This window comes from Aptenodytes patagonicus, chromosome Z (assembly GCF_965638725.1).
Source record: "Aptenodytes patagonicus chromosome Z, bAptPat1.pri.cur, whole genome shotgun sequence".
In the NCBI taxonomy this organism is placed as follows: domain Eukaryota; kingdom Metazoa; phylum Chordata; class Aves; order Sphenisciformes; family Spheniscidae; genus Aptenodytes; species Aptenodytes patagonicus.
The window spans coordinates 51,627,271-51,761,229 of record NC_134982.1 but is presented as its reverse complement, the minus strand read 5'-3'; the positions used below and the strand labels follow the sequence as shown (position 1 = coordinate 51,761,229).

At 40.2% G+C, this 133,959-nt stretch overlaps 1 protein-coding gene across 4 annotated transcripts; it reads left to right on the top strand.

Annotated features, from left to right (window-relative positions):
• The first annotated feature begins 27,911 nt into the window (after positions 1-27,911).
• CDC42SE2 (CDC42 small effector 2) lies at positions 27,912-115,019 on the top strand. 4 transcript variants are annotated; one of them, XM_076362222.1, is made up of 7 exons: positions 27,912-28,274; positions 29,165-29,222; positions 43,407-43,479; positions 80,553-80,874; positions 107,986-108,087; positions 112,507-112,624; positions 113,069-115,019. In XM_076362222.1, the coding sequence occupies exons 4-6, from the start codon at positions 80,821-80,823 to the stop codon at positions 112,603-112,605; spliced, it is 255 nt and encodes an 84-aa protein (XP_076218337.1). In that variant the 5' UTR covers positions 27,912-28,274; positions 29,165-29,222; positions 43,407-43,479; positions 80,553-80,820; the 3' UTR covers positions 112,606-112,624; positions 113,069-115,019. The 4 variants fall into 4 exon arrangements, with proteins under 4 accessions (XP_076218337.1, XP_076218338.1, XP_076218339.1 ...); XM_076362224.1 differs by lacking the exon at positions 27,912-28,274 and adding an exon at positions 28,637-28,706; XM_076362223.1 differs by lacking the exon at positions 43,407-43,479.
• The last annotated feature ends 18,940 nt before the right edge of the window (positions 115,020-133,959 follow it).

The window sequence follows — 133,959 nt, the reverse complement described above, 5'->3', positions numbered from 1 at the left end:
CAGCTTTCCATCTCATCTACCCAAAAGGCTATGGCTTGGGTCCAGGATTAGTCAGGATTAAATAAACAGCCAGTGAAACTATGGTCTGTAGAAGCTGGGAGGGAGGATGGCATTCTCTGCGTTAGGCCATAAAAACGGGAGCAGTTCTACTGTTTCACCTGCTGCTGTAGTAGTAGCAGCGCTGTTCTCTGAGGTCAGTGGCTATGTGCGAAGGTTGATTCAGCTGCCCCCTAACTGCCCTTTCCAGCTGAAAGACGTCTCCGTAGCTGAGCATGGGAATTTTGTCATTCCGCTCTCTGTGCAGTAGAACTGTGTTAGTGAAAACAAGCAGGCAGTGACCCATACAATACTCTGCACTTTTTCCAGTCGGTTTGTAAAGGAAAAAATGACAAGGTCATTGCAATGCTTCCTTCCCTTTCTAAGCGTGTATTTAAGATAAAAATCTTTGGTCCGTTGTCCACCTGCAGATGAGCCAGCACTGATGTTTCTGTGTAGAAAGTCCATTCATACATTTTCTGTTTGGGAGGGCTGCTATCCTCTGCTTCAGATTTCCTCCTGACACTTGCAGAGGTACAGCCTGAAGTCAGTTTCTTGAAGGATTTTTGGAGACAACACAAACTCTGCCCATGAAAAACAAGAGCTCTTAAGGAGAAGGAACAAACCTGCACTCTTCACAGTCAGCTGTGTCTAGCTATGTCACAACACAAAGAGAATGGCTTTCAGGCTGTAATTCCTTTGGATATGATTTCAAAGGCTACATATATAGTAAACTTTCTGTAGCAGTTTGGCCAACATGTTATACAGGATCAGTGGGGGAGAGATCTCCTATATAACAACATAGTACTGAGAAAGGGCAAAGAAGGAATTTTTACCTAGCTGGAAGTAGTCCCTGAAGAAATTTCCCTTTAATGTAAAGAATATGCCAGATTTTTTTGGTCACTAGTATTTAATTATGCATGTGGTTTCCTCAGTAAATTTCCTCTGAACATGCTTTGTGGAAATACAAGTAGACGAGTGGTCTCACTGGACCCTGCAGTGTTGTCCAATAGTAGCTGAGGTGAGGCTGGCTCCTGTCAAACCAATAAATGAAATGCGAAATGCATGAGCATATGAATGAGGATGAGAGCATTAAAATTCACAGAAGGAAGAACAAATGGAGTAAAGGAATATTAAGGACAACTTTTGTACTAGTGAAGCAAAAATGTCAATGTACTTAATGGTTCTTTAAACAATTTTCCACTATAAATAAATGTCAGATTTTCATTGTTTAATTATAGTCTGCAGTGCAGACTGGAGGTGAAAGGAAGACTGATTATATGTGGACTGAAGAGGAACAGAGGACTGAACAGAGAAATAATAAAGGCAAAGAATTTATTTAATTTGCACTTGATTATGTTTCATTGCAGTCATAATTAGGACTACAGCGTGTGCAGAAAGTAACTTATTTGAACAGAAAGATTTAGGGTCAATTATCTGTTTTGCAGCTATTTTTCTGTATAATTTTGCTTAAGTTTTTTCTTTATTTCAGTTGCATTCAGTGGGACTTAGATAAATAAATACTCAGCTGCAATGACTTGCAGAGTCTTCTGTCTGTATTTTTATTCCTTATGGAGAATGAAGGAAGAGAATTTCACCTATAAGGGAACTGTAAAACTCTTAAGTGTTATAATGAGGAGGATCATGTAAGAACTTCAAATGTACCCATACTACTTTCTGGTAACATTGTAGATATGCACGCATTAGGTAGTAAGCTCACAGCTTCTCACAATTTCATCAAAATATGGAATTAAATAGATTATAAGCATGTTAGGTATGAGAAAATGACACATGGCAACTTAATGTCAGACTAATAATAGAAATACTTTTTTTAAAAAGAAAAGAAAAAAGGACTCTAGCAATTACAAGGTTCATTTTGCAATGCCTCTCGTGTGTTTAGAAAAGAAGCCATGGAGAAAGGCCTCAGGCGGACAGAACTGTGGCAGGTATGCTCCTCAGTACTGCTTTGCTTTAGCTGCTGTGTGAAAGACAAAATTTATGGGATTTATGACTCCAAGGACAAAAGGCCTGGGACAGAGTTGTAAAGGGTGCGTTATCTGCCTTTATCAGATGGGAAACCGATGTTACGATGCACCAGTTACATCAAATGCTGAATCACACTTCACAGCATGCTGTTTGACGTAGTTCCCATTCCCCTACAACAGATCGTAGTTTGAAATTCTGCTTTAAGGTGCATGTTGGGATTTCTTTCACTATTTTTTTAACCACATTTCAATGAATGTTTGAAACTACAAACACTTAAAATGGAGAAAAAGCATGCAAATGCTGGCACATGCATTCCATTATCATTTCAGAGCAGAAGACCCCAAATATGCAAGAGAAAAGGAGTGCAAAAAAAAACCAAACCCCAAACCAGGGAACAAAGTACACAACATTGTTTCTGTGATCAAGACATACAGTAAAGCTTGCTGCAGATTTCATCACCTTGTTCTTGTACAGTTCCGTTTATTTAAAACTTAATTTTCTAGCCGATGAAGTAGTTACCTAAGTAATTTATTCAAATATACAGTAACTCAAACCACAGAAGTTAAGTCAGGTGATCTGTCAGGGATTTCTCCTAAGTTCCATTTGCTCTACTCCATGACAAAGAAAGAAAATAAATAGGGAAAGCTGAAATTGTAAAGAAGCAAAAAAGCACAAAAGCAGCTGAACTGCCTGTAACATCTGGCACGATTTTGAAACTAAAATCCCATTGAATTCTAGAAAAATGACCTCTGTGGAAGTAATGGGACTCTGTACATTTTAGCAAGACAAAAAGAAATATTAAGAATTCTGTTATTTTAGGAACTATTTAGAGGACTGTTTCATATTTGGCAATCACTAAGGGTTACTAAACAGAGGTGCAAAAAGCTACCATAATATTTATTAAAACAGATCAAGAAAGAATGTTTTATATCCATTCCAATGTGAAGTTAGGAATAAACTAAGATTAGCTAAACAGTAATCTCCAAGGAAGTATCCATATATATAAGGAAATGAAGAGGAATGAGCTGTAGTTCTGGCTGGTTCGCAGTGTGACTACCCTTCAGATGTACGCCCTCAGAAGGGAAGGTAAGGCTGGGATGGTTTGACAGCCTGTAACTGGGGCTAAGAGGAAGTGGGGAAAATACAGGCTGAATATCAAGAAAAGCATGAAGTGCAGCACTCACTGATGTCAATTGGACTCTGCTCAGTATCTTCTCTTAGCAAAGTATTGCCTCCAGGAAAGTGGACACCCTTTTTGTTAGGATGTTTGAAGTCTCACCTCCTACAATACTAAAGCATATGCTGTAGACACATTAGAATGAGGACTCAGCTGGGTGCTGGGAAAATAATGAGTTGTACCAGCTATATCATACGTATGTTAAAGTTATTTAGAAGCAACGTGCTCAGCCACACCAAAGGCAGCAGAAGCTGAAAGGGAAGGAGATTCTTGGGCCTCCACCATTGCTTGCCAGAAAATCAGGAGACAAAAAAAGACGTTGTGCTGCACTTGGTTTGGTGGGAGTACACCCCTCTGTAATACCCCTCTGTAGCTCATGGTCTGTACAGCAGGAGGTCTTCCTGCCAGGTGACTTAAGATGAAAATTGTGTGAGCTGCTCGTCTTCTTTTTTTGTCTTAATAGTTTATGTATGAACATTGAGCATTTGACTTCTCCTAGCGGTGCCCTTCAGGAACTCTATGCAGAGCCAATTTCACAGATGTTGCCAAGTCCTAACTGTTACGCTGTATTAGCATTTAATCCTTACCCAGCAGATGGATTCTGAATATTCTACCCCTGAAAAAAATCAGCTAGAAATCATTTGCAGGGACTCTGCTGATACTTCCACCAAGTTAAATGTGAGGAAACTCAATCCCGCTTGAATCAGTGGAAGCACTCCATACGTTTCGGGTTCATGTAACGGCTATTCCAGGGTTGTGAGAGGGTTTCTTCTAAGTCTGAAGTTCTGGTTCTGCTTGCCTATGTAGTGTTGGCCCATAGCAAACTCTGACTTGCGTACAATAATCACAGCAGTCTTAGCCTAGGTACAGAAAAATGTCTTTTTTCTCTATATTCTCTTTCTGTTGGCCACCGTCTGTCTTGGTCTTCTTCCCTCAAAACTTTTGTCACTCTCTTGCTGTCTGAGAACCAAAATGCTCCTTTTTTGTCAATATACAGGGACTGTTGCTAACCATGTGCCAAATATCTCAGATGATTCTTTTTGAGAGGTTGATGGTTTTTTCCTGCCCCTGCTGACCCGCGAGAAGAGTTAACAGCAGCCTGTTCTGTGCCAGATAGCTGTATATGCAACATGTAAATCATTGTGGATATCCTGAGTCCATTAAAACCGGAAAGGCCAGCGCTTCTTGTTGCCTTATCTTTAACCATCAATCTCACAACAAAGAAATAGAAAGGCACTGTATGGAAATACAGGTTTAAAACCCCTGGGTGTGTAGCCCTCACCCATACCATTACTGCCACAGCAATGGGAGAGGACTTTCAGTAAGGAGTGTCTTACCTCCTTAAAGCATGACTTTATATGAAAATTCCAGCTATGGCATAGAATTTGATCTGGTCAGCGTTTTGAGCAAATACGTGTTCCTGCTTATATAAACAGCCCAATTAAATGCAGTGCTTAAAATGCTTGCAGAACTGGCAGCATGTTTTACAACAACAGTTTGCCAAGGAAATAAGGAACTTGGGAGTAAATCTTTCCTGCCTTGTGCACAGAAGCAATCTCATTGAATTCACCTCTGTGTGTAAAGCAAGCAGGATGTGGCATAATCTTCAAAGTGTGCCAAGCTCTTGTTTGCACTGGGTGCCTTTGGGTAAGTAGTAGCCTAAAAGCAATACAGAAATCAATAGAAAGAATGTGTAACCACTCATTTAATTTCTGGAGCCATTTTAAATTTTTACCCTGGAGAATATCTGTATAGGTCTTCACCATGCTTTGTGGCTCATATCTTGTGTGTTCTATCTCTACTGACAATGTGGCTATTATCTAAGAAGTGTATCTAGTACAGTTAACTATATATATACGTGTATATATATAGGATGGTAACGGTCCAAATAGATACAGTCACAGAACAGCTGCAGAGAGCACCAGCAAAGCCTTCTTCAGACCTTCTAACATGCACTTGCACATGGCATTTTGGTATGGAGCAACAAAATTGTCAAAGAAACTCAACAAAGGTTCACACTACTGAATGCTTGCGGAGGTGCAGCTGTGAACGTCCTGCTTCAAAAAGCCAAGTTACACGCTGCGTCAAGTGTTTTAACTTCCTTGGTTTGTAATGCTCATCTTTATGCCTTTACATATGGTATATTAATGCTTTAACAGATATTACCTGACTTAAGGAATAATTTGAACAATGTGTTTGATTTTTTGAACTGTACATTTGACATAATAAAGTATTCCAGTTTTCCGTCCGTTTGTGTACCTGAACATCCTCAGATAACCTTAGATGAACACAAACACATCAAACACAAACACCAACACACAGCTGTTTTATCGCTTTCGTGTGTGCTCTAGGCTCATTTATTATATGTAATAATGTGTCCTTTCAGGAAAGACAGGAAAACTAGAGATGTGAATGGAGAATTGATCCTTGCCATTCTAATTAAAAACCTGATTCCATATTTTAGAATTGCTTTCTTGGAGCTCCAAATGGCAGACAGTATTCTGGCCAATTTCCTGCGGACCTTAAGAAGCCCGGTCTCCTGTCCCACGGATGAAACCGGCTGAGGATGGGTCCTGCGAGCAGGGCAGTCCCTGGGGCACTGCTCGGAGAAGTGCATGGCACGGGTGTGAGGAGGGCTAGTTGTGCCTGCGCTCTGCCCGCAGCTGCTATTACTGACATTTAGGAGTGTGTTGTGCAGCAATTGGCAGTGCTGCACTTTTCAGTGTCCTAACCTTGCACAGTCATCCTCAGCCCCCACACTAGTCACAGTTTCAATATCCCAAATATTGCTGCTGCCTTGATAGCCTCTCCCATAATCTAACAGGCAGGACTGGATCCTCCCAACATCATCTAGCACCTTGGTCATTAGGGCATGGTAGAGGCAAGGGGGCTGCAGGCTGGTCCCTAGCCCTGTTAAACAGGGGTGGTTAGCAATGACCAGCCCTCTGCATGGCAGTTCTCGGTGTCTGAGCATGAGCAGAGGGAGAGAGGTACTGGGGAAGGTGTGGGAGACGACAGGGGGTTTGTGGGAGGTAGGCATTGCCCCAAGATGAAGAGCTGGGTAAGGCAAAATTGCAGAGGATTTCTGAAAAGATCAAAATGCTTCTCAACGGCTCCCTCCAGACCCCTGGAAATCCACAGTGGTTTTGTCATTCCCTTAAGTGGCAGAAAAGTTTCTTGCTTGGATTTTCTTTGTCAGTTAAGCCAGGTGAGCGCAGCAACCTGAGGATCAGTTAGGAAAAGAGGATTATGTGATGATACTGACCACAGAAATTCTTCCTTGTTTCTTTTCTCCTTTAGCCAAGGAACTTGGCATGATCCAACAGCTTCTGGGCCCATGCAGCCCCCTCTCATTGCACAATCTATCAGCAGCTACTGCCCGTAGCTGGACTGTTTGCAAGCCACGTGCAATTCAGGAAGCCCAGATTTGTCCCTGCTATTGCATTAGGTGTTGGCAAGTATTGTTGTTAAGTTGCAAATGCTGTATAACTATGCAGATTAGTATGTTTGCATTTTGAAGCCAGCATACAGGCTAAGGATTAGGCGCAGTCATTTCCCTGAAGATTTCTTCATTATTCCTTCTTGATAGGAACAGTACTCCAGGCTAGAAACTATTTCAGGGAAGGCGACATGGCTTTCCCCCCCCCCCCCCCCCCCGGACTTTTGTGCCAGAGGCAAACTGCCAAAAGGGTTGACTGTCCTGTACTCTGAATGTTAATACCAATAAATTAAGCAAAAGAGTGTGTGTCTTAGTCTTTATGCATGTCACAGTTGCAAAAGTTAAATTGGGTACTTCAAAGGAGGATTTTTATCCTACTCTCAGTTTGGTAGGCCAGGTGTTGAGGGTAGAGCTATAGTTATTAAATGGACAAAGAATGTAACAAGAAACTGTGTGTAAGGTCTCAAAAATGGTAGTCTGTTGAATTTCATTAGTGATATTTGAATGCTTCTTCATAGTCTCCAAAAAGATTAATTTAGTGGTTCAGACCAAACTTTGCCAAGCCAAAAGCTGCTGTATAAATTAATAACAACTACAATTATTTATAATTTTTAACAGTAGTGAAAGCAAATGCCAGGGGGAGGAGGCCTTAAAACACAAAGAAGAGATTATAAATTAGTTTAAAACATAATGCAACAAAGGGAGAAATGGAGCTGGGTACAACAAAAACTTGACCTAGCTGCTCAGCCTATCACCAGAAAGTTTTATTTTAGGACATGTATGTATATTTTGTTAACAGAGACACATAAACTGAGACTGAGGTATGAAATAGAAATGGGAACTAAGGAGAGATTTTCATGAAGAAAAAACCCGGAGACGGTCAGAAAGAGACCAAGGGCAGCTGCAGGAAGAGAAAACCGTGACGCGAGGGTAGCAGCCCAGCGGTGTGGAAGGTGAGATGCAGCAGAGGCTGAATTCCTGGAGGGGAGCTGGCTCGCACTTGACTGGGAGGTCGGAACACCAGTCTTGAGCTAAATGTAATGAAGGGGGTCGACAAGGTCAGGTTTATAGCGAGAACAGTTTTAAGATCTGCTTTATAGATTAAATGGCAGCGGGGAGCCAAAGGAAAAGAAATTTCAGTAATCATGTAGTAGATTGTGGGAATTTATACTTGCAGTTCGGTTACCAGAACAGCAGAAAGAGAGCAGGTCTTAAAATCTTTTACAGAAAAAATATTTTGTGTGTTGTTACTTCTTCATATTCTGCTTATAGCAATGGGTAAGTGTTTAGGATAAAATCTCTGTGGCCATGCTAGGGTAGAAATACTGCACTGGTTGTGACATAGGACTGTTTTGAATAGAAAACAGGAAATTGATCTCTGATTGAGATCTGTTTCTTATCACTCTTGTCCTACTTTGAAGTTCTTATATCCAAAGTATTTTCCCTGCAAGCACAAAATTGTTTTCATAGTAATAACTCCCCTCCCTCCCTCCCTCCCTTCTTGAAATTAGCTGTTGATTCTTTTGCATATGCTGTCTGAAGAAAACGTCTGGAGCCAAGGTGGGGGCAAGGTATCTACGTCAGGGCCTGGAGGGTCCATCTGTGTGGCGGCATGGGAGCACCGGGGAGTGTAATGAAACCTGCCCATGCTGCCTGGTCCAGAATGAAGGAGAGGTCAGATGCCACTGAGCTGCCAGATGTCTGGCTAAGTGTGGGGGATGAATGTTGGCTGTGTATCCACAGCACATTAATGGCCCATGCGTTAATGGCAGCTGAGGGTAAAAAATAGGCTATCAGCAGAAAGGACTAGAACAGGTTATAGTTCCCAAAGGCAGAGGAAGCAGGATTGCTAGCCAGAGAGCCACAGTCAGGTTGTGCTGTCTGGGTGACACCATAGCTGCATGCATTTCAGAGTCACTACGTCTCTCTCCTCTTCTGCATTTAGCTGCAGGAACGGGGCCACTATAAAACTTAGCAGTGACGCAAGTGCATTTGCATCCACAGCACACAGGCAGCAGGGCGATGAGTGTGCACTTAATACAGTGGCTGTACAGAATAACAAGAGATATTCGCCAGAGTACCCTGCACAATGTCAGGGCAAAGGGGTGGGGTGGGAGTAGGTCCATGGAAGAAGTGAGTATGAGTGATCAGCAGCCACGCACGTAACCACAACACACAAGAGGACACTTCTTAAACTGAACAGAATATGCAACACGAGTAGCCAAAGAAGCAGAATAGCACCTGCTCACAGCTGTCTACAAGCAGACCTATGAAGGAGGACTAGGAGAAAGAAAATGGTTTTGGTGGCATTACAGAGTTTCCTTAGGAGGAAGTAGCTCCTCCTTATTAGAGGAATCAAGAGCTTGGCCCTCAGGGGGACAGGGGTAAGGCTGCTTGTTTAAAAACCCTGTTTTTTCAGTACACACTCCAGGACCGGCTCATGTATGTGGACGGCCTGCTCTGCACAGCTGATGTGGAGACGTATTGGCTGAGGCAGTTCTCATCTCTCATCTTTAAATGAATTTGCCCACAAAGAAAAGGCTGCATGAAGTGATGTGTTTTTTTCCACTAGTTTGGTGAGAAGAAAATGCCTGCCTTTGCCTCTCTACCTGGCCTTCCCCTGACACGTCAGCAGATCGGAGACCTGCATGAAAGGTCTGAAGGAAAGGCAAAGGTCTGGGACTTGGGGTAATGTTGTGGCGGTCAAGTCCTTTTTCACAGTGTGTATCTGAGATGGATGTAACAATACTGTTGGGGGAGAAATGTCCTGCTCATACTTCTCATTAGGCTTCAGTGCTTGAGGTCATGTCCCTGTTATCTTTGTCCATTTTTGTACAAAGAACTGTACTTTGTCTTTTTCCTCTTGAAATCCACAGTTTTAGTACCCTCCTCCCTTATATGAGGAGACTGACACCTATGTATGTGATTTGCATGTGTGTATATGCACTCACAAACGCATCTTACACATAAAAAGTCTTGATAAGAGCAGTATTGTCATCTTGTCATACATTAGGCTTGATAAAGTTACTTCAAAGGGTTTTTTACAGTGAAGCAGTAATATTTTTAGGGCTTTATATCTGGAATAGCAAATCTGGGAGCTGAAGAATACATCTGCAGGGACCCAATACTGTTCTAATTTTTCTGCTTCTCACAGCAGGAATTTTTTTAGAAATCACTCATTAAAGTTGATTCAGTGAGATATGGTGCAGTACTACAATTCTCTGGTGAATTACATACATCCTCACTGTGCTACAAAATAAATATTTCACATGGAAAATACTTTCTGAGCAGTAACTATTTGGCAGACGTGCACTATCCAGAATAAAGTTGCGGAGAATTTGCTGGTGGCCACAACAGGATAGCAATGATTATATGAAAAATTTCATGCTGGAAGTTTATAAATCACTTTAATAGTTGTCAGGTGTGCTGTTTAATGTTGTACACTTCTACAACATAGACATAAAGAAAAAACACAGCATGTTTGCATTTAGATTGTCCTAGAAGAAACTCTGAAAGTTATGGTTGTGTTGCTAATAAAATGCCTAGATTATGGTATGTGCTGCGTGTGTGCTTGCATATTCATATATAAGTAATTCTTGAATGTCTTGAGCCATCAGGTGAGACTTATGGGAGCTGATCACAAAATAATAAGCTCGTGAAGCTCTGACACTGTGTAGCTGCACTTGTGAGTGTGGAGCACAATTCAGGGTCTGAACTGTGTCTCCGTGGGCTTCTTGCTCCACAGCACAAGCTAGCCCTTACCTCAGCTGTGTAGGGCTAGGTCTCTCACTGGGGCGTAAGGACAGACCCAAAGGCTTCCTGCTGCTACATGCAGGTTTCTCATGTAAGTGTAATGGTTGTGTTTGAAGCTGGGTTAACCAGATGCTGATGCTATCAGCCTGTGTTTGACAAAAATATGTTTTGACAAACATAATGCTTATGGAAGTTACACAAGGGAACACTGAAGACATAAAAGCAGGTGGCTCTGGCAGAGCAAAGCACATGTTCAAGACAATTTTTCAGCATAATATCATTGTTGGGTTAATCAGCTCTTAGATGGAGTTGCCACTGAAAAGAGTGATTATGCCTTGCTCCCAGGTACGTGTTCTTGCTACCTCTTTCCTATCAAAACTAGGAATTGTTTGGCAAGTCAGATCAGCTTGTTGATCTGGTTGAAAACTCTGCCCTCAAGAAAAAAATACTGGCCTTCAGTAAGATCAGAGTGCTGACATGTCTCATGGCTGAGGGATCACTACAATCAGTGCAAATGCATGGCAAGCTTGAGCAGCTGGATGTCATGGGAGGAGCAGGACTGCTCCTTTTAACAGCAGCATGGCCTAAGATCGGCTCAGGGTGACACTGAAACCATACCCTCGCTTAGGACCCCCCCTTGGTTCAGCTCAGTGCTGCTCCTGTCTCTCCGGGGGATAATAGAGCTCCTGGCAAAAACAGCTCCTGACCTCTCTCAGGAGGAATCTCTCTTTTGGGATGTAAAAGTCTTAAGAAGCCACAGGTACAATTTATGCCTCTGCATTTCCTAAGTGAATTGGATGTGACTCCTATTAACTTAATCCTTTTTTTCTTTCAGCTACAGCTGGGGACATTTGCAGACTGACTTCAAGTCCTCTGAAGGTACTAGTAGTCTTTATGGACATTTTAGCTAGATTGGTACAGTTACAGACAGAGTTAAATCCTCATTATTGAGGGAAAATAAATAAGGGAAAATAAACGAACTTTAGATCTACCCCCTCCCAGCAGCCCTCACAGCCGACAACTCCATTTAAAATTATCTTAGCACCCATTTTTGTGTGGCTGGTGTCTTGCTCTGTGACCTCTGCCTGCCTGGTCCCAGAGAGTTATTATGGACATATATCACATAAAGATTTCTTTGCTTACCCTGTGGTGAAGTGAACATAATCGGACGAAAATAAATCTGGCTCTGCCTTGGTTACAGTATGAAGCAGTTTCTCTTTGTTCGCTATAGCCGAGCTTGTAGAAAACATTAAGTTTTATATTATTAGCTTTTCTTTGTGCATGAAACACCTTGGGAAAGAAGGGATTTCATGGCCTTCTAAAAGCTGTACTCTGAAGAGTTGTCAGAAGTAAATTGCTTCATAATCAATATTGCCAGGAAGGCGTGCTTGATGCAAAGGAAGTATGTGGGCAGAGGAGTGAAATAAGCCCATTAAAGGAACTAAGAGCAGCCTCCATATATAGAAGTTGGTGGTAATAAATACCAATAAAATAAAATTTAAATAGATGATAAAAATGAAATATATTATTCTGGTGACTGATATGTGATTCTTTTTATTTTCTTTACCTACCTCCCTTCCCTACCGTAAGGTACCTAAATAAGACCTAGATTGTATGATGGAAATGTTCCAGCTGTTGTCACTTGAGAAAAGACTAGAGGCATCTCCACAGAAGGACAAAGCCACTGCACTGCTGAATGTTGTATCCCCTATATTTTTGATGTCTAATTTAGTAGTAGAATGGAGTTTGTACCCTCGGCTTTCTCTTCAGCGCTTGAGATGAGCGATGTGCTAAGGAGTGGGGCTCATAAAGGCCATCATTAGTAAGGTCTCAGTACGGGACTACGTAAGTGAGACACGGGAAAAACCAAGTACCAAGGTCAGTCTGTTCCTTTCAGGTAGGTGGCTTTCTGTCTTTCAGAAACCTCTAAGGAACCTCTAAGGAACTACCTGCCTTTCCTGACCCCTTTTCATAAAACAGCCCTGATGTAAATCAACATTGGGTTTTTTATTTTAAAAAATTGGTGACATTAAAAGTATCCTTTATTCAACCAGCTGTGACCCCCTAGTGTTACCGCACAGTGGTATAATACAGCACATAAACAACTGAAACCCATTCCCTGCTAGCGTCAGGAAGGCTGGCAGTGCTTTAGCAGAAGTATGGGAACTGAAACATCAGTTGGATGGCTCTTGGGAAAGAGGTTGGGGACGGAAAAGGAAAGGAAAGAAAAGAGTGAGTCAAGGAAGCCAGCAGGACAGGGGAGATGAGCAGAGTGACAAGTACCTCTTCTCAGCATCAGTCTCCACTGTTAATCCTAAACTTTCCCCAAACCCTCCGTATGTTTCTCAACTGCAGAAAATCTTCAAATCAAGAGTCAAATAGTATATATCCTAAAAATGATGTTCATTTTCAAGATGCACCAAAAAATGAGCGTAAGACAATTTTAATGGATTAAATCCCTGGGGAGAAAAAAACTTGCTTATATTTTTCCTTTGGGGTTTTAAACTATTCTCTGCCAGGTTAGTATATGATATCTGCTAACAAAATTATCTTTTAAATAACCTCCGGATCTACAAACCTACGAAGCAAGTTCTGCCATAAAGTAAGTGTAGGCCTCCACTAGTATCAACATGCAAAGCAGTCGTGGCCAGCCAGCTGCATAATCCCCCAGGTCAGACCAGGGCTGTGTCCATCCCTGGTACTGTTCTGAGTTCATCAAGGCCTGGGCAGTAACACCTGGCCCTTGCGAGATGTTCTGTCCTCACGAGTTGCAAAGGTACTTTGTAAAATGTTAATCAGTGAGTCTGGAAAGTATTGCCGTTCTCATTTTACAGGTGGAGAAATGGATGCGGAGAGGTTAAGCGGTTTATTGAAGGTCGTACAGGAAGTAGATGGCAGAGCTGAGAGTGTAGTTCAAGAAGACTAAGCCTCATGACCGTGATCTAAGTGACGCTTTCTTTGGAAGGCATTTCATTATTCACATCTGCTTTTTTGTATAATAGAGAGACTTGATTCCAATTATAGGAAAGGACAACTATAAGAAATGGTCAGTTATGAGAATAATAACTAATAAAATAGGGGAGGATGTTTACTGCTGAGAGGAGTACAACGCTGAGTAAGTTGGGAGCATGAACACTATTAGTTCTGACTTCTGCAAACAGACTTTGTTAAATTGGCAATTGGCACAAGGGATCCTCTGTTGCATTTCCAGATATGGGCTTAGTTTCCCCAGGGCTGTCTTCCATGCATTCATGTTTTAAACCATATAAACTATGACTTCCTGAAAATAAAAATAGCTTTGTTAAACTTAGACTTTCAATAAACTACGTCAGATTACATGAGGCAGGAAAAGTATTTCTTTGCATAATAAAAGTTTCTGGCTGGTAACAAGACATTTTAAGACTTAAAACATATGCAACGTCTTGAGCCTCCTTTCATGTTCACCAGTTTAACTCTGAATGGAATGAATGCTACTTCTCTCCACACTTAACTTTCTTCTCACACTGAAGTTTTTAACAACAATAAAAACCTAAACCCTACATCTGAATTCTTCTATCAGACAGAGAAGTGAAACAGCTTAGAGCAGTATCAGCATTTTGTATTTTCTTCTCCGTGCACAGCAGGACTTCAATCTACATGCAACTTTGTGAACAGTCTCACTGAAGGCAGTTGAACTGTTCCCATACAAGGGGATAAAGAAGAAGAATCCGTCTTTTTTACTTGTGAGGCAGATTGCCATTCTAGAGATATCCACAGGTCACATGTTTGGTGAAATTGCAGCTCTGGAGGCTGACTGCCAAGTCATGTAGGAAGGGTTTAACTGCTGGGCGACCTGCACTCCCTTCAGAACAGGCAGTCGGTGAGGGAAAGCAGCACAAGGTAGAGCACTGTGACAGGCAGTGTCAGATATGAGTAGCTTTGCATTTTCGAACATGCTAAATGAATGAGACGACTTGTCTGTGTGAGGTTTGACATGGGTGTGTGAAGGACTAAGGCCTTAATAATGTATTAGAGTTATTGCAATGATATTTTCACAGAAAAAATAAAAAGGAAAGCTAAATCCTACAGCAGTCTCCTGAGATCTGAACATAAGCAAAGTGCTGTATCATCTTCCTGAGTTTATTTGCAGGCCTGAATGACAGGGGAATGCTTGGAGTGCATTTTGTCTGTCCACCACAACATGTGTTTCAAGCGAGTTAGGGAATGTGGTTTTTATTCCCTTTTTGTGGTTAAAAAGGGACCCTTTGCATCGTCCAATTCAGTCTAGCCCAGTCAAAAGCACAAGCCAAGGAGATTACTTCCAGCAAGGAAGAGGACACTGAAGAGGGTCGTCTTCTTCCATGGGTACTTTCACTCATCCCTGTCAGTAGCTCTCCTTTCACTTCTGCATTGCTGCAGGAGGTCTGTAAGTGTTCATGATTGCAAACCCACTTCACCGTTGACAGCAGAGCGAAGAGACAACTGGGAAAGATGTGTAGGAGAAGCAGCAGCTAAGAACACAGCTTTCTGCAGCACCTTGCTGCCAGCCTGAGGAGAAATTGTAGAGCTATGCACAACATTTTCTGCAATAGTTATTTTATCTGGAGTAACAGAAGCTGAGAAAATGAGAGAAAGTCAGCTGCAGAATTAGCAGCCTTGCGGTATTAGTATGTTGTGGCCATATAAAGACAGCATTCTCTAAAGTTGCTTCAGTTGTTTCTCTCCAGATAGCAACATTGGCAATGACTCAAGAATACAAAACGAATTACAGCAGAACCACTGATACAAAAAGGAATCAAGAAAAACAGTGGGGATGTTTTTAATGAACCACTTGCGCTGTTATAGACAGTTTTCAAAAGTTATTTTTATGATTAATTTAGACACTGTTATTTGCAAATCTGGTCTTGCTAGTACGCACCAGTGACTCAGTTTATAAAGCATTCTCCATTTTTTATGCCCTCACAGGAATTTACGGTTGTTGGAGCCTCATGGAACTGGTTCTCTCTCTGTCAACCATGCATGCATGCATGTGTATTTGATGTAAATATTTATCAATTCTCTGTAGAGAATACAACAATCAAACAGTCCTTGAATGACCAGAGTCCAACAGTCTCATTTCTGAACAATATGGAAGTGAAACGTTCTATGCCCAGCTGTTTAATTTACATCTTTTGTTGTACATCAGTGAATTCAGATGGCCTAAGTTAATTTTTAGGGCACTTCTACATTTTGAGGTCTCTGTGTCACAATAGGTTTATCTGACACTTAAACAAGTACATATGAATGCAGTTTTCTTTTCTGTATTGCCAAATGAGGATCCAGCAGTTATCTTTTTCAAACGAGTAAAATAGAAAGTAAATAAATATCCTATGTGCAGGGTGGGATTGTAAGATGTCCTGAGTATAGGTTGGGAAGCCAACGGTCCTGAGTTCTGAGCCAGATTAAAAGTCACTTTCAATGATGACAAAGTTACGTATGTAAATCCATACTTAGGCATTATAACAGTGTACACAGTATGTCAGGGCTGCTTAGAAGAGACAGAAAGCCTAACACACTCTGGCCAAGTTTTGTCCATGTGTTGCTACAGTCTGCTGCGTGATGTGCTTACTCTAAATCTGAAATAGTTCAGAAAGACAGTTTCTACATGAGCAAGTAGCATGGTGGTGCAGCAGCAGTGCAGTAGAGCAAAGCACTCAGTGCAGAGTACCCAATGTCTACACTACACACATTTTGGAGGTTTTGGAAAACAAATGCAGCAGTGAACTAACTGGGAATTCCTCAATCCTCAGTACTTTAGAGAGAAAATGATTATAAGTAAAAGAGGCAACTGGAAAAAAGAAACTGCTGCAAAATATGCCTGTGGCCAAGTTTTATTTCCTTTTTTTTCCTTTGGATTATAGTTCTGCATGAACTGAGCACCAGCAAAGGCATTTTTTTCAGTGTCAAATTGGGTTGAAACAGTCCATTTTGATAAAAACCTGGCGAGAAAGATTTGTCTTTCAGTGGGTAGCCTGGAATGGTCAGAGTGGTACCAAAGCCACCCAACTGGTCATTTAACCATCCTCACCTCCTCCTTCATGATTGTTTTAGTTGCTCCATCTTGTTCTTCATCTTGACTGTGAGCTCCTCAAGGCAGGATCTATTTCTACACATGTGAGAACTTTCTTGTTTTGGTTTTAAATGTGACACGGTGGGGCTCTTGGATGCTGGCCCAAGGCAAACAGTAAATGACAAAAAACCTAACAGTAATCATATTCAGTATTCTTAGCTGCCATTACATTTTCAGCCTGCTCCTGCTCCCTGTTTTCAAAGCAGTTGACCACTTTGGGAAATGAATGAATACATAGCCATTTCCTGCTTCTGATTCAGTTTGTCGTGCTTGTAAAAGTTGTATATGCAGCGGTCATATATGGGTGAATGCTAAATGGACAGAAAAGCCAGAGAAACTGGTATCTTATTTAGGCACATACATATCAGTAGTTATAAAATTTGAACTGAAATTTGATTTTCTAACATTAGAATTGGACAAATAGGCTGTGTCTTCACTGTGGGGTAAGTGTGCTTTGTGGCACGTCCCATGTTCTAGTCCACCAACATGACCAACATGCTGAACGCAGGACCTGCTGGAGCACAGTGCAAGTCCCCAACGGGCTGCTAATCCTGGTTAGCTCTGTGTAACAAGAAAGGTACAGCGGGAGCAAGAGGCAGGTACGGTGTGTTCCCATATCGCTGGCTGGATCCTAACTCTATCCTGGCATAAGTGTGCACGCCTAGATTGAGACACTGGAAAGACAATCACAACCCAATTAATAATATATGGTGAAATGCATGTAATTGATGGTGGCAGGTAAACATGAAATTCTCAGCAAATCTGAGGCACTTTCTGAAACAGAGTCTGGCCTGTTCCTGCGTTATAAATTTGTGTGTGTGGAAGAACTGTTTGATACAGAGGGAGTTTTGGGGAGGGAGGAAGGCATTTTATAGCTTCAAGAGGAGGGGTGGGGGGTGGGGGGATGGGGGGATGGGTGTGTGTGTGTTTTCTTTTTAAGTCTCCTTTGAGAGAAGTAGTAATAGGAAATTTGTGAAGGAAGACCAGAGCATATTTAATTGTTCTGTTCCCACACCAGATTGGGCATAATAAATGGAACATGAGCCCCATGTCTCTAATTTGATACTTTGAAAGTCCCTCATTCTCTTTTTGCCCAAGGCAGACATCTATTTTCCTATTAAAGTTAATCTAAAAACTAACTAAGCTTAATCCAGCTTCCACTGAAGTCAGTGAGAATTTTTAAATTGATTTCACTGGAAACAGAAATAGGCCTCTAGGATATATCCTTGCATTATTTTTTGGGTTTTTTTTGTCAGATTATGTCAACATAAGTATGCCTGCATTCTTGAGGAAGTGGCATGGAAGATAGGTAAAGAGTTTCACTTCCCAGGAAACATCTCATTTTTTTTCAAATCTAGACTGGGTTGGGGAAAAAACCTGGAAGACTGCTCCAAATCTGTCCTATTAACCACATGAGTTAGTCCATTTTTTTGTTTAAACCTTCATTGACATATGCCTACATATTAAACCCAGTTTGCCACTACAAATATAGATAAAGTATCTTACAATAGCAATGTGTAAACTTTTGCTAGAGGCTACCAAAAGCTTTTTGTCAAAAATTTCCAACAATTCCTGAGTGATGGGAATCTGCTGGTGCAACATTATGGGGAAAACTCTGACAGCTATGTGGAACAGGTTTGAGCAGCGCTGGTTGCCAGCAGCCTGTCTTTGCTGTTGTTCCCGCTTGTTCTCAACATTACTGAAGTTGCCCTAGTACTGGCAATGTGTACGTTAAAAAATACCTTTAAACAAAAGCTTAGTGCTTGAGTGGATTTAAATGGTTTTTAAATGTGATCCCACATTGTATGGGTAAATCATGCTAGCTGTTTTCCAGCAAGATTTTGATTTAAGCCCAGATCTGGCTATCAATGCTTGAAGTGCCTTAGGGACAGGGCCTCAAAATAGAAGTACTATCTATAACCAGATGGTGACAAAACTGTAAACATTTGGGGGAGTCGTGAAGCAGAATTTCATCCCCAGTCCTCCACACACGGAAGCAAGTCACTTACTTCTGGTGTCCTACAGACCCTCTTCTACCGAAATAAAGCCCGTAACAGTGGCCTGTATGATACACTGATGTTACTCCCTGCTTTGAATTCCTTGCCCCCTGGATAGGGCAATGCAGTCTGTTAAAAAGCAGGACGTCTCAGCTCGTTCTGGTTTTGTCACACAGGTAGGCTGCATAAGGTCTCAGTGAAACAACTGGTGATTAACCGGCTTCCAAATGTATATTTGGACCAACAGGGCTAAAAATACAGAAAATTAAAGGGAAGCAATCACGTGGTGGACACAAAGCATCAAAGTACATACTGACTTTTCAAAATTATACATCCTTATATCCTCCAGGGCACAGCCCTATTTAGGTATCGTTGCCATGTACAGCACAGCTGTGGGTTTTTTGAGGAAAAGACCCTTTACACTTTCAGTGAGGTATTCAGCATAGAAATCTTTGGAATGTTTTCCTAAATATATAAATGGGCGGGACATTTTATTTAGTTGTTCCCTACTGCTATCCTCCACGTTTTCACTATAACTTCTTTTTTTTTTAATTTATGCACACTGTAATCAGTCCTTTGTCAGGGATTTTCAAACTGGAAAACAATTCATCAACATTTTGCTTGGAGTATTTTTGTGATGTTAGAAAAGCAACAGTTATATTATTTAGCAAGGGGTAGCCTGTCAAACTCCTGAACCTGGTCTGGTAGCATACTTGCTTTGCTTATGAATAGTACCTACACTAGCGTGCTTTGTTTACAGAATGAACTGTTCTGGAATGAACAGCTGAAATCTACTCAGGTACAATACAAGTCCTATTGCTTTTTAATAAGAGATGTTGCTGAAGTTGCTGTAAATTTCAATGGGAGTTCAACATCTGGAGCACCTCCAAGATCTGGCTCCTAATTTGTAACCTGAATTACATTTAGTATCCATTTAAAGCCTAGATTGTTTTTAAGTTTGTCCACCCAGTTTTATCATCCAGTGCCTGCTTTTTCTTTGCAATTACTCAGAATCCACCAATCTCTACTAAATTGCAGGACATGGGTATGCCAATTAGCAGCAGCTGAATGCTTCTATTTACAGGGGAAAATCAGGTGTGCATTCCTGCAATTTTTCACAGAAACTTACTTGTATGAATTAGTGTGGTTGTTTTATTACTTTCAGCTCAAATATTTTCTTTAAACAGTTCCATAACATGATGGAGGTAAGACTTGGGTACAAGTGGTGAATTCTGAATGGCCCAAGATTTCTCTGAATGATTGCAAGGGAAGATGTTTCTCTGCACTACAGTCGCCTCCTGCTGTGCTACCATGGCTGTCCCACAACAAAGGAGGTTCCAGGAATACGTGAAATACAACAGAGCAATAAACCTTAGTTAAAACTACTTTCAGTCCATTCAAAGTGTTGGTTATCATAATAAAGACCATCTAAGGTCTTGTCTCACTGGACGGAGGCCTGACACAAATGCCACTGCAGTGGGAAGGAAGCTTTGGCCGTCTCACCCTCATTACACCAGTACCAACCTACTGCACTGCTCCTGCTGCTGGCTGCCAGGTGAAACCCTGAAGGCACAGCAGCAAGCTACTTCCTTCCACTGAGGGCTCATACTTCTGAAACCCACTTCTTCTGACACTTCTCAGAAAGCCATACTTGGTAACTTTTTAGTCTGCAACTTACCAATTAATTCATACAGGTGAACTTTTTTTTCCCCCCTGCAGCACGACTTCCAAGGCATTAAATCCCTTTATTGTAGAAATATATGTATATTTACTTTTGTCTTTGGATATAGCGGGATTGTATTTAATTCAGGTTAGATATCCCAATGCTCTGATATGTTACACAGCAATGTTTCTACAGAGAGCTCAACAGTTACATCTGAGGAAAGCTTCCCATGTTTTGCATGGTTTTGTGAAGAAAGGAAATAAATTAAGATTAAATATGGACTAGTAAAGGGAAAGAAAATGGTTGATTAAATGCTGCTTTCTCAATTTCGTGCCATAGGGGAGAAAAGGCAGTCACTCAAGACAGAGAGGAAATAGAGTTTCAGAGAATATTTGGATTTACAGTGTGATTAGCTGGCAGAACTTGCTGCCACCATGTATTGCTAAAGGCATAAAGCTGGAAAAAATGTATTCTGGCTGCCTATGGCAGCTATGATTTTCATCATGTCAATTGGGTAATTGGATAGTCCCGTTTTCAAGGCCAATTGTCCCAAATGCATAAATGTGAAAATCTGAGATTTCTCTAACGCTATTTTCCTGTTATTCTATTTGCTCTCTTTTTCAGTTTTGTGCTAGAGTTTCTCCTTTTTTGTGTCTGTGTAAGTAAGGTTTTTCTTACCTTAGTTCAAGTTGTGCATGCTGTGTATGTCTGTGTGTTTGTCATAAAAAGGTAAAGTCCCAGCTTTGTAAGTCCCTACCAGTTTCATTAAAAGAGGTAGCCCAAGAGATAAAAGAAACCCTGCCCAGGAGATGGAAAACTACAGAATGTTATTTCCCTTTATTAGTCCGTGGAGAAATCACACAGTAGAGACTTCGTGAATGTCTCCACTGCAAGAAAAACTTTGGGCATTTGACTTTTTATGAGACACCAGGAAATCAATCACAGGATAGAAACCCTAAGGAACTAGAATTTATGGGCTCCAGTGTTCATGGAACTTCATACTATTCTCTTAGTGCATCTTAGTCATATTTCAACCTATACACATACTTTTCTCCTTTTCTTTTGTAGTTTTGGCACAGATCGAGATTTCACTTCCCTTTGCAAATCTGAGACTAGCATTCAGAATGGATGTTATCATCCATTTACACTTCAGGAAAACATTCTCCTACTGAATACTATGGGCGACATCCACGTGACTTGTACCCCAATGCCATTATTTGCTACATCCTGCTTGTTCAAGTGGGCTTGTTCAATTCAGGAATAAAAAGGCAGGTGTTTGGGCCCAGCCCTGGGCAGACACCCATGCCCTGTTGTGGCAAACTCTCTCTGGCAGCGCAGCTGGACATGCAAAACTGCACCTTTCCCAAGAATGAATCAGTGAGGCTGATGGTGTGGTGATAAAAAAAACTGTGTAACCTCACACACGCATTTTCTGTGGCGTGAATAGCATTTGAATTTCATTTTTGAGGCAACTTCATATATATCCTGCCTGTGGCTTGACCTGAGAGCTTTCTGAAATTCTCCCAACTCTGCTAGCAGTTAGTGGGATTCCTCTTCTAGGAAAAGCTCAGCACGTTTTTCCGAGCACATCATCTAGTTCTGTTGTGAGCGCCACCTCTTTTGACTGGAACTATGGACACGAAATAAACACCAGTACTTAATATAATACTGTCTGAAATCCCAGTTGTAAGTTCAAAGAGCATATGCTTCAGGGCATACAGTCACTGTTCAGATGCTGAGGGTGGTTGGTTTTTTTCTCATGAACATGAATGTCCTGTTCAAAACAAATGTCGTCAATCTTTAGTGGCCTAGGACTGAAAGCAATTCCAAATTAATCTAGCAGGTTGGCAAGTGATCAAAAATACCAACAATATATGAGTTGATGCAACTTACTGCCAGTTACATAAACAAGGAAGGCACCATAATGGAGTGGTTGACGGCACAGCCAAATACTGCTGCAAGCAGGCTTTCAGTACTACCTATCCATCAGCTGAGTAAGATTCTGTTCACTTGCTTAAAATTAAATAATGAAATTAAACTAGCTACAATAAACACTGTACAGTGTAGGGTGGAAAAAAAAAAAGGCAATGGAAAAGAAACACTGAAATTTATAAGGTGGAACTGAATATGAAAGCTCCTGGTATAAAGAAAAAAGACCCAAACACACAAAGCACTGTGTTAGGAAGCTGAGCATACAAGGTAAAAAACTGGTCTCACTGAAGACAGTGGCATGTCTTCCACTAAGTCATTCAAGTTATAAGGTCAGCATCAGATTGGGGTACTTCCCTGTGTTTAGGAACCAAGAGAACATTTCAGGGAGAGGACAGAATTCACCCTTAGAAGCACAAAATACCCCTAATACTGGATACAGCATCCTATTGTATTTTTTTAAAGTCAGAAATAGAATTATTCTGAAAGTATTAGGAATGCTGGCTTCCTTTTCATGTTCTTTTTTTTGGGGGGGGGGAGGAGGGGGCGAAAGGGGTTTGAACAGCTTAAAGTAAGAAAAAGCAATGGGGATTTATATTGTTACCAGATGAAGAGTTGGCATCTTGTCACCATTCCTCAGTTAAATTGAGCTGCTTCTGCTGCAGGGACCGGCAGGTTAATAGCAGTGAGAATGTGAGTCCACCTGGTTTGCAGTTCAGAACAGGGCTGGTACGGTCGCATTCAAAAAACAGTGAGTATAAATCTTTAATGGAAGTGGCAATTAAAAAAATCAAAAAGAAAAATAAAAAGGAAGTTAACTTAAAGAACAAAAACAAGGGAGCAATTTCAGCTTTCAAAGTGCTGGCTGGATGCTAGGAAGGATGATCATAAACGGTTCAGAGACCTAGTAAGTCACTTACCCACAGCTCCTGTTGACTTCAGAGGACTTTCCCAGATGAATAGAAGCTTCCTAGGAAAATACTTGAACCTAGCCAGCAGCACTACTGAGATAAGTCTGTAAAACTCTCCGTGCCATTAGCAAGGCACCCAGGAAAATTAACAGCAATGGTGAGAAAAATTAGACATCACAGGGGATTCCAGGGGATTTCCTCCCATTCCCAGACTATTCTACCCAGTTTCACAGTAGCATGTTGCAAAGCCTGTAAAATGCAGTCTGCTTTTTACAGTGCCTAATGGAATGCCCCCGCTCTCTGGTAAAACCAATAAACCTATATTTTCATAAACAGGAAAACAAAGTTAATCCCCAGAGCTTCTGAAATAATAATAATGAATTTTAAAAGTGTGGAATTATTTATTATTTGTATCACAATAGCAAGTAGAGAAGCCAAACAAATTGGGAGTTGCTTAATACCGGGCAATGTGCAAACATAGCACAAACATAACAGAAATATGCAACCTAAACAGACCAGACAGCCAGAGGGTGAGAGAAGAAACAGAGATGCATGTTAATTATGAGTTTCCAAAGCCACGTGCATGCACAGAATGAAAACTAAGGGAAGTTACAGAAAATATATTAGAAAGCTAATTACCGGCCCTGGTTCTTGCAAGTGTAAAAAATGCTATTGTTTGTGGGGTTGCATTTCTGTCAGAAAAAAGGACAATGAATGAAGGTGTCATACAGAGATTTCATTGCAGGCTCACAATGAAACAACTATATCACTGCAGCTATTTAGCAAAGTTCCTTTCTGATAGAAACAGTACTATTATCCCTTTGGATTTTCACTTGGTGAGCTTCTTTTGTTCACGGATCTTCTTTTTATTACGCAGAAAAGCTCTGAACTACTTTGCCAAGTTCAGGTCTTTACATGTTGAGTGAGAAGTGACTGAGTCAAGAGGACACACACTCTTTTCCATTCTCCCCACACTTTCTTGGTGAGCAGTAAATCTGCCTCACGCTACTTGGTGAAAGAGCACCTCAGCTTTGTTTTAGGTCTCTGGATCTAATTCAGAAAAAGACATATGCTACCTATAAAGCTATAAGGGAGCAGGCATGGTGCATCAACTTCCACATGGACAGTTATCAGGCCATGTAGAGGGGCTTGTATCCAAAACGCATGGAGATTCAGAGTGTTTGATGGGACTTCCAGGTGAAACTTCTGCCTCTTCTGGAAAAAGCAAGTTTTTCCCTTACCTGGACTCGTTCACAGGGAAGAAACATTTAGAGAAAACACTGGAAGGTGAATATCCCCAGTAGCTTCCTCTTTCAGCAGAAGAGAAGACAAGAAGCTAACCTTCTCCATGCCTACCACCTCCACTCATTGAGCTCAGCTCCTCATAAAGCTGGTGGTTATGACTGGCCTCAGCGTTGGTCATGAACAGCCCCTTGCAACTGACTGAATGAGCAGAGCGTAACACGTTGCCTCTTGTTAGGTGAGCCACATTAACGGACCATACTCCTGGTTCCTTGCCTGTGGCAACTGCAAAACAAAGCACATTTGCCTAGGCTGCCGTCATGAAGGTACACAGTTGCCACAGGTAAGGAATGCAGGTATGGTCAGCTAACGCAGCTCAGTGAATAGCTACCTTAACCACTTGTAATTGCTGGTGCACACCTTCACTGACTTGTGTATGGCTGCACTAGAAGGAGAGGAATCGGGTGGTGTTTATGGGTGTTACACACTGCTATTTAGTCACAGCTAACATGTTCATTTTATTGCTCATTTAAAAAAGGGAACAACCCATTGTTAAACTTGGAATTAAAATTTTTCCCTTTTAAAAAGCAATCTTTTTTTTCACAGACACCATCAAAGCCAGCAATGATGGATTTCTATTTGTGGTGTTTGGTATGCTAACTAGCAAGCACTCTGGCCCACAGGGTGGGAAGAATGTCATTTATCATCAAAGGTTCATATAAATATTGAGTTCTTTCTGCCTGACCATTTTTTCATGCTTCGGCATGAGGCCCTAAGGACAGCAGGGGAGGAAAAAGTTTTTGAAAGATAAAGTTCCTGCTTAACTTTGGATATGGAAGAAGTAATTAGTAAAAGTCATTAGTAATATGGGCAAGACTGTCACTGGGAAAAGAAATCAGGAGAATGGTCAGTATTTAGTCAGATGGACACAAGAGAGATACTTGGAAAGTGGTAAAGACAGCGTTACTGTGCTTTTGAGGAACTAACCATAATAAAGCAGAGTACAAACTGTTGGTCAGAGCACATTTGTCCAACTCAGTTCAAGCTATTGAAGGCTTAATTGAGCTTATTTGCAAGCATGGCTGGCTCTATACAGAGTTTGTTCTCACACACAACATGATTCGTACTTTGTTAGTAACTATGGCAGCTGAATACGTACCATTGCTGCCAGAAGCTGCCTGGCACATGACTGTCTTCTGACAAGTACCTGGCACATGCTTTCACAATGTAGATGAATCTCCTGACGCTGCTGCTGGACCTGGTTTGGAGAGGTTGGCTTCTTACAGGTTTATGCTACTGGGCTACGCAATGTGCCTTTGGGCACTCTAGTATCTATTGAGACATGTGGCAGGGGAGATGCCTGAAACTCTGAAGATGTACCAGAACCATCTAACACAAATGACTGTGGATGCATGCACTTGACACAGCATTGTTCCTTGAGAGGAATTGCTGTGGGGAACAGTGCAAACTGTGTGTTACCACAGGGTCTGATGAAAATGCCGCAACTCTTTAGAATATGGTGGTACTCCTAATGTGGACAGTCCTTCATGGGAATCGTTAATGTGTTAGCAGCTTTGGCCCAAGATTCCTGTGATGTTCCTGTGATTCACCTGCTCCTGCATGAAATTTGGGCAATAAGAGCAGGAAGTTCTTACTTACATGACGTCTTAAATGCACAATATTGAAGCAACATGTGGCACGGTGTTCCCCTTCTTGGTTTGTACACTTACCAAGCCAGGATAGTGTTTCTGCAGAAGTTTTCTGTGTAAATATGCCTACTTGCAACATTTCCATTTAACTACATGGTTTTTTTGCGCGAGCTCAACAGAATTTCTGTTAGCGTGTCTTCTTCAATATTGTTTTGCTGCTTTGCTCCTTCTCCCAAGAATTTTTCAGGAGTGGGGTCCTGAGAAAGAGAGCTTGAGAAAGAAAATGAACTTGTGGTTAGACTGACTGGATCTGCACCCAAACTCTGGATTAAGTTTCTGGGTTTGCCACACACTATATGAATGACCTGAGGCAAGCTATACTGCCTCTTTATACTGCAATTTCTCATCTTGAAAGTGGGGATAATACTTTCTCTACATCACAGGATTCTTGCAAAGTAAAGTCCATTAACAGTCATGAGAAGCTTAAGCAGAATGGAAGCAACCATTGCAGCTGTTCTTTGCAGCCATCAGATAAGGGTGTTCATCGTCTAAACACGCACAGCTGAAACACCACCGGCAGGGCGCCGGGCTGGGACTGGTTTTCAGTGCCCCTGCCAGTGCGAGGGGAAATGGGTGTGCCTGATGCAGACACCCCTCACACGTGTCCTTCTGAAGGCAAATTAGACATAACCACATCTGGTACCTCAGTGGGCACAAATAGAGACCTCTGAGAAAAATGTCCAAAATCATAAAAAAAGAGTCTGGAAAAATAATAAAAACCAACAATGTTGTCAGTTGATGCAGGTCTTATTAACGACAAGAAATCTACATTATTAGTAAGCGTAAATGTCAGGGATTCATACAGACTGAAAACAGAGATCAAAAGGTTTTGAAAGATTTTTTTATATGCTTGATATCCTTTTCAGACTGTTTTATAACAGTTTGTGGATTTAGGTATAGACAGGGAAGTTTTCCACTCCACAGTTTGTCTCTCCAGTCTCTTTCCCTGTGATACTGTCCAAATTCAGCTTACTGGCAACTCGTTAGCACTGCCACATTTTCCATTTTAACCCATGCCGCTGAACCACGGATGACGTGCAAAACCAGGACAAGTAGTGCACAGGCAAGATGGAGGAGGATGGCAGCCTGTCTCTATGTGTAGCTCGACAGCACCATGGTGTCACTGGGTAGAGCTGCCAGCCGTACTTTGCCACCCAGCGAGGAACGCATGATCTTGCACGTTCGTCATGTTTTACATTTGTGTCATGCTTGCCACCTTTAGCTTTTTTCCCCCCCTTTTTTCATTTTAAAAGACAACATATGGTCCAGTGGAATGGCATGGAGAGTGATGCCATACCTATTTTGAATCAGTAAATCGGTTACAGGTGTGGAGCACCTGTGATGAGCCATCACCTCTCTGCAAGATCAGGTTCATATTGCTGTCACGGACTGCCAGGGGGAGACGTACGATGGGGAAGTTTACCAACGCACAGAGGGGGTTTGCTGCTGTCAACAGCCAGGGATCAGAAGCCAGAGCCCCTTCTCTTTTCCTGGAGGTCTGATCCCAACCACATCAGCTTTCGTGACCTGCTTTCACTACTTTTCCCCCTCCTTGGCCTCTGCGATGCCAGCACAAAATTTTGGACAGCCGGCTAACGAACGGTCAGCCATTTGCACTAACTGCCCCAGGGCATGCTATCTCCTCACAGAGCGAAGGCAGGGAAAGCATCTGAGGAGGTGAGATGACCCCGCCGGCTTCGGAGGACTCTGGAGCGCTGGCTTCGCCCGGCTCCGGACAGGCGCCGATGTCCCACTGGGGTGCGCAACAAGGCCCGCGGCGGCACCACGGCCCGCCCCGCTCCGACCGCCCGGGCGCGGCGGCTCCCTGCCGGGAGCCGCCGCGCCCGGGCGGTCGGAGCGGGGCGGGCAGGGGGCGCTGCGGCGCCGGCCCCTGACGGCGGTTTGAAAGCGCGGCGGCGGAGGAGGAGCGGGCGGTACATCGATAGGGCTGACGGGCAGCGGCAGCCGTCCTCGCCGCCGCCCGGCCTTCTTTGTCCCCTCCCCTCCCCGGCGCGCCCAGCCCAGCCGGCAGCGCGGAGCGGGCCGGCCTCGGGATTCCCTTCCCCGCGCCGCCGAGGTCGCCATCTTCACCCCCTACCTCGCCTCAGACCCTGCCGGCCGGGCTCCCGGGAGCCGGCCGGGAGCGTGGGAGGGGGCCTGCGCCGCGCCGCGCCCGCCCGCTGCATGTGACCGCCGGGCGGCAGCGGCCTCCTCCGCGGATCTCGTCTGCGTCCTCCTCCGTCCCCAGCGCGGCGGGGAGGGGGCGCGGGGCGCCCGGCAGCGGGGGACGGAGGTGCCGGGGCGCGGCGGGCAGACAAAGGAGCGGGCGCCGCCGTGGACAGCGGTGAGTGGCGGGGGCAGGAGTGCTGGGATCCCCGCTCTCGCCGCCCCTCTTCCCTGGCGCGCCCGCGGGGCAGGTACCTGCCGGCGGGCCGGGCTGCGCCGCGGCCGCTCCCTTCCCCGGGGGAGCGTTGGGGCTCGGGCTGCTGCCGGCGGAGGCGGCGGGGGGGGCTGCCCCTCCGCCTGGGACCGCCGGTGCTTCCCGCACCGCCAACCCCGCGGCCCGGCGGGCAGTGGCGAGCGAGGGCCGAGCGAGGTGCCCGGGGGCGGCGGGGGCTGGGGCTGGGCCGGGCGGGGCGCTGTGGGCTGAGCCTCCGGCCCCGCCGCCGCGGGAGCGGGCAGCAGGGCTGGCCAGTGCCGCGGGCGTGGCGAGTGATGCTCAGCGGTCATCCCGCCTGACACTCGGGCAAAAAGGAGCAAGCAACAGATTTTTCTGGTGGGCGATAAAAAAAGATGAAGAGGGTTTTTTTGCTGTTGTTTTGGGTTCCCCCCCCCGGCAAAGCGTGTGGCGGGAGGGCAGGTGCTGCTGTGAGCAGGTGGGTGGGCGGCGGGAGCGGCAGAGCAGCGGGGCCTGGGCTCGGCCTGTGCCGGGCACAGGGCGTGGTGGCGCGCCGGGGATGCCGCGGCGCCTCCCTCCCCGCGGGCCGCGGCCACCCGTGTTCCTGACCGCCGTGGGGAGCCCCGCACAGCGGCGTGAGGGGTAGAAGGCCTCTCCGGGGGGGGCGCTGGGGTGTAACAGCTATGACTTTGTTGTGCGTCCAGAGAGGTAAAGTATTTAACGCGGTTATTTGAAATGTGGCGCTCGTCTTCTGGGTTAAGCGTTTGGTTTTCAGGCCGTTATTCAGTGTGTGTAACCTTGTCCTCTTACCAAAATTATAAATCTTACTTTCACAGGCCAGGAGAACGTAAGATCCTGCGACTTTTAACTCTGAAGTTGGATGTGCATTAAACTGTAAGTCTTCTGATTTTGTTTTTGAACTTGGATGGATGAATGGAGTAATTATTTCACATTTGTGAGACAAAAACTTCAGAAGTAATTTAAATGAAACCCTAAGCAGACTTTTCCCGTGCCCATTGCAAATATATCCCTGCTGGACTGTGATAACTGGTTAAAAAAATAGAAAAGTAAAGAAAATCTGTAAAGCCTGGGGGGAGGGGTTGCCTTAAGCTCTTTTTTTAGGTGTTTTTTTGGTGATGGGTTTTATTTAATCCTCAAGGGCTGGCAGTCATCTTTTAAGCTTAAATCAATGTATAGGAAACACCTGTAAGTGTAATACTAGTATGTTTCCTTATATTTAACTGAAGTAATTAATATTAGATGGCGCTTTTTCCTCACTCATAAGGAATGTTTGATCAGATTACCTAAGCAAATTAATTGACTAATAATTAGCTCAGTGAAGGTACAGATACGTTTCTGAAAGTTGGGTTTTTTATGTTGTTGAAATATAGATGAAATTTTGAAAGGTGTAATAAAATACTAAATTTCTATTGTAATTTTTTTTTGAAGGGTGAAAAGGGACTATTGTAGATGAAATTGTAGAAAGTGATCAAGCAAATGACTACAACCACTAATTAACTAAGTAGCAGCTCAAATAAGGAATGAGATAATTCACTGTATAAATTTTAGTATGTATATACATTTAATTATGTGTCAGTAGCTGCATCATTGCTCTCTTAAATTTAATTTCTCCCATTAGCTTGGGTGAGAAGCTAGAATCTAGATATAGCTGTCTGGATAGCTAAAATTATTTTGCTAATGGGTAAAACTCTCTACACGCTTTCTGCTTTGAGGAAAGGCTGGTATCCTTTCCACAGCAGAGAATCAGTTAGTCTATGTTCAAGAAACTTCCTGGTGAAGTTTTTGTATACTTAGACCAAAGTTGTATAGATCAGAAATTACAGCGTACAGCGTGTATAAAACATTATAATGCATTTGTACACCAGAGGAATGAAGAACTCTGAAACTGTTGTTAGGTGCAGCTTGTCCAGAAATGTTACAGCTGTGTCATACATTATTTTTGATTTAAAGGCTGTTTTGCTGAAAAATAATTGACAATTTAATTACGCTGTCATATAACCAGACAAAATAAATTGTTCTGAAGCTTGCTAGTAATTCTGACCTTAAGAGGGTGTCAGAAGTTCTGTGGTGGCTTGCAGTGTGGTGGTCTGTGGGAAGTCTTGTGGACGTGGTGGCTTCTCATGATAGGGAAAAGGCAGTTAGAAATGTTTTGAACATCCCATCATACTTTCTGCTGTCCAAAAAATCAGTTGAGTTGATTTAGAAACAGGAAAGGGAGAAGAGAAATTGCGTGTGTGTTCCAAGTGACTTTTTAAATATTTTAGTGTGACTTTTTCTACCTAGATATCAGAGCTCTCATTGCAATGATAAAACATTAACCCTAGCATAGTGTCAAGAAGTCAGATCATGTCCTGTGGAGGTATTACAGTAAACAAGAAGTGTTAAGTGTCTCGTTTCATATTTTTCCCGAACAGGAAGTGTAATTGACACTCTTACATTTCTAGAAGGAGTAATGGTTTGTGGTGGTGAAATAACGTTAATCAGCAGTTGCTGCTATAATTCATTGTTCACTGAGGAGGAGTCCATGTAACACCTGGTAAATTGAGCAAGTCCTTTAGAGCAGACTTGCACAAACCCTTTGGATATTTGTGCCAGACCTTTTGACCCTCAAAGGTGGGGTGTGAAGGGGTTTCTTTTTTGGTCTCTTCAGTAGGGATTTCTTGCTCGAATTACAATACGCTATTAGAAAAATACTTTTTCTTTACACCATTGTCATATAAATTACAAGGAAAACTTATTTCATTCTGTGGTATATGACTGAGATAGTAGTTTCTTGGACTTCAAGAATTTTTTTCAAACTATTAAGAATAGTGTTGAGACATTCTCTTTGCTTAATGTGATTTATAGACGAACCTTTAGGCATAAAGCATAATGTGGAATTAAATTACTCAATGTAAAAAAAAAAAAAAGTTAAAGTACTTCTCTGAAGTACCTCTCTTGCAGGTCTTTTTATTTGTTTGTTTAATTTTTGGTGAACTTAGCTTGTTGTGGAGTGGCAAATTATATGTAAGCTTAGCATACCATATTGCTAAAGAAAATCTCTTGCCAGTCTGTTTTGCAAACTCTGTCATACTTCGTGTTAGCTCTACATGCAGAAACCCACTAGGTTCTGGTCAGTGTCACCGAGTGCTTGTCTAGAATTAAAATATGACTAACTTTCACTTAATTTTGAGTGATACTTTGATTATTCAAATTAGCTTTCAGCAACTTAGTTGCAACTCTTGATTACACATGACAATATGAGTCCAGGAACCGGATAGCAATTTATCATCAAATTCCTTACTGCAGCACATGTTTTTACTAGATACAGTTCTAGCTAATATTAAAGACTGTAGCCTTACATAAACATGCATCTGAATGACCCAGTTATCTTTGGTCACCACCTTACCTTTGGGTATCTCTTTCTTGCTGTATGCCTCTCTGTGTGCTCAGATAGAGAAAATGGGTGAAAACTAGTGTCGCCCTTCGTAGAGCCTTGTTATACCTTGCTGTGTTGTATTCATTAAAATGTATTTGCTAGTAACTACCATATCTGTTTATCTTGTGTCTCCTAATCTTAATATTGGCCTGTAAAGCAAATAACTGAGTCTTAAAAGAACTGAGGGTGTTGTGAAGGTTAGTCATTGTTTTGATACCTTAGAAGTCAGAGAAATGCTTTCTTATATATGCTGAAGGATTGTAGGGAATTGGCTGCTGTTTACTCCACAAATGTAGCCGGTACATGTATGTCTGTCTTCTAATGCAATTTTATCAGTCCTTAAAGTATACTTAGCAGGGTTAACAGGAAGGAGTTTTTTTTAATATTATAGCTGTCTTGCTGTATTACCGTTGCGTTAAAAGTACTGAAGCTAAGTGTGCATGATGATGTCTGCACAACTACATGATTATTTTTTTTCAAGAACAAATTTTTGAATAGATTAGATGGAGATGCATTAGAAAAGCAGGGATGTGGTGTTCCTTCCTGTAGCCAAGCCTGGGAGGAAAATAAAAGGGGGGGTGGGGGAGGAGGAATGCTTCGCTGAAGGATGCTGATGCAGAGATGGGTGGGTTGGATTACTTTTTGTTTAAAAAAAGTCAGTAAATCTGAAGAGAGGCTTTTGAGTATTCAGTCACTTAAAGGTTTCAGGATATTTTGATGAAGCAAGTCTGTCTTGCGTGATTAGTGTCTCTTGTTTTATTGCGTGACTAGTGATAATGTCAAGAAATAATGACAAATTCAAGGAACAAGCAACCTGAAACAAATGAAAGTGGGTAGGAGTGCAATCAAACAGCTGCACTGAACATGTTGAAGCGGGGGCTTCACATAGAGAGCCGTTTGAAGAGGAAGTTTAGCAGGGAGAAAGCTGGCTGTTGTTAACAAAGAGAATGTAGGAAAGTTAGGCTGGTGAGTGTCCTCCTACAAGAGGGTCTGTTCTCAGTGCCTGTTACATGGCTAGGTAGCTCTGCTTGAGGACCCCTTTGGTCTCTTTCTAGTTCAACATTTTGTGTGTGGTTAGAAGTGGATGTGTGAAATGAAACCACTAGTCCAAGGGTAATTATTGTCCTAAGAGGAGCAGAAGTTTCTCTTGATCGCTTCTCCTCAACTCCAAGAGGAAGAGGAGCTCTCCTGCCTGTAATGAAGGCACAGTTAAGGGAGTGCAGACCTACTTCAGAGCACTCTTCCATCTTTGTCAGTGTCACATTAACAGAAGGGTTTAGGAGGGAGGTGTAAGGATGAAGACATAAGGTGTCAATGCAATCAGCAGCAGGTTTTGCAGGCTTCTTCCTGGAAACATGACTATACTGTATTAACTTCCTCTGATTTGGTTAGCTTTCTGTCCAGTCAGATTGGTAATATTTGTCATGAGATGTCAGAGGGAGAACTGATACCTTCTCTCTGAATGTGCAGTAGCGTATTGGAGTGGTACATCGGAGAAAGCAAGCTGCTGACAATTGCACTGCCTGAAGAGCTAGGAACTGCTGTTCAGCTTGCTTCAAAGTTATGGTTAAGGTATATTCAACAAGCGACTGCAAAGCATCTCTGTGGGTTATGTTCAGTGGATGGCTTGCTTATTTGGCTGATGTTGAAAGTATGGATCACAGTCTAGGCCAACATCTAATAATGTCAAAGGTCTATTGGATTGCAGTTACCTAAGCACTTGATCTGATACTGTGGTTATTAGAAAACTGTAAGCTCAGTCCTTCACTGGACAGAGTTTGAATCCTCTCCCCACCATACATAAATTGTAGCAGAAGTGTCACGGCCCATGATGAGATTTGTTTGCACTGTATAAACCATTGCCTCTATGTTGGAGTAGAGGTGCTGGAGGAGAAATTGCAATTCATCTTTAGAACAGTAAAGGAGAAACTTTCATCTAAACCATAATGGGCTCCTAATGGTGGGAGAAGATTCACATGGTGAAGACCACTCCAATCCAATAATTTTTCACAGCAAAACAGTTACAGTACTTACAGTTGCACTTTAGGCAAGCAGGGGTAAAATATTGTAAGTATCTCTAACCATTTAGGCTAAAACACAGAGAGCTTTTTTTTTATCAGTACATAAATCACAGTACAAGGGCAAAACAATGCATGAACCAAATAGCTGATTACAGACTGCATCTTTCTTTGCTGGTTATTTTGGTGTCTTGTGCTTTTTTACAAATTACTGTACAACTCAACATGGTTTTTTACTGACAGTACATGCCTTGAACTTTATCAGTTATTACACAGAGTTCAGAAATGTTTTCTTAGGAGAACGAACTTTCCACAGAATAGGAAGTGTGTTGTCACCAAAGCCTTCCCAATCAAAATCCCAATTGTCCTCACAGAAAAAAATGAGTGTGTCTGTCTTTTGAATGAAGTTGATAATTTCTGTCTTAAACTTAGTGCCTTTTCTGTTATAAAGTACAGGCTTGTCTTTGTATGGGCTTGATATACTTTTCCATCACTTCCTTTTTGGAAGGGGATCTTTTGTCATCTTTCTTGTATTCACCCACTGAACTTGGAGATCGACTGTTTAAATCTTGTGCAAAAATAGGACCTTCATAAATTGCAGTTGGTTCCCTCGTCAAAAGTCATACTAGTAAGTAAGAACAATTTTTCATTTGAGCTCAACTACCTATTTCCCTTCTGAACCCTTCAAGTGAATGGTATCTTGCCCTGATTTTCCGTACTGAAGTCCTTTTCTAATAAGCTGAGTTTTATAAGGTTTGTTCTGCCTTGAGATAATAAAAAGAAATTAAAATTGGTGTAAGAAAGTAGTTTGAAATTGAGTAGTCCTGTTCACCTGAACTGTATAAACAGATTTTGAGGTATGATAGAAACTGTTTTCTTCAGCCAAAACTATGTGTAAGTATTTCAGAAGCAGAGGTTTACCTGTTTTATATTTGGTGGTGACATGTCCAAGAAGTCAATCTACAGTGCACTGAAAGAAAGGTTTAGAAATACCTGTTTTAAGTAACCTCTAATTTTTAAGGGGAGGGAGGAGGGAGCAGGGAGTGGTCTTCAAATAATTGCGTTAGTTTTGGTATTTCCTGCATTCCTTGCATCAAATAATCAGATTTTTTTTTTAATTGTCCTCAAGCATATGGGGGGAATAATTTGTGGAGGTCATGGAAGACTAAGTCAGTAGCTCTGGTGCATTCCTTTAGTTTCTTTCTCTTTTTTTTTTCTTTTTTTTTTTTTGGTTGTCCTATCAAAAATTCATCTTACACAAATGTTTAGGTGATCTGCTCACAGTGGGAGCATATCACTGATCATGTCACTGGTATAGCCAGGGTTTGCTGAGTAATCAAGTCTTTTTATTTCAGTGTTGAAATAGTGACTTGTTCTGAAAGATAAATCTAGGTGTGTCCAGCTCTGTTATTTGATGCAATTGTAACTTGTTTTCTGCTAAGCTGTCTTGTAATGGGTAAAACCTTGTGATGCTCTGGAAAAATGTTAGTTGTACTTAACACTGTATTGAGGTGAATTCAAAGGGGCAGTATGTCAGTACAGCCGCTCTATTGTGAAATGTGATGGACTGTAATGCAGTTTTTCCATGTGGACCATCCCCCAGGGTCCACCAGTGCCAAGCTTCCTGTGAGGGCTCTAAAGAAGAGCTTGTAAATCCCTGCACTGGCGCCTCTTCTTCACCCATGCATAACTGTTAAGTGATGCTTCCACTTACAGCAGGCCTTTCCCGGAAAGTCTGTAGGAGTCGTGAGGTATGCCTTTCAGTTTTAAGTGTTTCAAGTTAAACCCTGGCTATGATGAAGTCAGTGGTGAACCATTCGTTGAGATCCTGAATCCATTACAATTGTGTCTGTGAAGAAAGTCAGCTGCATCTCTGCAAGAATGCATTTGCAAGGCTAATATTTGTCATTACCTGCAGGTAGCAGTTATGTTGAAGTCTTGTCCCTTGTATTTCTTCATTAGAATCATAATTGTGTTAGTTGTATCCCAAGGTGCTTGCAAACTGGTATATGTATTGTCCTCATACTTTAGAGATTGTGATGGATTTGTTTATTTAACCTATTTGGTTGGGGCACAAAGAACCAAGAATTGTCACCTTTGCTCCCAGTTCTGTGCCCTCTATGTAGTCAGGATATGTATGTATTCACAGTAAGATGACCCTCATTTCATAAGATTTTTTTTTTTTAATTTCTATTGAAAATTATAATAAATAAAAGGAAACTGCATCAAGAGTGATCCCACTTGTGGGAAACTCACAACAGGTATAAACCTGTTATAGTCCAAACAAGTGTGCATTTTAGTGAAATAGCATATAAATTAATAATTCATTTAAAGAAAATGTTGTTCTGAAAGTGACAGTTCCACAGATAGCTACTCAAATGTTGACAGAGATAATGGGCAATTCTAGATTATGCTTTTTATACTGAATGTATGCTATTTCTTTTCTCATCCTTAAACTTAGTTCCCTTTCTTTCAGGGACAGAAAGCATAATGTGAAAGCTTTGCTGCTTTGTTTCTAGTGGTTGAGGTTATATTAAGATATTTTTGTCAGTGTTCTTCTGTAAAGACAGCTTTATCAAACTATTTGTGGCTTATTGTCCCTTTAAATGTAACTTAATTTGTGTTTGCATCTATTCAAAGATGCTGAGGGCATTTCAAATACTGTACTGTTCCAAAATCCCAGGCAGCAAATTTTGCACATCACCATGGTAATATGTGTGTGTGGGAGGAAGGCTAAAGTCAGAATCTGCATTAACAGAATCTGTTAATATTGCATATGCTCAGTGCCACTAGCACTGCTTGTTCTTTGATGTAGATATGTTCTTTGCTTAATTAAAAACAAAGTAATATGATGCAGCTAATACTGCTTATAGTCTGATTTTTAATCAGATTTTTTTTCTGATTCTGAAACTAATCCACTGAAATAATCAGATATGTGGGTAATCATTGAGTCTTCCTTCTGTTTAGGAAATGGCATATAAGAATCTTGTAATCTAGCAAAGAAACTTCAAAACTTATTTGTTGCCTCTCTAAGAACTTATCGATAGGCTTAAAAGTCAGCGTTTTACAATTGGAGCTACATATCAAGGACACTTACTACTGATAGCTCATGTCCTCGTGATTTCTGCCAAGTCATTGTGAATGTTTAAGGTTCTTGTTTTTGGGTAAGCCTGTCTGGATGCTTTTGTACATGCAGTTGTTGCCTTAGACACAGAATTAGTTCTGAAGTGTAGTCAATGGTAGTTTAAATTAAAAAAAAAATAATTAAGAGGAGCTGTGTTCTCTTTTAGAGTGCTCAAACTGGTTCTTAATAATTACCCTTATTCAGTCAGTGCTGATGACAGATAAAGTTACAAATTCCTGTGAATTTATAGGAAGACTGGCTATTGCTTTGTATGGGGTACAGGAAAAGTTAAACCTGACATTTCTTGGCTCTTTACTACTGTAGTCTGAATAAACTGAAAAAAAAAAATGGGAGACTTGAATGAAGGATTATTTATTTTCCCCATTACTATATTGATTGTCTCAAATTTTAATGAGTTGCAGTAACTTACTAGTTTAAAGAAACTGGTCCACTGCTATTGAGAATTACAGAGGCACTGTTACTGGTTCAAAATGCAGACCAAGTTATAATGACTTCTGTGTTAGGTGGCCTGAGAGAATGGGCTACTTCTCTCTTTCATCGCATAGATAAACCCTACAGCAAAACCACCAAGACAGATGTGGACTTGAAATGCTCTCTCTGCATCAGAGTTCAGAGGGGTCAGAGGAGGCTCATGAGAGCTGCCTGTGACACCAGCAGAGTGGAGTAATTAGCCTGGTGTGACATGAACACTCAGTGTCATGAACTTACACAGTCAGCTGTACGGCTGAGCCATCCGTCTGTGCATTCACATCACTTGGTGATGTTTTTGTTTTGTTTTTACAATGCTATTCACGTGTTATATGCAGCCTGTCATAGTAATAATGCTTATTACTGTGGTATTTTTTTCTTCAAAATGCCAGGCCTCCTTTCGAGAGGGTAGGTGTGGGAAGTGATGACTTTGAAAGTCTTTGCCTTAGGGAAACAAGTGTTTTTTCAAGGCTGTTTTTGCGAAGGCTGAACTCCGCTGTGTAGGCAGTGGAGCTGTTTGTATAACTAGTGACTTGCTAGGTTCTTTCTTTGCTTATTGAAGAAGGAGATGTTTTATGTCCACTAACAGGATCTCCCTCTTTCTAGTTCTTTAAAAGACATCACTTTAGGGTCGATAGGACTTCGATGATCTATTGTAGTTTTGGGTTGCTTTTTTTTGTTCTGTTGATTACCTCGACCTGTCTGCTTCTGTTAGTACAGGATTTGTAGTAGCACACAGGTTGATTGTCACCTGTGTGATTTAAAGCAGACAGCTAAGGGATTATTCATACTAGATTTTGAAGCAAAAATTTAAGTAAATTACATCCTTTATCTGATAAATCAGTTAAGTTATTCATATCAGGTTCTCAGAGTCTGTGTTGGCAGGTATGAAAACACAGTACCTGCTTCTGAAAAGCATACTATTAAATGCACCTTCCTCCCACCAAAACCCCTGTGGTATTAGCCTTTTTCAGCTGTTTCCTTATGAAAAAGGAAAGCCTTTACATACAGTAAAAGAGATCACTGTTAGATTTAGGTTGTACAGTAGTAAAATAATCTGAGAAAGAAGTATTAGCGCACAGATACTTTTTCCTTCTCTTTATGAAAGGCTTAGCCTCTCAAACATTGTAATACATACTGAGTTTGTCCATACTAAAAATCCAGTGTGTCTAATTGGAACGAAATAAAAGATTTCACGCCTTACATAGCTGAATTTCTGCACTCCCAGCCTCTGACCCAGGTATCTTTCAGTCTTCTCCTTAGTGTGTTCATACAGTGTTGTCCATTCATCATCCAAGTAGACACACCTGTGTCACTGATAAGCCGAAGAATTTCATTAGAACAGAGAAGAAATAGGAAGCTTGATGCCAGCACAGATAAACATGACCTGGAGGTCAGCCTTCTATGTGTCTGACTCCTAGCAGTTTCCAAGAGGATCATTTGCTTTTTTCTTGGGGACATTTCTGGAGGCCAAGGGAGGGGAATGTAAACGTTATAAAATATTGGAATGTCTTAATGTTGCTATCTTCTAAGGATCTCTTTAAAACAATGTTTGAGGTGGGGAAAACTTACTCAGAGGTAAGTTCAAGTAGGCTACTGTCCCAAGTCCTCTTCTAGGCTAAGTTGGTGAATAGAGATATCTTCCTCCTTCAGATGTATCTAAGTGTAAACTCCATCTCTACATTGTCCTCTAGAAGACTCTTATTTTGAGACTTATATCCCTCTGATAGGAATGGGAGAAATTAAAATGAGCTTTCATGATTTTTTGTGCCTCAACTTACATTTAATGTTACATACCTTATGGCTCTTCTGCTTCCAAATATGCACAGCTCTGAACTCATTGACATTTATTAACTCCATTCACATTAATTATGGCTCTATTAAATGATTTGGTGTACCAGTTATAAGTATCATAATGAAATGATAAAATATGCTCTACTGGCTATCTGTAATTTTCTGTATGCGTGTGACTTTGCCATTGACTGGAATGGAAGGATGATTGTAAATCTTTGTGTATGTACTATACATGACTATAGAGATATGAAAATTACTTAGCAGGTGCAAAACTAATACTTGGTGTTTTTTCCATTTCTGTTTTTAATAGCTTGCAAAAGGATGAAAAAGTCAGATGTTCTAATGAAGATAACGAAACCCAATATAATGTTTTAGATGATCATTTTCTTATGGATAAACTGGTGAAACAGCTGAAGTTCAATGTCTGGATTTTTTTTTTCAATGGAAAGGACTGAATGTTTGCAGGCTATTTAACTCTTCATCTATTGTAAACTCATGGCCTTTTTAGCTTAGAAAATACTTTTCCTTAAGACACAAATGCATTTTTAAAGCTTACACTTTAGATATATAGTGTCTTCAAGTTTTTATCAAATTTCAACCTGTTCTGTGTAATTAGAAAACAACTTAGAAAATGTTATGGGGCTGCACTAATGATTTTTATGTCTGAATTTGATACACTTAGTAATAACAGCATTAATTTTCTCAAGTCTGTTAATGCTTATGACACTTTTGTAGCTGCCCCATCAAAATAGACTCCTTTGGCATTTAGGTTCTCTAAAAGAATATGTATCTCTTCAGTAGAAGCACTGTAGTAATAGATATGTTTCACCTTTCTAGGGTAATCAGTATGTCATTTATCATATTGATTTATACTTTGTCATCTTTGTTTTCATGCACAGGTTTTATACTGAACTTCTCAAAAAGGCTAATATGACTTTAAGCTGTGATGGACTAAGTAAAATAAGAAATCATCTGAGCAGATAATGTCAGGATAATGATGAAATCGCCTGCTAATGTTGGAACGTTAGTGATTTCTTGTAACTGGTTAAATCAGTAATTCAATTATTATTTAGAAATACAGGAAGTATGCTGAATTGTTAGCTCTGAAAACAAGGCTTGACAAGCATAAAGCTTCAAATTCTCAGGCAATGCTAACACTTAGACAATTGCTATTTATAACTGACATTCTTAATGAATGAGTGATGTGGGCAAGTCTGCAATAAGCTGTCCAGACTTCATAGAAAGTGATTACAGCTTGATTAGTAGTGTGCCTTGGCAGTACCTGCAAACAACCGTTCTTTCCACTCTGCTGGCTGGTACTCTATGCCAGTTCATTTAATAGCCTTTCAAGCCCGAAGTCTACCACTTATAGAAGTGGTTTTGTGAATTAAATTGTCCATTAGGATGTGGGTTCAGTCTACAGGCTTCATTCATCTGGGACTCTAAATAGCTGTGACGCAATGGCGTACAACTACTGGTCCAGATCTCATTTGTGACTGACTTCTAAAAATGTTGCTGTACGAGGATGGCTTTCATTGTTCTGTCGTGCTGCTCTTACAGCATGGCCCTAGGTTTCTAATGCTACAGTTTAGGGAAGTGTAATTCATTTATTTTCTACTTAGTCTATTTTTCTTCAGGGAGAGAGGTGGAGGAAGACATTTGACTTAAAAGCTATCTACCGTTACCTCATTTTTATAAATATTGTTACATATTGAAATGGCTTATACAGAATTGCATTGTCTGCATGTTTTTAGGATGTTACGTGTGCTATTAATGTGTACTCTGCGCTAACATCTCATAATGCATAATTGTCTCAGTTTTCTCTCAGCAAAATTTACTAATATGAATCTTTCTCCACTTTGATTTCAGTTGCATTGCATTTGAGTGAGAAGGTCTGTGTTTAACTGCAGTTAAATTAGTTGGTTCTCCTATCTATATATCAGATATTGCCCACAGAGTCTTTAACTAGAAGGTAGCCAACTTTCAGTGACAATTCAGTTACAAAAATGACATTTACTGTAAAAATGCATGTTTGCCTTGCTGGCTTTAAGGATTTTATTTGTTTTCTTATTGAACTTGTTAGGCAACCAGTGCAGTGTCATGTGTTAATAAGCTGGTTGCTCAGCTGTTTTGTCTGAGGAACAGCTTATTGTGATACGGTTATTTTACCGGGGGGTGCAGGGGGGAGGGCAGAAATCATCAGAACTCTGAATTCAGAATTCTGAATATAGTTTATGTGGAGCCCAAGCGTTATGATACGAAGTGTTTTCCCTGTGTGCCTCTGCTATGTTGATAGCCTCTTGCTTTGCTCAGACTAGATGTCCCATCTTTGGGACCTGTGGTTCTTCGAGCCCTTCATCTAGTAACTCTACACCCTTTATATAGTCTGTCAAGCTTTATTGTTCTGTCAATTAGAGTTTACTTTTGTCTCCTCCTCATTATTCTGAGGTAACTAAAGAGTAAAAAGCTGTTGTCTGACTCCTTAGCCAAAGGAAGGAGACTCAAATCTCATTCTTTCCAGAGAGTCTCCTTGTGTCATTCTCAGGGCTATGCAATCATCAAACATTATCTTCACAAAGGCAGTTATAGCCAATTCCTAATACTGTTCGTCTTAGTAATCCACTGTTGTGAAGTCTGTCTTTTTTGACCACCCAGATTTCTATCTTAACAAAAAAGGTGATCAAAGCTTTCTGTCTCTGACATGTAATGCTGTGCAGACAAGTTTCCCCCCTCCCTCTTTTCCTCCCCAGCATTCTTCTCTTGACTTACAATTTTTCTTCATTTATAGTCTATTTTACCTGCTCTCTTCTGCCTCAGCTCTTTGTTTCTAGTCTGTAAATTTTCTGACAGTCTTTTCTGAAAACTACAGGCGTAAAGATAAAAAAAAAAAACTTAAGCCAGATTTAAAAAGTAAAATTATGTCAGTCTGAGAAAAAGCAGAACACTTGGTTCCCCGGTTTGTGAGCAAGGAAGGCTGAAATAATGACAAACAAGCCCCCAGTGAAAGTCAGCAAGCAAATGTCTTGCCATGTAGTGTGAAAGAGAAAACACCAGGGAGCTCAAGTGTAGGAGAGGTGTTTTTGTTTGGTTTTTTTTTTAATAAAACCTATAAAACATTGCCCTACCTAACATAGGATGCATAAAACTTAATTTACTACTACTTTACCTTATTTTACATGAACATTTGAAGCGTGAACTGGATTGTTTGGAGTTTTCAGCTTTCCTCACAGTTTATGTCTGTTTTGAAGCCCATTTCTCATAGATGAATGCTTTCATGACAGTTTGTCATTAAGGTGGATGCTCTCTGAATACAGGGGTGTTCTGGTTTGTTGTGTGGTTTGGTTTTTTTTTCAATACAGGTTTAACACTGGTAAATAGTCTGCTGCTACTTCAACAGCAGATTCTAGAGCAGTGATTCTTCTTGTCGCTCAGAGCCAGCTCTTACGAATGTGTTTCCTTCTGCTATTGCCTGCAGTACTTGTAATCCATCCTTCCTTCTACTGAGAACTGCTGAACTTAGTAGCAGATGTCATGGACAATAATTCAATAACAAACTTGTTTGCTAAACCTCACGCATGTCAGGAGACTTAACTGCCAAGTTACACATTTTTATCAGGCACTTGGTACAAACCAGTTACTTTCTGAACTACCTGGTATTGCCAGTGATCTGAAGGCTGATCAGTAAGAACTAACTAATCTTGCACACAAAAATGTTGGAGTATACATCTGGTTTAGGGCCTTTCCACCAGCCCCTGCTAATACTAAGGTTTGACCCTAGCAAAGGGAGCAGCCAAAACTTAGTTAACTGCTTTTGAACCTATGCTCCTTATTTACTTCCTTTAACTATGTAATACATATACATACATACATACACACACACACACGTATATTTTAAACAGTGTGCAAACATATTAGAAAAAGAATAAAGAACACCCAAGAGTGCACAAGTCAGTGAAAGTTTCTTCCAGCACTGCAGTGAACAAGGTAGCCTCTAATCCTTGAATTCATTCACAAATGGCAGTAGCTCAGCCATTCTGATATCTGTGGTGGTCTGCAAAGGAGAAGAGCTGGAGAAACTCCTGACTCTCTCTCTTAGTAGCTGTTTTCTTCCTGCTAACATGAAGTTACATTGCTGTTTGTTATAAATACTTTGCATTAGGAGCTGTAATAGATAGTTACTTATGCCATTTTTTCCCTCCTTCCTTGCTCTCTAGAATTGGGGATCTCTTCAGTGAATAACTTGCTGCTTAAAGAAGGGACTAGAGTAACTGAAATCGTGAAATTCAGGTAGGCAATACTGTTAGTTTACTTCTTGCTTTAAAAGTTGAGGTAAACATAGATGACAGATCTATGAATATTCATTGTGGTACCAAAACCATCATAGCATGATAGGGATTTTGACCTTAAGTAGATTGGATCTGGTTTCATGGCTCTTCTCATGAATTCTAAGCAGCATTTCAAGTGCCTCCCTGGCAATGAGCCCCTGATAAGAAGTCCAGCAGAATTATGATATGCAAATGTCCTTTGTGCTCATAATAAAAACAGATTGATTAATATTCATATCTAATTCAGACTAACTTTGACAGGAGGTCCAGGTACTTTGTGACCCTCAATTAATTTAATTAATTACTTTTGACAGCACTACATTGTCTTGCCCCAACAGACTCTGATATCCATGGTGTGTGCAGCCACATATACTTTATCTAGATTTCCTTCCCTAATTTTCTTACCAAAGTATATTCTTGATGGATTTGCTAATTACTTTATGTCAATTTCACATTCCTATTCCTTTGTTCAAAGTAAGCCTTTTAATTAGATCTCCATTACCTAATTCTTCAATAAGATGACAAAACTCCTTTGGTGTTTTGTGTGATACCTTTCATGGTTTTAATAATTTAACTTGCAATTTAATATCATGCTACTGCCTATCCTGGTTTGCTCAGCTTTGAAGGACCCATCCAGCTTGACTTTACTACTTTCTAATTCCTATCAAGTACATGTGCTTTGGTGTGATGTTAAATAATGTAGATGAATGGCCAGTGTTTTTAATCAGCTGAATTTGCCTCCAGCAAAATTCTGGGATAGATCTATTCCTATTCGACTTTAGTAAGTGGTTTGATTGCAGTGCATTTATGTAGGGTTAATTTCTGTGGATTATGAGAGTACTGATGGACCAGTTAAACCCTGAAACTACTGCTGGTTTCTTATGAGCTCGGTTCTGTACAACAACTTTAATTTCAGAAGCTTGTAAATTCTACTTTAATGTTTTCCTTTACTGTTTTATATTTCGCTGTCTAAAAAATCCAAATGAACTGTGGAGAAGGATTCTGTGAGGTAACAGCACTTAAGGAAATGTGCATAAAAATCTCTTACACATACTGCTTCCTCAGAAGGAGGTGTAACTTGTGGAACACATTGTACAATTCTCTGCATTGAGAGCAAAGCCTGCAAAACACTATTTCATTTCTCAGTTACTGTGTAATAAATATCTTTCTATTTTATCTTATTCTTTGTGCTTCTGAGCACCATTCATGAAGTATGTAATTCAAGTAGCAGTCAAGCTTGATGCTTTACCATAAAAATACTCAAAGTATGCTGAATTTCATTTAAATACTGGTAAATGGCTAACATTACATTTTCTGTTTCCTTCTTTCTCTCACCCTTCCCTCATATTCCTTTGACAACTCTGAAGTGTTTTCAGTACGACTGATGATACCAGACATGTTTGGGCTTATCCTTCATGTTGTGCACTTCCTCTCTGTGAACACACCTGGTTTTTTTCAGCTCTGATTTCACTATTACTTGTAAAATCTTTCTGTCAGAGAGCTTGGGGAAGGAGGAGTCTGTACATGAATTTACCCCGGAGAAGTATGTGACAAGGAGGTGGTTTTATTGCTAGCATGTGAAACTGGAAGCATAAGTGGCATCCCAAAGTGGGAGCAGGAGCTGCAGCCTTCCTTGCTGGCCCTGCGGTTCCTCCTCTGGCCTGTGTCTTGTAGCTATGCCTCAGGAGCATCCCCAGATGTTTATATACCCACCCTGTGGAAAAAAAGTTTCATTGCAGAATGAAAATGGGGTGTGGGGATGGGGAATCTCTGTCCTTGAGACTCTGTCAGGAGGGGGGAGAGAGAAGAAAGAAATGGTAGCCCAATCAGATAATTTTAAAATAAATTTTAAAACCTACCAACCCCATAAAACCCCCCCAACCAAAAAAGCCCACCCTGTGGAGGTGGATGGAAAAGGGGAAAGAGCAGGCAGGCAGTTGGGTAGCAGATGTAGGGGTTGTAAGGGCAGGTAAAAGATGGTGATGTCTGTTTGAAGAAGACAACTGAGAGGAAAAAAGGAGGAATATTTACTACTGAAGGAAAGTAAGGCCTGTACTGCAAGCAGCAGGAGGAGGGCACAGGCATGGATGAGAGCTATGTGGGAAGACCAAGTGAGGAAGAGACAGGACTTCTCCTGGAGCACTGGTGTCAATCAGTGGTGATCCCCCCTGGAGCAGGTGGAGGCAGGGAGCAAAGAGAACTGTACAGTGCGAAAATGTGTATTTCGTTCTTGTGCCCAAAACAAGTGCAATGGGTCTTCCCAACCTGTTGTCTGCCCTTTCTGTACATGCTCCAGGAGTGTCTGCAGGAAGCTTCAATCGCAGGGCAGGAAGTACAGCCTTCCTGACTTGCCTCGCTGGCAGATATGAAATGGATGAGTGTAAAATCTCCATAAGCATCTTACAGTATGTCCTATTCCAGCCTAAAAAAAACATGCTTGAAGTCCTAATATTTTTCTTCATTTATCTTAAGTATTTTGAGGTTCAAACTGACAGTTTGTAAGACAGTGGTGCAGGACAGTGCACCAGGGCCATTCCCTGCTGCCTCTTTACCTAGAACCCTGCAACTTCTGCCTCCTCTGTCCCCCTGCAATTGTGTGGCTGGACTCACATCTTCATTCACATAGCCAGTGTTTCTTGTCGCATGACTTTGACCACATGGTGGGTGGATGTACTTCCAGTCATGTGAAGGAGAAGGCATTAAGGCTTGTGGCTCTTCATCATAGTTAGTATATTCCTCATCTGGTCTCATGATATTTTGAAACGTGTACTTTCCAACTGCTTAGAGCAAACACAGAACAATCTCAAAAAAAGATAAAAACATGTTTTCCTTAACTTTTCCATTCTAGTATTGCTACTTATCACTTAATTAACTAAAGGTCTAGAATACTGGGGTGGGGGAGAAGGTGAAAAAAAATTTCTTTTCTCCCTTCTAGAGGTAGTGTCAAAATGGTAGTGAATTTTAGATAATGCTTTTTCACAAGTAAACGACTTGAGTTTGTCAAGGAAACCCTTACTCCGTTCACATCTAGCACTAAAAGCTCCTGCAACACTTCTGCTGTACACTTTTGCAGCCAGAAGTCCTAGTCTAAAATGTTAGCAGACTATTCATGTGTTGTGTTCGTGTCTGGATACCACCACAGAAATGCCTGCGTATCTTCAAAATCGGAAATACATCTTTTCTATTACCTTCCTTTTGTAGTATATGGTTTTCAAATTTGGTTTATGGGCCATCTTTTCTGAGTAAGATTTTCATGGATTTTAGTTTCCTGTGTAAGGAAGTGTTTAGACTTCATCCACCACACTTTCATCAGTTCTGTATGACTCTAATTTTCAGTTTAATAATTGATTCCTGAAGTTGGAGCAATGGCAGAAAGAAGTTTTAGTTCACTTATTTAACTGAAATTTATATGTGCTGTTCGATTTAAGGGCAAAGGAAAAAATTCACATAAGATGTTGGATTTTAACATTTTGGTTAATGAAGGACTTTTGTTTTTCAGTTTAGCTTAACTTCTACCTGCAACTCCTGAGTTCTGATCATTGCATTAATCCTGTAGAATAACTCTGAAGTAACACGAGTGCAAAACTGTGCTCCTGTTAGTCCATTTCAGATGCCCGTTTGTACAAATACTCACATTTCATTACTGCTGTCTCTTGTACCAACCATGTTTGTACCTGACTGTCCTCCACTTCCTTCATTGTTAAACTTTGGTCAAATCACTGGGGTGCAGCTGGATTGTGCAACTGATTCAGCTTCTTACATAGGTCTTCAAAAACAGTTTTGTTTTTTTTCCCTGAAACATTTTGTTTGCATTTTGAAGTAGAACACAGCTGATCCAATTGAACAATATTAATGCAGAAGTCCACAGCACAACTTTTGCTGTCACTTTTCACAGTAAAGTGGAACATGAGGAACGAAGTCACTGAAGCTTTGTGCCAATGGAAACCATAAAACAGAAGAAAGCTGGGAATCAAAGACTGACAATAAGAAAATTGCTGTCATAGAAGCCAACTTTCATTACAGCTGTCTGTATGAAGAGAATAGTAAACAAAAAGTAGGATAGAAAAGTGTGTCGGGAATATTGGTTGATGTCTAAATTAGACACTTAAACTTGTTTGTCCTCCTTTGTGGGTAAGCCATCCTGCAGTGTAATGGGAAAGGGAAGGAAGGCACAAGGCCCACAAAGAAATGGTGCTAGGAAGTACACCTGCATGATGTTCAGTTACTGTAGTTTGAAATACTGAATATATACTCTGAGAGATCTTTCATTTTCAAGGTTTTCTATTTAGACTTCTAACTAGCTATAGAATGTACTTTATAATGACATTTTAAGTATATCTAACAGATTGGGAAGTTCTGTTCTATAAGATTTTTTTTTCTTTCTGGAAGTACAGTCATATGCTGTAATCTTTTCCTTAAACTGGCTAAGCTTATGTACAGTGTGAAATATGGTATCCTGAAAAACCTGTACATGCTTCCTGCCCTCTTACACACACTGTACTTTGCAATAATGTTTTTGGTTTTATATGTGGTTTTATGCAGGAAAAAAATTTTGCCATTTTGTAATTAAGGCACAAAGCCTAAGAAGCCTAAGAGTGTAATTCTGGCTTTTACCACCATGAATAATCATATCTCCACAGAAAATGCCCCAAGCCCACATGGTGCGTAACGCTCAGGACAAAGTGCTGTCTGCACTGAGAATGCCAAGGACAAATGTCCTGGGACTACTTGAAACCTGGCATCCTGCTTCCTGGGAGAGCCCAGGCTGAGTGTTAATAGTCCTTGTTACAAATTGTTTAGTGCTTACTGTCTGTCTTCTATACATCAGATTTGTAGTTACCCTCAAATGTGCAATGCCTATCCATTCAGAAAAGCTACCAGAAAATGTGCATGCGTTATATAGTCAAATTAGATCACTATAAGTATCAAATAATTAAGGAACCCTATTCTACAGCATGAAATTACTTGAGATACTTAAAATTTAGTAAGTTAGGTAGCTCAGAGGCAGAGAAGAGCTCATGTGAAGTCTAAGAGTCTGATCTTTACAGCAGGCTGGATGCAAAAGTGAACACAAGTGGAGGAGACGTGTTTCCCTTACCATATCTAAATCTTGCTCTTGAATTCTGGGTGGAACTTCTAACCATGGCAACTGTCCATTTTCTTCAAAAGAAGGAAAAGGATAATATTTTCTCCTATATTAATGATCTAGTATCAAGAAGGAAAGAGGAAGCAATGAACAGAGTTTTGCTAATGGCCCAATTTAACTTTCAGGTTCATCTTTGCCACAGAAAGTACTCTTCCACTCTGATGTCTTCTTTTGGATCAACAATTGCTACAGCACACTGAAGGACATAGAATGGATTATTTTATATCTTTTTTTTTTTAACATTATGTACGGCTTACTGGGTACTCCCTTAAAGGAAAAGCACTTTAAGCTATGTCCCTTGAAGGAGGCATGTGTTCCAGTAAGCACTTATTCAGGACTTTGGCACATAGATTCAAAATACTGTCTTGAAAACCTTACTAACACTCAGCTTTGGACATGCAAATTTCATAGACATCTTGCTTCCTTTCTGTAGTTTCACAGACACATAGCCTGCATGTTTACTCATAATCCAGAATTGTTGCAGTTTGGTTGAGCCGTTTGGATGCTACCTTGTGTCCAGGAGAGACTGATCTAGTTTCTTGGAATATGCTTCATTCAAATCATATTAGGCTTCTTGCAAGACACCATTCTGTGATGTCTTTTTTTTTTTTTAAATATAACGCATGAAGTAATTTCTTGCTGCTCCTGCCTCTTTAAGCATGAGCTAGTAGCTGCAGCATTTTTCAAGAATCTGATTCCTTCTTTTGACTAAGGCATTCAGAAGAAGTACATCTTGTCTTTCTGTCTTTCTCTGTATTGAAATATATTTCAATCTTTAATCCTTCTAGTCTTTCTTGATTCCTAGTTATTAATCCTACTAGGAATGTTATCTGTTACTGAATAAATTGGGGAGGAAGGGTAAACAGGCCAATATTTCCATTACTCCTGTTGCATGATAGATTTGTGCCTCTCTCTGGCTGGATTATGCATGACCAACCGTTCTTTTGAGGCTGGTTTGTTAGACTTCATTCCAAGTATTTGTCAACAGTTATTCTGTCAGTCAAGTTGGGTCAACCAGCCTTAAGTGTGAATCATGTTTGGAGGCTGAACTGCATTTGCACATCCTGAGCACATTGACTCGTTGGTGCAGGCGTTTGAAGAACTGGAACAAACTGTAACTTCCTTAAATCCCATTGACTGGCAGAAGGGGAATACTGCTTTTGAATTGACTCAGGCAGGAAATAGTGGTGGTGGGGTTGCAGTGGCTTCACTGGGGTTTTTGTTTGCTTTTTAGTTAATATGAGTGAATTAAAAAATGAGGGTGGTAATACCAGCCTAGCTCCTTTTTTTAAGACTAGTCTTTTCAAGTTAGTGCCACTATTGTTGGGGAAGATGCTTTTACTGTGGTGAGGTGGAAATGTGAAATACCCTCTCTTAAAGAGGAATGCATGGGTGGCAGTTATTTGCTATACGCATATATGAAAAGATGTTAATTTCCTTATGCAGAAGAGGGAGTGGAGGCATGGAGAAGCATTGTAATTAATTATTGGGGGGTGGGGGTGCCAGAGGAATTGTTTGATTTCTAAAACAGCAAGCCAAATCTGTAGTTGAGTAGCACCTGCTTCTTAAAAATCTGGCAGGCTTTGAGTGGAAACTGCTGGGTACTTGGCACTTCTGAAAATCTAGCTACCTAACTTTCCAGTTGTGTTCTGAGATGCTTCTAACATAAGGCTCCTAACTTGAGTTGCCATAAGAGACCGGGGTGCTGCTGTATTGAATGTTTTCTGCCTTTTAATGGACTGTGACTTAACAAGTAAATTAAAAGCCACACTGTGACATCAATCTCTGTAGTCCCAGCTGATTTTAAAGTGCAGATCCCCAGACTAGTTTGTACACAGATGTTATTACTTGATTTATCTGTGGTAGGGAAAACAAACTCATGGAAGACCGCTGACATTTCTCATTGTTAACAGAGTTGCCATAGAAGGAAAACATGAAATTTTGACAGTAAATCATTATTTACCTTCAGGTAAGCCAGTCTAGAAAATTATTTTGTCAACAAGTGCACTCTCATAAATACAGTGGTTCCTTTGTTTCGGTACCCTCTTTCTTCTGCTTTCCATCTACCTCCTCAATATCTTCTGCACTATCTTTGCCTCTGGATATTTAGATGTATTTCAGCAGAGCTTCTTAATGTAGTGGGTTATCTGTTGTGGTATCATTACAAGTGCTTTTACTTCCCCCCTTTTTTCAATTTTTTGTTTGTTGAAAAACAAACAAATCTCCCACCCAGTTATTTTATATTGTATGTAAACTTAAGGCCTGCTTCATGAGCGTAGTTTCTTTTGCTCTGCTCTGCCTTACTTCTCCTCTCCCTCTCTCCTTCCCACAATATAACACTATAACCTTTCCTGTTACCTTCTGTCTCTTCCTGTTCCTTTCAGCTGCTTGTATCTCAAAATAGCTGTAGTGGTCATTACTGCTGTGGTAATGCTGTTAGATGGACCCAGAATTTGAAGGCTGCTGGATAACGTTACATTATGAAGTCCTTCATGGGGTGGCACGGGTGAAAACAGTAACTACTTCTGTTTTAAAAGCCTTGGAAAAAGTTACTAGCTCTGCAAAAACTGACTGTAGTGCCATTTAAGGATGAGGGGCTTGGTGTGTATTACTAATGTAGTAGTGGAGGCTCTTGGATGCTCTTTGTTAACCTAATATATTGCATTGCTGTGGCTAGTAACCCCTTGTAAATAGGCATCAAATTCCCCGGTGTAAAGCTTTGTTGCAGAAAGTTCTGACTTTGTTATATGTCCCAAAACAAACTGTAACAAAAGCATGTGCTTGTTCCAGTCTCTAGAGATTGATATACTTTCATTTCCATATATGTTTAACAAAGTCACATAGCATTTACTTTCCGGAAGCCTCAATGGTAGAGCAGCACTGCAGCTATTACTAATTTGGTAGTTCAAGCTGAACTCAAGTGTGGAAGTGGTTTTTTGTTTGTTTCACTGCTTTTTTTTCCAGATAGCTGAGAATCCTCTAGAAGGAAGAGACATTCATGTATATCCAGAAATAATAGCTTGTTTTGCAGAAACAGATTATATTCTGAGGACATGTTCAGTAACACAGTTATTAATAACAAGCAATTACGAAAAGAAGAAACATCCATCACTTCACAAATTAAGAGCAATAACTTCTCAGAAAAGCTTCTGAAAGGCTTTTCACTATTTCATTGTCCTGCTATTAGTATTTGTACATTTTAGAAGGTACTTCATTTTTGAGATATTGCATTTTCAATATTACAGTAAAATAGGACATTCATCAAGAAGTGGAAGAAAGTATTTTAGACTATTGTTTTCAGAACTTCTGCAAAAATCCCAAACACTTTTTCTGTTTCCTCATCAAAGTACCAGTACAGAATTAATGACTGAAAGTTGATGACCAGTATGCACTGACTACTACTACTGGTGTTACCAGCAGTGTCTAAATTTTGCAGCTGTCTGGGATAACAGTATATTATAAAGCGAGTTAAATCAGCATTTGTTTTGAAGTCTCAGTCTCAAGTTGAGGGTGATAGCTTTGTGCACATCTCACTAAAGCAATTGGAATGCTTGCAATGCCTGTCTCTATATAAAAATATAATATACACACATACTAGTTAATTTCAAATGTTCAAAAATTGATGGACTAGTGCCATAAAAAGCAGATTCACTCTCTTTTGACAAATATCAGCATTATTGACTACATTGCATGTTCAAGAATTGCAGTTAGTTCAGCACCACTATGTGTTGTTCTTCCGCTCCTCTGACTCTTACCCCTTTTTATTCTTCCAGTTACTTCTGGCTTATTTGGTGCCTAATGTGAAATACATGTGTTTTTTTACTGGTTTTTTTTCTTTTCTTGGGCTCTAGCAAATTGGTACCTTTAACACAGAAATTGAAGTTATTCCTACCAATTGTTCTACCATCCCAATTACGGACCTATACAACAGGAGACAGAGAGAGAGATGTGAGATCAGGCTAGGAAAAAGAGCGGGTGGAATCAAGTATTAAAATACATAGTATTACAAGTAAGCATGGTTCATGTACCTTTTTTTGATCTTGTTGTATTCCTACTGTAAATATTTATGAGATAGTCACATGGAAGAAAGCCCACAATTGTAGGTTAAGGCATCACAAATTCTGGATTAGAAGAACAATTAACTTTATGCTGCACTGGACGTATTTGAGTCATGGTCCTCAAATAATACCAGCTGTATTCTTCAGGTTCTCTTTATTTAAACTCCTGACCGTTCCCCCACCCCCACCCCCAGGTTATTAAATGCTTTACACAGAACTGAGACAGTTAACTGTAAATGTGTTGCTTTTTTAAAAATGTGAACTTTTAAAGACATTCCTTTGCAGAAATTAGGCTTGTTCTTTTCTGCCTTCCTTTGTGCTCATTCAGAAGTAATCACATGGGGCTCAAAGACCTCAGCAGAAATACCAAGAGGAAACATGTTAGAGAGGATCTAACCTGTTTCTCAAAAGGTTGCCAGGAAATAGACTAGACTGTCTGCGTATGTCCTGTGTCAACACAGAGTTAAAATATCATACTTCTGTCTATGGTCCTCCCAGTGTTAGATCACAGGTGTCAGATCATGGGACAGGTAGCAGCCTTTTAGTTTCAGACTGTATCTGGAAGTTGTCATACGCTGACTCTTTGGGAGTGCAGTAAGTGCATAACCTTGTCAGGATGCTCTGGTAATCTTATGGGCAGCAAATGCTGCAATTCCTATCGCCTTCTATGGAGACTTGGGTTCCTCAGAGCTGGCACAAATCCCAAATGTTTCCTCCACTGTTGATAGAGACAGACCTTCAGGTACATGACTGCTGATCTGATAACATCAAGTGAAAAACTAGTCTGACCTTTAGTTAAGGCCTAGAAAAACAGTGATTTCCTTTCCACCTCTTGCTGTGTAGTAGTCTGACACCAAATGTGAGAATGCTGTTGCTGCCCGTGTACTCTCTGCATATGCTTATTAATGTAAAACTAATGATCATTTCATGTTGCTTTCCATGAAATAAATCTTCCCAGTTTCCATTGTAAACTACTTATTTGCATGTAGCCTCAAAAAACATGTTTTATGAGTTGTTATGTGTTGATACTCAGGGTTCTCATGGAGAGTTAATTTCTTTCTCTTCTCTATTCATTTTCTGCTGTTCAACAATGAATTTTTTGCTCTGAGGAAGAGGAGTCCAAAGTGAAGACCAATTATTTTTGCCTGTTTTCTTTCCTCTGACACTAGAAATGCTAAACAACTTCTTTATAGGAAATTGCTAACAATATACTGGCATTTACAAGCAAGCTGGTACAAAAACCAGTCCAAGAAACAATTAGCTTTTCATGATCTTGAATTTGTTTTTTTAATTTATTTATTTAGCTAAATTTTCCGAATGGAAACACTGCCCATATCCCTCTCCCCTTCAAGTGGCACAACCGTGTAAACATGTTCATAGAATGTTGTTAATTGCCAATGTTAATGCCAATAAAGATTTAAATTAAACCCTGGGAAGGTAGTTCAGTGTGAATGAACAGCGCTTTAGACCACAGCATGGTGTGCTGATTTGGTCATTGTGTTCTTTTCTGTTCTGTGTCTTCAATCTGTATGTCCCAGAGAAGGCCAGGACTTTTAAACACAACTCTTTCTGGAAGATTAGAAATACTAGGAGACTGTTCTTACTGGTTTTAAAAAACCAAATTTCATCTCACTAGTTTTTAAGTCGAACTACAGTGTGAACTTCCCATCAAGTTGTGCATAAAGATGGCTGGATCATAAATGAGCAGCTTCTGAAGACCCTGGAAGGGGAGCAACCTGCGGTGGTGGCAGGTGGCTTAGCGAGGCGAGGGCACTGGATGCCTTCTGCAGCTCTTCATATGTAAGTGGTCACTACGGAGCAGCGGGGGTTGCCTGCCTACTTTCTGGTGGGGGGAGAAGGGGGAATGCTCTATTCTGGTGGTGCTGTGCCTGCTTAGAGGAGCAGATAATGAAACCCTTTGTGCCCCCCTCCAAAGACATGTGCTTCAACAGGAATGGGCCGTGCAGCTGCAACCCTAGCAACAAGGGCCTGCAGAAAAGAATGAGGGCAGCTCCCCAGCGGAGGATGGCCACATTTTGAAGATCAGCAAATTAAACCGGTAGCCTAGTATTTAGAAGAACCTGTGTGCCTGTTATTCTTCCTAGGGATTTTTTGCTTTTTTAAATTTTAACCCTTAGACTGAAATCTATCTATGTGGTTTTTAATACATAGGTAAATCAATGACTTAAGACTTGCCGGTGTCTTTGTTTGTTACTTTTAACAGTATCTTGGTTTGGGCTCTAGGAATTTCCCGTATTGAACATAACACTGTAAGTTTGTTCTCATAACAAGTAGTAAAAATCCTTGATTTTTTTTTTTTTGGTGATTTTAGAGTCTTAATTTAATAGTGTATTTCCTGGAGAATTCACAGTGCTGTTTGATACAGCGCACAATTCATTGTCACCAGTTAAAGAGCATGAAGGAATTCAGTTTGAGCTGATTTTTGTAGTATAGATGCACAAAATCCTTAAAGAAGCAGTGGTTTGAGAAACTAATTTATTGTAAAAAAAGTCTATGTATTCATGGGACTATTTGAAAGATTTGCACTGGTGCTTCTAAAGTGGTTATCCTTATCGTGACGGATGTTTTCTAGAGAAATTAACGTTAAATGTTTCATTTGTAAGATGTGGCAATCTGATCTATTTGCATGGGAAGTCCTGTGAATGAATTGGGATAATGCTACTGATGTGAATACAATAGGCTTCATTAATTACCCAGCTGTGGATAGTGATTCACCAGCCACAGTTCTGGCTGCACGTCTGGGAGAGAGGGGGCATTTGTTTGAGGGAGAGACTGAATAATGAATACCTTAAACCAAATGATCTGTGGCTGAGTGGCAGACAAAGAGGGCTCTGGGGAAGTGACTGATTATCCTGCGTGAAAGGATCGCAGCCATATCTGGCCTTCGTGCTGAACCTCGCACGTGAGCCATCACCCCTTCTTTTTGGGGAGAAAAAGGGGAAATCATATCCATTTAGGAAGCAAGTGCACCTTGGCAATGAAGGCGCTGTCACTGCATCGTGCTCATCTAGTTACTGTAATGAAGAATAGTGACGTTGAAAGTTTGGTTATTTTAGTTCTGTTTTCCAGTATTTTGACAAATGCAGTATCCATTTTTTGGCAAGACAGGTAACAGATCTTTTTGTTTTGTTTTCTCTTCCACTTTCTTACCTCTCATACTCACTCTCTAATGTCTGTGCTAGAAGCTGATTGTAAGCCCAGAGCAAACGGAGCAGCAGATGTGATGATTCCTGGATGTTCTCTGATCAGGCCAGCGTGCTGACCTGGGGCAACCGCAAGTCAGGAGCATGTTTCCTTCTGCTGACTCTGCTACACAGGCAATAATGTCCTGCATAGGAGCTGGGTGGAAAGCTAGAACAACATGATGTTAAACTGTTCAAGCAAGATGTACTGGAGCTTGATTGTAGATTGGCTGAGTTACTTCTGGCTTTCCTTGCTTTCTTTTGCCTCTTCCCTCACTACTTCTGTGTTCAGCCTAAGCAATAAAAGAGGACTGAAGGTGAAAGCTAGAAAGAACATGTTCCCTCACTAGATGTATTTGTTGACTTGCTGTAAAGTGCAAAGGGAAAGGTCTGGCACCTGTAAAATATTTGGAGACACCTTGAGTCTCAAATTATAGAATTCTCTATTTTTGTGAGGGGTAGGAAAAATGAGGGAAATGTTTTGGGCTGGGATAGGATTTCAGGCTGTACTTAAATGCTAGATTTAACAACTGTAGTTTGTGCTCTTTGCAGAAGTTGCTAGTAAAAGTAAAGTTACAAATTTAAAGAGCTTGACACCCTCTTTAAAAGCCCTTTCCTTTATTTGAGAAAGAGCAACCATAATGGAAAAACATGTTAAAGAGCAACTGTAACTTATATCTAAATGCATACTTCTTACACCTTAATCTTAACTTTCAGATAAAAATTGTTATCCCAGGCAAAGGAATTGGTGTGTGGCTTTGGTTTTTTTGTTTCCAAATATACACAGGATTATCTTTGTCAGCAGATTCAAGGAAAATGTCCCCCGCTCCACCCACCCACAGAAAAGAAAAAATGAACAGTTGTGTGGCATTGAAGGAGATAGGATCTCATTTAAAATAGGGAAACTTTCTATGGTAAACTGAATTGTCACCTTACAACTGTTTGACAGTTTAGTCATAGTAGTTGCTGCTTGTTTTTCATTTGAGTTGATTTACCTAAGTCAGTTCTACATGCAGACTTGATTGTACCCTCCAGCAAAACCCTACTGACTCATCTCCAGACCTTTCACTGGAAAGGATTATACAAATGAAATACTATGATGTTATTTAAAAATTTACAAAAAAAAAAAAACAAACCAACAAACAAAAGCAAACAGAACTAAGAGGAATGTGAAGGCAGAAAAGACCTTTCTTTTTTTTTTCCCCCTTGAACAGAGAGGGTTCCACTGAATTTTACAGCTTAAATTTTCAGTGATAATGGAGTTTGCCAGCAGTTCTGTAGTGTGCAGAAAGAATGCTTACCACAAAGTTTGTAAAGGTCAGGATGAAGATATTTACCAATTGTATATACTTCAAAGCTATTACAATCTCTTCTTCAAAGTGGCTGCAAAACTTCTTAGGAGTTCCAGGTAGCTGGGGAAAGGGGCAAAAGTCTCCGTAGGACTAAAGAAAATAGTGTATCTTCTCTCAAAATCAAAAATCTGCCATTTTAACTCTTTTGTAAGAGGCAATATGCTAGTTTGGGCTATTTTTATCTTTCCAAAACTTGTCTGTTTAATTCCTGTTTTTTGGTCACTTGCCACAGCAGTTCTTGAGAGAAAATGAAGCCCTTGTGCTACTTAGTGCTTTGTATCTCCAAATTGCTGTGATCCTGGCATAGGACAAAGTTCCGCTGTGTTTAAAACACAAGCATAGTTTCATTTAAAAGGAAGCATGTACCAGTATCCATGGGCTTTCCTGACCCTGGCAGTACCAGAAAAGGTAGTGGATTTGTATGTTAGGAAATTTTTATGGTCTGTCATGTTTCTCCATAACAACACTTGAAGCCAGGATGATCCTTCTAAATAGCTAATATATACTTACCTTGTGGTCTAGGGAACTAAATATTCGCCAAGAGAAATAGCTGATTAAGTTTACCTGTCAAAAGAGTAGAGTAAGACAACAGACAGTGGAGAACAGAGTAGGTAGTGTTGGCAAAGCATGTTTTTTCAAGCTTAGACTTGGAAGCATCTGGTGTTAAAATCCATCATGAGCTAAGCCTTGTAATTCATTTCACTGTCTCTGGCTTGTTCTGCAGTCTTCATCAGCATAGTTTACAAAAGAGGTCTGGGAGGAACCTGACAGTCCTTCCTGATACAAAGAGCTGCAATGGTTGCTGCTGCCATTTTCCTTACAGCTTTGTCATGTGTGTTACAAAAAGATTGCCTGTTGTATTGCCTGTCTGGAAAACTTCCGTAGTTGATCTTGAGTAAAGGAATCTGTATTTCCCTGTTTCAAGTGGGCAAATGGTTTTGACTGATGTGAGAAACACTTGAGTCTTCATGCTTATACTTATAGAGATTTTTACTCTGTGCGGCAGCAGCATTCTTTTCATAGCGAGGAAACACAAGTATTATACTTCATATTTGTTATTCAGGACTTTCAAGTTTATCAGCAGAAGTACTGTATGTCTAGTGATTGTTTTGGCATGAGAAATATCACGGTCAAAACACTGTTTATTTTTCAGGTTTCCATTAGGGGTTTTGTTTAGGTCAGAAGGTTGGAAAGAAGAGGGCAGTGTTTTGTCTGTGTGTTTTGTTTTCCTTCCTTGCCTGTTTGCAAGCAGGTAACTAATTCAAATAATGTAAGAGAGATTGCTTGGAGACAGTATGCCTCTGATCCATACCACAATTGCTGATACTGTTTTCAAATATGTTTTCTTGTAAACAATCTCATTTCTTCCCTTTCCGTTTCCTCCCTCCCAAACAAATTCTCCAGAGCTAGGTCTTTGTACTTGAAAGTGTTCATTCAGTGTGGATAAGCAAATACCGTCAGGTAATGTGACAGCGGAATTGAAGTGCCCACAATGGGAAAAAGAATGTAACTTCATTGCTGTGCTATCTTACAGTGTTAAGATTTTGTTTCACACGGCTAACATCTGCTGTAAGTAGATACTATTTTGGCCATTACAAAATGAATCATTTAGTGACTTTTTTTTCTTCACCATACGTGTATGGAGGAGAGAAGTATAGATATTCTTGAGGAAGGGATGAGGAAGCAAGAAGTAGGTAGGGGCAGTGTCTGAAGACCATGCTGGCCTAACGTGGAGACCTGGACAACACAGGGCAGGAGCAGGAAGCACGGCCTCCTCTTTCAACAGAACTTCTGGGAACATAAGTGTAAAAGGACTCTGTAGCAAGAAGCACCGAGTTCAAATCACTTCGAAGGGCTGTTTTTCACCTTCACTGTATGGAAGAGGTAGACTCAGCACAAAAGGGTCACTTGGCTTGTTCTTTCTATTTTGTTTTCTAACTTTTGGCTCCTGTCCCTGCTGCCCCCAGGATTCGACATGCTTGCTTTGCAGTGCAGTACTGCAGGGAGAACAGAGGCAGCACAAAGAGGAAAAACACTAGAGGCTGAGTATCTGGTAGCTTGATGCACCTTGAGGGTGATTGCTTTGTTTGTTTGAAATACTGGCAGAAAGATGAAAGGTGCACAAAACTCTAGCTAATACCAGTTTCAGCCTTAACAGCAGCATAATAGTGCAAGGGACTTCCCTTGAGGGAAGGGTTAAGGAGGAAGATGTTTACTAGTTTGGGGTTCATTTTTCCTAAATTCCCAATTCCTCCATCACTCCAATATCTTTATTCCTTTAAGATTTGAGCTGTACCAGGTAGGTCATCCTACAGAAGCTAGATGCATAGACAAGACAGACAGAATATTTCTTTAATTTTTTTTTTTTAAATAAATATAATACATGCATGGCAAAAATGTCAAGGTAGATTGTGAAGCAGGGAAAATTTCTACAGTCTTGATTAATTTATTCAAAAAGAAAACAATATATTGTATGCTTTACTTGGAATGTCATACATAATGAAAATAATAGTAAAAGGCAAGTGATGTGTGATCTCCCCCTATACGCACACCTTCCAGATGCTTACTTGTACTGCTTCCTGTTTCTTGCCTTTTGAAAAGTGAGGAGGTTGAGAAAATGTTGTTTGAGAAAGGGAGGAAAAAAGTTAAAGGGGAGGGGGAGGGATGATAAAGTTTTTGTGTAGCTGAACTATACGGAAACAAAGGGGCAAAGACTGAGCTTGCTTAATCATCAGAATAACTTTCTAAGGGTACTAATGGATTCCCCATAATTTGTTTTAAAGTTACATTTGAATGCCTATTTTAAAAAACTATCACAAAACAGACTAGAGGTTAAAGATCTTAGTTTTCATTCAATTATGATATTAATGTCTCTTTCTGTAGAATATTGGATAACAATGTTGTAGAGGCTTCTTCAGACTGGAAGAACCATCAGTCCATTTATCACCGTTTCTGTTTGTATGTAGAAAATCTAAAGCAGGTGGTCTTTGGCTGGCATTTATCTAGACAACAAACTTTCAAACTTAAGGGTTTTTTCCCCCTTTAGTTTACAAAAAACCCCAAAAGACGACTGAAAATTTGGCTAAATACAAAGCAGTAGAAGCATATTAGTGGCCACAAATCAACCAATGACTTAACTATAGATTTCTTTGTTGTTTTGACTGATTAAAAGTAAGAATCTATTTCCAATTTAATACTGCTTGGCAAAGAACAATCATGCAAAGAATAATCATGCAAAGAAATGCAGTTTTTTTGACATGGTGATGTACTAGAAAATACATGCATCAGTAAACAGGATGTTGCTGTTTCTCCAGGTAACTTCTGTAGGTGAGCATTAGTAAGTCAGTTTTCTTTCCAAATCATATTTTGTTTCTTTAGCTTATTTTTATTGTGTAACTTGTCTCATCTGCAAGGCTTTTGCCTCTTATTTGTAGTCTCAAGCCTTAACTATAACGTCTGTATCTTGAGAAAAAGATGAGGCATTTTAAAACCGTTATGTCATATGAAAATCCATTCAAAATAATATACAAAATTCTAGTGATTTATGCAAACCTGTGTATTAATAAACATTAAGAAGTGCAGTGCTCTCTGGCACAGTTATAGTCCTGTGTTGTTGCCTAATTGTAGCAAAGAAGGCAAATCATCTTCTCTTTCATGTTTTTGGGATTATCTTTACTTGGCATGTACCTGGCAAGTAAACATTGATAAGTATAACAATTGCATGTGCGATATATTAATATGTTACCTAAAGAAAAGACTTGCTGTACCCATTAGGGTTTTTAAGAAGAATGATGTTTTGTCAAAGAGCTGCTGAGTATACTGCAGAGCTTTTATAAATACAGAAGACGAGGTTGGCATAGGGGTTGACGTAGGGGAAATGAAACTACTAAAAGTATATAAAACTTGATAGGTATCATACTCTAAACTCTGTATGTGGGTACTATAATTTTGCATGTCTAGTAGTAAAGTAGTATCTGTGGATACTGTAGCCACTGCAATATATTCATAACATAGCTTACTACAGTCAGTCTTTCCCACCTAAAGAAGGATTAAAACTAGTCTTTACTTAGTGATAATGTTAGTTGAGAAACAACATGTTGTATTACTGCCAGACCTGCAAAAGACCACTTGTTATGTTTGTTCTGAGCAGCAAAATTGAATAACTGAAAAGATTCCCTTTAAAAAGAATGTTGTGATTTCATCATGAAAAGGTCTGAATACATGACTCTATAGTTATATTGCTAGAATGCAATGAAAGCAGATATCAAGACAGACGTGTAGAGGTTTTTTAAAATTCATCACAGATTAAAATTATCAGCAGTGTATATTCAGTGGGTTTTTTTCCAAGGCAGACCATTCATGGCAACTTCAGAGTTCTGTGAGCAGAGTTCAGAAACAGTTCTGCTGAGAAATATAGCTGTTGCTTTATATGAAAAGTTACCATATTTTTATCTTGTTCTTTCCAATGCCTTCTCATAAAAATGTAAAAGATTACCATGCAGAATTCTAAAAACTAATAAACATTTGTTGGCCAGTTTTGCAGGGCAAAGGGTTGCCCTCTGTCTTTAGCATCACGGAGCAGTTTCAATGTCCTAATTGCGCGAGAAGACATACATTGAAATCCATAAATTGGTGGAAATGCATGTGCTTAGAACTAAGTTGAGTAGGAATGTCCTTGGCTATCTTGAGTTATAAAATAATATTGTCATTATGCCTCAGTTTCCCACACATGTAAAGTGGAAGAGGTCAGGACGCTTCCTCAAAGTCAGAGTGCTCATGGCAAAGCCTATGCCTGCCCTCAGCCTCCTAATTGTGTCTTTTTTTTTTAACTATTAAACTGATTCCTCTTAAATAGTAAGCAATATGATTCATGATAATGTGTTATACTCAAAAATCTTTATATGTATGCATATTGTTTTATACTAATTCAGTAATTACCAGCCTTTGCTATGAGAATCCTGTCACAAAATTGACTTCACAAATTATATCAACAAAGTCACTGTGGCCCAAGATGAAGAGTTATGCCTGTGTTAGAATGCTGGGAGTATACTAAGTTCAGGGAAAAAAGTTGTAGTTCTTTCACCTGCTTGGTACTGATTCTCAAAGTTTTTGTCAAGTCTTTAAATGGTAACTGAAGCAATTTTATTTTTTTGCTAATGAAATTTTTTAACGTACATTAAAGACTTTTTGATTTCTTTCCCACAGAATGATTAAGAAAAATGGAATGGAAAAGATCTGCTCATTCATCTGTTAATTTCTTTGCCAAGATGTGACTGTTCATGTGTGGGGTTTTCTTCTGTTTTTTTAACTAATGCTCTGTACAGTTTAGTACTAAATGACTCATGTGCTGGAACTTCCACCACTTGCCTGCTGAGACTGTGCTACAATTTAGAAAAAAAACTAGGAAGTGTTTTTTTGATAATCGCCTTCCTTATTTTTCCTCTATAGCTTTTATTGTTAAGCTATATACTCATTTAACTTGGGTTAAATTGATTAAATCAGTGTTAGAGTAGGAAGGGGACCTGGAGGCTGGGTGTCAGAGTACAGAAGCGCTGATTTGCAAGCCTATCTTCAAAGGTGTAATTACCCCGTTGTATCAACAATATCATTTGTGCTTTTGGGCATAATAACATTTTTTCTAATTAAAGGTGTGCTTTGTGCTTCCATCCATCATCTGAAAGTGTGACCATGCAAATAAAAAACTGCCATGTTTGATAAATAAGCTAGATTAGTTGATCTCATGTTTATTCTTTGTACCTTAACTCTGATTTTTCATTCATTGGTGAAAACACTGCACTGGTGTCTTAATTGCTCTCAGTGATTAAAAATATTGACTTAATAGGTAGGGGGCTTTCTAGCTGGCATCAACTAAATGAGAAATTCATGTCTGTGTTCAGCACAGGCACCTCTCTTACCCCTCAGGGCAAAAGAATCTTTCTGTGAAATTGAAACAAAAGTGTCTGAGTTGGCTGTGTGCTCTGAGCTTCTCTTGAGGTAATATGTACTAGTTATTGACAAATAAGTAAATGTTTTATAATAGCACTGTAGCCAAAAATGCATTTCATGCATGAAGTTCCTAGAATAAGGCAGCAAAAAAACCAAACCCTTTAAGTCCAGATATTTTTTTGTTGTTGCTACAATAACCTGGAAATAGTTATTTTAGTTTTGATGTGTTGCAGTTTTGATTCGTTCATGTAAGATAGCAATGCACTGCATTGTAGGCTGTATCTTAAAAACAAAGTTAGAGCTAGCTCTTGATGCCCAGCTATCAACTGTGCACAAATCAGTCCCCTTTTCCACACAGATGCCCATGCAGGGAGTGAAGTACAGAGCATGTGAGAGGCAAGGGGGAGACATTTGGCGGGGGGCTGTGCTCTGAGGTTAGGTGAGTCTGGGTCATGTCTGTATGTGGCAGTTGCAGTAGCTAGTCCAGACTTACTTTCCGTAGTCTGCTCAGAAATCCTGTCTGGCGTGGGTACCACTAGTCTGCTTGAGAAAGTCAGCTCCCTCACATACAGCCACACTCGGCACCTCCTGAGGTACCCCCATGGGAAGTGGATTAAGTGCAGCGCAATGATTATGCATGAAATCACATTTCGGACAACTGAGTACTGACCGCTTCCTTCTGTAGACATAGTGTATGTGACAAATAGCAAATCTAGTTTCATATCCAACATGTTCTTGGTCACTTTTTTTCCTTTCCAGAACAGGTTTTCTGATTTCTTTGTTAATAAGGTAGTTTGTTCTTAATATAATTCACAGATAAGAGACTTTCAAAGGCAGAAGTCAGTGTAGGAACATAACTGTAACTGAAAGCTAATAGGAAGTAAGCAGCAAATGCTGTCTGGCTTTGAGCTAAAGAATGAAATACCCTCATCTGTGGGTGGGGAGGATTGTGGTGTGGTTGTTTTGGGGATTTTTTTTGGGGGGGTAGGATTTTTTGAGAAGGTCTTGTGCTGTTGTGGTAGCTACTTGCTAATCCAGAACAGAACTCTCCAGTCAGTTGTGGGAATGAAGCCTGATAAGAAGAGCCGGACAGCTTGTTAATTTTTGTTTAATGAAATCAGAGCCTAGTTAAGACTCCAGATAGCACAAGCACTGCGGTTGACTGTGCATTCACAACATCTGTTTCTGAACACCTGTTAGTGTGATATAAAGTACTGTTTTTCAAACTGCATTAAATTGAGAAGCAGAGAGCTTTGCTGTGAGTTGAGTTTTAGTGCACAAAAAAAACATTTTCTACCAACAAGGAGGTTAACAATGAAACCAGTGACTGTGAAGATAAATTGAGCAAAAAATGTCATGCTATTTAAATTTTTATTGCCCTGGATAGAAACACAGAACACATTTACAACTGTGTGCTCTTTGCTTTAGAATGGCTTACTTTTCATGCTGCAGTGTTCTCGTGTGTAAAGCAAAACTGTTTGCAGTGTAGTGGAGGTAGCATTGAAAGCTGCCGCACTGAGATTTTTGGGAGGAAATGTCAGTGGCAGTGTGTACCTTCCCTTTCTGCTCCGTTGGTTGGAGTGAGATTGGAGCCTGAAAGTTAGTCTCGTTTCTTATGATTCTTAATGTCTTTTGGAGTACTTCTCCCTCCCCTCCCCCCCCCGCCCCCACCCAAGCTTGTGCTTTTAGGAAGAAAAAGTACTGTTCTAATTAATTTTTCAACTAGGTTGTCTTGAATAGCTGGCATGACTCTGCTTTGCAAATGTCATGTAGTAGTTCTGTCTCTAGTGCATGTAATTTTTTATTGTGTGACATGAGCTTAGTCTAGAATGTATTGGGAAAAGAATAGGAAGGGTGTTTCTAGTGCAAAATATGCTTGAGAGCAACTAAAAAGCAGCATTTTTACAGAAGAGAATTAACAGCAGGTGCATGGGTATGTCAAAGCCAACTGGCTGAAGCACTTTTGCAGTCAGAATAAATGAGTAAATGTGGTGCAGGTGAATCAGGTTTTTTTTACTGGGGAGAAAAAGAAAACCTTAGTAATCAAAGTATCCATCTGTTATCTCCTCCAGCTTTTTAACAAGTTGTCAGCTATCTGCACTGGAGAGTACTTGTAGATGCACCTAACATCAGTGAGGCTGTACCTGGGGGCCAGGAAGCTGAGTGGGGGTCCCTGACCCAGGGCTTGCCCCCTGGGGAAGGCTGGTCTGCCTGCAGCAAGCTGGATGCCCAGTGGCTGCTCCCACCCGCCCTCCTGCACCCTTGGCCAAGAAGCTGCTCCAGATCTTGCCAAATTGCTCATCTGGTTGTCATCCCCTGCTGTCACATAACCCAAGTCTTAAACAAACCAAACACTTCTATTTCACAGAAAACTTTCAAACTAATGGTGAAACAGACACAACCGAGAAGGTGGGTATCTGGAGGGCGGGCAAGAGACCACCTGCTGAATCCAGATGTATCCTGAAAAGTTTGGCTGTGTCCTGAGGAACAAACCAGAAGTGACCAGGTGTAATGTCTCAGTCCTCTCTTGTGTGTTAGTGTAATACATAGAAAATATTTCCTTTGCATCACAAAGAACAGAAAGGTCTTCAGTTTGAGAAATGTTTGTATTTATCACAATTCATTCCACAGGATTGTTTTTTTGATGTTTTTAGAAATTGAGGGTTTTTTCCTCTAGAAAAAAACAAAACTCAAAATTTACAAGAGCAGTTGTTTGTTGTGAAGCATTTTAAAACACATTTTATTAGTAGGCTGTTGGATAAGGTTGGATAGTTTGTGACATAGGATAATCTCTGCAATTTATTAATGAAAGTTCTTTAAATTGTTGGCAGACTGAATTTGCATCCAGAAAATCATATCCTATCTGTGATATGCCTGTTTTTTAAGAGGATGTATAGAAGTAAAATTACTAACTACATGCTTGTCCTGGTTTCGGCAGGGATAGAGTTAATTTCCTTCCTGGCAGCTGATACAGTGCTGTGTTTTGGATTTAGGGTGAGAACAATGTTGGTAACACACCGATGTTTTAGTTGTTGCTAGGTAGTGCTTACACTAGCCAAGGACTTTTCAGCTTCCCATGCTCTACGGACTGAGAAGGCTAGGGGTGCACAAGAAGCTGGGAGGGGGCACAGCCAGGACAGCTGACCCAAACTTGGGTATTCCATACCATGTGACGTCATGCTCAGTACATAAACTGGGGAAAGCTGGCCGGGGGGGCCGCTGCTCGGGGACTGGCTGGGCATTGGTCGGCGGGTGGTGAGCAATTGCATTGTGCATCACTTGCTTTGTGTATTGTTATGTTTTATTTTATTTCAATTATTAAACTGTTTTTTCTCTCAACCCACGAGTTTTCTCACTTTTACTCTTCCGATTCCCCCATCCCACTGGGGGGGTGGGGAGAGTGAGCGAGTGGCTGTGTGGTGCTCAGTTGCCAACTGAGGTTAAACTACGACAATGCTGTACAGGTATTTTCTGTCTATTGTATGAGAATACAATTTTGAATAGCTGTAGTTAATATAACTAGAAATTCATTGTGGAGTTCAAATAGTGTCATCCTGTGGTTATTTGGTGTCAGAATACACTTTTCACATTGCCTATTTATTTCCTTATAGTGAGCCACTGACTAAGAATCGAGATACATAAAGTTTCTTTCATATTTAGTAGACAAACATTGCAAGTTGCTTATGGTTTTGTCAGCAGCTTTCAGTTTGGGGAGCTGAAATGAACCTGTTCAGCATTTACAGGTATGAACAACTTACTTTAAAACTCGTTGGAAAAATAACTCTTAGCCTTGACACACCTTTATTCTAGGTTTTTCCGCTCACTGGATACCTATCAACATAGGTAAGCCATATGCTGCTGTATACATGGGCATTTCATAGGAAAGCCAAACCTTTTGAGATTTACAGCAGTTTTACATTGGCAATAAAACTCCAGGTGACTTAACCACCACTGAGATATGACCTGCAAGGCATTTTCCAAATGGGCATTTTTAGCTGTAATGGCCTTGAACTTTTTGTGGGTACACAGGGAACACAATCCAGTGTTTCTTGGCAAGATAGGCAGGTCATTTCTGAGGAGACAATTTAGCTTCCTGTGCCTTCAGATTTCAGAACAGCAGTAACTGTTCTGATGAGAATACGTACTTTGTTAAAATGTTTCTGGAACATTTTGAAACTCCCTTTTATGTACAGCACTTTGTTTCTTAACTGGGTCAGTAATTCCGGTATCTCCATTGAAATTGCATTTCAGTGTTGGAGATTTGTCTTGTGCACCACGTATTTTTATTTTAAGCTGACTATATGTATGCTTGGCTATTTTTCTACATATGTTACGGCATAGTGTCTTTTGGTTTTAAAATGGCACATCTCTACCTGATTTTTTAAACTTCATTAAGTTATAATTAAACTTTATTTGGTAAAGTTGTTCATGTTGTCTAGTGTATAAAAAGATGTGTTGCAGGTGGATTATTAAGAGAAGTAATCATTATGAGGTTAACTAAAAGGGTTTTATTAATGACTAAACAATGATCAAATGATAGTTAATCGATGATTGATTGAATGAATGAAAATTAAATGGTAATCAATTAAGCAATAATTGAATGGTAATTAAGCAGTAATTTAACCCAATTTTCAAGAAGGGTAAGAAGGAAGACCCTGGTAATTACAGGCCTATCAGTCTCACTTCAGTGCCTGGAAAAATTATGGAGAAGGTTATTCTGGGAGTTACTGAAAAACACTTGAGAGACAATGCAGTCATTGGTCATAGCCAGCACGGGTTCACAAAGGTAAAGTCCTGCTTAACCACCTTAATTTCCTTTTATGACAAGGTCACCCATCTAGTTGACTAAGGGAAGCCAACAGATGTGGGGTTTTGGACTTTAGCAAAGCTTTTGGTATTGTCTCACAGTATCCTTCTGGCCAAAATGTCCAGCACGCAGCTAGACAAGTCTGTAATATGTTGCATGAACAATTGGCTGATGGGTCGAGCTCAGGTTTATAGTAAATGGGGTTACATCAGGCTAGCAGCCAGTCACTAGTGGGGTTCCCCAGGGCTCTATTTTAGGGCCAGTGCTCTTCAATGTTTTTATAAACTATCAGGATGCAGGAGTCAAATGTACATTAAGTTTTCAAGTTTGCTGATGATACTAAATTAGGAGGAGCTGTGGACTCCCTCGAGGGTAGAGAGGCCTTACAGAGAGATCTGGATAGACTAGAGAGCTGGGCAATCACCAGCCTTATGAAATCTAAGAGCAAGTGCCGAATTCTCCACCTGGGACAAGGTAATCTTGGTTATACATGCAAACTGGGGGATGAGAGGCTGGAGAGCAGCCCCGCGGAAAGAGATGTGGGGGTTTGGGTTGATGACAAGTTGAATATGAGTCAACAGTGTGCCCTGGTAGCCAAAAGGGCCAACCATGCCCTGGGGTCCATCAAGCACAGCATAGCTAGCTGGTTGAGAGAGGCGATTGTCCCACCCTACACTGTACTGGTGTGGCCCCACCTCAAGTACTGTGTGCAGTTTTGAGTGGCTCAATATAAGAAGGACATCAAACTACTAGAGTGTGCCCAGAGGAGGGCGACCAAGATGGTGAAAGGTCTCGAGGGAAAGACTTACTGGGAGCAGCTGAGATCACTTGGTTTGTTCAGCATGAGGAAGAGAAGGCTAAGGGGTGACCTCATGTCAGTCTACAACTTCCTCAAGGGGGGCAGTGAAGGGGGAGGTGCTGATCTCCTCTCTCTGGTGACCAGCAGTAGGACATGAGGAAATGGAATGAAGCTGCATCAGGGGAAGTTCAGATTGGACATTAGGAAAAGGTTCTTCATTGAGAGGGTGGTCGGTCACTGGAACAAGCTCCCCAGGGAAGTGGTCATGGCACCAAGCCTGTCAGAGTTCAAGGAGCGTCTGGATGACGCTTTTAGTCATATGGTTTATTAGTTTTAGGTGGTCCTGCGAGGAGCAGGGTGTTGGACTTGATGATCCTTATGGGTCTCTTCCAACTCAAGATACTCTATGATTCTATGATACTTTCAGGCCTAATGTAAAATATCATTTACCTCATTATAGATATCAGATGGTGGGTAAGGGATCTCTCAACCTTGAGGATTAACCTTGAGAGGTGTCCCTGCTCAAGGGCGAGATCAGTGCCGTGCAGTCTGCTGCCGTACGGGAGAGTTCAATGGGCTCGGGGGGGCTACAGATATTTATAGTGTAAAGTGATTGACTTGTAGTTAAACCCTGCTTTGGTGTATGAGCAGGTGTGCAGCTGTAGCAGTTTTAGTTTTGTCTAGTCCCAGCTCACGCTGGTACTGTTAGATCCTGATAAGACATGGCCTAGATTCCTTAGTCCCTGTGAAGATACAGCCTAGCACAGTTCTCACGGTTTGCAGAGTGAGGCTGACCTCAATCAGACCTCCTTGTCGGTGACACCTGAACCAAAGCACTGTTCACTCAGAGTGGGTGCATCCGTCACAGGCTTGCCAAAAAACAAACTTGATTTGCACTTCCAACCAAAAAATTAATAAGCAAATATCTATCACAAGATTAAAATCAGTGAGGATTTTCGAGATTTTATTTGCAGTTGCATTTGTCATACTTTTGCCTTTGATTGTGGAGATAAACATTTTATCTGTTTTGCGAAAGACATACAAGAGCTCTCTGTGGTCAAGTATTTCTTCCAAAGAGTAAATACTCAAATTCAACTGAATATTAAGGACTGTTTGCAGTGACTCTCAACTTGGGGGAGGGAGAAGGAAAGAGTAATAATTCCTTTTAATTAATGTGCAGTATCTGAATCAAGTTGCAGTCTGAAGGTGGTCCCAAAATAGGATACTGAATTATAGGATTTCCTCTATGAAACAACCTTGTATAGGTACTGGTGTTATTGCTACTAATGAGCTATGTCTATGCGTGCATGTGTATATGGCTTAGTGTGAACAATTGTAGAGATTAAAAAAAAAAAACTCCTGAAGAGTTTTTCTCCCCTCCCTAAGTGTCATTCTGTTTTGAAAAATGAGTGTTCCTTTCAGCAAAAGAAAAGGTGCTGTTGACCTGCAAAATATCATTTCATACTGACTGCAACTCTAATATATGAAATTTTTCTTTACCAGCTGACCCTAGTAACTTTTTTCAGTTTGTAGTTGTTCTCTTTAATACAGACTAGCTGTTTGAGGTTTGTAGAGGTAAAAGCTTGTTAGTTTTCTAGTTATTTTCATACTTGCTCTATATAGCATGATAGCCTTAGCTATAGGAATGAAATACTTTGTGATTGCTGCAGTTACTGAATTATAGGTTGTGTGTGTGGCTCCATATGGACACGTGTATGCACATGCAGCCGCAGTATTTGGTAGGCTTATTGTGTGTAGAAGTGGGTAAGAGTGGTTATCTGTGCTGTGGAAGTCTAGAATCTCTCTGTGCATAGTTCTTAGTAGTTGTAATTCAATTGTTTTCTTTGCGATTGTTTATGCATTATAGAATTAGCACACTCTTCCTGCATTATGGCATATTTAAATTACAATACATGAACCCAACTTCTTTGTTGCTACAGTTACGTTTCGATTTTCCTATTCCTTAAGTGGTGTAAATGTCTGGAGGCAGAGGAAGAGAACCATCTCTTGCTGTTTGCTGCTAGATAAAGATGAAACCTGACCCCACCTGGCCGGGTGTGTGTTACACAGTGCTGTGCTGGCAGATCTCTGGCTATGGGTGGAAGAAGAGGAAAAAGCCAGGCAATTTATCCGATTCCCACCCCTCTTCCCCGCCTCGCCCCCCCCCCCCCCATGATCTGGTCTGAAAGCACACATAGCTATGGTAAGCATTTTTACACGTGCACATGTAGGCCATTCTTTTTGAGACTTGCTTTGTCAGCCTACTGGTGCAGCTCCCCATGCTTATCTTTTACAGTGAAATCCTAACAGACCCAGTTAGCACTTGCCACCTCTCACCAGTTCTAAAACTTCTGTGCTTCCTGGCTCTGCCATATGCCCCAGTAACATCCTGCTTTTCCTGCTGAACTTGGGTGGTATTGGTCGTATTTCTGCAGCATTTTCTGTCTGAAGATGGACTTCCTATGAAATACACCAAATATTTTAATCTACTGCTTTGAAGTGTCTAGTCAGGAAAAACTACACCACTCCAGACCAGTCATAGCCTAATTTAGACTTGCATATGTGTGGTTGTTGTGTGAGTGCTGTTTAAATGAGCAGCCACTAAAGGTGGTAGAAGTTGAAGCCAGCAGATGTGATCTGTATTAAGCTGCAGAGTGGTCATTCAGGAGAATTAATGGGAGCACTGAAAGTACAATAGGCTGTACTGCTACCTGGGAACTGGTACACCTGAGAAGATGGGCTGTATGAACTAATAGGTGTCTGCCTGTAATTTCTGTAAGTACATGCTCCAAACGTCCTAAATTCCACTTCTATTCTAGTGTGATCCAAGTATCTTTAAAAATGTGATTTGTCTTAATTTTTAAGTTTCTTTAAGCAATCTCCCATGTGCATACATGCAGGTGCAGACACGGAGTTCAGGTCATCTAAAGCAGGTAATAATAGAGATGATAAAGGGGCTAGAGAATAAATATAAAGAAATGGTAGGGCCTTAAATGCTAGCAGATGAAAAATATGCTGTTCTGTTGCTCTTTGAACAGAAAACTGTTGCTGTTTTGTTGCTTGCAAGCTACGGAACTGAAAGCTAAAGCAGAAGCATGCTGCTTGAGCTGATGCACTCTTCCTGTTTGAAACATCTCATCGCCACATGCCAAGGAAGGCTTGAACAGAGGTGGTTCAGCTGGCTTTTCAAACAGGCAAATGTGCACCCTAGCTTAGTGTTACTGGGTGACTGAGTAAACTTAACTTACCCAGTCCCACAAAACGTGATGCTGCTTTGCTTACTGTAATTGGTCTCATAATTGTTTTGTACTTGAGTGGGAGGTGAGGAAGTGACAGCAGTAATCTACTGAAGTACATTAAAATGTCTTTAGATACAATGGCAGACTTCTGTTGCAAGGCTGTCTGTCTTATGATAGTAAGTTAAAATCTGCAATAGCGGTGTGCCATGTTGCTTTTTTTGACTTGAAACACTTGCTGTACTGGTGAGAGTTTGCCTCTGTGAACTCCTGACAGTTTTAATGGCCTTTTCTCCCCTTGTTCCCACTTATCCTTTCCTCTATCCTAAACCTTCCTTGGAAATTGCTTTGATCTATTAGTTTTCTGTGGAAAAAGGAATATTATAAATGCTGTGAATAATGCTTTTTACCTATTGTCATACTAAAAAATAGGTAGGGGTCCCTTGAATATCTTGTATGGTCTGTCATGTAGTTTGTCATGGGTATTTTTTTCCCCGTGGACTATTCCATTCCTTTTAATGCTACACTGTTAAAACGAGGGACTCTCTGGACGCTGAGGTTGACCATTTCCTGTCATTACTTTAATAACAGGGGGCTCTTCAGGGAGGTTTGGGGTTTTTTTGGGGGGTGGGTGTTGGGGTTTTTTTCCTTTCTTTCCATTCTTTATGGAAGTGGTACCCTGTGCAGAGCCTGTCTTAGACCACTAGTTTGCCTTGTTTATTTTTTCTCTCTGACTGGTATTACCTGTTAGAATTCTAACAAGGAGGCCAGCAGAGAAAAGTGTTCTTTTGTGTTACTTTCAATAGGGCTTGCCACTTAAGAAGATAATATTATTGACCAATTAAAACTTTGACTAACAGGATTTTTTTTTTTTAATGTGAATGGGCAGACAATATGAAGTCAGATTTCCTAAACCATAGGAATGGATTCTCAAAGGCTTCTCACTTGTTCCTAACTGACTGTTTTTGTAGGTAGGGCAAAATATATTAATTTAGTAAATAAATTTGGACCATGAGTTTTCTGTTAGACTTTCTATATTTTCGTAGTGCAAAACTATTAGATGTTCTGTGCTGTTTTCAGTGAACTAGGTTCCTGTCTGCATGTATGTGAGGGAAATAGTATGAGCTATGTATCAGCTGTTTCAGAAAGCTGCATTGAACCCATGTATATTGAAAGCAATTATTAATTGAAGGCACAGGAAGCTTTGAAACGTCAGTGCTGGGGAAGAGGTTACAGTTGTGGTTTAACCCAGCAGGCAGCTAAACACCACACAGCCCTTCGCTCACTCCCCCCCTGCAATGGAATGGGGGAGAGAATCGGGGGTGGGGGGGTGGGGGGTGTAGTAAAATGTGTGATTGAGATAAAGATGGTTTAATAGGACAGAAAAGGAAGGGAAAATAATAATAATGAAAAAAGAATATACAAAATAAGTGATGGACAATGCAATTGCTCACCACCTGCTGACTGATGCCCAGCCAGTTCCCGAGCAGTGGTCACTGCCCCCCGGCCAACTCCTCCCAGTTTATATGCTGAGCATGACGTCACATGGTATGGAATGTCCCTTTGGGTCAGCTGTCCTGGCTGTGCCCCCTCCCAGCTTCTCGCTGGCAGGGCATGAGAAGCTGAAAAGTCCTTGACTAGTGTAAGCACTGCTTAGCCACAACTAAAACATCGGTGTGTTATCATCAACATTGTTCTCCTCCTAAATCCAAAACACAGCACTGTACCAGCTACTAGGAAGAAAACTAACTCTATCCCAGCCAAAACCAGGACAGTTACATGCACTGCTCAGTCACTGACACAGTATTGCTTGTTAAACTTGGTTTGGTCCTGAAAAACTGTGCTTTTATGTTTCAGACTGGGCATGGGGAATTTTAATGGGACCAGTATAACACTGTGTGTTTCATTTGTTGGCTTTGTGCACAAAGTAATAAGGACCTTTCAAGGGCCAGGCCACTTAGCTGAAGTAATTAAATTTAACAGAATGGCTAGAGAGTAAAACCTGGGCAATTGCAGATGGGGGGTGTAAAAAAAAAAAGGGGGGGGGGGCAGGACACTTGTCAATGATAAAACGAATGTTTGAGCTTCACTATCAAGATGTTTTAAAGATGCTTAAAGGCTTTCTGCTTTAAGCTCCTAGCTGGCACTCGCAAACAACGTGATTACTGTCGCACTCTGTGAGCTGTTCTTTCCTTGACCGAATGGCATGCTTTTCTGCCTTCACCTGCTTTACAGCTCCCTCTTACACTGTCAGTAACCTGGTATGAAAAGCCTAGTATTTCTCCTTATGGACTTGCTGTGGTTCCCTTCCTGTATCTTTTGCTGCCTTCCCATATATCATCTCAGATATCATCATCTGTTGCAGGGAAACTCCTGGTGGCTTCCTACAAACTGAAAACACAAAAACTGGAGGTGTTTTTGGTTCCAGTGAAAGATGAGATTGTTTCTAAAGCTAGACTCTGTTCTATTAACAACAAGAATTAAAAAAAACAACCCATCTTTCTCCTTTAAATAAGCCGTAAGAGTACCTTCATCCTATTCCACCATTTTCAATATTCTTTGAAACTTTTAATTCAGAAGCAAAGCACTCTCATAATATGTTGTCGTTCATGGCTATTAATTTGTGTTGAGCATGATTTGAAGTACAACCTATTCCTACGTTGCTTAAGAAAATACACTAATGAAAACCATTTCAGTGTAAATAGGGGCAAAAAAAGAACTGACTCAAAATGACCAATAATCCTAAAATAAAACCCTATAATAAAATCTTATAAATAGCTTCAGTCGTAATGTTCAAAAGTGTATCATAAAGACATGAATAAAATACCTTTTTACAGAGTCAGGACCTATGCATTTGGGGTTTGAAAATGCACGAGAAAGTCTAACTCAAACTTTGAAGAAGCTTCTTCCATGTCTTGAAACTAAACCCTAAAGCACTTGGGGGGGGGGGGGGGGGGGGGCAGAATAGATATGGGAAAGTTACGAGGAAGTGAAAAAGGGATTTCAGCCTTATTCAGCCTGTGTCGATGGTGAATGTTGTCCTTTGTCTGGCAAGAGTTACTTGCAGCTCAGGTTTCTCAGGATCTGAAAGTGCAAAACCTAATTGGTACATTAAAAGCAGTACCAAAATACCCCAGAAGTGCCTGCTCTGCTAGGGGGGGAAGGGAGGAAGAGTCCTTCTGCAAGTGTACTGCCCTGGTGAGATAAAGTTTCTGATACAAAATTCATGCATGAAGGCAACTTTCCCTATAGGTAGTGTTTGTTTAAAACCTCTATTGCTTCTTGTACAGATCATTTGATTTCAAAAATGAGGCTGGCAAGGGAGTAAACACTTCTAACTTCCTTTGAGAGCTGGGGAGCATCCTCCAATTGCTACAGCTCTAAGTGTATGGAACTGTGCAGCAGCGCAACCTCTCTGTTGGTTTAGACACACCTTAATCCCCCCCCCCTTCATTTCTTGCTGCCACTTGACTGTATTTGCTAAGTAGCAAGAGGAAATAGTATGGCTACAATAGAGATTTAAAGTGGAAAAATGTGAAAGAAGTCTTAAAAATACACTCTGAAACGATAATTTTCTGCTTGCAGGATTGAAACAAATGATAGCTGTTCAGAGCCTTTAAGGCAAAAAAAAGTGTCTTTTATGGAATGATACTTCCATATCAAGAATAATTGTAAATTTCTTTCTTATAAAGTACTTGAGATTAAAAAAGTAGTAGTAGTCCTGGTCGTGACTTTGTGCATACGTGTGTGTGTCATGGTATATCATGTCATGCCATGACATACCATGACATGGCATACTTAGTCATGACTTTGTGCATGCCTCACTTTTTTTTTTACCCTTCCCCCCCGCCCCTTTTCCTTAAGTAGTAGTCTGAGCTTTGGAGCAAATCTAGTTAAATTCAGATGTTAACACCTGCAGTCATTTTCTTTCTCTTCCTGTGGTTTCATTTGCTTCAAATAATTGTCAGAGCGTTGTTACCGCACTTCCTGTTTGAAGCTGTAGTGAACAGTATGCAGTCAAAGGACATAGAGGGCTCACCCTTAAAAGGAACTTTATAGATGTTTTTTAAAAACAGCAGGCTGTTCTTAAGCTATATAATTAATAAGTAGATTTATTCTAACTGACCCTCCACAGCATGCAGCATATTCCTGTTTGCACCTGCTAAGGTAAATGTTTTCTAACCTGCTTTTTGCCAGTAAATGTGAAGAGCTTGTAGGGGAGATTGGTTTCTTTTTTTACCCTTCCTCCTCTGTTTATTCCCTACAGAAAAGTTAATACTGCTTTAATAAGAAAAATTGCTGATACTATAAGAGAATGTGCTCAACCCCCACTATCCATTAATGCAGTGGATTCTTATTAAAAAAAAAAAGAGGGGAAAAAAGTATGTCTGAAGCACAAAGATGACATCAGAAAAGTTCCTCAATTCACAGATGGCTGCACCTTTCAAAAAAATTAAAATAGGAACCCTAGATTGATTTAATCACCCATACAAGCGAAAAAATGTAAAGCAGTAAAGTAAAGCGTAAAGCAGTAAAAAAAAAACATAAAAAAGTAAAGCACTTACTGCCTTTATGACTGGTATTTAACAATAAGCAGTAGTTTGGGGTTTTGCATTAGATCAGCTACTGTGGAATAAACTTCGGAGTAATGAAAACTACCTTACTGGTTTTCACTTTAAATTTTAAACAATATATCCTTTTCAATATCTTAATTTCTTCATACTAATTAAAATTTCTATAAATGGGATTGAAGTCGTACAAAAGCCTTAAAATGTGACAAAGTTGTTCAGCATCAGTCCTGTGTGTTCTTGCAAAGTGAATTGTACACTCTAAGTTGCATTCAGAGTTCAGAAAGTTGAAATGGGGAAAAAGCAAATAGGTGTTTCACCATTCATCACTGATTAACTTGCTAGTTCAGACAGAATAAGCGCCTTGTCTTTTCGACATGAGCTGTATGGTGTTCTGCCACTCTGAGCACCATAAACTGTGTAAAGAGCGAAAACAAAGAGTGACGCAGCTGCTGTCTCGAACTGTGCTCTTCAGCCTCTGTTGTCCTCTTCATCTGGCAAGTCTACACAGACAAATGCAGAAACACTTGTGAACAGCACCATATTAAAAGCTTGATGCTACGACAAAGAGAGAACTAGCTGTGAAGTATTGTGCATGTTTTGGATCTCATTAACTGCAGCTAGGTTTGGGGTGCAGTCCAGGCTTTGCAGGAACACTTTCTCACGAGATTACTAGTGAGCAGATACTACATAATTACCTGACTGGTAGCTGTAGGTCAGTATGGTGCTTTTTTCTTTCTTTCTTTATAACCAATAGTTTGGAAGAACAGCAGAATTTTCCTGTTTCAACTTGTCCTTTAAACAAGCAGCTAGCCCTGTAGGAGAAGTCCTAGTGTGTTGCTGTTGACATCGCAGTACCGATACGCCCTTTCGCCTTCAGTTTGTTTTTTCTTTCCGTTTTGGTGTGGCAGACTTATACCTGATCTTTTATGTTAACTTGGCCACTGTAAAAATCATTTGCTTAGCAAAGTGGGGGTGTATAAAATTCTAGTGCTCTAACAAATGCTGCTAAGCTTTTTTTTCCTTTTAAGAGGTGCAGTTACTGTCCGTTTTCTCCAGACTTAGATATGTGCTCCCACCACCATTTTTTTTAATTAAAAGACAACAGATTGAAAAATGGCTTGGTACTGTTTGCAGGACCATGAAATTAAAGGCGAACGTGGCACTGTACAGGCTATAGAAGATAAAATACATTTTTAAGAATGAACATGTTATCAGAGACCATTATTCATGATCTCTAGCTTGGCTTTGTCATTCAGCAGCTTTTGATTTTTTTTGGGGGGGGGGAGTCAGTTTCAAAGAGAACTCTGTCCTGGAGGGCACAAGTCCTGCATGCTTAGAGTGGCTGGGTGGAGAAAGTCTTCTGCACCCTTGAGTATTTTGTAACCAGGAAGAGCCTTCCAGGCTCACAGGAGCATGCACAAGCCCTTCGGGTTTGTTCCCAGGGCTTCAGCTCAACACGGCGCTTAACACTGCAGTGAGCTGGAAGAGCGTGCCAGCTATCAGTGAGCAAATGAGGAGACAGATTGGCAAAGGAATTTCCCTGCCCTTTCCATGTATGTCTTCTGTACACATGTGTAACAGCAGGATGGAAGTTAACCCTCTGTGAGAACAAGAATTTGATATGTTAAATCTGGACTTTGTCAAAAAAAGATTGTGAGGAAGCAATAATACAAGTGTCAGAATTTCAAGAGCTGCAAATGAGAATATTGGTTCACTTGCACAGCAAGAGAAGCCCACTGCAATGTATCCGTTTATAGCTCTGGCAGGTTACAAAATGCTCTAACTTTGAGTGCTTGCTTTCTCAATTTCTCATAATCTGAGCAGCTAGCATTGGGGGAGCACTCCTGCGTTTCAGAACAACTTGGAGCCTATCTTCTCAGAAGTAAAACCACCAAGTTTTAAGGAGAGAGAAGCTGTACAGTTACTGGACTAAAATTGTCAATTGTTACATGCTTAACAGGAGTTAACCATGTTTTAGTTCCAATTTTGTTAAATACTGAATCAAGTTTAGATAAGAATTGTGTAGCATGCAAATTCTGAGACTGCAGAGAACAGTATCTTCTTATCAAGCTTTTCTACATTAGTCCAGCTCTTGCTATTTAAAGTTGATCAAACTTTCAGTAACCAAAAGAATTGAGAAAATGATGTGAAGCTACTTACTTACGAAGTAAGAACTTCCTTAGAGACTCTTAAAGTTATTTTCATTCTTGCATTTCACACTGTTAGTTGATAATATCCATGTTTTATTGCAGCTTCTTGACACATACATGGGATTCAGATGATCATCTTTTAGATAGAAAAAAAATCTTCTTTTAAGTAGTGAAAATATGCCATATTAACACTGTACTAAGACCTTTTTTTGAAGTGTCTGACAAAAGAAAGGTTGTGTAGAAGGATTTTTTGGTTTTGTTTTTGTTTTCTGTTTAGGTTTTTTCTTACCCTCAAGGTGTTCTGTTTAATAAAATTGCTTTGCTCTATATGGTGTTAGTGATAGGAAAAGCTAATAAAGCATTTTTCCCCCCCTTTCTTATTCTGATCTTTAGGCAAGAAATGCCACAAACAGGCACATAAATGTAATTTAAACGCTACCAGTAGCTTTTTCAAAACTAGAAGACACAAGTACTTTTGCTGGGGCTTGCTATTTAGATGGTGTTACTGCAGCATGCATTTATTTCTTGAAGAACCTCTGTTAGTCTCTTAGAAGGTAAGAAGTGGGAAAGCTTCTCAGTGCTACTGTATTTCTGTATGTGTGCATTGTAGCCAACAAGTCCTGGAAAGTACCTGGCTAGTAGTGGCTGCACAGTACAGTAACTTGGTATGTATGTAGTAAATGAGGGACCTCATTGCTTATGTGCTTGGCATGTAGAGAAATTATGAAGGCAGTAGCTAAGTGGGACTGCTCTGTCACAGAATGTGTGTGTATGTACATATATATAGATATGTAGTTTATATATCCCATGGAGTCTCCAAACCACTTTATACTGTGAGGAATTGCATACAAATAATGATGCATAGTTATGCATGCATTTCTATGAATGAAAATGCAGTCGTATATAGAATTATTAAGGAGTATGCATGTAAAAACTTCTGAATACTCATTATCTCACTTTCTCTGCAAGTAAAGGTTATGGTAGATGGCAAGATAAATGGCCAGGGTGAAATCTCACAGGAATTTTTATTGCACTCTTACTGAAAGAAACCAGGTTGGAGATTAACCAGTAAACATTATTTTAGCAAAGGAATGGTTGGAATCTGGAGCCTCAGTTGTTCCACGTGAGGAATTTTAGAGGTTTAAGGAAACAGTTTCAAACTCTACAAGTGATGTCCTATTTTGAAGCCATCTGTATGTGAAGCAGGAGGGTAGACGGAGTGGAAGGAAAATAACTTGAGTCGACCAAGTCCAGCCATTTTGCAAATTTTCCATATACAGAAATTTATTTATTTGTTTCCTCAACATTTAGAAAAGCATGCCTTCGCTTGACAGCTGTGCGACAGGGTTGGGGTTAAATACTATTTAAATCTCATGCTGTGAATGGACTGGGTAACTTTTCCATTGAGAAATATGAAGTGTCAATAGGCACAATTCCCTAAGAAGTTTAAAGAGGTGTATGGGCAATTGTCAGTTTCTAAAATGACATTTGAAAGTTAGAAACAGATCAGAGATGGCTGCCAAAAGATTGGACACCAGTTCTTGATATCACTTCATCTAACCGAAGCTGGAATGTAAGCCTCATACGGATTTCTGGTATATGCCATTTTTGGTAGTCACTGTAAAAATAAGCATGTGACTTGTTTGCTAGTGTCTCTTCAGTCTGTGGTTCAAGATATTACCAAGAAATCACTGGTGTGGGTGGCTGTCTGGGAGCACAAGATTCTGTATATTCTTTGTTTTTGATGTAATGTACTTCTGTTTTCAGGTTCATATAACGCTAGGGACCAAAGAAGCATACGTAACATTTCTGTGGTGCTGGGACCAACCTTCTGAAAGAAGATTCTAAAATAACTTTTTGCCTTCAAGTTGTTTGTCCTGGGACTGACTTGTCTTTGAGAAGAGCTCAACAGAGAAACGATTTTCACATTGGAACCATTATAAATAAACCTATTTAAAGAACTTGCTACCTGGAGACAGATTTACGGAGGTTGAGTCCTGCTTTTCATCTGTGTTCCCACTTGAGACTGTAAACAATGAGTGAGTTTTGGTTGTGTTTCAACTGCTGTATTGCAGAACAGCCTCAGCCTGTAAGTATGAATATTGACACTGCTTTGTTTTTGTATGATTAACTACATCGTTCACATTTTTTGGTTTTCTTACGGCTTTTTAAATCAGTGCTGTTTGGTCAAGCTCAGTGAGAATTAAGGAATTAACTAACATCCTGGCTTAATGGGGACAAAAAAAAGTCTGTTTCAGACTGTTGTCACACAGGTATTTTCCCGTCCTTGAGATCAAATCTATCCAAAGTCTTTGCAAAGAGCCTTTATTTGTTTGAATTGAAGAGGAGGGGAAAGGAAGGGAAGGGTGAGGAAGACCTAAACTATCATTGTGAAATAAGTCATTTTTGAGTGGAGATCCGTAAATGTCCTGACTTCTGTATGGCTTAAGGCCTGCCTTCAGGTGTGGCTGGACAATGATGAAGGCAGGAGATGATTCTGTTAAAAAATACAGAGTGAAATCCAGTCCTCCTCCACCTTAATTAAGTATTTCAGTCTTAGTTGTTCTGTTAATTTTTAGATTAAACCTTAGGAGAGTGAAGGGATGCACTCATACCATAAATATTTTTTTTAATAGAATTTGGGATGGCTGTTGTGTGAAAAAGTACATAGCAAACAGTTGGATAAAAGAACATTTCAAAGCGTATGTAAGGAAGACACAAAGTACAGAAATATTCTTGGGTTTCATATACTCTAACTACCTTTAAAGTGTGTTCCTGAGTCCAGTGCTGTTGGGAGAAAGTCTGCCTGCATGAAGGTGGAGTTAACCAGGAATACGGTTAGCACTGTGAGAAAAATCGTTGTATGGCATGGCATCCAGATCAAGCTAAATGAATGTATAGGAAGGACAGTCATCTTGCAAATATGTGGAAAAGAGTTACTACTAAAGGGTATTATGGAATTACAGTGACCAAGAGAATCCCAGAGTGAATGGACTCACATTAATATGCTCAGATGATAATATTTGGCTTTAGGGAAGCCAAAGGATTAAAAAAAAAAAAAAAAATCTTATGTTAGGCATTGTCATTGCACAAAGCCTGAATGCCGGACTGATCCTTGGGTGGCAACGCAAATATTCAAGTGTGACCATCAGCATTTCTAACAAGTGAATGCAACTTTATCTCACTCTTAGTCAAGTGGAGTTGTGGGAGATGAACTCTGAGATACCAGCATGGGAAGCTGCAATCTTCTCCTGTTGCTTGAATACCGTGCGGTCCTTCAAAATGCTAGCTGCGTCCATATATTGCCAAAGTTATTTGCCTAGTTTTTGGAACATACGTTTCAATTAAAAATAAGGTATGACTGCTGAAAATCTTCGAGATAGAAAATGGCACGTTCTATTTGTTTACAAGAATCCTGAGGCTCAGTCCTTAAAAAAATCTTGACTCAAGCTTTACGATACAATTAAGTTATTGCTCAAGAAATACATGGTATGTTAATACAGCATGCAGTGATCTGTGGGTCATGACTCATGGAAAGGGTGGAGAATGTACTTCAAAAGTGGAGAAAAGGGAAACAACCCATTTTTGTATGTTTCTGCTGATCTGGTGGTGTGCATTTGCTTAGAAAATTAAAACCATCTTTATGTTTAAGATACAAATAGCACATTGCTGAGCATTGACCTAGTTCCTGAAATCTGCCTTTCAAACGTTGTAGGAGCCTTGCTTGTTATGAAGTGCCAAAATTCTTCAGGACGCATCTCAGAAAAGAGAGTTGTGGGCCCTCCTTGGCATGCTTGATGATAGGTGCTTAGTTGTCCTTCCCCTGCAGTTACTCAGCTCATTTTTCTGTGTTGTGTTGTACAGCCATTGTTCTGCCAAGCACTGTTGGAGTAAGTGGAGTATTTAATCAGATACATACCTATCTGAGTAAGTACAGGAATGTTTTTCCTCTCTGACATGTAGCAAAGCATGTAGTGTCAGTGTGAGCAAACTCATAAACCAGACCAGTGGTAAGGAAGCAGTTTTGCCCTGTCTCTGCAGGTGTGTGATTGCATGTTTTGGAGACCTACAGGCTGAAAAACATGCTAGTTTTTAGCCCCAAAATACCAGTACTTACTGCCCTATTTATCAAAAGATAGGTGAAACACGCAAACTTGCGTAAAAGCTACTTGTCTGTCCCCTACCATGCGTTCAATCTGTCAGTTTAGTCCCGTTTCTCAGGAGAAATGCCTCATCTGCCCAGTTTAATCTCTTGCATGTGCCTTCTTTCATCTTACCTCCTGCGTCTCTACTTCTTCATGGCCTGACTAACAGTGTCCCAGCCATCACTTTCATGTTCAGCCATTACATGTTCAGCATGCTCTTTCTGTGGAAGGACTAATGTGGTCTTGTAGCAACACTAACAACCACCAGTCTCTCAGAATAAAGACCTTGAAAGCAGGAAGCTACTTAATTTGCTACTTGTTCTGATCAGTGCTTAAAATGTTCCTTTTGTTTTTAAACTTACATTTTCTGAAACATGATTTTTTTTTTCTCATTATCTTTGTCAGGTGCTGATATCTGGGACACCTTTAATGTCAGGGATAGTGACATAAATTTCAAGCCTCTTCACTGGAGAAAAAAAAAAGTGAAACTTGTTGCATGTTTCTGTGATATTTATAGCTTCCATTAAGCTAAGGAGTTTTCCTCCTCTCTTGAAATCCATGATGCAGGAACTGTCTTTCTTTCTTCCGGCAAAATTCTAGCATATTATATTAGGAATCTTCAGTACGGCATCTCTTCTTTGCAGCTATAGTGCACTTAAAATGAAAACCATGTACATGCACTGAGTCCTTTCAGTCAATTTTATAGAAGGCTATTATTTGGACTGTACACAAAGGCGTTTTCTAGGTTATTGCCAATACTCTGTATGCCTTCCAGACTTGCATACTGGTGCTTTCCAGTGCATTTTCATGGTTTTGAACCATGTCTTTTTAGATAACATTTGCAAACTTTATGGCAGTAAGAACACATTACTTACCTAATTTCACTGCCATCGCTTCCCTAATAGCATACCCCAGAGCAGAACAGTAACAATGTTGCAGTTATATATTAGTGCACTTTAAAAGGTTCCTTAATTAAAAGACAGTATTCAAGTATTGCCATCATCTTTTATTGAAATGTATCACGGCACAGCTTTTTGTCTTTTGTCCATGCTAAATGGATTCACCGTGTTACTGTGAAATAAAATGTAGGCAGCTTGGAAAGCAGTGTTCTGCTCTCTCTCCTAATGTTACTTTGGTTCCCAAATATTTCACTTGGTGAAGTACTCCAAGACTGCAGTACTCATAATAAGATCATGGAAGGGGCATGTTTGAACATGGGTCTCTATGCTACCCTGAAATAGGGTAATAAATGAAGAAAGTGAGTATGCAAAGAAACAAAACTAAATAGCGATACAGTTGAAGGAAGCATGTTCCTGATGGTGGCTTAGGTCTTGCTTCTTAATAGCCTGAGGTCTTTACAACAATAGAATGCAAACAAAAGCCAAGGGAAGATGTTCTCCTATCAACTTCTAGTTTTCTCTTGTCAAATTTGGATTGATAATATATTTTACCACAATGAAGACTTCAGACAACTAGTTGCTTTCACATCTGTTTTCATGATACCAAGGAGGTGATGTTAATCTCTTAATAACTATGTTCAGGTTTTCTTGGTTGTTTAAATAGCCTGAATTCAATCTCTATGATCTTACCCAAACCTTTTTTTATTTTGAGAAGAGTAGCACTTTCTGTGATTGCACCAGGTTTCTTACACCTCCCACTGATACCCTTTATAGGTTCTGTAAGCTGATCTTGCACTTCCCAGTGACAAGATGAGTCTTTCTTCCCATGCTTCCTATGTGCTATCGTCCCATCCACTGCTACATTTCAGTAAACTCTGCCAAATTCGCACTACCAGAGGCATTGCTTGGTAACAGAAGTTTAGAGCGCCTTTTATCTTGCAGGTTTTCAGAGAATGTGTCTGTGGTTTCTTTCTTAGGCTGAGCTCGTCGCCTACACCAGGAATCTGTTATGTTCCTCCAGTTTTTTGTGCGTGTGTTCTGTCCATTTTTAACTTGCAAAGATAATTTTTGGTCTGAGAAGCCTTTGGTTATGGTCTGGTGCACTCCCACCTGGTTTGGGCCACCACCCAGTACAGCTGAGCTCTTCAGTTTCCTTTGACCTTGCAGTGAAATTACTGCTCTGCTATGAAAGAATAAACTGTGCTCTCCTCCTTCTTGCTCTGAGCATCCTTCTCTAGTTAATTAGTTTCTGTTTTATTGCTTGCCTTTTGTTTAGATTATTTCCATTTTGTATTTTGTCAAAGGGCCATTACGGTTTTGCTGCATGCTATGCCATAAATGTTTAAAGTGGTTTAGAAAGTGAAGTTTCCTTTGTGTCTTTTTTGATGTATGAAAGAGGATTGACAGATCTCTGTTTAGGGTGGGGAGGCCCATCATAAAATACAGGCAGAAAAAATCCTGCACATCCTGCTGTATTTATGACCTGAACTGACTGCTAATTGCTACAGAAGACATAAATGATCTTGACTCTGGTTATTTAAGGAAATTAACCACTAATGGATATTGTCAGCTCTAGTTTTTTTTTTTTCTTGAGAAGGAGTCATAGATACAGCTAAGGATACATTTAGCACTTCAACTCTCAAAAACTTGAATGCAATAAAGATAATGAAGCATTCAGTATGCATAACAAATGCAGAATAAATCACCCTCAGTAGGCATGCACAGTAAATCAGGTGTTTGCTACTGAAGAAGTATGGGGCCAGGCTCCCCATTCAGTACAGCAGTGCTGTGCAAGTGCAGCTTCTGGCTTGAAATGACTAAACTCAGGCTCTCTTATTCATTAAATTTGATGAGCCTACCACATTCAGTAAGCCTATGAAAGACTCAAATGTGAAAGGTGACAACTCTGGACAGCCCTCAGATTTCAGAGTTGTCATACTGAGCTACGTGTTGAGCTGCCAGTTCAGATGTTTCAAATTCCTTCTTTTGCCTTTTCAGTGCTGTTGTAGAAGTAGCCTGAGGGAACACCTTATGAAAGGGGGCAGAGTTAAATAAACAGCAAAATGCTTGGCTTTTATTTCTCAAACCTGCTCTGTTTGTGCTGCTTTCAGCCTGATAGAGCTGCTTTAAGATTTTTTCTTTTACCTTTAAATTAGCCTCCACACATCTTAAAATACCTGTTACGATGTTCAAGTATTAAAATGTTTACAAAGAAAACAAGAAAGGCAATATTTTGTGTTTAGGTATACGTACCTGAATGAAAATTAACTGAATATGTTGTGATCCTTCATTATGGCTGTGAAATTTTTAGGAGCTCTTAGTTAGCTGTATTGATGCTATTTATTTAATATAATACTAGTTGATGGGATGGAAAACAGCTCTTGGGGGGGGGGGTGAAAACAAGAATTATGCTGGCTTTCTGTTGATGAGAATGTGTCTTGCCATTATCAACATATTTGAAGAAGGACGTAATACGCTTTTAATACCTAAAGGCTCTACAGAGCTCAGGCTTTCTGCTTAAACATGGGGAGGAAGTAGATTGTACTCTTTGATCTGGACACCAGTGTTAGAGCCCTTGAATCGCTTGCTTCTTTTAAATCTCCAGATTTTTTAGTGAGAAGACATCTTCAAGAGCAAAACCCAGTATGAGTCACTGACAAAAGGAGCTGCCACAAGAAATAGTTGATACTGCCTAGTATCAAAAAACTATCAAAAAGTTGATAATTTTGCAGCCACCCTTGGAGACTGAGCTGAAGCATTTCTGAAATGAACAAATCCAATGCAATTTTTGTAATTTTTTTTTTAATGGAAGTTGAAGCTGCGAAGCCCTGATATTTTTGGTGTGCCTTAATTTTAACGCTTGGCAGTTCAGCTATTTTTCCTCTGTTCTGCTTTTCATGTTGGAGCAGGGGAGATGGGCAAGCATGTAGGTTTAGGGGCATTTCTACTTGCCAACCGCTAAAGGGAGAGGTAACTTGGACATAGTCTGGGAGATGTGCACTTTCACTGACTCTGTATGGAAGTATGCTTTGTGTTAGTGAACAGAGAAGTCAGTCGTTGCCCTGAAGCTAAGTGTTCAGCCTTTTACCTTTAACTGTTTTTCATATGAAAAGGAGTGTTGAGAGCAGAAGCTTCCTCTGCTGCTCTCTTACTGTATTTTTATTGTAACTTTTCTGTAATGGATCCGAGATACTCTGTTGGAGGTAATTCTTAAGACCAATATGCAACTCAGAATGTGCATTTTTAAATAGCTATTTTAAAGATCTCTGCCTGCACTTACGTCTTTAATTCCCAACATTAACATTTCACAGTGATGAAAGTTTTTCCTTTTTCAGGCTGTTCCTCAAACCTTTGGTTTTGCAGTTCCTGCCATGACTCTTACTTATGCGTAAGACATGCATGATATCAAAGTTCCCGTTGAATTATATTATAGCTATTCTTCATGTGTTCTCAGAGATCCTGAAGTTATAAGGTACACATTAAGCCATAGACTTTAATATATAATCACTTGCAATGATTTTCTCACTTCCCTCTTCAGAGTGGCTTAGCTGATCACTCTAAAATGCTGACTTCTGTAATTCTGGGTTAATACCCTGCTATGGAGTGAGGAGAATAGAGGAGTGGAGGTTGGGCAGAAAAACTGAAGCTGTGAACCGCACTCTGATGCAGATTCAGAGAAGTAATGCCTCTCTGAACCCGTCAGGCTTATTTTTGTTTTTCAAATAATTTTAGAGGGTTTTTTAGCTACTTGGGTATACCTTCGAGAGCTGTAGTTTACTGTAGCTGAGGAAAGATACCATCTCTCTTTGTTTTCTCCCTCAAATAAATGTGTGACACTGAGTGATTTGTTGACATGTCATGCTCTGAGAGTGACCTGACATCAAAAGGGAGAGGCTTGCATGGAATTTTTAAAAATAGTTTTAAGTTACATTTGTTTCTCTTCTTGCAATTGTAAATTCAGCTCATTCAGTCTCAGAAAATAGTGTGGGTTTATAATATGCTGTTTTTAGCAGGCACACGGTCTTCATAATTGTTTCTCATGCTGTGGTATGACTGTTTTTCAGTGTGAACGTAACTACCCTTTGTCTTCTGCTTGATGGTTTATCATAAAGGACTACCTAGTGCATAGTTTGTATGTTTTGGTACTGGGATGCTCTCAAACCAGAGTATTTTAATTTTGCCTTATCTTTGGCAGGCCTGCATTACTGTTTATGTGTTTCTAACCTGCACAAGATGGTTTCAAGTTGGTATGTGGCTGCCTTATCTCCACAGATTGGGGAAATAAATTGGGACCAAACTGTCATTTTTCTTCTAAGTTTGCCCAGACCAGCACTTCTTTGCTGGCATAGCATGGCACTTCATGCTCTACTGCTCTAGCATTGTGGTATTGGCCAGCTGAGCTCTCCACCTCTGGAGCAGAGGTGCAGAGCTCATCTCATCATGGTGCACAGCGGAAAATACTGTTGCTTATCGGAGGCTGCCTTCCCTCTGTTTTATGTCCATCTCTCAGGGGGGATGTGGTGCAGCACAGAGCTTTGTAGTTTCACTTTGTTAAAAGAAATTGTGACCCTTTAAATTCTTCTACTTACTTAAAAACCAAAAACATTTCTGATGGGCAGTGACTGTGGTGACAGCTGGACACTCTGGAAATTTGTGGCAATCTCTTACTCTGGCCTCAGACTGCTTTAAGCACAGGTTAAAGTCTTGCCTCCACTGAAACCCCCAAGTTATGCCACTGATTTTGAGTTCAGTTTTCTTGCAGCTCAGGCATGACTCATTTGAGAGGTCAGCATTGCTATCCTTGTTTAACAGCTGGAAATTGTCGGGCAGGTTACCTGGGGAGCTGTATGGTAGTCCATCGGTGGCTTCAGTGCCTCTGACCTTAAATGAGGAAAGGACAGAAAAATTGTTTGGGGCATATAGAATGATATGGTGGGTAGAGAAGAATGAATTGGACTCAAATAAAATGGAGGAAAAGACTTAACAGGATTGATGAATAGATGTTAATTGTGGATTACACCAGAATGATAGAATTTTAGACGTGATGTCACATCAGGGTTTTCAAAAAGACAGTTGCATAAACTGCAGTTATTAATCTTTACCTCATTATGTATATTTGCATAAAACTTGTCTTTTGGGGTGCTTTATCAGTCTTGTGAACAGAAAAACTGATGCTATCAGGAATTAAATTATCTAAAGAAAGCACACTTGGCTATGTTCAACTGGGAACTAAAGTTGTGTGTCAAGGGAGTGTATTATTTATAAAAGGAAATTACTTTTATGACTCATCAAGTTCCTCTAAATGTAGGGGGCTTCCAAGCCAAGTCTACTTCAGGTAGATTTCTTGAAAGACTCGAGTAAAATTAATGTAGGGCAACATGTTATTTAACTCTGTTTGGAACAAATATTAGTTTAAATACAGCTTGCCATACTTCAGTTACTTAACAAGCAGTTAATTCCTAGGCTGTAGGATGATGGTTAAATAGTAGATTACTGTTAAAACGGGGCAATAAAGCCTGCTAGGCACATATTCCAAACAAATCTGCTAGGGTATGCAAACGCACACACATGTATGTGTGTGTGCATGTATGTATCATACTGGATTGCTTGTGTTTGTGGTAGCAGCTTGGCATTGCTGAACTTGTAAAGAGAAGAAGAAATGCCAACACAAGAATAGGCGTGCTAATCTGCAGAATAGCAGGCAAAAGAGCCTACAGGGCCTTTTATTCTCCATGGAAAAATATCAGACGCATATCTTCTTTCTTTAACATCAGAATTAAGCTTTGAAAATGAAATGCCTCTTCAATTTGTAATGCAAAGAAAGGAAGATTTGGAGGAAAGAAAATAACTGCAATGTGTGTACTTCAGAGAATAAAGAAACAGGACTTACATGTGAGAGAGAACTGGGGCTACTTAATCATTGCTTTTGAAAACTATTTTAAAACCTGTCACAGATTTCTAAGTCCATTATGCTATGTGGATATTATATTTTCTGTAAGCTAACCATAAGACAGTGCAAATCTGTAAACCACTATGCAACCAATGCTAGGCTGCTACCAGTAGTGAGTATGAGGGAGAAGAGGTGATTAAAGTGGCCATGGCGAAAGCATGGATTAAACTGACTGCTGGAAGACCAGAAAGGATGTAATCAAGGACTCTTTGTATGGCCCTACCCCTAAAGAAATAAAACATATGCATATATCTCAGGTCAGTGAGATTCAGCTGCTTTTTTTAATTCAGGAATAAAATGCCAACATTTCCATTATAAAAGGAGAGTAATCTTCCTACACAGAGAAGATGATCAAGAGGAAATTTACACATTTTAATACATATATACCTAGATTAAAATCTGGCAAGAAACTGACTGATGTGTGAAGGTAGATGTGTGTTCGCTGATTCAGTGGTTAAAGAACTGAAGGTTATGGGGTTTTCTGCAGGCTGCAACACTTGGTGTTTTTCTACATAGCAAAGGCATACAACCTGTGGTTCCTGGTTTCTCTGATTTGTGAAGTATGTTTTGGATGATGGGTTTGATGTTGGTGTTTTGGTTTGATTTTTTTTTTTTTCGTGTGTATGTAGGGAATAATCTGCTGAATTACAGCAAAACACAACTGCCAGGGTATTTTTCTGAGTGCTTGTCTGGGATCCTGCTAACTGTGCTGAGATCCTCTGAGGAGAGGCACTACCAAACAATAAAAACTAAAAAACTCATGGATGTTTAGTAGTAGGTTTTTATGGGGCATGTGTATAAGCATCATGATTTTTTTGAAGGCAGCACAGCTTAAATGTTAAGGCAAAAATTTATTCTAGCTAGATTTTAAAACGGATGATGTTAATTATAGACTACCTATATATTATTTTTTTAGACTTACTTGATGTTCGTTGTAAAAAGCTTTTTCCATATCTAAAGAGATTATAATACAAGAGGAGTTTCTGAAGTGCGCCATACTTGTGTGAAGTAACTGCTTTGTAACATCTACCGTAGTATTTTACAAATGTGAGGGCATCTAGATCATCCTTTGAAGACAGTAAAATTAGTCTCCTTGTATGCTGCTGGTAGCATGCTTCATGTCACCAAAATGACATTCTGCAATATCTTTGTCTCTTGCTCATTCTCTCTGAACTTGACACAGTGTAAATACTGATTTCTGTTTAGTCAGAGTGAACAGAAGAGCTTACATCAGTGTGATCTATCTCTACTTTATGTAATAGGAAAAAGTGATCAGGTACTCTACAGTACCTTACATTACATAATAACTTATGTAATTTGGTGTTCCAAATCGGCTCACATTATTACTCAGTGAAAAGGAAAGAAAAATTATAAAGGGAATGAGAGGATTTTATTTGTTTTTTATGTCCTTGTATTTTTTTTGTCTAAAAAGACAAAACTTTCCCTTAGAAGCATGCTCTGAAATACAACTCGAAAACCTGTTTTACCATATAGTTGTTTGTTGGTCAATAAAATGTACATCAAGTGATGGACTCTTAAAAGGAACCACTTTTGAAAATAAGTAAAACTTCCAGTTGCCAGGTCTACAAATTCACTCTGGGTTCAGAGAGTCAAGCTGAATCTTTTTCCCACACTGGTACAGTAAGTTTTCTGCAAGTAATCCCTTTGCTTCAGCTCACTGGAATTTAGTAAATAATTTGGTCATGCCCAAGAAGGAACAGAATTCAGCTTAGGCTCTTAGCAGTGTTGGCTCTGCAGGCATTGCAGGGGTGAATATCACTGACAATTTATTTTTTATGACCAAACATAGCAGACACTTATGTTTGCAATGCATAAGACTAGAAATGCTGCAGGGGGCACTTACTGTGGCATGGTTCATATTGTTACTGTTCCCCAGTTAAATGGCCACACCTAAGTTTTAGATTGTGTTTTATGCAAGTTTACTTGTTTTAGTTTCTTAAACAAAAATGAACTGTAACTACACAATCTCATAACACAGAAGAGTGGTCTGAAAATGAATTGTGCAGGGAAACAATTGGGAAGGGCAGAAAGGTTTGGGCTTCTCAATTTTTGCCTTAGTGATCCCAAAGAGGGAATGTTGAGTGTCTTGATAATGCATCCGTCTTTCCATTTTCTGAGTTTTTTAGCTTTGCAGCTGGAAAACAAAACCCCTTTGTGCTATTCTTAGTGGAGAAATTTTATGTTTGCCCTTGAGTTTTAAAGAATATTATATTCATAAAGTGTACTTAAAATGTATTTGCATTTTCACTATAATATGTTAAAATTAACACTTTAAAGCCTAAGGAATTATGTTTAACATTGTCTAGAATTATGTTATAGAGAGAAGTAGGGTTACTGCTGAAGCTGTAATGTTTGGCTTTGCATAAAAGCAGCTGGAACGTAAACCAAGTATACATTGTTTTTTATGAAGACAAGCTTGTTAAGTAAGCTTCTGAAGAGCTATAGCAATTCCCTTTTTTCAGGAGGGACTTCAACATAGCTGCTACAGATGATTTAGGACAAACAAAGGTGAGGGAATAGCCAGAAGCTTAAAGTGGCAGGATTTCTTAATACTACTCGTTGTCTTCTAGCTATGCAGCCTTTGGGATCCTTTATCGAGGTAACCTGTAAATCAGTTGTTCCTTCCAGTAAGAAAAATCAGCAGCATTTGGGTAAAACTCCTGCCTGGATGGCTGTCAAATGTCAAAGTTGACCGATACCTTTAGGGGACCAGGGCAGAGGTTAAAGTTTCTGTAATAGAGAAGAGCAAGGAGCAGAGGCAGGGGGGCTCCTGAGAAGTGAGTACGCGGTGGGCTGTAAATGCCAGTCACCTGAAAGGATGAAATTTCTCTGGCTGTCCGTGCCTGCCGCGTGTGTTCATTCCAGCAGGCAGTGAAGAAAGCGATGTGCAGCAAACACCAGGACAACCACAGCCTTCTGATTTTCGAAAATATTTCTAATGTGCTATTTCCAGACATCTGAAGTGAAAGGTTAAAGAGGCTCCAAGAAGCTCTCGGTAGGGTAACTGTAAAGTGACAACTGGTGTTTTACCCATTCCATGGTAGACAACTCAGATTCTGCCTATTAAAAGTAAGACCCTTCATGTTGATGCATCTCTTCTTGTCCTAAATTATTTTGATGTAGTATGCAGCTCTCCTTAGTGTAAAACTTTTGAAGCTATTGAGAAGCACGTAAGTGGCAATGTCTGTTCAGGACAGCAGTTGTAGATGGCTACTCAAATGCCTGTGTCCATGGATCTTCAGAGAACTTCAGGGAAACTCGGTGAAATGGCGAAGCAAGGTTGAGGCATAGAAACATGCAGGAAATCTGGGAAGAAAATGAACTTCTTGCAAATTCTCTGCCTTGATCATGGAAGCATGTTTCTGGGTGATGTAGCCTGATGATACTGTGGCATAGGGAACTCTTAAAATAATCTGATACGATTGGAATTTGGCAGTTGTCATGCTGGTGAGCCAGCTGTTCAAAACCAACTTGTTTTATTGGCATAGTTGCCAGAGTCCACTGGAGACCTGTGTATTGGTAAAGGGTACCTGACACTCAGGCTATGAAACATAGAGTGGTGGTGGTAGTGTTTTAGCTTAGTTGTTGGTTTTTTTCTTTAATTTAGGAACAATAGATATTTTCCTACCAACAATTACTATTCAATTCTGTGTTCATAGCTCTAGTTGTTGGGAAGATGGAGTTGTGTACCTGTCTTTTTTTAGGTATCATATGGTTCCATTTGCTGAAGAGTAAAAGGAAAAATATTTACTATAAATAATCTACACTTACTGTTACTCACCCAGTTTAGAAATTCCCAGCCTCAGGTCTTTAGAAAACCTGGGTTTGTTCTGTATGTTTATTGCTTTTTCTTCTCTTTTTTCTGACTTTTTTTTTTTAACTGCCAGTGACTGTAAATCTGTAGCCAACAGCTGATGTTGGCTGTATCTTGTTTCTGATAGAAGCTGACTACACTTGTGGAACTGGGAAGCAGTTGCCCTGAAGTTGCCAATAATGCATGAACCTGGAGGAGTCTGAGAGATCTCCATGGTGCTCAGTGTTGCAATGCCAGAGCTTCCCCTATTTTGCTGACTGTTAAAGAACCATGCTTTCCTATTCTTCCTATCTTAAGAAGTTCCTTAATATGGGCTTATTCTGGCAAGACCAGTAGATCTGACACACTAAGAAAGCCACTGTATTTCCTGAATTTTTACAGTGGATCCAACTTCAGAATTGCCAGTACTAGACTGAAAGAATGGTGTCAAAAAGTATGCAAGTAGGAGACACAATAATACAATAATAGAAATTCTGCTCTCACAGTAATATATTTATCATAGGTTAACTTAGTGCAGAAGACCCGCAAGACAAGGAGGGATAGGCTTGCCACAGAAATGAATTAGTAAGTAGAAAGATTTTTCTGAACATTATGAGCAGCCAACACTGCCTTTAAAAATGATCGTGTGGTGTGTTGTTGATCCTACTCATGAGTCTGGCAGTAAATTCTGAATAATGAATGTACCTGAGACTTTGTACTCAACAAAATTTGTGTGTCGTCTTAGTGCAGCTAGTGGAAGAGTAAGGAGCTATTGCTACTGCTCCTGAATACTTCTTTTCAATGAGGCTGTATTTAGAAGAGTAGAATTTGACAAATAAATTAGGAATATGGGGCACTTTCTGACTTGATGAAATTTAAATAGTTAATGATTGTTTACACTCAAGACCTGTGGAATTGTGGCATGCCTCAGCTAGACTATGCAAAAGTGCCTGTACATGCTTGGAACTGGTGTTTTCCTTTTGATGGGAGGTTGGACAAGGCAACAAGGATTCCTTTGTTTTGCCAGGGAAAGCAGAACACTCCTTGAAAGGACTTCCTTTTTATGTTCCTTGTTGAACTGAACTAGGTAGGAATACAGTGCTTGGCTAGAAGTTTTCCCTCACAATGGCCTTTTTTCTTCATCGTCTGTCTTTTCGAGCCTACAGATTTGCAATGGCACACCATGTTGCTCTTCCTTGCCCCCGTGCTTCTGTTGGGACTTGTTAATTAGCTCCTGAACAACTTCCCTTCCATCTTTTGGGGGTATTTGCCACACTTTGGGCACAGGCTTTTGTGTTGCTGCTCTGTGTCAGATACTATTCCGAATATGTCAAAAGCTGGGCAGAAAGCTATTTTAAGTCTGAGCACAGCTGTTGATTTGAACATTTCTTAAGAGTTGCTGGTACTCTTCCAAAGATGCTTCTAGCTATGCTACATGTGGGCTCGGCATCTGAGCATCCCTAAAATATCTACTGGGCCATCCGTTGCTAAATTGTCTTGGATGCTTGTTGTATTGTCTTTATTTTGTGTATAATGCCATCATTTCCACGTCCACTAGTGGGATCACCTTTCAAATGCGTGACTATTTTTCATAGTATGGGAAGCATATGGGAGGCTGTTCCTGCTTCCCTTACGTAGGTTGTAACTCCTTTTTGCTTTGATGTTGCAAGACCAAGCAAAGACAGACTACATCATAACGTATTTTGGGATGCACTTGTTCCAGTGACTTACCTAAAGTAAACTGGATGAACAGATTTCCAATGCTGACAGTCAAATTTGGGAGCTTTGCAGAATTCCTCACAGGAGGAAGAAGTGGGATGGCCACTTGAAGAAAATTTGTGATTCCATGTTTATGAATGCTTCTCCCCGCTGCAAAATGGGGTACCCGAGGCCATGTGACAGCGCTCATATGCTGATGAGGTAACTGGTCAGGATGCCTTTGGAGCGGCAAGGAGAACCCAGAAATAATGAGTTCACACAGGTGACACATAACTTAGTGAGGAAATGCCAGAAAGGTCACCAGTCAGGTGTGTGTCTCATGGACCTGACACACACAAAACTGTAATGGGATTACTTCCCTTAAAAAAGGATTTGTACTTCATTTAGAGCAAGTTCATTCTGATAAAACTTCACTGAGAAGTAAGTAGTACAGTACACCACTAGAAAACCAGGTGAATATTTAGGTATTTCATTGCATATGTATATAAACAAACAAGAAGCTGCTGCTATTTGGGCAAACTAATCAAGCTTCTAAGATGACATTCACAGAGGTATTTAAAAGTTGATTAATTCACTATGTCTGTGTTTGTTGACTCTTGAGGATATTATTATTAAATATTGTGGCTTTGTTTTTGCTTGTGGCACAAGTACTAGAGCTTCCACCCATGAATCCTACTGCTAAAAAATCAGTGCCGTGACTCCTGAAGATCCATCGTCTCCCACTAAGGGAATTACTATGAATTGCGTGCGGAGGTTTTCTGAAAATACCACGTGCCCTGATTTGTTGTCATAGTCGAAGGTGAATCACAGTATGCAGTACCAAACTGCTGCTTGCAAGCACATATGACAATGCATTTAGAGCTATTATCTTCAGAGCAGCAGATGTTGTAACTAGCTGGTCCAGAGAAAGTGTTAGACTTACTAAGTGATTGGTTTTGTATGGTGGAGTGTGACTGAAGATCCTGTATCTGGCAAGTGGCTATTACCTGTTTGGAGGTAATATTTCAGTTTATTTTTTGTTCTTGTGCTTTTCTGTAATGGAGTTTGATACGTGCATATCATTCTGATTTAGAAGATTGTACAGGGTGTACATAGGAGTACAGACAGCTTGCATGTAATGTATCTTATGCAACATGTGTGCTTCCATATAGGTGCAAATGTGTGCAGATGCCTGCATACACAGGACATAACAAACCTGTTTATATTAGCCAGTTAGCTCTAGGAAGTCTTACTACAGGATTTGTGAGCATGAAATAAAATTTCTTAACAAAATAATTTCAATATGCAGTGTACTTAGGGACACCCAAAGCTTTTGTTTGTGTTGCAGCTGGGGGCGGGGGGTGGTGGTGACAATTTGGCTGAGCAGGAGGGGCTACATGTTGTAATCCTGACACACGTCCTCTAGAGAACTACAGCTGTCGTTATGCCAGATGACCTTTCAAGTATTTCCTGTGTTCTTGTTGGAAAAGGTCAGCGAGTGAAAGGAGAGCTCAACATGATGCAGTTCTCAGTGTGTTGTTACCAGGACTTTGGGATTTGCTTTTTTTCAGAAGCTATTAGAAATTTCCAGAAAGTTTGTATTGTGGTGTATCCTTACATCATTTGTTTAATCTGTATCTTTTAACATTTATGCTTTTGATCACTGGGGAGAATATACTGCATCTGTGTTACAGCAAAGTCAATTCCAGCCCACTCTACATTCTTCCTCTTCAGCTGAAGTTAGAGACTTGGAAAATAATCTAGGTGACAAGAGACCTTTGGATGCCATCTAGTGCAATGCACCTACTTAAAGTAGAACCAACTAGACTAACTTTCGCAGGGCCATGTCCAGTTGTGTTCTGGGGATCTCCAAGGGTGGACATTCAGATTCATTGGGTTCTTGGTCCAGTGTTTGACCACCTACATAACAATTTTATTTATTTAATAAGTATTTTCTATGTTGCAACTTCAGGTTGTGGCTTCTTATACTGTCACGGTATATTGATGCATGTCCAAGTCTGTCTGTCTTCTGTACCCTCCTGTTAGGTAGTGGAAGACCATTAAGACTACAAGCAGATGTCTCTTCTTAAGGGTGAATAAACCCACTCTTTCAGTCTCTGCTTCTATACCATGTGCAGCAGAGTTTTTGTCCCTTACCTGTATCACAGCTCTGGATTCACTCCAAAAGGTGCAGTGATAAACTTTGCTTCCAGCTGTGGGGGCTGGTAATAAGTACTTGTTCCAAGCAACAGCTAACACGTTGGAAGTTACACAGCTTGGCAACTGTAAGAAAAGACTATATGTTAAATGCTAAGTTCTGATTTTTGCTGAGATACCAGAAGCCAGTATCACAGACTTGTTCCGTTCATCACGCCTTGCTGTCCTTATCATTGATGAATTACCTGTTAGACAGACTATGCTGTCTGATTGTAGACTAAAGACATCAAAGAAGTATGGTTGCTATAGTAGAAAACAGTATTATTATCTTAGATGACTGTTTTGTTTTTTAAATTATGTTAAAGAGGCATTAATCACCAAAAGTAATGAAAATAAACTTATTGGAAAGAGAAGTTAGTTTGTGGTATAATGTGGCAGCCAAGTTACAAGTTGTAAATGTCATCTTAAAATTGTGCTAGTATGTCTTTTGAAATACTAGCTAAACCAAGGAATGGATTCTGACTTACTATGTGACTTAAAGTTGGTTTAAGCATCTGGAATGGAACAAGTTCTCTTTAATATGTGAGCTAAACACATTTCTTAAAAGACCTATTGTCTTTCAGAGTCATTTGACCTCATCTGGCAAATTTTCCTGTTTATTTAGAAAACATAGGCTACAATTGCCAGTTTTGTTATGTGATGACTAACACCATCGTAATATAATGGAATATTGTGTAAACAGATCAAAAAGCATACACTTCAAAAGATTCAAGAAGGTGCTGAATTTGCTAAAAGCAAAGGAGCTGTTTGAGATAACAATAGGCAATCCAGTTTGAGGTATTCATTTACAAAATAGATTAATTTGGTGTGAAGTTGTACTTAATCAGGCTGGAAGACTTGATAAAGTCAGATTCTCTGCCATTTTAGATTCTTTTATTTTCCCTTTACTTTTGTCTTTTTCTAAATATGAACGGAACTGCTAGTTCCTTTGCTCGGGAGTTCAGAAAGCGATCAGATTTGCTCATTCTTTTTTTGCCATTTGAGTCAGTCAGTAAATGCCCAGTGATTTTGCCTAAAAGCTAAATCCAGTGTCCATGTGATAATTTATCAGATGCTAATTATAACAGCTTACATTATTTTAAAAACTTAACCTCTTTTCAATCCTTTGTCTCAATTTCCTGACTCTCCTTTAGCTAGAGAAGTCAGGTAGCATCCTGGATTTTTGGAAAACTTGATGAAATCTGAGTGTCCTTGAGGCCTGCTACTTATCTCTGTTGCTTAAGAGCTGGCATGAAAACCTGTGCTGGTTTCCTCCTGCTTCTGTTTTGATGAAGACGTAGTTTGTAAGATCCGTAAGCAATCAAGACTCTCTTAAGCAATCTGCTAGAAAGTGCCCATGCAAGGGACTGAGAAAAATGTGTTAGTAATGGTAGCAGCTTTGGTGTTTAGCAGTTGATGAAGATCGCAGTGCTGGTCAGAACATCATTACGCTGGGCTTAGATACCACGTTACTGATTTAGAATAAATCTGTTGCTGAAATATGGTGGTTTGGAGGCAGTGGCTAGCATTTTAATTTATCTTGCATATTATCTTAGTTGTGCTTCTCTGTTTCTTCTGTATTTTAGACCTCTTGACATAAGGCATTTGAAACTTAAAGGTCTAGTTGTTCATCCTTGCTTCTTCAGAGAGTATGTGTTCTCCTGCAGTTCAGTGTAGTCAGTGTCACTTTATGGTTCAAAAATTAAATGTTAAAACTTTAAACATATGCTAGTGCCTGCCTGTGGAATTACTGTGGATGGTGTCTCTTTAATTTCATCAACTGCCATATAGTACTTGCAGATTGTATAAATGTTGGAATTGGCCATGTAAGCTCATAGGTTTAAAAAGCTGAAAAAAATGGAGAGTACCGCAATATTCAGGGAAATGTTTAGGAGGTGTGCAGCCTTTTCTTCTTCAAAAATATCATACTGGCCATATGATGAACCTATACATCTAGCCATTGGTTTCACAGTACTAGTTTGCTACATAATGATCCAGTTGTTAGAGATGGGAGTGTATTAGCATTCCAGCTTTATATGTGTACATGCTTTTTGTTGTTTTTAACATTAATCTCTAGGTTCCTAATTAGGGAGGAAAGCATGGAGAAATGCATCTTAAACATACAATGCGCAAAAACAAATACAAGGGACACCCTTGCCCCTGCAGCCCATTTATGTAGGGTTTGATGAAAGACGCTCTTGAAGACCTTTTTAGGTAACTTTGATGGGTCAATATTGGGTACCCAGACACGTCAGTCAGACCATAGCTTGTCTTGAGAGATAGACACCCATCCTGTGCATATCCGACTATTTTGGGAGCTGAACAGCATGTATGTGGGAGGACAGAAAGCCACCTCTACAGGGTGATCTGATACTTCCTATTCTGAGCAAGTACCTAGCTCTTCCTGTTTGTTAGTGTGTGGAGGATCAGCTGGGTGGCACAGCATAGGGACTCCTTTGCTGCTGGTGCTCTTTTCAGAGCAGATACAAAAAGTAGGAGACATCAAAGAAGGAAAATAAAATGAAGGGTGTTTTCTCTATTTCAGTTTCTCCTGTAACCATCCAAATCCCCTATCTTGAAATGGTTGACTGTCTTGTCTTTGATTAAATCCTTTCCTTAGATTTCTATCTTAGTTTTCTTTGGCCTGCACTGCTTTTGAAGTTTCAGCTGAGTTCTTGAATACAAAGCTAGCAAACAGCTCTATTTCAACAGAGAGTTTTATCATTGAAAAGTTTAATAGATCACTTTGTCCTCAGGGAAAAGTTATGAAACACCTATCTTGACTGGTGACGAAAATCCCAGAGAGTAAATTAGCAGATTAAAAGAGCTTGCTTTTTGCATTGGGTTAGCCTGAAATTAACACTAGAATGAATGGTAACAGAAGTTCTCCAAAAAAGGGTTGCTGTGAAAGAAGGTCAAACATAATAGCTGTGAGCCTCCATATAAATCTGATAGTTCCTATGTAAAAAAAAAAAATATATATATATATAAGCAAATCACATACTTACCTATCACTGCCTTGATAGTGCATCCGTACAGTGTTGGATGTATGAACAGACTAGCTCCTAATCATGAAAACAAATGCACTAGGCAGGTACAGAGGAGAACCAGGAACATAGTCCTTGTTTGCATTTGTCCTGTCTACCATAAGAACAGCAGTTATGGTGGCTCTACTGAGATTTATTTTATTTTAGGAGAGTCTGGAATTTGGATTGTTTTAGTATGGAATGATGTATTAACTCTATATCTTAGTGTGGCAAAGGATTAGATGATGTGGTTAAAAGTTATTATAGTTCATTATGTTCAAATTATCCTGCTGTTATTTAAAAGTCAAGCTTGCAAAGAGCTATTGTAGAGAATGAATTGCTTCTTATTGTATTTGATGACATTTTAATGACTGAGATAGCAGTGACTGAGCAGTCTGAAAAACTGACCCTCGTGTTGTGGAGACAAGTTTAAAAGCTGTGTAACTTGCTAGTGTTCGTGAATTCACAGTCATCTTTCTGCTTTGAAAAGAGCAAAATTTTTGGAGGTAATAAATGTAAGTGGTCAGTCTCTGACCACAGAAACTCATTCTGCAAAGCAACTCTTTATAGCGTCCAGATGGATCATTCACTTCCCTGTTCACCAGGGAGAGTTTCCCAGTAGGGAGTTAGCAAGTAAATTTATTAAGTCTTGAACCAGGCTTCAGGGAGGAATTAAATGTTCTTTAGTTATCTTCTTGCCAAGAGAGATAAGCCTGTTTTATGACAGTAATCATTTAAGAAAAGGGAAAAACTATTTTTTGTCTTAGCTAGGTTACTGAGCCTGCAAGCCAGCAGTAAGCATTGCTGACTCGATGAAGGCAGTCCTGGCAGGTGAATGAGGCCCACTGAAGCCTCAAATGCTGCTGCAATAGCCCACTCTATTGTGGAATATTATTAGTACCTTGATTTACACAATCTGCACTCCTGAAGAATTTTTTTTTTTTAAATAGTCTGAAGTTAGAAAGGAGATTGATACAAGACTGAAAACTAATCTTGGGAAGTTGATGCTTTTACTCTGCATCAGATGAGGTGCCAAAGCATGGTGGTTTGTTCTGTTTTTCCCTGATTATGTATCAAGGCTGTTTTGAAGTTAAAATACAAAAGATGTTTCTCATCACTTTATTCAGAAAGGGAGACTATAAAGCGCAGGGATTATGCCTCAATAAATGTCACTCCTTAGATTTTCTGCATGTGAGTCTTTGTGGCAAGCTTACAAATTTTGTACTGAAATAACAGAGAAGCCAAAATAACATCTCATGAAAAATAACAGATAGTCTTGCAGAATAAGGAGAAATTATGACAAATTTGAACCAAAGTTCCTCTTCTGCAGATAGTTAGAATGAAATACAAAAAGAACGGTGTCAAAAAAAGGAAGGTGCATCAGTTGCCATGTTATATATGGGTCACTTCATATTGATTTGGATCTGGTTCGAAACATGTTGCACAAGATTAGACTAGATAGATCAGATCAGCATGTTCTTTCCTTTCTAATTTAGTTTACTGTGACCTGCATTTTTTGGAACACAGATAAATATGAAGTGATAGAAAAATGCCTTGAAATGCAATATATGATATATTAATATATATTGCTATGTAATACATAAATATATTATGTGCAATATATTTTTACTGCATATAAAATAAGACAAAACTGTATATATGGAAGCACAGTCATGAAAAATGACACGTGTTTTGGTAAGTGTTACAAAGTTAGCAGTAGGAAAGTGTTAACCTTGCCTTTTTGTAGCTTGATGATATTAATAAATAATAATAAAATGTTCTCCTCGATAGAAAAGCAACTGTATCTGTGTTAGTTTTAGAGAAGAATGTTCAAAACAAAGATTTACTACTTGCGACTTAAATACCAAAATTTGTTACTCAATGTGAGCTGCAAAGTTCCAGTCTGCCCCTGCCATCTGCCCCTGCCACTAATTTGTTGCTAGTGTAGACGTGCTCTGTTTGTTCCCTGTAGTAGGCTTGCATTGAGGGCAGCGGGTATTCTTTTGCCTGGTTTCTTACAGTTTACTTGACTGAGATCCTAAGATATAAAAACCCAAGACAACATACAGCTGGGTAAAGACCATTGTTGTGTGGGGAAAAAGAGTTGGCAGTTTTTCTCATGTGTAAAGTGGAGATAAATTAAATGGTAGGTGGTAGGAGAAAAGTGCCATATGCGGGGAATTTTAATAAAGAAGCATTGTTTTCAGAAATTCTACATGTTCACAACATGGCAATAACTTACCATCCCCTCAATTTCTTCAGTTTCCACCATGTATCGCTTTATGCTTAGAAAAGCACGTTCCTCATCTGCACCTGTAATACCACTTCTATTTGAGGGCTGACCAGGGCTGAGATGGAGCCTTCTGCAGGTCAAATCCACGCAGGCTTTTGTGTTGCAGGGTCCTTTGAAGTGCTGTGTGTCACTTATATTTCACTCAGACTTGGATATGGGATATGTATCTAGCACCTATCTCAAAAAATGTGGTGTAGATTTAGCAGAACATGCCTTTCTGCCAGCTAAACAGATTTCTTTGCCTTTGATCCCCAGCATATGTAGGTTGGTACTTGACTTTGGGATAGTTTTGTATGATACTCTGACTTCACTTGCGACTCCTACTTTAGTAGCTTCCAGAAAAATAATTATCAGCCTGCTAGGATCTAAGTGACATCACTCAAATATTTTCTGATGTATTTGAGACCTTGATGCTACTCTGCATGTCTTTTCTTTTTCTTTTTTTGAGAGGACCTGTCATGAAGGGCAGAGAGGGATGCATAACCGTGCAAAGGAGAAAAAATTCCAAAACTTTTCTTTTTTATATGTATATATGCAGGCAGAGAACTTGTCTAATTCAGAACTGTTGCCATCATCTATGAAGTGGCTTGAGCTAGAGAAGCACAGCCCAGCCTCTGGACAAAACTTGGAGACAGTCAAAAAAGATCACTTCTTCCCTGCAAGCCAAAAATAGAGAGGCATAAAAAGGAAATTTTACATGCCTCTGGACCCATCAGTGGCAGTTACTTGTTTAAAGAAACAAATAACAGTTTTTAATTTCTTGCAATAAGTAGTTTTTTGAACTATGAAAATGGTGTTCAGTAAAATGCTTGTGGCTTTGCTGAAGGGCAGGTTGAATACATGGTATAATTAGTTTAATTTTTTATAAAAGAGGTTTTAAACTGTTTATCAAAAGTTTCAAGAAACTTGCAGGGTTAAAATAATTTCTGTCTGATGCAACTGTTGGTGGCTTTCTGAATTCTGATCTTGTACTTCAAAAGAGATGCTACCCTGTGTGGGTGCAAAGCATCACTTGCAGATTAAGAATAGAAGAGACAACGATTCTTTGCTCCATTACTATGGTAACTGAAATATGATCCAGTTTTATTGCATCTAGTATATGTTCAAAGCAAAGCTGCTGAGATGGGTCCTCAGGCAGCTTCCATTCCTTTCAAACATTTAACACACAAACCTGCATCTCTTCTACTTCTGTTCAAAGATTATTTATTCTTTTTGTGGCGTAAAGATTACCTGGTGTGTACTTTGCAATCCAAATTCTGCAGATTTTTTCTCAAGGGAACAAACTGAGTAAAGCCATTAAATGATGACATTTCATATTCCACTTCCCAGGATCCCTTTATAGGTCTTTTCCTCTCATCTCACCTCTGTTGCGCTCCTTGCCACCCCTTCCCCCCTTAGTAGAGGGGGAAGTGCCTTGGGACAAGGCAAGGAGAAAAAAAGAAGTCAAATACTACAATTCAGATTTTAAACTTTTTTTGCTCACTGATTCCAAATGTTCCAGTAACTTGACCCAGACTAACAAAAAAGATAACTGACAAGTTAGCTAGTCATAATGGGAGCTTTCTTCTACTTCTCCCCTGCTAAGAAAACATCCACAAGAAACACAGATACAGGACATAGGGTCTCATTGCAGTTAGGCTGCCAGAGTTGGGACATATACGTGTTCCATCAGAAATACCTTTAAAATGAACCTTTAGATGATACAAATATTCAGATGTGTGTATGTTGAAGTCCTTTGCACTAGCATCATAAACATGCAGTTGTTTTATAGATCACCCTTATAGTCAGATCTTGTTACTACAATGGTTAGTGACGTATATATATTCTAAGGCTAATGATTTATGGTATGTTACCAAGCAGAGTTTGGGGCATGGGTGGAGGCTAGCAGGAATTAATTTTTGCTGGGCTCTGTCAGCTCAGCCACATGACTTGCACTAGGAACAAGCATGGAAAGGCACAAGTGATACACAGAGGGAAATGAGCATAATTGTACAATTCATTTCTTCTCAAGTAAGAGATGAATGTAATGCTTCTCAGCTTCTTTCAAATTAAGTATAATAAATTTACTGAAGAATCAATCTGTGTATTCTTATTGTTTATAGAACAATAGTACTGCATGTATTCTTACAGGTACAGTGCCCCAGAAAATACAACTTCACAATAAAATCCTGGCAAAGCTAATGTTTATGGTGTCCTCTGTAAAAGGTCTGTAACCTTTCCAGGCGTGCTCCCCTACTCCTGTCTCACATTCCTCGAAAAGAGGTGACTTTTTACAGTGCTCCCCATGTCCCTTCACCCATGCTAATTGGTCATTTTGGTTCTGGCTGAGGCTGTGTCTAAGGAATTGGCACATCCTAGTAGGAGCAGCTATGTAGAGGAGCAGAACAGTTGGAGTTGGGGAACCATGATGTGCATTAGATGTCTTTTGTGGTCTGCTTCAGACTGGCTCATCTGGTCCGTTGGCCTCAATGTCCATTAGCAATGGGAGTGCATCAGCTAGTCTTACAGTTCAGCTTCACTCAAAAGAAGTGTAACTTGTACACTCCAAGATTACTCTGAAATTAAAATTGGAGCATGGTAAACAGGGACTGACAAAGTTGCTTCAAAAGTGTGCTCATGATCCAGGCTAAAACACTAATGTAAATGCAAACTGAGTGCTCCTGCAGCAAAAAAATAATGTTTGATTTTTTTTCTTTCAGAGTGAACGACTTTGTGGTCTTTAATATAGCAAAGCATTTAAATCGTGTTCCATTGCTTCAAGGCGATCACATCACTGGGCACATGCCAGGGTATAACTGGCTGGTGGCCTCTGATAAGAAACTCACTTAACATAAGAAACAGGGTTTGATGGCAGTTCACTTTAACCAGTGGTTACTGGTTGACTAGCTGATGATTAGCGCAGCATCATTTACAGTAGTTCACAACATCCAGCACTCTAATTCTGTTACTGGCATACCAGTGATCTTAGCAACAAGTAAAGGAGGAAAATGAGTTGCCCAAAGAAAGAGTTTGGTTGTTTGCATAACAAATAAACAAACAAAAAATTCCAAAAGCTTTGAGATTGTCTACATTTTCTCTGCATCAAAACCCTGCATTTCAAAACTCTACTAAAACCGAGAAATCATGGCTGTATTTTTTAGACATATAAATGAATCTGACTCTGGCTGTTATTTTTTTAAAAGGGGGAGAGGGGCAACTACTGCAGACCTGAAACAATTTTAAGTGTTTTAATTGGAGGGGAATGTTTCATACATCTCTCTAGAGCTTCTTTCTGTGGCAGTCACAGTACATTACAATACTATATTGTGTCAATACAGCAACATGCATTTAAAGTAATCATCACACCTGGTGGAGATGCTCCTCATCCTGAACATGTCAGATGAGCAGTTCTCATCCAGTGGAAGCATAAACCTGGTGTGGGGTCTCTCCCCTCAAGTTAGTCACGTATGCTTTACTAGCTGATACCATGTGTAACTTAAGAAATTGTTTGCTGCATGTACAAGTGAGCTTGACTTCCAGATTGAAATACTACTGCATTGGTGGGACATGGTAATAGATTCTGTTGTGGCTATTTATGGCTCTATGAACTCTACTCACGTTTTCTGTAATTGAGACATCTCAGTTAATTTCCATAAACATTTTCTCTGTGAAAGCCCTCAAACTACATGAAGATGTTTTTATAGCTATGATGATTTCATTTGGTTGATCTTGTTAAATTTGTCGGGAATAGAGAATTTGCTAATAGTTTTGGCATAGATAGGGTCATTTTGTTTTGTTATCTCTATGGGAGTCTTTTATGTGTTTCTCCTCACCCCAGCTATTAATATGATGCAGTAAGGTACTGAAACCTGCTGAGACCTACTGAAATCTCATTTTAGTAATAGGGAAAAGGTACAGGAGAGGATTAAACATGTTTTGTACTTGCTGGCTAAACCCCATGATGTATTCTCATAGCTGTGGGCTCTGATTCATAAAGATTTAATCTGTAGCTGTGTTTCAATAGCAGCTAGCCCATTCGTGAGCCATATACCTTTGTTTCTCGAGTCTGGGTGGTCTTGCAATCTCATTGAAGATTAGAAACGGAGAACCCTTTAAAAATGAGACTGAGGGGACTTTAAGATGATGGGAAGCTTTTAACTGAGCTCAAGTAGTTTCTTAGCTGTTACACTGTATTTTGTATGACACACCTTAAATTGAGATATTTATACTTTGTCTCATCGCTATTGTTTTTTTTCAAGTATAGGATACGGGAATACCGTGACTGCACACTGCATGGTTTGCTCTGTGTAAGCTTCCTGGCTCTGGCCTAAGAAATGAGGATAGGCTTTTCTTGTTTTATTCCTTTAGATGCAATGCTTAGCTGGAGGCAGGCAACCAAAGCAGCTTTAATTAGAGGAGGTCCTTACTGCCTCCAGTTTTTCATTTGCGTGTTATTACATTAATAAAAAATGAAGCTGTGACTTTGAGAAAGGGGAGGCAAAAGTTAAGCAATTCTTGCCTTCTGTCTCACAGCACAGGAGCTGGAGTCCCTAATCTGGCATCCTGCCTTACTATCACACTGCACCCCTTCAGCTCACACTCTACAACCACGCAGACTGGAAGTTATCTGAGTATACGGGGTTCAGTAAAGATGTGTCTGTGACTAACCCTGATCAAACTCAAGGCATTGTTCTGAACATCACCATGAAGTATGTTACAAACAGTGACATAAGTTCCCATGGCATGCAAATCAGAAATTCTGTAAGTTGCTGGTTTCATAGACTATACTAATGCTCTTTGATCCTTAATTCTTGTTTTCAGTTAAACCTTAAATTTGATCTGTCACATAATGATTTAAATATAAATACAGGCAGAAGTTACTGTGTGAAACCTTGCAAATATTGCTTAATAAACTGTGGAATGTAGTAAGGTTATTTACAAATATTTTGTTGGCCTAAATGTTAGGAGTGGTATCGGTGCTGGTCTAATGATCTGCTATAGATCCTCCAAGTAAAAAGAAGGGGCAGTATTACCAATATCCTGGTTAATCTGTGAATTTGGACTCTGCTTTTTGACTCTATGAAAATATATTACAGTGTATGAAATATCCTATGGACAGTTAACTTTTACATTTATGACACACATCGGTTTTGCCTTTTCAATGACTCTCAGTTAGATGGTTTCTTTACCTTCCTTTCAGAAAAGACGACGGCGGATTGACCGAAGCATGATTGGGGAGCCGACAAACTTTGTTCACACAGCTCATGTAGGATCAGGAGACCTATTCAGTGGAATGAATTCGGTAAGCGTGAGTAGATAAAGAATATTTCATCTTAGACAGAAAACAGGAACACGGTATATGTGTATTGTGGCTGAAGCAATGAGTCTTTCAACTGTAAGAAAGAATCTCTATAAAACTGAAGAACAACCTGCTAGCATCTTAATTCCAAGTCCTAAACACTTGCATTCAAGATTATGGAATATATTTTTTTAAATTCCTATATTTATTGACAATACATAGTCGATGCTGTATAAATTGTACAGGCTATGTGTAGAATACTTTTAAAAAATTCGTTCTGATGGCATGTATGAACTAAAACAGAGGTATATTAGAAAATATACTGGAGTATTTTAGAGAAAACTTTTTAAAGTGTCTTATAACTGACTAGATTTCTTACCTTAAATGCTTTAAGCTATTTTAAATATAGTTCATGTAAAACTCTAACTTACCTTGGTTTATGGTGCACACAAATATTTTTGGGTGTCCTTGTTGAGGTTTTTCTATACTCTTGCAGTGTGAATTATTTCCAGAGCAAGCAGCGATGTCACAGGCAAGGTTTTGTGGCTTCCTGTAGATGATAGGAGCAATAAATATTTTCATCTCTCTGAAAGTGAAAAACAGGCTTAAGATAGATACTGGAAATCAGCTTATGACGATAGATTTCTTTTGTACAGCTTCATATTTATGTGAATGTCAATCAGTTTTTAAGGTCAATAATATGTAATTTAGAAAAGGGTTGTATGTAGATAATGATGAAAAATACTTCTTGACAAAGGAGAAGAAAGAGTTCTGTCAGAGGTATCAGAAGAGAGAGCAGAGCTGTAAATTAAGAGATGGTTTTAATGTGGGCAAGTGAGGTCATTTGCAGTTTCAACTGGTTTACAGCTTATTGAGATCAGACAAAAACTTTTGTAACTCAGTACATATTGGGGAAGGGCAAAGCTGGAAAATGTGACATGACAAACAATATACTACATTTTCCCAGAAACAACATAATGGATTGGAAGTGATTTGTACTGGAACATCTGTAAGCAAGTTAAATGGACAAACACAGCTTCAACTTGATAAAATACAGTTAAAGCTAATTACTTATTTAATGCAATAGATGACATTAATATTTAAAGCTATTATAAATTGAAATAATAAATTGATAGTAAAGTGAGTAGTTTTCTTTTAAAGCATGGCTTTTTGCTTTTTAAATGTTTGTTGTCCCTCCTATGAGAACCTTCCTCATTCTCACAGCTGAGCTGCCTCATGTGAGGTTGTGGTGATTGCCTGAAGCTTCGCTCTTTCACCTCAGACTTTCCCCCTGCTTGCCCTCACCTTTGCCTTGCATAATATCCAATTCATCTCCATATTAATCATTATTGTCTTTCTACATAGACTTTTTCCTTTTGAATGCTCATAACTGGCTATCTCTTTCTCTCACTTGATTCATTTGGATAATGTGCTGTGTCAGTGGCCAGAGTGATTTTTCTGATCCCAGATGGAAAGGATCTGTATGCAAAAAATAATCCTTTCTTCCCCTCTCTCTCTTCAGAAGCACAAATCTCTACTTTTTCACACTGCTTATTTTCCTGCCTCTTCTGTGGTGACTAACTGTGGTAATATTGCATCCAGTCTCCTTGTTCATTATTCACAGTGTAAATTCCAAGATTACAGGGTTAACCTCCACATGTTTTTCTGTTGCTTAATTTCCTTTATAGTATGGACATTATACTCCCTCGTGAACCTCCTTGTGCCTTCTCTCCTGAATGCCTTAGGAGGACCTCCTGCAATTTTATCAGCTTTTCCCATATAAATTTGGTTCTTCATCCACTATCTGCTCTGTGTCTTTTTTCATCAGCATTGTTCTTCATTACATATCCGTATGATTCTGAGTACAGTAGTTTTCTGACTACTGAAATATTTTGCTTTTTTGTTTGCCTTCTCTGTAGAGCACCTTGCTCCTCTGTCAAAGGTACACTTAAACGGTAGGAGCCCTCTGTGCACTGTTTCTTTCTCATTCCCATCACTTTCTTTCTTACTTTACCTTCATATTCCATGGTGAAATCTCTCACTTTCTTCTTCTGCTTCATATTCCTCAGTTTAGTCTTTGATTTTATGTATTCCGTCCTTTTCTTTGTTTTCCCTTGTTTTTTTTCTCAAGGACCATCTGTGCTATTTCCTAATTCTGAAAGGGAGGGAAAGAAAAGGAAAGAAGGAAATTAATGAGAGAGATAAGCAGCACAGCAGATTGTATGATCTTTAATTGGTGCAATTAAGGAGAGAAGAACCTTGCTGTTTTGTATCATCAAAGGAAGGCAATGGCATTTTTGGGAAAGAAAAAAAATAATTGCATTTCATGGTGCTTGTTCTTGTAGCTCAGACTGCCTCAAAAGGAGGATGCTTCGGAAAGAATACCACCTTATAAGCCTACAATTGTTAGACCTGCTTTTTGCTCAGTGTTTTTAACATTGTATGTCTCCTATGTAAGTTTTCATATACAAAATAGCCACTGAACTGTTAATGCAGTCAAGTTTAATTTGCTGCATTCTCTTTACTTTAGGTTAACTGCCTCTGCATTTTAGACTGAGACTTCCTTACCCACTAACACAAACATCTATATGTGTGACTCAAGTACCAGAGAAATTATTCTAACCTTTAGAAGAAGTACTCATAAAAATTTACGCTTTAGCCTTAAAATTTGTGTTGATTTGCTGTTCTCCAAAATTTTAAAGTCATGTAGGCAAGTTGTCAGGCTGGAAGGTGACATGGCCTGGAGATGTTTTTCTAGCTCTTTCTCACCAGAGAAATGCCATCCTCAAGTTATTCTTGTGAATATATTTACATGTAGATTAATTATTTTCTGAGGAAAAAAAGATTAAATTCAAACTCCTTTTGTTCCAATGAGCAACAGAAGATGTTTGGTGAAGAAGATGACTAGCTTGGTGAAATGTGAAAGTTTACCACCCCATGACTGTGGTTGCACTTCTCCACACTTCCTTACTGAGTTCGTAGTCTCTGATGTCAGACCCACTAGAGTATTGGCTCTGAACACTTTTCCCTGAAGAAAAATATGAATATAACATTGCTTTGCTGCAGCTGTATCACTTATTTGAGCAAAGAGCCAAGGTAGAAAATGGTTTTACATTGCGCTGCTTAAATACATAAAAATCAGATCTTTCACACAGCACTGCAATATGCCATACTGTTGAAGACAAAGATCCTAAAACAGGCTCTTTTTATCACATTGGTTTGAGAAACTGTGTGTAAGAAAGAGTTGTGCTGATTAATTTTGTACGTGCATGTGTCTTGCTTTGCTGTGGAAAAGAATACACTTCTTTTGTCTTTGTAGACAGGGAAAATATCGTGCAAGCTACTTGGAAATATTTCTCCAGTGCTGTTTTAATACAGCTTTCTAGTGATGTTTTGAGGTCTCTGTGAAGGAGCACACATGTAATAATTGCAAGTGGTGCCCTGCAGGCATAGGCTTTGCTGCAAGTTCAATTTCAGAAGCTGTAGTCTCGAATGGCTATGTTATTTTGTGCTCATTGTGTACTTGTTATGTATGCTCTGGGGTGCAGAGAGAAAAAGGCCAAACCTTTAAGGTTGGAGTTGTCTTCCTGCAGGGACTTGGAGATGATTATTTTGACTCATGCAACACAAGCAGGAAAGAACAATGGATTCCTTTGCTTTTTGCTGATAAAGGCAATGAAAGCCATAGAGGGATGTGCATGTCTTTGTGTGTGTGGGAGAATTCTTTATGTATTTATTTGCATCAGGCTAAAAATACCTTCAAATAAGCTATTTCCAGGGAAGTTGATAGATTTAGTATGATTTAAACAATAAATGCCCTGTCCTTTAAAGGAATATTAGCAATTAAGGAAAGCAGTGCTGTTACATAAATAGATAAATAAAAAACCTTTCACAAACCAAAAGGTCCTTTCTGGTTTAGAAAGTCCTTTTTTAATTATCTGAAGTTAGCCATACAGTGCAGATACTATGCAGATATTTAAGTTGTCTATTATATTTTTAACATAATGGTGTCAACTTCTCTGGTTTATCATACTTGGCAAAGAACATTTTCCATATAACAAGATAAATTAAAGCTTGTCAGATGGAGTGGAGTTGGATACCAGTAAGAGATTTGATTAATTTTTTTTGAGTAATCAAGCAGGTCAGTGAAAGCCTTGAATCAGCCAGTTTTCTTTGGGAGAGAGGAAAAACTTCTGCCTCAGCACCAGTTCTTCCATCTCTCCTGCTGAGCTGCCTGCAGAAGTGAAAATTCCAGCAAGCCTATGCTGCACATGTCCTCATGGAAAAGTAATGTAGCTTTAATGGTAAAGGAGCACTTGAAAACCAAACCTAAACAAGAAATAAAATTGGAAGCAAGAAGACGCCATAGCTCACTAACTGCCTTTCTTGTTTTCTCTGCCCCCCTTTCCCTTCTGTCTCCAGGTCAGCTCAATTCAGAACCAAATGCAGTCCAAGGGGGGCTATGGAGGTGGCATGTCTGCAAATGTTCAGATGCAGCTTGTAGATACAAAGGCAGGATAACCTTGGGGAAACCTTTCCAGTAAGTATTGCACTCTGCTTTTTAGTCACTCTTAGAGTAGTAGGAAGAACAATCATACTACTTCATAATTATCTCCCTATAAATAGCTGTGTCTTTATGATGCCTAATTTTAAAACGCATTTCTGAGTAAAAAAATTAAATATCATGTAAGCGTGTTAATTTTTTTACACAATGAACAAGAGATTGTCCTGACTGCATCAGTCTGTCCATAAGCCTGTTTTATACCTAAGATGATATTGTAGGCAAATCTTTGCAAGTGAAGTTAGTTGTATAACAAATTTCAGAAGAATTTTGTGATATGATTAAGGTACCATTTTTGCAACAGTTCCATCCATTTAAGCATAATATGTATGGTGTTAAATCAATGAATGGCAATGTTACAGTAGGAAAATGGTCACTCAGAATGTTCAAAACTCAGTTTAATGTGTGTGTTCTGTCTTCCAGGTTTATGTGAGTTCCTGTATCTTCTTTCCTGTGTCCCTTCTTTTGCCTTGGTGACTGCTTTCTGTGCTCATGATGAGAGAAGTGATGGCTCATTGTTCACCCTTTGTGATTACTCCAGTGAGAAGTTGCTGTTCTGCTCTGATGATGCCATTTATCAGATTGGTCCGACCGTGCCTTTCAGTGGCATGCACGCATTGGCCTCTACCAGTATCATGGACATAGAGCTGTTTAGGATTGTTTTTAGCTTTTTGTTTGTTTTAAGGCAAATTAAAGCACCAACTTTAGCTTCCCTCATCCCTCACAAATACTAATGCGCAACATTCTGTTGCTTTTTAGTCTTTAAATCTTTTCTTCACTCAAGTAATTTAGCAATGAGTGAGTTTCCATGAATGTCTTCAATCATCTGTTGGTCATACCATTTTTGAAAGGTCTGGGACCTGCAAGCACAAATGATTATTTCATACAAAATCAGCAGAATAGATGACCGCATGCTTTGTGAGGTTGCTTTGTATGGTGGCCTGCTTGGTGCTAGAAGAAAAAAAAAATTGCTTACTGCAAACTGGTGAAAAATTTTGCTGTGGCACCAAGTCATGCCTATTTCTGAAAAAGGACTTGTAACTTAGCTGCTTCAGAGTTATGTCTTTATTTTAGTTTTTATCCAACTGGTCTTGAAATAAAGAGAGAGCTTGCATTCATGAGGCATTTGTTGTAAATGTTCAGTATATTTATTTTGAAAGAGCTGGTCTTGAGGCTGTAAACCAGTGTAGTACCGTATCTAAGTGTTGTGGAAGCGCTTTAGTCTATTTAAAAAAGAAAAGCATCATGTTTGGCTGCTTCTTTTTCTTTCTACGATTTTTCTTAATTTTAGGCTGTATGGTCATTTCCAGTAGCAGCATGTCAGACTGCCTGCAATATTAGCTGAAAAGTTTAGTAGACCTCTCTAAGTAGTTGGCAGTTTCTGTGTACTAAATATTTAGGGGCCATGGAAGTTGCTAAGAGCAACATACTAATCTGGCAGAACAGATGCCAATGAAAACAACATACAGGGTGACTTCTTACGAAGTCAGTAAAACGCCTTTTGCTCAGGTTCCAAAGCATGTTTCTTTCACATGTTGTGAAATTGTATTTTAATATTGCACTGTTTTCAGATTATTTCTGTAAATGGTCCCTTTTTTCCCTCTTTGGTGGTGGTTTGAGAGAAGTCAATGATTTGAGTCCTGGTTGAGTTAAATTTTTATGTGAAAAAAACCCCCACATCCAAACAAGTAAGGCATAACTGAGCCTAATCGGATCCATTTTTATACGTAAACACGCATGTGTTCATAAATACAGATTACTGTCATAAATGGTTCTTTATTCTTTTTCCATCCTTTCCCTGATTTCACATTGCAACAGCTGTCAGGTTGATTTAAACATGTATGAACCTACCTACTCTTCTCTCTCAGTTCACAAACAACATGTAAAATACAGGGCTATGGAGCTCGTTTGCCTTCCCTAAGTTGTATTCCAGTGGTAGGTGTCAATTATCTGGTTGAATAGTTCGAATTAGGTTGGATAGTCTTCACTGATAAAGGTACTGATTTGTGACGACAGAAGATGAAGATGTTCAATTGTCTGGGTGCATAAACACATGGCAGTGCAGTGATATTTTTTTTTTAGGGGTCAACATTTCCAATGCCACTTTATCAATGAGTCTTAAATATACTATGATTACAAAATTATTTGAACTTTGTCATTGGTAATAGTGGCTTAAATTTGCTTGCCAAACCTGTCTTGCACTTGTCAAAATGTTTTCAGCTCAATAGCCAGGAAAAAAAATTGACATATTTTTATAACAGACATACTTTTTTTGTACATTGTGTTCATTCTTGAATAAAGTCAGTTCAGTGTTGGCTTGTAGATAATAGAAGGAAAGTATTGACTTTGATTCAATAAATGTTTTCTTTCAGTTGATGGCCTACCCTTTTTCTTTTTCATAAGTTACATTTGCATTAGAAAAACACTTGTAGCCCACGGACAAATTTGTGCTGAAAATTCTCTGAAGAGTAACCAACCTTTGCAGGCTTGAGGGTTTTTTTTCATGCCACTTGACCCTTTTGTTGCCAAGTGGATTAAACCATAATTTTATTGGCAGTTTTGTTGCATTGATTTAGTGTGTATACCAGGGGCTTCTGCAAGGATCTTCAAGGGAAGGTTTCTTAAAAAATACATTGGAAACCTTCATATACAGGCTTTCTTCCTCTTTGACTGCAACTGGTATGTGTGTTACTTTCTTGATTTTGATGCAGATTATTGAGGTGATCAGTAGGAGACTTAATTGTACAACTAATGATCATAATATGCATATCTGCATTAAATATACCTGCAAGGCACAATATTGTCTACTCTGTATTTGGCTCAATTAATTTTTATATTTGACACTCTCAAAGTTAATTCCTTAAGCACTAATTTGCTACTTTAAACTTCATGCTAAATTGTTTTAAAGACTGATAATGAATTCTTTAGCTCATGACAAGTTCTTGAAATTGCCAGTTAAGGAAAAAAGATAGTTCTAAAGGGAAAGAAAGATCAAGATAAAGCCATGAGGTATCAATCAACTACAGGGTTCTTTTCTTTAATTGTTGAGGTTACAGAAGCTTAGTACTGTCTACAAATGTGTGTCTGGAAGAGCAGATGTTTTAGTATAACCATCTATAAAAATAAAGGGTTTTGACCTCTTAAAGAAGGAGCCAGCCTGTTTACACTTAGTCTTTAGTCTGTTTAGCTGCCTAAAGCAGTTGTATGAGTCACTTCATGCCTTTTGTGCCTTTTTTAAGTGAGGAGGTGCTGCATTAGCAACCAAATCTCTGAACATAGTGTTGGTCCCAAGTAGCACTGTACTCTGCCATGATTTGATATACCAAAAAAACCTCAGCCTTCAGATCCAGAAAATTGTTAGGAAATCTTGCCCTATCTACATAATGACACATTCTTACCAAGTACAATACATGTTTCATCACAACACAATTATTCTGATTTCAGTATTCCTTGTCTCTTTGGGTTTTTTTGGGGGGAGGCGGGGGGGGGGAGGAAGAGTCAATTAAATACAATATTGATTATCAAAGTCTAATTTTTAAAGCTATTCCTATTTTGTGTGTATGCATGTGAATAGGGCCCCTTCCTAGAGAATGGAAAGGGATTTTTGAGCTTCATAAGGATTCTATAGATCTTCAGCACTTTATTGTATTTCCTGGTCTCCATCTTCTATGAAGATCTCTATGCATGCCACTCAAAAGATTTCATGAATTGACTGTACTTTGTCTCTTTACATGCCTAAAATAAAATAAAAAAGTACTATGTCCCCTTCTGAAACTACTAGGAAGCAGTATAGGGTTTACCAAAGAAAGTTTGATATGTTTTTATATTTGTCAAAAAAGTTTAATGGAAGAGGCCTGGGTAGTACACATTCCCACAGATCAAAAGCTTTTGGTGAGGATTTCACGCCGATTGTGATCCTGGATTTTGCAGTTTGGGAATATTGCATTTATTTGAATTTCAACAGTAAAATCCCCATTCCTTATTCCATATCCCTTTTTCTATAATCACAGCTAATCACAGATGCATATTATTATTATATTATGCACTATTTACTCTTCAACATTTTCTTATTCCTTAAGAACAGTTGTTAACATGATAGAATGATGAAATCTGGACTAAATTGCAGATTTAGTGGTATAATGCAATTCTGTGAGCACAGTTACATCAGGACACAAAACACTTTCAGAGTAAAAGACGTTATAGGCTCAGTATTTGGGATGAGAGTTTGAGGCTTCTTTTGTATTAAGTCTATAAAAACATGCTGGTTGCAGCCACAGGCTACAACTTCCCTACAAAACTATTCTACTAATGGTAAGAAGATGTAAAAATGATAGTGAGCGCAGCACTGCCTTATTTCTGAAGAAGTTCACCTGCCTGAGACTGACGGCACATGCAACGTGTGCCACTGGGAAGCTAAGAGATACTGAGTGAGGGAATTGCCAAGCAGTGAGCAAGATTCCCCAGAATGAGACATAATGAAAACGTAGCCATTCCCTGCTGGCAAAAACCTGTGCATCGAAGTAGCAATAGGTAAAGGTGGTTCTTTCAGCGTTTGCTGTTAGGTGATCTGGAGTGATCTCTGTGCATAGATGCAATAACCCAACATAACTGGAAGTTACCATGAACTTGAGCAAATAACATTCTCTAAGTACAAGCCATATTTTTTGAATCATCACTGTGAATGTATAGCTCTGGCTAGATTCCTTGAAAACCGACAAAACACGTGACCAAACAAAACAGTAAAACATCCTTCTCACTCTTGATAATAGATGTCCTACCTTGTGCAAAATTGGCAGATATTAAAACGGTATTTTGGTGTCCGTATTTAAAAAGTTTATGTAATGGAGAAGAATTGCATGCGCTCTTCAGTATTTCAGAAGAAGAAAACCCATTTACTTTTACTGTATTCATGGCATGAAGCAAAGTGCTCATACATGTGCACCTCATCACTTAACATTACTAAATCAACTATAAATTATTTTAAAATGTGCACTAAACAATAAATAGACAAATATTTAATTGTATTTAGCATCCAAATAATAATGATGTAGTCCTGACTGTAGATCCATATACAGTGACTGTGACATTAAAGCTTATTGAAAATGATGTCCTGGCTCTGCCAATGATTGGTAGAAGTACTTCAAAGGCATACCAGTAAAACTAATTGGGACTGGTCCCATCTACTTACTCTTACAGTCTGTGCCAGCACTGACACTGATTTGGCTGCTCAGCTGACTCTACTGGGTACTGACCTATAGTAAAGGTTGTTTTTTTGGCGAGATTGGTTAGTTTTAACCTGGATCGGTTTCTTAATGTTTATCCAGAGTAAGCATGGGAGTGAGTGGCATGGGATCAGAAATAATCTGTTATGGGGAACATTGATAGCTTAACCTGGCTGTGGAAAAGCATCAAGCTTTCTGAATTTAAAAAAAAAACCACAGAACATTCAGCCTTGTGACAAAGCTTAGCCGCAGCTGGTGCTGTGAATAAGTCTACTGAAAAGCTACTTCCACTTTTTGGGAGCTCTATTTCCATGTATTGGACTCACCAGCTTTGCCCAGGTTATTCTGTTTGGTTTGGGGGCACAGAGCATGTTGAACACATTGCCAAATGGTCAACTACATCATCACCAAGAGTCAGCCAACCTCAGGTGGTATCATTCATCTCTGCCATCAGTGCTAATTTCATCTATCACCACTACACAAGACATGACTTTCTGCCTTCACACAAGCTAATAGAAATGATGAGTTCAGACTTCAAGCAGGTTTCCCATTAAGCCCAGAAAACACAGCGTGCTGGTGGGGTTGGCAATAATTTGCTGAATACCAAGCTTGCTTACTTAAGCATGATGCAGAATGGTATAACCACGTTTATGAATGATTGAGCTGTCATGCAACAGGCATGTTCATTTGTAATAACATAGCTATTTAAGCATTTGTGGGAGCTTTTCATGGCATGGATTGTCTACAGCCAAGTTTATCTTTTTTTTCCAAAGATTTGATGATCTGTTTTCAGACACAAGATAGTAACAGAGCCTATTAGCAGAAAATAAGAGTAGAGTTTGGTTTATCAGTTCTTTCAAGTGATGTGGATGCTTCACTTTTGGACTCGGCTTGTAGTAGAAGACACTCCTGGTATGCCATGACACACGCACAGAGCAGGGCTGGAGATCTGGTAGATAACACTGAAATTAGCTTACTCTGATTTTCCAGCAGTTCAAGAAGGTATTGGTATATGCAAGGGCCATGATAAGCTTTATCAGTCCAACAGTGACTTTGAAGGTAGGAGATGTTTCTGCACGAAACAGTGAGCCACCCACTATGGATACAGGTAATTTTTCCTCAAAATGCTAAGCAATAAGAAAGCTGCTTATATCGATGTCATCATTCAGGCAGTGCTGGTCTTTACCAGTGCTCTGCATGTCAGAGTCATGGGAATGTGCTTTGTTTCGCCCATGCTATGCCTTCAGTGCCACGAAGGGGCTGTTGGCTTTTGGTTTGTTTTTTAAATCTCTCACCATTACATCAGCCTTTGTAGGTTATAATTGATTTGAAATATCTGCTGGGCAATATAAGCATATTTTGCATTTGTGCATTTCCTGGTGGGAAGCTCAGCTGAGTGACTCCTGTTGATACAGCAATGGTGTGAGGAGCCCTCATGCACCACACAGGAGCTGGGGTTTATCTTTTCCACCTGCTGTCACTCACCATGATCCCTCACCAAATGTGTGAGGTAGGCTGTTAAGCAAGACCAGTTCTTAAAGCATCACCTTTAGGAGGAAGATGAGTATTACTTGGAATTGATTCTAAAGTCCTCAGACTTCATGAAATGTGGCAGCACTAGGGAAATGGCTATTCTGAAACAGTTTTCCTTAGGAAATCATCTTTACAGTAGCAATAAAACATGCAAAGAATCATAATCTTTGGAGAAGAGTACACTTTCCAGGTGGTTAATGCTGATGTACATTTTGGCACTCCACAGCTTTTTCCACTTGTCACAATTTCACCAACTGGAGCAGTAACAATCATCTCGTGTATGGTGTATGCATTAAGCAGCAGAGATAATGCATGGATGTGGAGGCATTTTGCAGCATTTCGATTCACATTCATAAAGGAGAAAAACATTTCAGAAGGTGGAAATAAAGAATCAACAATCACATTTCAGTGAGCAACACTCCAGATGTGGAAGGATGGAGGACTGTGTGGAGGGCAGATACTAATGGTGGGTGAGTGAAAAGAAAGGAGGGTAAGTGGGGGAGGAGGGTAAACTTTGATAGGTATCCAAGCACTGTACCCAGGCCAGTTCCCCATGGTGCTCTTTTCAAGAAGGAGCTGTTGGCAACAGCCACAAAACCAGAGCCCAGTGCTTGTTCATTTTTCACTGTTTTAGGTAGTAGGTTCCAAGCCAATTACTCTTTCTGTAAGTTGCAGCAGACATTTGGTTTCCAGCTGGCATAAGAAGGATCAGGGGTAGGAGCAGGGTAGGAGCAGTCCAGGGGAACAGGGCTGCATGGTGAACAGAGCTGGGAAATGAGGCTCTTTTTGACAATTTTCAAAGTCTGTATTAAATGCAAACTGTTTCTCTTAATGTGAACATACATAGGATGGTGTGATGGATGCCCATGCAGCTCCATATCTCTTAAAAAAACATTCAGAATTCTGTTTCCAAACCCATTTGCTGGAGCTGGACAACATCAGCATGATATTGCTGCTACAGGTCCAAGTCCCAGCATTTCTTTTTATTGACTAGAACCACCCACTTCTATATGTTTACATCTATCCGCAGTTGCACAGATGCAGTTTTCCTCAGAGACTGCCAAAATGCACCCAGCCCAGCCCTTGGATGGGAATTTAATTGCCATGCCATGCTTTGGTTAAGAGCTTCCTCACTCATTCTCTGAATCACAACCAGAGCACTGGAAATACATGACAGAAGGAAACACAGTGGCTAATGCAACAGCTTTGTAAAACCTAGAACTGCAAAGTTAGATCAAGATGACTGCTTACTAAAACAATTTTAAATAGGATTTTCAGACTTTTAAAACACACTTGCATACCCAAACACTTAGAACAAAATTAACTGTTCTGACCTACATAGATGCAGCGGCCCATACCGTCCCCAACGTACATGCTATAATGAGACATAATGATTTCTTCTCTAAGAATGAGTGCCTAATGGTTTCTGGGGCACGAGGCAATTCTCAGCGGCTATGCGAGACATCCACCCGCCTCCTGCACAGCAGTGCTTCAAATATCCATCCGGCAACAATGCGGAGGCCAGCACAGCGCTGATAGGACAGACATTTTGTCCCAACCCAAAATGCCAAAGCCATTTGGCATGAGGGACTTGCAACTGTTTTTGTCAGTGCTTGCAGGCGTTGCAGCCACTGGCAGGTAAAGCCTGCCGCAAACGCAGTGCCCCCAGCTCAGCTTCTGTGTGGGCCAGTGGGGTCTGCCACAGCGAGACTCGCTCAAAACACGTGCAATCACAGCAGCTGCCCTGCTCCAGGGGCAGCTGAGACAGCCCCGGCCTCACCCCAAACTAAGCGAGTCGTTTGCATCACATTCCTGGGCAGCACTGCTACCCTCCTAAGTGCAAATTTGCATAGTATTGCACTGAGTTAAGAAAACCCTTCTCAAATCAGATTTTCTAAGTAAGGGCACTTAGCTAACTCTGCGCAAAGAAAACTCAAGTCCTCCTCCTCCCTGCCTCCATTTAGCAGGGTTATGCCAGCCCAGCCAGCTAATGGAAGGGCGACTGGAGCTGGTTATTATCAATACAACAATCAGTGCTGTCACTGCTTGGAAAACTGTGATCAAATATATGCAGCTGCTCATTTTCCTTGGTGGGAAAGCTATCCACACCCATGAAGAAAAATCCTCCATGGGACTGACATGTCTTCTAAATTTAAGCTTCTCTGTAAGTAAGAAATTTCCACAGTCCTGTCCAGCAAACCATGCCATAGGGCCCCTAAACCCCTGCCCCACGCCCAGTATTAGCAATCTTGATGTTCATATTACGAGATGTTTAAAAAGTTGCAATAAATATTTGGATAACTGGAAAGTGGGCACTGGCGTTCCTGGATGGGCAATTGCTTTAGATAGCTCATTGTCCCAAGGTAAAGCCAGTTTCACAGCACACTGGACTATTTCCCAATTAAGAACCCTACAGTCCAATCCTCTGACCATAAATGAACCTGCGAATGAGAATGGCCTTTTCTAATCAGGCCAAGGGGATCCAGAATCAGAGGGCTGCAAAGAGTTTAAAGGATTTTACAAAATTAAGAATACATTTGCATGGTTCAGGATTTCATTGCCTTGCTTTTTCCTCTGCACAACCTTTTGCCCAAATTTCTGGTATTCCACATAATCTGCATTTTTATTCCTTCACTGTGTACTACTTAAGGTTTTGGACTTCTGAGAACTATTTCTTAAGACTTTATGTGCTACTGATGTTGTTTGTTTCCCACCTGAGGTCAGTCTTAAACCTCCCATCACAAATGGCATCATAGCCACATTTACATGGATTATCAGGAATCTGCAGCAGGAGCTAATGAATTTAAGTGAGGCTTGAAATAACCAACATAGGAAAACAGCCCCTAAACACCTCCTAGAATGCTCTTGAAGTAGCATTAGCAGTGTTTTGATATTTGGTCTGGGGCTAACAACCTCTAAAGGATAACAGCAGTGCCACATTTTGCTTTTGTAGCATTGCATCAAACGACTGGCATCCCAGGCCTCATCCTCACTTCAGTCAGTAATACTTATTGAAAGGTCACTTCAGAACTTTCTAGTGAGGTGCACAAGCACACAGGGTATAATAGACACTTTGAAAAAGAAAAACTAATTTATTTTTTATTAATAATTATATAAATCAGCTAATAATTTTTTTTCATAAACTAATTGCCCCGTCCCTTGCCTATGTTCTGTACCCAGAAGGATAAAACTGCTTCAGAAGCAGCAGGGTAACAAGAGAGTTCTCTACTGCTTCAAGCAATTACCACAAGGTAAGAAAAAAATAGATCTTCTGAGAAAAGTAAAAAGGGTCATAGCACTCTTGTCAAAAAGCCTCATTTATTTTAATGAAATAATTTATTTGAACGAGGACTGCAGGAACTAAGCCAGGATAGGACAACTTGTCTCATCGGAGGTCACTGCAACTTACTTTTACTTTGCTAATTTATGTCAGTAAGAGCACTTAGCATCGCCTGGGTGAACAGAGAGAACCTTTCACTTCTAATACAGCTTCAGATACAGCTTTCCGTCACTTCTATCACAGATGTTCATTTGATGGGACATAGAAACAAGATCTGTCCTCTGCCAAGCAGCTGCAGAGAGACAGTCCTGTTACCAACATCTCGGCATGACAGAATAAACACCAAACCAGAAGATGAAAGACTAAGGAACTTGCACAGATAGATAGGATCATTCTTTTTCCTCTGGTTCCTATAAGCAACACCTCCAAGGAAAGTGGGAAGGAGAGCGGAAGGGGAGCTGCCACAGTCATGCCTGCTATAACTGAGAGCTCTGTCCACGAGACTGCTCATCTGGCATTTTGCCCACACACACTGACCTGTATACCAGCTCTGCGCAAGAGGCAGAGGTCTCTGACTGTGCCACCTTGCATGGTTTCAACAAATATCTCTGTCTGTGAGTATGCCTGCACGTGATCGTCAGAGAGGTTGTTTACAACACTAAGATGCTCCCTTAGCCTCAATGACACAACTGATGTAATACCATCTTGAGCCCTTATCTCTGAGAATAGAGGTGTCAAAAACATACCATCTATTTTCCTTACAGACACGGTGATCAATGGAGGAATGCTATTGTGAACATAGCACCATGTCCTCATTAGAGCTAAGTGTTGCAGGTCTTGCCATTTTGCTCGTGTGCTTAAATGCAAAGTGAGTATCGATTTTGATTGTTTGTGGTTCTTTAATCAGCAAGTGGGTTTGATGTTTGCATTCATGGGTTATGGGAAGCAACAGGAAAATCCCAGCCTGCCTGGAGGTGAAAGTGCACAAAAAGGTGTGTGCTGCAGGATCAGTGGTTCTCTTAAAAGCCAGACCCACAGTGTCGCTGCCCAGTGGCTCCAAGGCTGAGCACAGGGCTCAGTATAAAAGCCCACAAATACAAGCAAGCTTTGGCAGCAGTTCTTGGGAGTGAGAAAAGGAAAATTCAGCAGCTTCTGCACTTCCAGGCTCTACTAGCTTTTTTTGGTCGGGTAAACCTGCCTAGATAGAGGAAAACGGGAAAAGTCTTTGGAGTGGTCCCACGGCTGGTCCCTGAAGGAAGGAACGTTTTTGGGGCAGACACCTAGTGCTTCTGGGTTGATGAAAACATGGCAGTGTGCAAATCCTCAGCTGGCAAATGACTGTCAGCACCAGGACCCAAGGAAGATGGTAGGCTAAGTGATGTGAGCTTCTTGTAGCTCATGGAAAACTGATAACTGGCTTTGAACTCTGCACCAGCCTCCTTCAGAAGGGGGAAAGGGCTGGGTTTTGGTGCAGAAGTGGCGAAGTTGAATGACACAGTGATGCCTGCTGATGAACTGAAAGATTTAGTCCATTGCAGGAGCCTTTGTGCAACTTGGATTTCCTCACCAACTTGCCTCTCGTCTTGCCATGTAGTCTGAGGATTCATTACGCTGAACACCAGCTTTCTAGTTCTGCTCCATTCCTGCTGCACTTGACCCTTGTGTCAGTTTGCCACTTACGGTGGGTTAACCTTGGCTGGCTGCCAGTTGCCCACCAAGCTGCCCTGTCACTCCGCCTCCCAATAGGACAGGGGGAGAAAATACTATGAAAAGCTCATGGGTTGAAACAAGGACAGGGAGATCACTCAGCAGTTACTGTCGTAGGCAAAACAGACTTGACTTGGGGAAATTAATTTAATTTATTGCTAATTAAACAGAGTAGGATAATGAGAAATAAGAATAAATGTTAAAACACCTTCCCCCAACCCCTCCCTTCTTCCCAGGCTCAGCTTCACTCCCAATTTCTCTACCTCCTCACCCCGAGAAGCGCAGAGGGATGGGGAATGGGGGGTGCGGTCAGCTCATCACATGTTGTTTCTGCCGCTCATTCCTCTTCGCTTTCTTACCCCGCTCCAGCGTGGGGTCCCACCCACGGGCTGCAGTTCTTCAGGAACAGACTGCTCCAGCGAGGGTCTGCTGTGGGGTCACAGCTCCTGCCAGGACCCTGCTTCTGCGTGGGATCTCCATGGGGTCACAGCCTCCTTCAGGGCATGTCCACCTGCTCCAGTGCGGGGCCCTCCATGGGCTGCAGGTGGATATCTGCTCCACCGTGGACCTCCATGGGTTGCAGGAGGACAGCCTGCCTCACCATGGTCTTCACCACGGGCTGCAGGGGAATCTGCTCTGGCACCTGGAGCACCTCCTCCCCCTCCTTCCTCACTGACCCTGGTGTCTGCATCGTCGTTTCTCTCACACGTTCTCACTCCTCTCTCCCAGCTGCTGTTGCACAGCGGGGGTTTTTTACCCTTTCTTAAATATGTTATCACAGAGGTGCTGCCACTGTTGCTGATGGGCTCAGCTTTGGCCAGTAGCAGGTCCCTCTCAGAGCCAGCTGGAGGGCTCTGTCTGACATGGGGGCAGCTTCTGGCATCTTCTCACAGAAGCCACCCCTGCAGTCCCTCCGCTATCAAAACCTTGACACATAAACCCAATAGACCAGTACATCCCTGGTATTAATCTTTCCCTTATGCCTCAGAGCTTTTTTGAAAAATGTGGTGGGCAGACATTACCCTCTTTCACACAAGGTGGACTGGTGAGTGCTAAGCCTTATTTTCTTTAAGACACTGCACAGAACAGGTGCTGTAAGATGTCTGCTACCCCCATTCATACTGGCTAACAGCTGACTTCCCTCTCAGAGTATACGGGTGACTTCATCTAGTAAGGCAGTGTACAAGGGTTTGGATGTCTCCCGGCATACTGCGAGTGGTGGTGTGAGCCACTGTGTAAGTCTCTGCGGTGTGCTGCTGCCCTTGGTCCTCTACAAGTGTCTCTGGGGGAAGGCAACATGAACTAGTCAGAAGCACACTGACGTGGTGTACAGGTTTCTCATTCCAAGTAAGAGAAAAATAGAAACACATGAATCTAGACAAAACCAGTAAAACTCTGTATGCTTATTTCCCCCCCCCTTGACTTTGCTTTCTTGCCATTGCAGAACACTCTGCAGCTTCAGTGAGGGTTGTCTCAGATGCCAAACTTAGGGCAACCCCATTTCTCACTGAGCGTTTGGCTGTCAGTCTTTAAAAGGTCTAAAGTCCTAAAAAAACACGTATGTGAAGAAAGAAAACCAGCATAACATTGCTATCCACTAGATCCCAAATACTCATTAAACTTCTCTCTGCTACAGATCAGCCTAAAATGGTTGGCTTGGTTGAGCTGAACGAACCCAGGACTCCCCCTGTGCTCCCATCTGCACTGTGAGCCCCTCTTTCTCTGGGTTGCACCTTTCAGCAGAGCAGTCAGATTTTAACAAACCATTATGACTAGCTCTGTGATGACGCTCTTGGAGCCCTCAGCTCACAGGACAGGCAAAAAAGGCAGCAGAAAACAATGTCCCCTCTAAAGGTTAAAACAGAGTTGCTGTCTGACACAGTGCCATATGCGCCATATTACTGTCTGCTGTACTCTTTTGCCTCAGCTGAAACTGAAAATCCTAGCTGGTGGTGCCCATGGTTTTCTGCTGGCAACCCCACCTCCTGTTGCACTGTCTCCTCGCTTCTAGCTGTGAACCTTGCTCCTGGGCATTTTAGCACTAGTTCCAGCCAGAGCCCATGACCATTTCCCACCAGACACGCTGACAAGAAGCGTTTTACTGCCCTAAGTTAATTACCACCTCAGAAACACAAAAGCTCTTCTGCGTGTCCCTTAAGACTGTCCCAAATCTCTGAAGACCAAACCAAAGAAGTAACTAGAGACTGTGCTTTTTTTCTCCCTCCCTGAGAGCAAGACAGTAGCAAGTTCTAACAAATACATGACCAAGAAAAAAGCTACATGTTTTCTGCTGCATTTGGCACTCAGAAATAAGCACTAGTTAGCACAAAAATATGGGGGAGGGAGAAGAAAATGTGTAACTCAGACTATGATGCTATCCTCTTTCATCAACAAGTCTGCCTAAATTCTGGATCTCCTTCTCTTGCCTCCTCTTAGACCTGGCAAGCAGCTGACCTGGCAAGCACTGTTGAAAACCATTGTTGGTTTTGGACACCTTCCATCTCTGTTAGTTCCTTATGAATAAATTCAAAGAGCTGTTGTATGCAACCACCTTTAAGAAAAGGCACTTCTGAACTAGATAGGAAATACACTGTTTTTGAAATACGCTGTTCAAGAAGAGTGTACACAGGACAAAACAGTACATGCATAAACATGCCTGGTTCTCAGGTCATGCTCCAGCCTGGTACTGGTTTTCAAAACGTTCATTGGCTCTAAGCTGCTTGTGAGAGAGGTTACATGAGATGGTATTAAGTAGTTAGCACGACTAGCTTCCAGCCTTAGCCCAGGTCTTCCTGCAGTGCTTTGTTCTCACATCCCTCTCCAACTTTCTTGCCCCAAAGCTGATCCTAGCAGTGTAGGACATGCAGTACCAGAATGGCATGAACAGCCCAAAGCTTAGGAGTGGGCACCACGTGGAGCACATCACATCTGTAGTAGCTCCAAGGGCCTCGTGCTCCTCCAACACTGCCATTTCCCTTGGGAAGGCTCCAGTCTTTCTCTGCTTAGGGATGGCAGAGCGACCGAGCCTTTCCCACTCTGGGCCCCTGCACTTGCTTTGCCTTGCAGTGCTCCTCCATGAGGACAAGCTGGTTTCTAGCACCACATATAATAGGTTCCCTACCAACACTGGGAAAAGAAACTTCCCCACATCATAGCCCTGGCAACGTACACTTAGTACAACAGCAAAGCTCACAGGCATGCTTCTCCAAATTGTCACCTAGGATGAGAAACCAGCTCTGCAGAGACATCAATTATTTTGAGAGCAGATGCGAAAGCTGCCTGCCCAATTTATAGGGCAATCACTGTTGCGATTCTTGATGAAGCCATTTACATTTAGGATACTCTGGTCAGCTACAAAGGGAATAGCTGCCCTGTGCTTTGTGCAGCTCTGCTGCCTTGGCTGTTTCCTGCACACTGAAAATGGTGGCAGTGCCACTGCTGGGTGCAATGGCTCCATCAGTCTACACACCACCCAATTTTCCACTCGCTGTTAAACACGCGTCTGCATACCTTAGACCATTAGAAGGTGCCAGGCACATTTATCACACAGATGAGGCCTCTGCTCCCTGCAGTAAAGAGAAAATATAGTGCACTGTAAAATAAGAAGCAGAGCAATGTATGCTGTAGATACAGGGCATGAAAAATGTCACACATGCATTTAATCTTTCTATAAAAGTTGTTTTCTTGTGCCAGTCTGTAGCAAGGCAAACTTCAAGGTATCTGTGCAGCAACTGGTTTCTCCCCCAACCTCCTACTTGCTCCCACACTCCTCCTACACTGGTAAAACCAGTCCAATCTTCCTCTCGAGCTGCATTGCACAAGACGTGACTGAAGAGGCTTGAATGAGCATTTTTAAAGCTCCACTGAGGTCTGAATGGCAGCTCTGAGCTTGGGTCAGTGGCATCAGAAGGAGCCTCTCTCCGAGTCCCCCCTCCTTCCCCTTCAAGTCCCTGTGTGATGCTGCTGCCCCACATGTCCGACCCCATGACCAAAGCTCTGGCTAGGCTGCTACTGCTGCTGCCTTGCCCTTTTTGTGCCTTGCCTCCCTGCTCTGATAGTCCCCATACTTTTTCCTCCATGTGCTGCTCATGATGATTTTTCCTTTCCCTCTCTTTGGCACTATTTTAGCCTTGTGTTGTTGCAGCACCCTGTGGTGTGTGTCCCTCTTTCCTGTTCCTCTGTGCATGACCACAAAAGGGTAGTGCAAAGCACATACTCTATTTTCTCAACCTTTGACACAGCAAAAAAGAAAAAAAAGCCGGGGGGAGGAATAATGAATGAGCATCTGGACAACACATCTGGAACTACAATTACTGGTAAGCTGTCCCATAAGTGTGATTACCCCTATATACACAGACTCACACCATAGCTACCAGCAACTATATCCTCCAGGGTTCGATAATTAGATTCTCTAGAAGAGATGTCCCATGGCTCTTGCTCATGTAATGCAGGTTTTTCATGATAGCAATGAAGTACTTGGCAAACACTGTTCTACAGAGGTATGGAAGAGAAATATTTTAGCTACTAGTATGCTTTGATCTCTGGTGAAACATGTCCTGACCTCTGATGTCAGAGTTATTTCCATAGCTCATTACCTCATTTGGGTAGGCTTCTCTTGGGTCCCGTCTGCTGTAGGGGAGCTTCTTCGGGCTGGGAGGTCTCAGGAAGTGGTGCATATCAGGGGTGGAAATTTATGGGTGCCTTGATCACCCATACTAAATTTGTAAGTTTTTCTTCAATGCTTGAGAAGTGGTTAGACACTTGAGGAAAGATGCAAGGAAGATGAAGTGTTAGTGTTAAGAGCTTCCAAGTCCATGACAGAGCACAGAGACTGAGAAGACAATAGCATTGTAGACACTACTTTTGCACTTCAAGCATTTGCGCAGAATATGGTGTTTCCCTCAAACACTGCAGACCTCTTCTGCAGGCAGTAGTGATGGGAATGTGCCTGTTGCAAAACAAACTGCTAAGCATACAGTCAATTCTTTTCCTTTATTTTCTTTTTGTGGTTTTGATTCTTTAGGTAAGAGTTTTACTAGGGATGAGCAAACAGCACTCTAGCAGCATATCTCGTAAGAACAAATAAATGCAGCAAGCTCACAGGACAGCTGGGCAGTTGAGGGTTGTGTGGAGCCTGATGACAGCTAAGAGAAAATAGGGATTGAATGCAGCCTGCAGCTACTAACACCAAAAACTTCTAACGTTCACAATACAAACATGTATATGTGGACTCAGACAAAAGGTAATAACCAAGGGCAATATTCTAACATTTCTTTGTTCCTCTTGCCATCAGGGATAGTCAGGCTTCTCAAATTCCTTTTCTGTAGTTCATATATGGATGAACTGTTCATATACAAATAGTTTTGCCAATATGAGCCAGGATTGAGCAGTTTGCTGAAAAGCGAACACTCATCGGCCAGTAGCTGATGAGACACTTCAGGTACCACATGCCTATATTTGGTATTCCTCCATTTGCACTTTCAGTCTTTCATGAGATATTCACCCACTGTATCAGACTAAAATGAATCTGCCTATATACAATACGCATATGCAAGCAAACAATTACTACCAACAGGAACTCGGTTGCTGCAGTTTTGGACAATGTGCTGGAGCACCCATTCATTTCTTTTCCACAACTCACAGCAGTAAATGCAGTAAGAAACAGATGTGCGTGATCCACATACACTCTGAAGTGGTTAGCTGCCAGTGCTACTGTATACCCGTGGATCCTAATTATAGACGCTTCTGAAGGTGTTGCACACCTTTTGTGGTGTTTTTAGACAGAGTGGCAAGAATAAGCTGACAGAAAAGTCTTCAATAGTGCCAAAAGAGCAGCCAGAGGGTCAGAAAAATATGTGCCTCCCAAGAATGAGAAGTGTAGTTTTGGTTTCGTTTGCTTTTTCCTTTCCTTGGTTATTGTTCTTTTTTGCTTACACTTTCAATACCTGTGCTAACAAATATCTATAAAGCTTATTATCAATCTTGCTGAGTTAAGAAAATCACTGCCACGTGCAAGCATGAACACTGTAATGTTGGCTCTAAAATGAGAGAGCCAAATTGAGAAGGGACAGTTATTTTGAAGTGAAACTTGGAGGCTGTTTCTTGTTGACAGTTTTGTGGACTGCAGAGGAAGAAAAGAAGGGCAAAAACTGAGAGAGGAACAGAGGTTGTATCTGGCCAGCTGAGCACAACTCCAAGCCAGGTCAGGTCATTCTAACCTTTTCTGTGTTTTTCCACTCTTCCTTTCCATTTAAAAGCAAGCCCAAAATACAAGAGCTTAGTGTCACAAGATAATAATGAGGTTGGTACACTTCTGAAGTCTCTGCTCATGTATAAATCTTCCTTAACTGCTCAAGCCAACTAAACTTTCAAACAGTGCCAGAAGAGTAGGCTGCAGTCCTGACTTACAAGCATGCATAGTGCATGCATTCCCTGAAAGACAGACAATGCATAGGACAGAGAAGTGTATTAGCAGCGATTTTCAGACTACACCTGCAATGTCATACTTGTTAAATAATTAATATACTTAAAAATTACTCTCAAGGGAGAACAAGGGCTTTAGGACACCTACAAAATCATTCATGTATTACCCTGGACTATTTTTTGTATTACAATTATGCCTAGAGACTCCAGCTGAGACTGAGGACCCCATTCAGTGAATAGGCTCTGCATAGTCAGAGTAGTCACTGTAAGCTCTCCAGGGAAATCTGAACCAACAAAACGAGAGATAAAATATTACTTTCAGGTGTCAGACCAAAAATACAAAAACCCCCCTTTTTTCCCCCCAAAAAAACCCTTGAGTGCCTTCAGGTTGTGGCAGAATCTCCTGTGAAGGAGGAAACAGGCCAAACTGAGAAGTATTTCTGCAGAAATAGTTTGTAATTTCCTTTCATCAGTCCTTAAAACATGTCACATTTACAGGCTTTATCCTTCCTTTCTATTCTATCACAGAATGTAACTGACGCCCACTGAACAAGAACTGCTGGATAAGTAAGTTTTACATCACCATAGGTTTTTCTCTAGGTGAGAGGTGTGCCAGTCCAAGCTTTAAATTGGCATTAATCGTTCTTTTTTTTCCATAAACCAACTCACAGTAATGAAATAAATACAAGCCAGAGGACTTACTATGTTGTAGGTGGCATCTGATGTAATTAAAAAGCTAGTTAAAAGGAAAACCACAATTGTTTCTCTGTCATTCCTCCTAGAAACAGCTGTTGGGGAACTTTTGCAATGAAAAAATATTTCTTAGAAGAAAGATACTAAAAAAGTAGGAATTAGGTGAGAGAATATCCATTGCGAGGTGCTTTCTCATGTTAAAATAGCCTGCCTTCTTCAGAAGTGTATCTGCTCATATCTGGTACCCCAGAGTACAAGAGATGCTTCGTGCATTCATTCCACACAGAATTTCCTTATGTTTTCTTTCCTTATGTTGCTACACAATGGTGTTAGGGTATCTTCATACCAAACAAACCAAATCTACTTTATCTTCCTCTTCCCTGTCCCCTTACTACATCAAGAGTTCCAGTGCATCACCTTCCTCTTGGTCAGAGGCACCAAAAGCAATTCTGTCCTTCCGACACCCCTTTGCTAAAAGAAAAAATTATTTTTGCCCAGCTCAGATAGGGCCATCCATGCAGAAATGGTACCAGTGAGGAGTTTCTGCTATAAGGAGGCTAGACAAGGGTAACTGTGGCATTTCATGAGTCAAGTCCTAAGGCTGAAGGAAGGCTCAACAGTCATATGTAGATTTTACTCAAATAATGGAGAATATGTACAGAAAGGCAGAAAAACATTCACTTAATAAAGGTTTTATTTATTTTGCACCTTAAGTCAGCTGTCCTGTTGACTGGCAAGTTTGTCACTGGCTGGAGCAAGCTTGTCTAATGCTGAACCTCTCAGTCAGCAAAACAATGCTACTGCAAACAATAGATTTAATTACTCCCCTGTACGCAAAGAGATAGTTTCCATGTATGTAAAAAATGCTTGATGAAAGTGCATGGAGTAGGTTGCTGAAGCACAAGCTTCTCCATACATTCAAATATGTGCCTGACTATACACAAATGCACACGGAAATGTACACATTTCAAATTTGTCAGGGAAATTTTTAGCAACTAGCGGGGGAGAAGAGGTCATGAGGGCCATCACAGTTTATTCCAAGGCATTGTATTAGGTCATTCACAAAGCGTGGCATATTTGATGTGCCAATTTTCTTTCAAATCTCCATGATTAAAGAGGAAAAAAAAAAGCTTAAAAAAACCCCTCTTTCTCTAATATTTCTGAGGAATCAGCTGTCTGGGTGTCTGGTTCCTATGTGGCAACAGAATAATAAAAAGGATATGGGTCAGAGAACCCAAGAAATAATGGAGTTATTTATCTTGATGGATGAAGATATCAACATTCTGAGTTAAAATCATGCACAACAGGTGAAGGAACAGTGATGTTTTCTGCAAAAAATGTCTTTTCTTATTGTGAATTCCCAGCAGCATTGTTAAAAATTGAGTGTTTATTTTCAGCATGAAAAATAAAAATGGGGATATTAAATATGTTTTACCCCAACAGCAATTCACTCTTGTCACCCAGCATATACTGTCTTCCAAGAACTGGGAGGTGATTTTTGACAGTAAATTTTTTGAGTAGCCCTGAACAGGGGTTTCTGACAGTGAAGGCGGCAGATCCTTTTTTTCTGTACACAGAACTTATCAAAGAAAATCTCATTCAACAGAATTAAATCTGTTTTCCCTTTTGCTAACCAAATATGACACAACATCTAAGAATTAGCTGAAACTGCTGATTTAATGAAACATTAAGGAGGGGATGGGAAACAGGTTTACTCCAGAACAGCCGAAAGCTACAAAGCAAGTTCAGCATGTAGCAAGAATTACATCTTCTTCCATGTTCAGTTATTGGGAAAAAAAAGTATGTCACAGAATGGAACATGCACTGGAAACATTTTCCATGTGGTTACTGCTCTGAAGCACAGAAGTGCTATGGACAGAAAATTGGGTAAGGCTTTAAAGCAAGTGTAAATGAAAATTTAAAAAGCATCTGACTTAAAGCATCAGTTTGTCTTTGCATGCACCACAGGAGTTTTTTCCTTGTTTGCACTTCTTGATTAAAGAATTTGTCCTAGCATGAGGCAGGAAGCTTGGTAGCAAAAAGGAAAACTTTGCATCTCAACATGAATGTGTTTAGTCCCCAGACAATTTATGGTATCTGCCTCACAGTGTTAAAGACAACCGAAGTTAATAACCCACACAGAATGAGGAAGATAAATTTAAAGAAAAAGGCTTAAAGTATATTTTAATGTTTTGAAAAAGAATGTCCTAGAAGCTTGTAAAAGCAATTAAAATATTTTTCTTTAATGGAAGAGAGACAAAAATTTGGAGGCATTGCTGTGTTCTGTGGTATAGCGAGAGCACAAAATGTGGACCGGGTATTAGTCACACACTGTTCTTTTTTTGCCTAAAGCTACCACTGAGGGACAGCCTGGACCATCATTACACATGCCGTTCCAAGAACATACATGTTTCAATCCTTCCACTAAAGACTGAACCACCAGCAGCACCAGAGGA

What these genes read in the sequence shown, in the direction of transcription:
- CDC42SE2 (XM_076362221.1), top strand. Translation starts at nt 107,490, where the DNA reads ATGAAGTATGTTACAAACAGTGACATAAGTTCCCATGGCATGCAAATC. An exon ending in GCATGCAAATCAGAAATTCT is followed by an intron (nt 107,547 to 107,985) that starts GTAAGTTGCTGG and finishes CCTTCCTTTCAG; the next exon opens with AAAAGACGACGGCGGATTGA. An exon ending in TATTCAGTGGAATGAATTCG is followed by an intron (nt 108,088 to 112,506) that starts GTAAGCGTGAGT and finishes TTCTGTCTCCAG; the next exon opens with GTCAGCTCAATTCAGAACCA.